The 118,664-nt window shown below is 38.8% G+C and overlaps 4 protein-coding genes across 5 annotated transcripts; 2 read left to right on the top strand and 2 right to left on the bottom strand.

Annotated features, from left to right (window-relative positions):
• Window positions 1-379: 379 nt before the first annotated feature.
• eea1 (early endosome antigen 1) lies at window positions 380-23,655 on the top strand. The gene is made up of 29 exons (XM_057348165.1): window positions 380-519; window positions 2,584-2,658; window positions 2,845-2,945; window positions 3,184-3,238; window positions 3,386-3,457; window positions 3,562-3,598; window positions 3,708-3,812; window positions 4,534-4,655; window positions 4,790-4,945; window positions 6,885-7,001; window positions 9,583-9,921; window positions 10,335-10,484; window positions 10,727-10,846; window positions 10,936-11,139; window positions 11,219-11,419; window positions 11,518-11,631; window positions 11,729-11,884; window positions 12,046-12,185; window positions 13,318-13,648; window positions 13,859-13,960; window positions 14,087-14,281; window positions 17,778-17,960; window positions 18,077-18,262; window positions 18,404-18,535; window positions 18,636-18,821; window positions 18,987-19,225; window positions 19,310-19,430; window positions 19,725-19,823; window positions 21,659-23,655. The coding sequence occupies exons 1-29, from the start codon at window positions 496-498 to the stop codon at window positions 21,779-21,781; spliced, it is 4,185 nt and encodes a 1,394-aa protein (XP_057204148.1). The 5' UTR covers window positions 380-495; the 3' UTR covers window positions 21,782-23,655.
• Window positions 23,656-24,511: 856 nt separating this feature from the next.
• Window positions 24,512-37,966, bottom strand: plekhg7 (pleckstrin homology domain containing, family G (with RhoGef domain) member 7). Of its 2 annotated transcripts, none has more exons than XM_057348470.1 (17): window positions 37,676-37,966; window positions 36,295-37,010; window positions 35,421-35,443; window positions 32,091-32,209; window positions 31,906-31,946; window positions 31,415-31,510; window positions 31,170-31,316; window positions 30,845-30,940; window positions 30,637-30,738; window positions 30,041-30,154; window positions 29,497-29,671; window positions 27,423-27,538; window positions 27,230-27,317; window positions 27,058-27,137; window positions 25,360-25,513; window positions 25,064-25,161; window positions 24,512-24,984 (listed from the first exon to the last, which is right to left on the bottom strand). In XM_057348470.1, the coding sequence occupies exons 2-17, from the start codon at window positions 36,880-36,882 to the stop codon at window positions 24,874-24,876; spliced, it is 2,148 nt and encodes a 715-aa protein (XP_057204453.1). In that variant the 5' UTR covers window positions 36,883-37,010; window positions 37,676-37,966; the 3' UTR covers window positions 24,512-24,873. The 2 variants fall into 2 exon arrangements, with proteins under 2 accessions (XP_057204453.1, XP_057204452.1); XM_057348469.1 differs by having other exon boundaries at window positions 31,415-31,513; window positions 37,676-37,965.
• A 1,553-nt stretch (window positions 37,967-39,519) lies between these two features.
• On the top strand, window positions 39,520-109,476 carry itpr2 (inositol 1,4,5-trisphosphate receptor, type 2). Its single transcript, XM_057347334.1, has 57 exons — window positions 39,520-39,929; window positions 45,308-45,378; window positions 46,834-46,949; window positions 47,029-47,115; window positions 48,432-48,590; window positions 49,310-49,408; window positions 49,514-49,597; window positions 49,710-49,856; window positions 50,504-50,599; window positions 51,248-51,292; window positions 53,109-53,257; window positions 54,036-54,135; window positions 54,244-54,407; window positions 54,496-54,637; window positions 54,723-54,881; window positions 54,990-55,162; window positions 55,269-55,388; window positions 55,757-55,939; window positions 56,133-56,384; window positions 56,543-56,690; window positions 57,021-57,168; window positions 57,621-57,811; window positions 57,978-58,098; window positions 58,333-58,384; window positions 59,584-59,752; window positions 59,886-60,053; window positions 60,442-60,528; window positions 60,711-60,836; window positions 60,959-61,081; window positions 61,179-61,379; window positions 61,878-62,129; window positions 64,343-64,468; window positions 64,616-64,744; window positions 64,877-64,997; window positions 66,274-66,455; window positions 67,139-67,281; window positions 71,067-71,175; window positions 86,462-86,564; window positions 87,141-87,328; window positions 87,417-87,597; window positions 88,796-89,040; window positions 89,346-89,546; window positions 89,785-89,895; window positions 90,267-90,362; window positions 90,511-90,627; window positions 94,031-94,141; window positions 94,229-94,421; window positions 94,527-94,652; window positions 95,528-95,703; window positions 96,600-96,764; window positions 97,134-97,317; window positions 99,252-99,326; window positions 100,279-100,406; window positions 101,163-101,328; window positions 101,871-102,031; window positions 106,718-106,879; window positions 108,758-109,476. The coding sequence occupies exons 1-57, from the start codon at window positions 39,838-39,840 to the stop codon at window positions 108,839-108,841; spliced, it is 8,007 nt and encodes a 2,668-aa protein (XP_057203317.1). The 5' UTR covers window positions 39,520-39,837; the 3' UTR covers window positions 108,842-109,476.
• Window positions 109,477-112,847: 3,371 nt separating this feature from the next.
• sspn (sarcospan (Kras oncogene-associated gene)) lies at window positions 112,848-118,056 on the bottom strand. Its single transcript, XM_057348111.1, has 3 exons — window positions 117,553-118,056; window positions 115,968-116,054; window positions 112,848-114,728 (listed from the first exon to the last, which is right to left on the bottom strand). The coding sequence occupies exons 1-3, from the start codon at window positions 117,805-117,807 to the stop codon at window positions 114,369-114,371; spliced, it is 702 nt and encodes a 233-aa protein (XP_057204094.1). The 5' UTR covers window positions 117,808-118,056; the 3' UTR covers window positions 112,848-114,368.
• Between the last annotated feature and the right edge of the window lie 608 nt (window positions 118,057-118,664).

Raw genomic sequence — 118,664 nt, 5'->3', positions numbered from 1 at the left:
TAATACACCGTCTTCATAAAAAAAGTAACATTCATTTATAAAAAAAAGTGTAATAGCTTTAAGAATTATCTATAATAACTCATCACGATGGACTTTGGATATTACTTAAAATACCTTATCACATACTAGCCGTTTCCAAGCATGCTCCCACCCCTTCACCAACCAAGTGCCGCTGCTCTGTGGTAGATGCGCTGCCCATTTTCCGACAAAGTCACGCCTTTGATCTAAACTCCCTTTCTACTATTGGTAGACACTCCTTACAGACAGCCTGCAATTGGACAGTTTGCCTACATTTGGTCCAACCACACTAAAGAATAGTTAGGTGAAGGGCGGGACAAGCCTGAAGACGGGTAGCTTTATTGGTAGTGTGTGTGTGCGCGTTGTGTGTGTGTTTCTGCAGGTGTCAACAACAAAATATTAGACTCACACGCTCATCAGGACAGAACCTGTAAGAGCTGCTTTCTCACAGTTTTAGACAGAAAAGGGGATTGCAGTATGTTTAGACGAATTTTACAGATGGTGAGTGAAACACTGTTGAAAAAGACATATATTCTCATTCAGTTGAATGTGATTGTAGCTTGACAGGCCTGACGCGAAGTGATGGCCTTGTGCAGGTGTGAAGATTCCTCAAAACGTATATTAGTTGGTCGTTTTTAAGGACAGTTACAAATTACGAGTGCCGATAACGTCTTTTTATTTTTCAGGAGTAGTAATCAGCGTTTACATGCATGTTGGCATGTATTTTGAGCTGTTAGCCGCTAGCGGGACATAGCTTAGCGAAATAACTAGTTTTATAGATGACTGCAAGCAATGGCAAACTGTAATGAACGTAAGTTAGTTTATTTTGCCTCTTGTTAAAGAGGTGTTCATTTGAAAAAGCTGATGTGATTGTATTGGACACCCTGTAGGCTTGCTGTGGTCTGGTATAGCACGTGACTCAGACGATTGTTTCCATCCAATGTCTAAGCTATCGGAAACGGGAGAGTTTGTCTGAAGTTTTCTGCTGCTGGTCATACAGTTTTTGCTTTTACATAGCAAATGGCATTCGTTGTCTGAGCTTGTCATTTCTCACGATCTTCTGCTAAATGTTACTTTAAGATATGAGCACCGTGATGTTATTAGGTCTTAGATCAGATTGTTGATATAGGTGTGGTGGAGAAGTGTGCTTTTGTAGTCGGCATGCAGAATCATGAAAGAATGGAAACATTCATTAAATTAGAAATGTTTACTTTTGTGTTGAGAACATATCCACTTGAGTCACGTTTAGTGTATTTGATTATCTCTTCTGAAAAATAACAGTACAGTTTCAAATGGTTTTCATTAAAAATACGAACCGTCACATTTAGTCAAAACCATTACAGAAAACTTTTATGTACAGTAGTGTGTGAGGGCTTATTCCAATAGGATTTGACCAGTATATTGTTGGTTCCCATCTCTCACATAACATCTCACCAGTAGAACCCAACACATCACCAGCAGAGACCATTATACAGTTTCCATTTTTTTTAATGCACTTCTGGTTCCCATTATAACCATTAAATCCAATAGAATTTCTGTGATGGTTTTTATTGTTGTTTTTTATGAGCCCGAGATCTGCCACCAAAACTAAAAGTTTATTTTCAGTCATTGTAATACCATGATAATATGGTTTTAGTTTTTGGACATTCACAATAGCAGTATTTTTATGGAATGCTGGTGAATTAGGATGTACTGTTTTCAACTATGCCTTAAACTGGGAACTGGGAACTACTGTCTTTCAGTTCTTCCATCAGATAACTTTGCACTGAAACAACAGTAAGATTTCTAGAAGATAAAGTACAGTACAATGATTTTATCCTTGGATCTATATGGTAGTTTAGAGTCTGTGATGCACAGATGTGGTAATAGTATGATAGGAACTTTATGCTCAAAATCAGCCATATCTAAATAAAAATAAAAATGTGAAGCAATGAATGCACAAAGTGACTGCTCAAAAACATATGTTACAAAAAGAACTAAAATAGGATTGCCTACCTAACACATCCACATATGGACATTTAACTAGGAAAAGATACTTTTAACCAGTCCAGATGTTGTTATTTGGTATCAATGTTATTCTCTTTCTACAGTAGAGCGGAAGCAAAGTGCAAGCTTGTTTTGGGGCTTATGGCTTTAAATGGATGATATCTTGTGGTCTGACACGCTGGTGTCTGCATTGTAGGCATAGTCTTTATGAAATGTCAAGGGTGTATCAATGTTACAAAGCAAAGGATTGTTTGGCATCAATCCGCTTTTTGTTGCCAGCATCAGCGTTTGCTCAGGAAAATGTTAATCGGCCTAGCTGCTGAGTATATACGCACTGTTTCAGCATCATGCGTGTCCTCGGATAAATGAGCCATGCCAAGAAGCAAACAACGCCATTCTTTGCCTTCACAGCTTGTGAATGAAATGCAGCAAGGAGGCCAAAGCAGCACTCGGACTGCCCACCAGACACCTGACCGGCTGTGCGAGAACTGAATAGTGTGATCGAATGAGTTTCATCACAGCTGACATGTTACACAACGCTTTTCTGACTCTTATTTCTCTTTCTGTTTGTGGAAACAGACTCCTGGGAAAGGAGGTTCCCAGAGCTCGGAGTCTGAGCAGCCGTCTGCCGATATGAATAACGAGTCTTCTGAGGTAACCTGAATTTAATTAAATGTTTAATCCCACTATGTTACTCCCTAAACCAAATTCTGCCTTAAATTAATGTTTTTATTTCCTAGAATTATATCAGTTTTCTAGAGAAAATAGAGCTTTTACACAAAGGAATTATTGTGCATTGTCCTTTCGATCTCATTGCGGTTTTAATTTGTTTGTCCACAGGGCTTCATTTGTCCTCAGTGTATGAAGTCACACAACTCCGCCGAAGAGCTCTTTAAACATTATGAGGTGTTTCATGAGCCCGGTGAATTCACTTCTGGCAGGTGGGGCTTCGGTATTAATCTGGGCTGTATATAATCATAATAATAACATGTCTTTTGGTTGACGTTGACAAGTCTCCAACCATGATCCATTCAGTTCTCAGTGAAACAACCTGGCCCCACCTCTGTGTTGTTGTATCTTACAATTTTTGTAGATTTTTAAAATGGTAATTTACCCTTGTAAAATGCTTTGAGTCTTCAAAAAACACCAGTATTAATACAGGCTGTGTGTCTTCTTCAGGGAGGATCCAACCCTTCTTCGACAGGAAGTCCAAGATTTACAAGCTTCATTGAAGGTATTATACCTTTGACTCCCACACTTTTTATCAACAATAGTATGCATGAAATGTGCGGTGGTTCTCATAACACGATTACTCAATGCTGTTATTTCCACAGGATTTGACTGCATCAAAATTTCATTACACTTTTCTTTGTGTTTTTAGGAAGAACGCTGGTTTTCTGGGGAATTAAAAAAAGAATTAGACAAAGTGCAAGGACAACTAGCGAGTAATAAAGTAAATTCTTTAAAATGTTCAAGAGTTGTCTACGTTTTTAATAAGTGGTGGTTTATTAATGCTGCTGTAGGAAGGTTTGCCTCATTCATGCGTTTTGCTTTTAGGGCTCACAGAGTGATGGTACCAGCATAGGAGATTCAGGTTGGTTGAGAGTAGTTCTAATTGCTTCTTTGAGTTAATATTTCCTTAAAATTTGAACATAAACATAACGGTGCGAGATGTGAGGTTTCAGGTTTTTTTTGCTTTTCAGAGCTTGAAATGAGGCTCAATGAGGCAGAAACTGAGAAGTTCAACATCAAACAGATGAAAGATATGTTTGAACAGAAAGCCGCCCAGCTCGCCACTGAGATAGTTGGTAAGATTTGCAGGAAAGTTCTTGCCTTTTTCATGAATATAGATTATAATTATATTTATTACAGTTATATATAAAACAGAGTATTTTAGAAAAGAAACCGAAACCCACACCCCATCTATTGGTAGAGCCAGTGTTGCTGTATTCGACTGGGTGTGATAAGCAAACAGAGCGGTATTATTGCCATAATGTTTGCACTTTACAGGAAATCATCCTTTAGAGTTTCAAAGCAACGTAAACAAACGTTACTGCGCATGCGTGCTTTTGTGGCCCGAACTTAACTTCCGGTACACATCTGCAAAGAATAGAGTCCCTATAGATGATTTCTGATAACAAGCTAAAGAAATAAGTCAATTACATTAGCTAGCAAGTTAAAAGTATGTCTAGCCAGTATTATTTTGGGTTACCAGTAGAAGAACCCTTACTTGGCTAAACCTAAATGCGACAAAGTTATACAACCCTTTCAACAAATTGCTTATTTATTCAAATTAATACATTAAAACTCAACAAATTGTTTATTTAAGACAGTTATTATACAATAAAATATAAATAAAATATAAATAGTTATATTATTCGCCACTAGCCAGACGGATCAACGAACACTCGGACAATTTGGGCCAGGCGCGTGCATCCGATGAAAAACCATTTATAAATGTGGTACTTAAAGTAGAAAAGAGAGAATACATTAAATCAATTTGAAATAAGCGTGCACTTGATTTCCCAGACATCAAATCACGTTACGACGAGGAAAAAAGCATGAGAGAAGCATTGGAGCAGAGGTTGACCAATCTCAACCAAGACCTGCAGAGAGAAAGACAGGAGAAGGAGAAATTGTCAGCAGAGCTGGTAACCTCACACTCATTGTTTTGTGATAATTAATGAGTTCATATTCTCTCAGCTGCTCATGCCAGTGTATCATCAACCTCATTCATCATCTGTCTCCCTCCGTCTAATCCTGTCTTTCTTTGGCTCTCCTCCAGCTCCAGAGGCCTGGGGTGGAGGATGTGGAAGTGTTGAAGAAAGAGCTGGTACAGGTGCAGACGCTCATGGACAACATGACGCGAGAGAGGGAGGAGGAGTCGGAGTGCCTCAAGAGCCAATACGAGCAGCTGCAGGCCAACTTTACTACCTCAGAGGTGAGGCACTGCCCCTAAAGTGGCTCAATCCTGTCGTGTCTACACTGTACGGCTCACGTAATGATAGGGGTTACAGTACCATGGCGATTTGCTTTATTGACATTCGGTCACTAAGATGTATATTCTGAAAATGTGAGTATTGATAGGACCCCGCACGTACAGCGATTCATGCCAGAATCAATAGCTCGTGAAGGCAGATAAAGGGAGGCATGGATCTGATTTTTGCCCCAATGATGTCACTTTGCCCACTAAAGCATGTTGGGAAGTTCTAACTGGCAAGATGTTTAAAAATACTATAGCTTAAAAATGAAATAAGGTGTTGGATGTTAACATCCGTAAGAGCGAGTTTTAAAGCCTTTGAGAGTCACACGGACTGTCCTTTCTAACAGATTCCTGAGATTAAATATTAACCCTCCAGCCTCCCACCTGCCTCTGAGTATTTCCTGTAAACACGCCTGTTTTCGCCTGCACTCCTGACCTAAAAGTGTTTGTCTTTATATGAAGGTCTTACCAAAGCAGAGCAGCTTTGGTTCGTAGAACATTACAAACAGGTCAATCGAGTGTGTTATGACCTTTTTTACATATTCTAGTTTGGTGACTTTCGTTGCTCGACATGATTCAAAGACTGCCATCTAGTGACTGTATACAGTATACCAAAAATACCTGGCAACACATTTTGGTGGGTTATTGCTTTAATATAACAGCAGCCACAGCAAAACAATAAAATAAGTTATTAATCATTTAAGTATTAGAGTAAGATTAAAGAAACCGTTCACTCAAAACGGTTTTGAAATTATCGTTTACTCACCCTCAAGTTGTTTCAAATCTGTATAAATGTCTTTGTTCTGATGAACACAGAAACCAAACAGTTATGGGACCCCATTGACTACCACAGTAGGAACATTTGCTTTATACATTTCTTTGTTCTGTTAAACACAAAAGAAGATATTTTGAAGAATGTAGGAAAACAAACACTTCTGGGGCACTTTTGACCACTATTGTTATTGTTCCTACTATGGTAGTCAGTGGTGGCCAAGAACTGTTTGGTTATAAGCATTCTTCCAAATATCTTTCTCTGTGTTCATCAGAACAATGAAATTTATACAGATTTGGGACAACTTGATGTTGAGTAAACGATTATGACAGAATTTAAATTTTTCTGTGAACTGTCCCTTTAAGTATTTTTCAGCATACAGTTATAATTTAGGACCCCATCAAAGTTATTTGCCCATGTATTGACCGCCTTGTTCATAGGCACTCTGTAATTTTTTTCAACCTGTAGGACCCAACCTATTAGCATTTATGTCTTTGTACTGTTTGTCCTTTTTCACTTCACTGGTCTATGTGCTTGTATGTGTCTCTCCCTCTTCCTGTCTGGTCTCTCACCCTTCATGCCTGCTTTACTTTCTCTTCGTAACTGGAGGGAAAACTTAACAATCCTCAATGCCTCAATGTCAATATTTTTTTTATGTCGCAATCTTAATGCCTTCTTTCTTTTCTTTCATTTTTCAAATTATTTTCACCATTTGTAGCTGTTGTGAAATTGAAATGAATTTGAGATGGATTTGTCCCCCCTTACTGTCGTTTTCTTTGCTTTTCATGTTTCTGTGTTTTTAAAGACATTAGGTTTATATGAGTTTGTCGACTCTTGTTGTTTTTGCTGTTTTATTCAGTTTTTGAGTGTTTAGACAGTGGATGCCATATTTGTCCTAGGTCATGTTTAATTCTTGGAGTCTATTAAAAGTTTGTGGAAGGATTAATTTAATATTAATAATTTAATATTTTGGCTGCTAGATGATTGATGTCTAAACAGAACGACTCCTTGCCTCTTCCTCACTGCCTCAATTTAATTTGCTTAAAATGGAATATGGTGAAATCTCTCACCAGGTGTATCACCTTGTCTGCTTGGCCTGCCTCACGCTTGTTTGTTTGGTTGCAGAAAACGATAGCTCAGCTAAAGGCAGAACTTGAAAAGGGACCTCAAGAGGCAGCAGTCTACACCCAGCAGATCCACCTATTACAGAGCAACCTGAACAACCTCCAGCAACAGACCCAGGTAACGCGTTCAGAGTGATGTTCACCAGCGCATGCAGATATATCGTGCTTTCAGTAACAAGGCACGTGCCTTGTATGCTGCTGTATATTTTAATGGCCAACTTTATGGCTTCGCTGAACGCACGCCAGCGCCTGCTATGTTAAGACCTGCCTGTCTCTGAACCCACCAAGTATTTCAAATAACTTCTAAATTTAAGCACTCTGTAGCGGCGTTTACAAGCTTTACCAGCTGCCCTTTCAGGAAAGGCCCAACACATGTTACGAGAAGGCTCTCTGCCGCGGCCCCCTCCTACCCGGTCCAAAGCGCCCGCGTCGACCTGTCACCACACCATGCGTTTTGATTGGCCATTAAAAAGTGTTGACACACTCATCACAGATGCTGTGTAATTAAAGCAGCAGGAGGCTGGTCTCGTGCCAGCTGCGATATTTACGGTGACAGACTGCCGCAGGTAATGACCCATAACTCTCTGGTCCGTTGTTGGAGTTGTCAGGATGGGATTAGGAGATCAGAGCCCAGAGGTGCATTGACTTCTGAAAAATGTGGACCACAGCAGATGATAAGTGAAATATGGACGATTAAGAGTCGTTAATAGAACTATTCCTGTCAGCCGTCCTGGGGGATAAATATAAGAGTTTCAAAGAAGATATATGTGACCCTAGATCACAAAACCAGTCTTAAGTAGCACAGGAACATTTTTAGTAAAAGACAAAAATACATTGTGTGGGTCAAAATTATCGATTTTTCTTTTATGCCAAAAATCATTAGGATATTAAGTAAAGATCATGTTCCATAAAGATATTTTGTAAATTTCCTACCTTAAATATATAAAAACTTTATTTTTGTGAGTGGATGGTCTGCCACAGTGCCCCTGATTAACAACTTCAAAGGCAATTTTCTCAATATTTTGATTTTTTTGCGCTCTCAGATTCCAGAGTTTTAAACAGTTGTATCTCTGCCAGATATTGTCCTATTCTAACAACTCATACATCTATAGAAAGTTTATGATTAAGATTATGTAAAAATCTCAATTTCGAAAAATTGACCCATAAAACTGGTTTTGTTGTCCAGGGTCACATATGGTCAAGAGGAGGTATGAGGAAGAGATGTGGACAATAATAATTACGGGGATCACAGTACATTGCGCAACTTAAAAATGAAAAAATGTCCCATCCGCATGATCTGCAACAGTGTAGAAAGATAACTGTAGCAATAACTGTTGAAAAACAGTGACTAAAATAGATGCGGTGACGTTGGGAACCGACTTGGTTCTCTAAGCTATTGTATTTCCAGCTATAGGCTTAGGTTTACACATACACAGTGAATGTCAAACACAATTTCAAAGAAATCCTCATTCATGCCATCAACCACCTGTTGTTTCAAACCAGCATACATTTTTTTCCACGAAACACAAAACGTTGCATTTGTGTTTATTTAAATATGGCATCTTAAAGGGAGAGTTCACCCAAAAATAAAAATTCTGCTGCATGTTGTTCTAAATATGTATATCATCTCTGAAACCGTGTATGTCCAAATTCACAGTTTTTCAGGAAATGGAAAAACCCTGTACTTTTAAAATGATTGACAAGCCTTTTTTTAATACTTTTTATTGGTTAGATATTTGCAAAACCCTGTGACAAACATAAAGGTTGACAAATAATAATGATTTATGGCAATAAATAAAAATCACAAACTATGGAGATACAAGGTTCGGAAGGACAACCGCAATATGACTCTTTGTTCTGTGAAACAATTAATATATAAATGAATATATTTTGTGTCTGTGAGTGTCAATATTGTTTAGTTTCCAGCGTTCTTCAAAATATCTTCTTTTGTGATAAGCAGAAGAAGGAAAGTCATACAGGTTTGGAATGACAGGAGGGTGAATACAATTCAAATTTTTCCCTTTAAGATGCCTCACACCAGGTTTGACTTCCAATGGCACATATGATGACAACACTAACAAATCTTAATGCAATAATTAAATCAAGAATAGTTTTATTTAAGGTACTTTGACAAATGGAAAATGTAAGGCAATGAAAGAAGACACTGTCAATGCATTAACAAATGAGTCTGGAGAGTGACTGCAGTGCACAAAGAGGATGAAAGAAAGGGGCTTTGTAATGGGAACACAGCTGTGCCCTGGACATTATGTTTAGAAGCAAAGCTCACTGTGTGATGTAGGTGCCCTCTTCATGTCACCACTGTGTGCTAGGCTCTGTGTCCTTATCACCCCGCCCTCTTTATAGCTGTCGCAGGGCAAAAGTCACAACACACTCTCTGGCATTCAAGGGCCTAACCCTACCCTCATAAAACAGTGCTCTCTTAAATGGTACTACATACTTTTACACAAAGAAGTTCAGAGGTCCCCGAGCTATCCCAAAATTCTCAGACAATTTCTCAGCATGCTATTTGGAGACTAAGCAGAGGTTATAATGCCGTTATGGGATGTTCTGTACAGTATGCAATAGGCTTGTCTGTAATACAAAAACATTTTGTAGGTCATCATAATACAACAATTAATGTCATTTAATTGAAGAAACTAAGCATCTATAAACTTAATAATCATTCTGCCACTCCTCAGCTTTTGTCAGAGAAGTTATCTCGGAAGGAGAAGGAGAGTCAGGAGCTTGAGGAGCATCTAGGTCAGGAGCAGACCTCTAAGAAGAGTCTTCAGGCCAGCCTTCACCAGAAGGATCTGGAGCTCCAGGAGAGTCAAGCCCGGGTGTCAGCTGGAGAGGCGACACTGAGCCGGGTTCAAGCCGAAGTGAATGAACGTGGGGAGGAGGCTGCTCGACTCAGGAGGGAACTCTGTGAGCTTGTGAAGAACCACCAGGAACTAAAGGCAGAGAAGAAACAACTCCAGCAGCAGAGGGAGGATAAGGAGAACCAGGGCTTACAGCAGCAAAGTGAGATCAGCCAGGTCAGATACTGTAGAATTTGTTTACACATCTACAGTATGTAATATCTATCCCTCTATTCATTAATTTACTTGTATACCCAACCACCAAACATAAAGAGATAATTCACCCCAAAATGAAAATTGTGTCAACATTTACTCACCCATTAGCCCATTAGTCATGTATACTTTCCATTCATCTCTATACCCAGGCAGCTACCCATTCGTCCATCCCTCCATCTATATACCCACTTTACATCCCGCCTAATAACATCCATTAATTTCTTTATCAATCGATCTGTGTCATCACACGTACGCAACATCCATCTTCCCACCCATCCATCCACATAGAGCATCTTTGAGGACCGTATCATTTAAAAGATATTTTATATGACACAACATTGATGTTGTTAGAGCCCCATGTTTGTGTCCTTCAGCTGCATGCCAAGCTGCTGGAGGCGGAACGTCAGCTGGGGGAGCTGCAGGGCCGGCTGAAAGAACAGAGGCAGCTGTCAGGAGAGAAACTCAAAGATCGAGAACAGCAGGTGGCAGACCTGCAGCTCAAATTGTCCCGTGTGGAGGAACAGGTAGGAAAGGCTTTATGTGAACTTAAAAATAGCACTGTAAGAATTTTACGACACTGCACGGGCAAACCAACGTACAACTTGGACCAGATGGACGCATTTGTGGAGACTACAAATAGTTATTAGTTTAATCAGCAGCATGTTTATTTGTATAGTGTATTGTTACCCTGATGGAATAATTATTACTGCGGTGAGCTTAAGTGTCTTGTTTTCACACTTAGCTGATGTTTTATTTGTGTGTGTAGTTGAAGGAGAGCTTTGCCAAGTCTACTGACCTACAGCATCAGCTGGACAAATCCAAACAACAGCACCAAGAACTTCAAACACTTCAACAGGGCACTAATGGAAAACTTAGAGAAGCACAGGTAGATATCACTGTTACATCTCGCTTCGGGATCAGAGAAACAAAATTCAAATCAGGTCAAAACTAACCTCATTTGACCCTCCTGTACAGAACGATCTGGAGCAGGTGTTGCGTCAGATCGGGGACAAGGACCAGAAGATACAAAATCTTGAGGCTCTGCTGCAGAAGAGCAAGGACAGCGTGAGCCAACTAGAAGCTGAGAGAGAGGATCTATGTGCCAAGATCCAGGCTGGAGAGGGAGAGGCAGCTGTGCTTAACCAACTCCAAGAAAAAAATCACTCTCTACAGGAACAGGTAAGGAGAACAACACACCTACGCCATCAGGATGTGCTACCATCTGTCGGAGATCTCGTTAAGTTAAGTGTCATTTCAGATGACGCAGTTGACCGACAAGCTCAAGAACCAATCGGAGAGCCACAAACAAGCTCAGGAGAACCTTCATGAGCAGGTGCAAGAGCAAAAGACCCACCTGCGTTCAGCACAAGACCGCTGCCAGAGTCTAGAGACCACCATCTCTGAACTTAACACTCAACTCACAGAGAGCAAAGAGAAGATCGCCCAGCTGGACACACAGGTAGAGCAAACATGTCACGTGCCAGTTGGTTTTGTGATTGTTACTTATGTTGGTTAATTTGATCTTGGTGTTGGATGTAAATGATGTTTGTCTCCTAGCTGAAAGCCAAGACCGAGATGCTGCTGTCTGCAGAAGCAGCAAAGAATGCTCAGCGTGCTGACTTGGAGAACCACCTGGAAACGTCCCAGAATGCATTGCAGGACAAGCAACAGGTATGTGTTGCCTGTAGAGGCAACGCACTAGAATGTGTTTTTGTTATTGATCTGTTGCAGGTAAACGCATCTGTGTTTTGATTGCGTGTTTATGCAGGAGTTGAGTAAAGTTCAGGCTCAGCTGGAGGAGCAGGGCTGCAGGCTGCAGGATAAACAGGAGCAGTGTTCTCAGCTGGAGAGCAGTCTGAAGGACAGCAGAGACAAACTACTGACTGCTGAGCAGAGGATAGAGACACTGGAGACCCAAGCCAAGGTCAGGATGAACTCTCTCCTCTCAATCACTGCTGTAGCTGTCTGCTTGCTTGTTATGGCTGCACACGTCTGCATTTTGAGAAGGTTTGATCCTGTGGAGAGGATTTGGTGCTTGTTGATGTGAATTTGAAGTAAATGTGTATGTGTATGTGGCTGTTACAGAAAGCAGAGGCTGAGTTAATGGAACTTCGCTCTGGGAAGGAACAGTCTCAGAAAGAGAAGCAGAAGCTGAAGAATCAGCTCAGTGAGCTGGAGTTGAAGACGAAGGAGTTCAACCGTCTGTTAGAGGCGGAGAAGCAGGGGTTGGTACTTTATATGGGAAAATGCTGAATTTGATTGCGTGATGCACAACATTTATTAAAGTTGCAATTTGTAACTTTGTTAAAGAGGTCGCGAATACATGTTTTTCTGTGTCTTTGGTGTGTTATAAGTTGCCCATGCATGTATTAGACATGTAAAATTGCAAAAAATTTAAGTGTCGGAACAAAAGATGCTATCTATCTAAAAGCGAATGCTCACCCAGACCTGCCTGAAACGTCTTGTGTAACCACACCCCCACAAATCTACGTCAGTTTGTGGTATGAGTTGACTAAGACCGCCCAAATGTATACGCAAGTAAGGTGGGCGTACCTGTCAGTACAATTGCTTTGGAACCTGATGTTCCAAATATGGTAAGATGCGTTACATTTCCGTCACACGCTTGCAGTATTCGACCAATCACTACGCACTGGTTAACTGGCCAATCATAGCACACCTTGTTTTTCAGAGTGATGAGCTTTGTAAAAAAATCTGCAGGTTTCAGAGAGGCGTGGCAAAGTGGAGATACAAACATGCACGGTATGTGGAAAATACTGCGTTTTTGAACCTTAAATCGTGTATACACATTGCATTGCATCTAAAACAAATGATAATATTCGTTTTAGCCGTGTCATATGACCCCTTTAAAAATAAACAAAAAACTGTTATTGAGCAAATACATAATAAATTCTGTGTTTTCGGTTTTAACCCTTTAATTCTTACCCCAGTTTGCAATGGTAAGATAAGTACTTAAAGTAACTTCATGCATGCCAGGCCAGCGGATGGCGATGTTGTGCTGTAAAGAAACACTACGTTTACACAGAGACGATAATGCCGTAGTTTTCAAAAACTTGCACTTTGAGACCCGTTTTCAAAGGTTTGTGTTTTCAGTCCCCCAAAACGCATAAAAAGTTTTCTGTTGTTAGTTGAAAACGGTCACGTGTAAAGGGCCTGATAGAGACAAAACTTACAGACTGCAGCTTTTGACACACAAAAAACTATAGTATATATATATATAGGTGGCCTCAAAACTAGACTTAACCTTAATTTTTAAGTCATCGATTATATTTGGATTGATGTGTAAGCTAAAACGTAGAGACCATTCCTATGACAGGTCTGTCTGTATTTCTGCCTCAGAGCTGCCAGCCATCAAGGAGAGTTGCAGAAGAAAACCTCAGCTCTTTCTGAAACAAGACAACAGCTGGAGAAGGCGGAGAAAACGTGTGGGACCCTGCAGGCCAGCCTAGATAAGCTATCTCAGGAGGGTCAGACACGGCAGGCAGAACTGGACAGGAAAGTGCAGGGTCTGAGCACGGAGCTCCAGAAGACCCGGGAGGAGAAGGAGGCTTTGGTTAAAGAGATGGCTACGGTTAAGGAGGCTCTGAGCACAGCTTCAAAAGCTTTGAAAGAAAGCCAGATTCAGCTGGAGAAAGAGAAGAAGAACAGCAAAGCAGCTCTGGAGGAGAAGGTGAGTGCCATGAGTTTGGAAGTTGATCAGTGTTACTAAGATGGATACATTGAATCCAAAATGTATCTGAATGCTTATGTATTAATAAAAATGTATGGATGTCATAGATGGAGAGTGACATTTTATATTATGCTGTTTGTTTTATTTTAAACATCTTTGTTTGTCAGATTTGGAGTTTTTTTCTAATTAGCCACATTGTCATATATTTAGGAAAAGTCCCATCTGAAAGCACAGCAACAACTTCAGAAAAACGTCGAGACCACTTCAAAGGAGCTCAGTGAGGTCAAAGGTCAACTAGAGAAATTGAAAGAGGTAAGAATGTGGAACACAGCATTGTGTACGACCTTCGTGTAACCCCCATACGATACTGTCACCGCTTTGTGTGTTCAATGAATTGTGATTCATCGCAGTCATAAAGTTCTTGTTGAAATGCTGTAGGCAGAGAAGGGCCTGCAGTCTCAGCTGAGCGCACTGAACGGCCAACTGAAACAGTCTCAAGAGACACTGAAAGAAAAGGAGAAGAGCACACAGCAGCTTCAGGCACAGCTGAAGACCACCCAGGGCTCCTTTAGCCAGGAAGTGCAGAAGCTTGAGGTACAAGTGTCCGAGATGCAGGCTAACCTCAATAAAAAGGTAAGAGCTATTACATTACACACTTAAAGATAAGACTTGTACGAACTGTTGGAATTGTCACTCGTATATTTATTTCCAGTACACAATGAATTGAAAATCACAGTCTAAAACTCAATTCACTTTAATTCAGTCAATCAATTTTTCATTAAAGCTGCAACTTGCTTAAAATCAGTGTTTAGAACCAATAGCTTATAATAATGATTTATAAACTAGATAGTAAAGTTCGAGTACAAACTTTATGTTGGCTTGACAAAGCCTGTCCTGAAGAGTTTGAAATAGTTTGAAAGATTTTTTCGTTACATGATGGAAAAAATACTGTCACCCCAGTGTGTAAAAACCATGCTTAGTATGTTGTTAGCATGATTAGCATGTTTGCTAGCATGAGTAGCATGTTTGCTAACATGTTAACATGTTTGCTAGCATGATGTTAACACGATAAGCATGTTTGCTAGCCTGATGCTAATGCGATTAGCATGTTTGCTAGCCTGATGGTACCGCGATTAGCATGTTGCTACCATGATGCTTAAGCGACTATCATGTTTGCTAGCCTGATGTTAACGCGATTAGCATGTTGCTAGCATGATGTTTAAGCGACTAGCATGATGCTTAAGCGATTAGCATGTTGCTAACTTGATGCTAACGTGATTAGCATGAAGCTAAACTGTAAGCATGTTAACTAGCATGATGTTAACACGATTAGCATGTTTGTTAGCATAATTAGCATGTTGCTAGTATGATACTAGAAAGAAGTGAAACGAACCAACCCCCATGTCTGTACAATGTTCTGATACAGAGATATAGGTATTGCTAAACGGTTGCTGAGCTAACCTGTTTGGTTGCTATGGGCGTGGCTTGTTGAATGCCAATTGATGATGTTCTAAGCTATGAGTGAAATGAACCAACTCCTGTGTCTGTACAATGTTCTGTTGAAGAGATATAAGTATTGCTAAATGGTTGTTTGGCTAACCTGTTTGATTGCTATGGGCGTGGGTTAGCATCTGCCAATTGATGATGTTCCAAGCCACAAGTAAAATGAACCAACCCCCATGTCTCTACGATGTTCTGAAGCAGAGGTATATGTCTTGTTAAACGGTTGCTAAGTTAAGATGTTTTGTTGCTATGGGCGTGGCTTCATTGCTTAATGAAGTTCCTGGGATACTGATTGGTTGCAAGGAGTCAAATGAGCCCATCCTCTTGTCTCTACGACACGTTCTTTTATAATGGGAGTCTATGGGATCGGTTGCTAGGTTGCTGTAAATGGTTGCTATGGGCGTGGCTTAATAGCTTCATGTTGATCATGTGACACTGATTGGTTGCCTGAGTAAAACGAGCCCACCGCCTTGTCTCTACGACACTGTGTTGCAAAGATATCCACATGGACTTTTTATAATGGGGAGTCTATGGGATCGGTTGCTAGGTTGCTGTAAATGGTTGCTATATGCGTGGCTTAACAGCTTCATGATGATCATGTCACACTGATTGGTAGCCTGAGTAAAATGAGCCCACCCCCTTGTCTCTATGTGGTTGTACTGCTAAGATATTCAACACGGGACGTTTTACGCCTTATATGGGCATGCTTCCTGTGATTGGGAAATTTTGGGAGGCTCTTACACCCCAGGGGTACAACTTACACCCCATTGTGAGTGATGTTCTTACAGAGCCTGATAGCCTCTTCAAATCGTGTATTATTTTCATGTTTCTACGATATCCTCGCTCGGAGCTACGCCCCGTCAAAGTTGGGCGCAATGTTAAGTCAATGGGATTTTTCAGGTTTTTATTCGCCCCCTATCGCACCCCCTCCACCCGATCGCTTCCAAAAGTCATCACACACCATTCCGCAATGGGCCGCTCGATTTGATGTAGTCATTCATGGGTCCAAAGCAAAAAAATAACGCGTGAATATATAGGTATCTAGGTTTTGAATGGGAGTCTATGGGCGCCATTATAAGTATACAGAAATTTTGGGAGGCTCTCACACCCCAGGGGTGCAACTGACACCCCATTGTGAGTGATGTTCTTATAGAGCCTGATAACCCCTTCAAATCGTGTATTTTTTCATGTTTCTACGATATCCTCACTTGGAGCTACGATCCCTCAAAGTTGGGCGCAATGTTAAGTCAGTGGGTTTTTTCGGGTGGTTTTTCGCCCCCCATCGCACCCCCCCCCCCACCCGATCGCTTATAAAAGTCATAGCACACCATTCCCGAATAGGCCCGTCGATTTGATGTATTCATTCATGGGTCTACGTCAAAAGCTGCGGGACAAGTAACGTGCCAAACTTTTGGCAGAACAAGAATAATTATAAGAAGTATGTATGTTCGAATAACAATAGTTATGCTTTTTCAAAGCATCACTAATAAGTATGTTCGAATAGTAATAGTGAGCTTTTTTCAAAAGCATCACTAATAAGTATAAGGCAATAATAATGACCTTAAACCCATATATGGATAGGTTTGTAAAATAACCTGCAACTTCATGTTTCAAACAGAGATGGCAATAGAGAGCTAAAGATTTTCAAATGCAGCGTCAAATTTGTTATTAATTTTGTGACCTTCTCCTCTGTTGGACATCAACAGCTCAAGTTTTGATGCTAAAAAGAATAAATGAAACAGGTATTCGTCTTGACACAGAGGATTTTCTTTTTGCTTGAACCAGCTCTTCAGTTTATATGGAAACCTGTATTTCAGTCCAAAGAACGCAAACAAAACATGCCACAGTTTACTGAAAATAGCAGGACAGTCATACATCTTTGGTCACTATATTTATTTACTGAAAATAATGTGAAACGTGTTCAACTGTTGGTTTTCATGTTTATAGGTATTTGTATTATATGATATAAGGACAACAACAGGAAAAAGTGCATTTTATTCTGAATATCATCATTGCAGTTGCGATATTGAACAGTTGAATAAACAAGAACTTAATATTGAGTGGCATACATTTATTTCCAACACTATTGATTGTAGAAACATTAATGTTAAGGAATAAAAAAAGTAATAAACAAAAAGGAGAAAAAAATATGTTCAGTGACATGTATTCTTTGGGGAAAGTTGACATTTGGCCAAAATGTCAATAGATGTTGCAAATATCTATAATAAATGTTGTTCGTATAGTTAAAACATGATATTGTAATAGCCTACTCACAATAATACTTAATTGTTATTTGTTGCATAATTAGAACACATTTTACCATGTTTTACAACCTGGCACAATATGACTGAGATGTTTAGTGAGACATGGCACAATAGTTTTCAGTATATGAAAATGCTTCCTATTCTTTAGGCACTCCACTTCTATAAACACATTCCTATTATTCTTACACTTCTATAAAACTTCCTCTTATTAACTCTTAACATATTGTTCTGTTGAATTGTTATTGTGACCAAACTTCTCCAAAGATAAGAAACTGAACTCTGACTGAACTTAACTGAATAGTTAGTCAGAGAGCAAACTTGCAATGCTACCCGTCTCATTTTCTCACTGATGTGTGTTTCAGGCCGAGGAGGAGGCCAAGCTCAAAGAGCAAGTGGCAGCGTTGTCTAAAGATCTTAATTCAGAAAAGAATCGCTGTGCGGAGCTGCAGAAAACTAGCGACAGCACCGCAGAGCGTCTCGCTGCGCTTCAGTCCGATTACTACGGCAAGGAGTCTGAGCTCTCTGCTGTACGCCAGGACCTCAAGGTGTGTGTTTGTGTACCATGTGTGTACACTTCCCTTCAACTATAACAAGATAACGCATCTTTATGTGTAGTATATATTATTTATTATTATCTGGTCGTGTTGTATTTGTAATGTAGGTGTGTGAGGAGAAGCTGGTTTTATCTCAGGAGGAGCTGGTGTCCAACAGAAACCAGCTAAGTTCTCTCGAAGCCCAGATCAAGGAACTAAAGACGGGCCATGCAGCGCTAGAGAAACACCTCAGCAAGAGAGATGATAAAATCAAGACACAGGTGGAGGCTCTTCAGAAGCTCCAGAAACAGCAGGTAAACTCTGCAGCTTTGGTCACATGGTGACAGCCACAATATACATTTTGATTCTAATTTCTTCGTTTTAATTTGCTTTTCATTGCACATTTATGAGAATAAAATGAAGGTAGTGAGTTATCTGTGTTGTGTGTCTCGCAGGAGGCAACTGAAGAGCAGCTGAAGAAGGAGAAAGTTCAGCGTGAAGAACTGAGAGAGTGTCAGAGCGCTCTGGAAAAGGACAAGAACAAGCTGAGCGCTGATCTCAAAGCACTGGCAGAGAAGAATGAGAAGGTCAGGATAATGAACTTTGACCCCTCATCTATTGGATCTTTTTCCATTCTCGAGTAAGATAGAGTGGAGTGATAAGTGAGAAAAATGTTTGTGTGTGCAGGAGCTGAAGGATCTTCAGGCTGCCAAGCAGCTGTTGATCCAGCAGAAGGTGGAAGTTCAGGGGAAGGTGGAGGCAGCTCAGGCATCACTGGAGCAGGAGCAGAGAGATCACCAGAAGACCAGAGACTCCATCAAACACGCACAACAGCAGCTCAAAGCTGAGACTGACAAACTACAGAAGCAACTGGTACTGATGATCTCCACAATAAGATACCAATGGTTTAGGTTACTTTGTGAAATGATTGGTTGTTATTCTTACAGGTCATAATAAAGATGATATAAATTACGATGTCATTTGGAAACATTTAATGTCAATTTATTTATGTAAATACAAACACAATTATAACCTTAGGCGTTGGAGGTAAAGGCTAAAGAGGAGGTGGTGAGACAGAGGGAGGAGGAGGAGGTGAAGATGTCCATGCAGGTGTCGGCACTAAACGAGAATGTGGCCACGCTGAAGAGGGAGGTGCAGAGCAGCCAGAGGCGGGTGGGCGAACTTGAGAAACAGACGGACGAACTGAGGGGAGAGATCGCTGTGCTGGAGGCCACCGTCCAGAACAATCAGGACGAGAGACGTGCGCTTCTGGAGAGGTTTGATCCATCTAGACATATTTTGGCCTAAATAGTCATCATGACCGTGGGTTTTGTCAACTTTTATTGTTGATTTTTTTCCAGATGCGTCAAGGGGGAAGGTGAGATGGAGAAGCTTCAGGCCAAGTTTCTGGAGATGCGCAGGAAGTTGGACGACACCACGGCTGCCATGCAGGAGCTTGGCCGTGAGAACCAGTCTTTACAGGTCAGATGCCTGCACCAGTCGCAGCTCAGCTTTTAAAGAGACGGTAACCCAGAAAATGTAATCACCCTTTTGTTGTTTCAAACCAGCCCCTTGGTTTTTTGGGTTTATGTAAGAAAGTCAAATGGGATTGGAGCATTATGAGGGTGAATACATTTTTTTGGATTAGGTGTCCCCTGATTTTACACATTAAATAGGAAATTTATTTGAATTCAGTTTTGTTCTTGATCACGGTCTCCTCACATAAAGGGAAACTCATGCTGTCATTTTCATTGCGGCTGTGATTTCCTCATGCAGATAAAACAGTCACAGTCTCTCACGCGGAAGTGGGCAGAGGATCATGAAGTACAGAATTGTATGGCCTGTGGGAAAGGCTTCTCTGTCACTGTCAGAAAGGTGTGCAACCCACACACTCACACACACCCTTATTTACTGAAGCAGTTGGTTCAGATGGATCAAAGTATGAGATCAATACAATGTTAATGATCTATCCCATTTATCTATGCTCCCCTGTTTAAAGGGCTGGTTTGACAGTACATCAAAGTGGGTACCACTCACATAAACTTTTATTTGATGTTCTCAGAAAGTCACGGAGTAATAGAGTGCTCTGACACACACTATAACATAAATCACATGTATATACATATATATACATATACTGTGTATATATATATACTGTACAGTTGGGGACAAAAATATTAGTTTCTCCTTTTGATCTTTTATTTTAAAAAAATCACAAAAATCCAATGTTTCGAATCATTGAAGTAAAACAATTTAAAGTAGGGGGAAATCACATTATGAAATAAATGTTTTTCTCTAATACACACTGGCCACAATTATTAGCCCCCCTTCATTTAATTTGTTTTGCTACCTTCATTTGCAAGAAAAACAGATCTGAGTCTTCTCTTATAATGTCCGATGAGGTTGAAGAATACATGACAAGTGATCTTAGACTATTCCTCCATACAGAATTTCTCCAGTTCCTTCAAATGTTGGTGCTGCCTCTTCTTCAGTTCATCCCACTCATTTTCTATAGTGTTCAGGTCAGGGAATTGGAACGGCTGTGGCAGGATCTGGATTTTTTTGTTGATTTGGATGTTTGTTTTGAACTAATGTGCTGATGGAAGATCTAACCGCGACCCATTGTAAGATTTCTAGCAGAGCAAGTCAGTTTTTGATTTTTTTATCTGTTGGTATTTCATATAATAATCCATGATGCCATGTATCTGAACAAGATGTACAGAACCTCTGGTATAAAATTAGGTTTATTTATATTATTTTTTATTGTTTTAACTATTTCCTTAAAGCTTCTTTCTATTTTGTGTAGCTCAATTTTTTTTGTTGCCCATCATATATTACTATATTCTTTGGTTTTACCCATTGTGATCAGTGATTAAGGGGGCTTTGTGTTACTTAATATTTATTCTCCTGTGAAACAAGAAGTCATGACTGGACAACATCATGTTTCTAGTCACCTTGGTGTGCTAAGAAAATGTAAAAATCAAAGAAAATATACTTGAGAGATGTTAATTCGAGAGAGGGCTAATAATTGTGGCCTGAGTGTATTACAGAAAAATATTTCTTTTATAATGTGATTTTTTTCCCCCACTTTCAATTGTTTTATTTCAATGAAACATTGGGTTTTTGTGATTTTTTTTAAATAGAAAAGTATGTTTTCTGTGATTAATCACAGAAAAAAATGTGTTCTTAATCAGATACATTTTTTGAATCGATTGACAGCACAAATATATATACAGTATATATACCTCCTAGTAAATGAAGCATACATATTTGTTGATCCATTCTTGTGGTATTTTTGAACAGGGAAGCATAGATAAATGTTTGGTAGTCATTCTCCTGGGCTCCGTCTTTATAAACTTTGCATGTGTGTGTAATTTTTCCCACTCAAGGTTGAGCATCAGTTTATACTCCAAATACTCCAGAGCAACATGTACAGTATACATCACTTATAATGCATCTTTAACAAAAAAAAATGGAATGAACCACAAGATCAGTTGTCCAAAGTTGGACATCACTTTTGGCCACTACTGTATGTGTTAATCTATGTCTTTTTATAGTTGATGCAAAATTCTGTTCTGAAATATATCCAAAGGAAAAATACAGAATCAGGCTGAATTGAAATTTTTGTATACAAATGTATACAATTTTGTCAGTAGGTCCTAGCTTAAGCAGACAACTGATTTTAAAGCCTCGCTTTCTCTTTTTCTCAGCACCACTGTCGACACTGCGGCAACATCTTCTGCGCGGAGTGCTCTTTACGCAACGCCCTGACGCCCTCTTCCAAAAAGCCTGTCCGAGTGTGTGATACTTGCTTTGACGAATTGCAGGGCTGACGGCTTTCCCATCATGACCTCTCCCCAGGACGGATGAGCACGCGTGATGGGAGAGGCCGGCTGAGGTCGGGGTGAGGGCCGGACACAGGGACTGCAGGGGCCACTGACAAACAGCGTGCTTTCAGCTGCTGCAGTGCCCACTTTATCCCACCAATCAGATGGAGGGAACACTAAACTAGACCGACCAGAGAGCCTGTCCTTATCTGTACAGTGCCTTTGCCACTTACGCGGCCCCTTTCAAACCCAGAGGGATCAAAAGGGAGGGGTTGGATCGGTTTTGATGTTGTGTATAATTTGTTATGTATGAATAACAGATGGAGGTTCTGTCAGGTCTTTAGTACTGAATGTGTTTGGCACTCAAAATTAAAGTTTTACACTAATGTAGTTTTTTAAACGTTGAAAGAAATAGTGTTGAATGGGCGGTGATGAAATGCCATTGGCGGATCAAACATCTGTTCTAAGAGCTTGTATTTTTGGCTGAGAGTATCTGAATAGAACCAAAGCTGGCTACCAGATCCTTTGATATATCATTATTTGTAAAGTAAATGTACACAGGCACATGCGTATGTGAACAATTCATGTGTAATATTCATATTTTGGAGCTGTAACATTTGTCACTCATTGTGGGCATGTTGCACATTTGATATGTGACTCTAATGTACATGCTGTGTTGTATGTTTAATGTATGTTTAAAACACAACACTTGGTGTTTGTTTTGCATTCATCATCACCAACAGAAGTTTTTTAGTTAGTTTTTTAATGGTTTATGCAGACTTGTGTGGCATACTGTTTCTTGATTTATTATTTTCTACAATTATTTGTACCTGTTGGATGCATGTGCTCTGCTTTTAAGCAATGTGTGCCAACGAATTGAAAATGAATGCCGGCTGCTACTGATGTCTGCTGAGCAGTTTCCCTCATTTACAGCTTCTACTGTACGAACGTTTCACACAACACACCTACAGATCCTGAAAATGATGGAGCTACACTGTCGCAGGCAGGTTGCACTTTGCCAACCAACCTTTCAGAATGCAGTGCAAATGAGTGGAGTGTAATACTAACTGCTGTAAAGCGAGCTTCGCTTTTTGTGGTTTGCCAAATAGGCACGTTCTGATGTTTTTTCTGTACAGGCAATGCTTAAAAGGATAGTTCACCCAAAATTAAAAATACTGAAGAAATTATTTCATCATTTACTCACACTCATGTTATTCCAAACCTGTATGACATATTTAGGAACACAAAAGAGGACATTGGTAACCAGAAAAGATTGGACCCCATTGACTTTAATTGTGTAAACACAAAGCCACAGGCATTTCTCAAAAATTCTTTATGTACATAGTCATGTACAGGTTTAAATCGAGATGAGGGTTAATGAATCATTTTAAGTTTTGGCTGTGAACTACCCCTTTAGATTTTCTTTCAGTGTGATTGTGAGGTATTGCCGTGTCTCAGGATGTTATGAGCTATAAACGGTGCTTTATAACCAGCTCAGTCATGTCACATGATTTAAGCACCTGTGACGTTAAACATGTAATAGTGAAAATGCCCTTTAACTTGATTTTTAATGAAATGTTTTCTCCAGTCGACATTAGCACAAAGCATATCACAGATGCCACTTAGTGCCATTTAACTGAAGCCCTCACTACATTCAGAATGTTAGATGTGCTCATAACGGGAAATAAAAAGAGTAAAGTAAGACTCAAAACAACAACCTTCCAGTCTTGAGTAAATATTAAAATAAGAAATGACCTTTATGCCACTGTACTTCATTTGTTAAAGGCATATCTGCTTATAGCATAGCTTATATCTATGGCAAAAATTTATTCGTGAACGCATGATTGAGAATGTTACTGTCCAATACAGTTCTCCATCTGTTCCAAGTGTCTCAAATCTATAATGTTGACTTTTTACCCCACAACATGTAGGTTCTGAAATTTCACCCTGCCATTGTTAAATCTTTTCATCATAAGCCCTATTCGGAGGGTAGCAGGGGGAACGTATCATGACATCATTCACAAATGAGAATGTTAATGTCAAATAAGGATCCTTGTGCTCAAGGGAAAGATGACCTTCCAATCATGAGCAAAAAGAACATGCCACATTTGCCCCAAGTCACCTATTCCAACAGCTCAAAATGTCAAATGACAACAGAACCTATAGGTGGGACTCAAACCCTCAACCTACAGAACACACTTAGGGAGCGCTAACCACTAGGCCACAGAACTTTGCTTGTGGCCAGGACTTGTTTTCTTCTGCTTCAAAACCTGACCAGCATAGCAGGGGGAACGGTTTCTGACAGCTAAATTGTTCCTGTCAGATACCGTTCCCCCTCTGTTCCATTGTGTAGACAGTTCAAACATGGCTGAAACCTTTTGGAAGAACACTGCACTTGTCTGTGATGTTTTGTCATGGCTAACAGCAGGATGATCACATTCACATAATAGTGGGAATGTACAGTAGCTGTGCCCCATGTCAAGCCCCATGTTTCGGTCATGTTTGCATATTTCTTTTTTGCACAGACTTCCCATTAGATATTGATTCATTTTTAACGAGTGAATATACTAGTTGTTTCATTTAGTAACCCGATTAGATTTTTCTATTTGATAAAAAGTCATGATCAACACATTGACAATGATGAAAGATTTGTTCACAGTATACAAACAACTTGATAGCCTTTTATTTTTTTCATTGTCAAACTTGGAAATCCTTTCCAAGACAAAGTAGTGCACATTATTTCAAACACTTTATTTTACAAAAATGTTAACTCTCACTAATTTACAACCACAAATTGCATTATAATCTACATCTTCACATTTCTGGAAGCTTTTTTGTACTGGTTTATCTAAGCATTCTACACAATGAGAAATGTTTACAGATATAATCAGCATTACAGGCTTACGGTGGTTCTACAGCATGTACCAATAGGTCCCGGTCAACAACCTTACTGTGCTGCTACAGTATATACTTGCGTATTTCTGTTTCAATAATCTTTTATGGAAAAATGCTGTTGAGATGTTTTTCTTTGCTCTAGTGATCTGCTAAGTGGTCCGATGGCACTTTGAGGAAAGTTCTACAGAAAGTCTCTGTACAGGTTAAATTTGTGAAGACTCTAGATAAAGAGTAGAGTTCTTGACCCGAGGCTGTTGGGAATCCTGCTTCAGCAGAGAATTGACAGCATTCTCAATCTCCAACATCCATGCTTTCTGAAACATACATTATTCTCAGTCACATTTTAAAATATTATAAAATCTGTTATTTATAATGACAGAACTGCATATTTACCTTTACAGATTCAGCCTGGGCTTGTAGAATGAAGACTCCGATGCACTGCTGATAGCGATTCTGATGCATTATTATGAAAGAATTAGGCAGTCCAGATGCTGAAAGATTCAAAAACAAAGCCGTTCGATTAAGCCGTCCGATTAGTAAGAACTAATGATTTAGAGAGGGTTTTTCTATTGTTGTCAGTGTTAGTCACGTGAGAGCCTATCCTCAATGGAAATATTCCTGTATTCTTACATAATTACTGTATTAAATGACCTGAAGCTAAAATGCATGCGTGCATGGGTTGTAAACACCTGTGGCATTGAGCTGGTCTATGTTCTTTAACTGAAGGCGGTCCAGGGAGATGGGCTGATCCAGAACAGTGAAACTACAGCCGTCTTGCAATAAGATTTCAACCTCCTGGCCCACAACTGGACGCAAAGGGTTCGGCTCCAACACACTAGACTTCTACAATAAAAACACAATATTCAGGTTATATCTAATACTGTTTTAGAGGTTTGGCCATACCAGAATGCACTTTCAATTTTAATCAAGTCTTTTTTATGTCTGATACAGTATAACATCATCTTAAGGGGGTCATAACATAGCTTTTCCCCCTAGGGTCCACATATAATATTAGTAGTGTTATGCACTAAAAAAACAATCATACTGTCACTTATTAAAATGAGCTGAATAAACTTGTTTTGATGAGTTGAAGGAACACAAAAACATTTGAAATAAAACATTTAAGGCACCTTATTTGTTTTCCTGACCATTTTTCATCCTCCCTCTGACACTTTTTTAACTTGCAATTTTTGGCCACCATCCAAAGCAACAAGGTCAATCCCGCCCTTTTTTATCTTAAGATTTCTTTCTGTTCCTTAGTAAAAGTGGAAACTCTTAACTCATTTTTTTTACTGCCGTTTAGGATAGGTCTTAGTGCTAAGAAAAAATGTTTTGTGAATACGGGCCCTGATGTTAATTTTAGTTAGGTATATGATGGGTATTTCAACACATTATTGCAGGCACCATTAAGATTTTGTTGGTTTAGACAAAGCAGCTACTGTAATCTGACCCAGGTTTTATACCACAGAAGGTGGGACAGGTAATATTACTTTATAGAGATGAGTATGACTGAAATAACATGATAATGTTTATTGTTGTAATTGAGACTGATGACATTATGGACTATTTGGCCTTTAGGGCTTTACATTGTAAAATGTAAGGCATTAATCGCATTATGAGGGTTCATGTTAACATAGGAATTAGGAAGCTAGCGCTGCTGGGTAGTGTTGTGTCTATACATATAAAAACAAACTCCTCAACAAAACCTAAAACAAAATAGAAAAAATACTGTAGATTTAGGTGCTCTCCTTGACAAGAGTATCAATAAAACAGTCAACCTTGAGGTTTCTTTCAATCATTGTTTTGCCTTACACTGTTTCCTCAGACATTTCCCACTGTCACTGAGGAGTCTGGTCACATGACAAAAAAAAGCTGATCCTGATTGGTCCTCTTGTGTGCATTCAAAGTGCTAATTGGCTCGCAGATAGAACCTTATAGAACCAAATTATAATTCGATTTTTTAGATGGAACCTTTTTGCTTCCTGTAAAAAAGCCCTAAAATGTACTCATTTACATTATGCCACTTTTTTTTAATAAATTGTCACAGATTAAGAATATGAGAATAACTCAATTTTGACAAAATTGTCAGAAAGAACCTTATAATTCAATGTGTGACGTAATATATCCGATACATTTTGCACTACACATATAAAATTCATCTTTCACAAAGCACCGATGCTTATTTAACCTTATAGCATGTAATTGGAGGAATAGCTTGAATCAATAATCACTCCCAAACATCACCGTCACATGTTCAGACGTTTGCCCACTCTCTGATTTCAGTCAATACAGTGAGTGGGCATTGACCAACACAGTTAAGCCTTTTACTGTAATAATAACACCAAACAAAAGTCCCATTATATTTCTAAAACAATATCCAACTGCACCTTTTTGCTTCGCTTGATCTTAGTGATGAGAAGGAATTCGTCAAAGAGAAACAGGTAAACGTCATGCAGCTTTGTGTTTTCTGTGCACAAAAGGAAAAATAATGCAAGTTAACACAACTCCGTTTAAATGCAAAAGGACCAATCAAGAGGAGTTCATTTATTTCCATTCGACCTATTAGAACGAGTCTGCCGTCGTACAGAAGACTTCGATGAGACACCAGGTTCTCCAAGGTCCCAGCTTTTAACAAGTGCTTCAGATTCTGTGAAGAATCAAAGACACGTAGCTGTTAAATCTCTATGAATAGAGATCAAGTGAAGCTGATGCTGACATACCATTAAGTTCAATGAAGGCTTTTGAAACAGACCTCAGGGACATGTGCTCTCTTCTCTCTCTCCCACACAGGAAGCCACACCAGAACTTCCTTCAGCCGCTTGACCTTCTGATAGTTGTCCAACCACTTCACTTTGCCCTCAAGGTCATCTGTACAGAGAAAGAGCGAGGGGGGAATCATTGTATCATCAACCTACACAAAACGGTTGTCTATTATGGGTTAAAGGGTTCATCCACACCTCCCAAACAAACATTGCTGCTTTTGTTCAAACAATCACAGATCCTGTTTTTGGTTGACAATTGATTCTGATCATTCTAGATTCTTCCTACTCAGTTCCACATAAAAGCTCTTTAAACAACAATGACACACGCATGAGATGTTTGTCTGGATCCCACGCCCATCGGATAAAATGCTTCATGCGCTCGTAGACTCATAAAATGCCAAAACGTCACACAATGCACAAGGAAGCAATGCAGAACTCAACACACACCCTCGAAGTGTTCTTCACACTAAGCTAACAGTAAATCAGTCTGTACTTGGCAGATGTTTTTATCCAAAGTGATAGGGTTTTATATTTAGCAGAATTCAAATGATCAAAACTGTCATTAAATAAAAAATCTGTATATGACATAGGAATGCAATATTACAGAATTCATGTTAATCTCACTTCTTATCAAAACAATATAAGGGATTTATGACAAGGTGTGTGTAATATTCCAGGATTATAACTAGTCGTTCACATGACAGTTGTGATACTGTGCGGACATCCGTTAGGTATTGCTTACTAATACACCTATATTCATCGGAAATCTCCCAGTCAAAAATAGCTCTTGTCTTTTCACTTTTGCAACTGTCACTGTTTGTTTTTTTAAGAGCGGCCGTGACAAGCAGTTAGAGAACTGGAAGAGTTACCTGTCACTCTTTTGGATTCCAGGTTTGACATGAGCAACACAGACAAGATCAAGGACATTTTCCCTTGCGAGTATTATAAAAACATTACTGGCATAGTCACAAAGTCGAACATCACATCAACAACCCAAACCTCTCGTTCAAGAATGTGAAGTTTTGTAAGAATGACAAAAATGTGCTACCTGGTTTAGATATTCATATTTAGACAATTTTGGGGTGAAAACCTGTCTGCTAGTATTCTTGTAGCATAGGACGCAGGAGCTATTGTTGACATTGGAGGTGTAAGAAAGTAAGACGATTATTATTAAAGCTGTAATCTGTTTCTTTTTTGGGGGTTAAACATGTACAGAAATAAGTTATTGACCAGGTACAAGAAACAATCTGTGTTCAAAACTCTCGCAACAAAATAAGGTTATAATAATTATTTATAGACCGTTTCAGCTGCAACAACATAAACAAAAGTCATGTGCCTCAAACTTAACTTTCGGTAGACCTCCGCAAAGAATCTATAACCGTTGAGTAGTTTTAATTAAATTTTATACAATCAATATCAAATGAAATATTCATAAAAATAAATATAAAAAATATTAAATTGCATTTATATTTTAACAAAACACAGACCGGAAGTTAACTTCGGGCCAGGTATGTGCGTGTGATGAAACCGTCTATGCAGCAATTGAATCTGTCTGGTACAATTTCACGAGAAATGTCAGATTGAGAAATGTAAAGTAACCTGCAATTTGATGTTTCAAACAGAGATACAGATACAGAGATGCAGGCAACACAAATACAGGCGATACGGAGACTGATTGCAGCCTTAATATGACATGTAGATTGAAATCGGTGCTGACTTCAAATGATATTACAGTCCAAGCATAGGGTCATGTGAAGTCTAGTGGTTGGAGGCATATGAAACAGACCCTGAGGACGTCGATGTGTTTTTTTCTCTCCCACCCAGGAATGTAACACCAGAACTTCCGTCAGCCACTTGACCTTCTGATACTTGTCCAACCACTTCACTTTGCCCTTAAGGTCATGTGAAGTCTGGGGGTTGAAGTGGGTATGACATTGGAAAATTGAAAGAGTGCAAATTTGATCCCTGCAAGGGCCAACTGGAGAGCCCTACAGTATGTAAATGTAAATATGTGTGGTGAGAAAAAAGCTCTATTATATTCAGGGAGAGGTGGAGAAAACTTACAGATGGCTGTATCGACTAGGTCCACAATGTTCTGTAGTGTGTTCTCCTCTGCCTCTGAACAGCCCTTCTTTCCTATATTCTTCAACAGCAGTGGGTACCGCGTAAACCTCTGCAGAGGAGCCACCAGCAGATCCTTCAACTGCAGCCTGCGGCAGTGCTCGCTTCGTTCACACCACTAACCAAGAGAAAGAGAGATATACGAGATCAAATTTAAGATTTTGCTTTGACTTCTATCCAGATCTACTGTGTGTACAGTATGTGAGTGAGTGGGACAAAATGGGCCATAATGTGGTGGCAGCTTAGGACCACAATGAAAAAAATCTTCAGTGGCACCAGATGATGTCATGAGTGGTGAGGGAGTGGTAGCTATGTCAACGATGTCATTGACCAAAGATGCAGTCACCGTGTTCCAGCATGTCGAGCAACGGCCCCTGACAACCAGCCGAACCTCAGTGTTGTAACACATGCCCTGTTCCCTAGATCTTGTCAGAGCGTTCAGACCAAGCCCTGATTTACCATGTGGAATCACGCTCGCCACGGTTACCTTTACGAAAGTGCCAAAGTCCTCTCTAAACTTCAGGCTGTCCAGATAAAGGATGGCGGTGCTGTAATTTAAGCAGTATTTCTGTAGACAATGGCAAATGCTTTCACCAAACACCTGCAAAGTCAACAGTCAATATGGGAGAGATCAGAATAGGACAATAGCGCAAACGTTCTGTTTTATTCGTGATTACACAGCAAATAAGAAACAAAAGTTCAGGTGCTCAGTTTTCTAGAACAATCGTTTGATAAATGACTAATACAGCTGAGGGTTCAGGTCTCATTTATGAAACTGCAGTTGTTTTTATGTATATACTGGGTTCTGTTTAAAGGTCACTGACTTGTATGCAAATTCAAAAGCAGTTTTAGAATGCAGAAAGACAAATACATCCATAATTCCTTGCTACTTAAAAATATATATGACGTTATGTAACAAGAAAGATTAAACGATTGTATTATGGGCAATAAATGTTTTTTAAACTTTTTTAACTGGACAACAGTACAGTCAGGGTGAATTTTATGTGCATTTGGTGTTTAGTTCATTTTGGACTCGTGGTACGACACAACAAGAAAAAGAAAGATCACCCATTGGGCTCTTACCTTTTTGAGGAGTTCCAAAAGAGTCTGACTACTATACGAGTCTGGATTTATCCACAATTCCTTAATGACACGCAAGAGACTAGTGAGAAAGCCAAAGCTAACCTGCAATAAAGGAAAAACATTGAATGTATTCAATGGATATACTGTATTCCATAGGCAAGAGATGAGATTTCATTTATTAATATTGTTTTATTATTTTTAATCTTACCAAGCAAAGCTCATTGAGATTTGCAAAAATCCTCCAAGAATCAATGTCCTGTAGGCACCCTCTCATCTGCAGGTCTGACAGTGTGGTCAAAAACACCTTCAAGCAACACAAATGCACATTTCAGCTGAAATGCAATTGACATATATTTTAAAAAAAAAAGTTTATTCAGGCTTCTGACACGATATTGCAAATGCAGTTATCATTTTATTATCAAACCAGTTATCATTTCAGTATCATTTACCAGTTATCAACTGTATTGTAACCTACGCTGTGGAATGTAATTCAGATAAAACAATATTGTTGACGTTTGTGCTTGTCTTCAGACCTCTTTCAAAACCATGAGCTGATCGAGGAAGTAGACGCATTCACTGGTAAACAGCTCCCAGATGGCCTCCTGCTTTCTGTAAGCTTCAGGATCCTTTGCTGCTCCCAGCTCAGAGCGACCTCTCAGAAACTCCTCTAAAGACATATCCTGAAAACAGAGGCGATGAAGCCTTATATTTATAGAATTTTAAAATATCTATATATATTTTACCTGAGGTTTTGTGGCCATTAGTTATGAACTCACACCTTATACGTCTTAAAGTCTGTGTCCCTCCACTCCTGAACCTGAATGCCAGCCAAACACTTGTCAATGTCTGCGACGCTGCGAACCATCCCTTTTGTCTGCTAGAAAACAGCACTCACATTTATTCAACATCACACTGCCTTCCACTTCATCTCTTTTGTATTTGATCATAGACTGTGGAAAAGATTGCATAGAAATTTGATAACAGCATTTCTGAGCTATGCTGGACGTGCTCGTGTTGGTGTTGTTTACGGTTAATGGAATTGGTGTGCTGGGGGTGGAGGGAGGTTAGAGGGAGTTAGCATGCACAAAGTGGGTCAGTGAACACTATGTACGGAACATCAACATGACACAAAGCAGCTGAAACACCATGACACAAAATATCTGCAGGTGCAAGAACACAACACAACACAGGCACCAGATCAAACAGTCATGGCAGAGATATCTTCATTATGGCACTGAAGCGTTTAAATATGACAACGTATCCACTTACTGTTCCACGCCTTGAAAATGGCCACTTTGATTTCTTAGTGTCTGTAAAAATGAATTAAATTAATTCAGTATATGGAATTTAAATGTGCGGTAAAGTTATTACATTTGTTTTTCCAGATTTAATTCTGCGAGTATAAAAGCATATGTAGTTACATAATTTATCAACATCAATAAAACTCCTCCAACCTGAAAAAGAGGATTTATTTAAAATATCAGCCATGCCATTGGACACAAATAAATCTCCAGGGGAAACATCCAATCCGGGAAGACTCACGACCATAGAGCTCCGCCTCCTCTCCTGCAGCCTGAGAAAAAGGAGACCAGAAGAGAACAGGTCAGTTCAGAGGACTCTCAGGGCCCCGAGGCATATCATGCCTGGTCATTTACATGTTACCTAAAAACAATTGCTGTAAAACTTTGCTGTAATTTCACAGCAGGTTTGCCAGTAACTTACTGTAGATTTAATTTTTGTTTTAATCATTTATATTTTTCTTTCATAAAACAAGACTAAATATCTTGGGTCACTTTTCTTGTTATGTAAATGCATCGTAATTTAAGACATTTTACATATTTTTACTAGAAAACAAGACAAAAATGCTTAGGAAGAATGTCATTTTTTGCATTGTTGCTGTGCTAATGGCAGTAATTAGACTAGTCTCTTCTTGCTCATTTTTAATCTCAAAAGTGTTTTAATTTTTATTAAAGTAATTGAAAAGAGTACTTATAGGAAAGTAGGATTAAAGTGATACTTCACCCAAAAATGAAAATTCTGTCATCATTTACTCACCTTCGAGTTGTTTCAAATGTGTATACATTTCTTTGTTCTGATGAACACAGAGAAAGATATTTGGAAGAATGCTTATAACCAAACAGATCACAACACCCATTGACTCCCATCCCATAGTAGGAAAAATTACTTTATATTTTTTTTGGTTCAGTTGAACACAAAAGACATTTTGAAGAATGTAGGACAGCAAACAGTTCTGGGGCACTTTTGACTACCATTGTTTTTTTCCTACTAAGGGAGTCAATGGGTGTTGAGATCTGTTTGGTTATAAGCATTATTCCAATTATCTTTCTGTGTTCATCAGAAGAAAGAAATTTATACACATTTGGAACAACTCAAAGGTGAGTAAATGATGACAGAATTTTCATTTTTGGGTGAAGTATCTCTTTAAGCAGTAATTAAATCAGTAAGTTACTGGCAAACCTGCTGCAAAACTACAGCAAATTTTTACAGTGTACCTTTAACTCCTGGCCAAAACGACACAATAACATCGAAGTCCTAAAAAATATTATTTCACATAATTAATTTAATAAACCCTGTCCAATGTGCTTTGTTAATCTCAGTACACAGACCCAAGCCATAGCAAACTTCAAATTTAAAAGCATATTTGGTTTAGCAAGAAATCAAAGAATTCCATCAGATGTGTTCACATTTATAACAAGCCTTGGTAGTATTAGGTGCTCGGAAATGTGTTGGATTGATAAACAAAACCATGTTACAGCTGAACACGCACTGTGTTCTAATAAACTATAAGCAACAAACAGATATAAAAACTGGGATTGTAGTAGATCTACTGGAATTGTTGTCCAATATCACATGTTCAATCCTATTGGTTGAGCTGCCAACATGTGTTTTTTTTTAGTTCTCTTATAAGTTTCCTTTCTTAATTTTATGTTAAAATTCAGTTTGACTTTGCAGTGACAGACTTTTTTTTAAAATTTACATACAGAGATTTCAATTAAATCTTAAATGTTGTCAATTTTTAACTAAATAACAAATGTTATTGAAAATTGCTAATGTTTTGGAAACTAATCTGTATAAATTTCAGTCTCATTTTTATTAATTCTTGAAAATATCATGATTCCATCGTAACCCTGCACCCAGTATCACTTATCGTATTGAATCATGAGCTGACTTTATAGTTACACCCATAATATTGAATGATAAGATTATGAGATTATAATAATACTAATCTTTTCATATTTTTTAAACACATTCGTTGGACACTTTTTCTGATAAGACTTATTCATTGTGTTCTATTTTTGTATTTTAGTGTGTTTTTTTAAGGGTGTTTCTGAAAATTAAACCACTGATATTGGCATGTATCAGCAGTCTTAGCACCTTGCTATTCCAGTCAAGTTGCAAGCTAACACTGTTATGATGTAAATCTTCTAGTCGTGAGCTATACAAAACATAGCATGGCAAAGTGCATATGATGTATAAAAAGCCATGATTTTGCTTGATTCTGCTCTTGTGCTTGTCATGACTCCTTTCTGTTCTGCAATGCTCCAGTTCCTCTGTTACATTTTGACAAAACAAATCCTAAGGGCTTTTAGGCAGTGGTTTGAAAATCACAACTTGACAGGCTGGTTTCAATAGTCCCTCCCAGCTCTGTGCCAATCCATCTGTACAGAGACTCAGTGATGGCCAGTAAACAGTGAGGCAATCCTGTCTTCCAACAAGGCAATGACTCCAACAAGTATAGCATTTACTTCCAACATAACACTAGCTGAAGGTCCAAACACGAAAACAACAACTGCAGTCACTATTATCAGCATTTTCGTGTCCCTTGCTGTTTATATGATACCATATAGCAATAAATACTTGAGTCAAAACAGTTGCTAAGAGATAACTATTGTTCAACATTATAAAGGTAACATCCCTTCCCACGGTACCTGGCACGACAACCCGCTCACATACTTCCTTATTACCTTCGTACTCTCATCTGCATCCTTTTGGTACATCTAAGGTAGGTTGTGTCAATATTCTGGTTTGCACGTACAAACAGATGGCAGTACATTACGTTTAGAACCTCCCCAGCAAAAGTCACCAAGTGCATCTTCTTTTAAACAACGATGTAAACAGGTCATCGCTAATTGCTGTTTATCGAGAAGTGCATCAACAATGCAATCTTGTTGCAGTGTAGCCGCCTACAATGAAACGGCCCTCTATCCCAGCCCGGCATGGCCGCAAAGAAGGGAGCTTTGTCCTCGCACCTCCGCTGAATGTGTTTCATCCAATCGCTGTCCGGGGATGAGCAAAGCAATCAGATGGGGCCATACTGTAATTAAGGCCACAATAGCTGCCTAATTATCCACCGCTGAAAAGAAGCCCGTGGTCAGAGCGGGCCCGATGGGGGGACAGTAGCACTAATGAGACCGTCTCGGTCGAATCATGGAACTCTAATAACGCTCCCCTTAAAAGTTTGTGTAGAGCAAACAAAGCGGCAATACAATGGACAATGAACTGGTCCATATCCCAGCATGCTTTGCTCCAGCATGGCGGCACTCTACAGAAAAATGGGACCTGCTCTGGCCTCATCATCAAACAAATTCCCATTTGCAAATTAAAATAATTGAGCAAGAAGTGTTGGATGGGTTGTTTTTGTAAACAGAGAAATGATGGTTTGGTACAAAGTGTTTTGGCTTCAACGCGAGTGGGATATTGCTCAGTCACATGCAAATGAGGATGGTTTATGCAAATTGTTAAAATAGAGACAGCTCACCTACCTTTTATGACCTGCCTCGTTCACCTGTAGGCAAAAGCAGGAGCATAATGTGAGTATTTGGAGTAGTAAACAAACACTGAAGTTGCACAACAGTCATCTTTTAATTTCTGATCAATTTCAAACACATTCTTCATGCAGTATGGTTTAAAGTTATTGTTCAAGCTAAAGACTTTCCAGAAGTCTCATATCTACAGAAACGTCCTTGTTCTATTGTGGTAACGCTTGGATGAATGTGTGGACGGAGTAAATGGGCTTTTCTTTTTTCTTTTATTCACTTGATCATTCATTGACCCTTCTATTATTTGGTAATTGCTGACAGCAGTGAATGGGGCCTCATCAGAGGAGCCCTCCCAACGGGATTGAGGGCTTGCTCAAAAGCTGTCAGTGCATGTAACAACTGATTCATTTGCTGTCAAAAGCTCTTATTGTGATCTGCTACCCCAGGAGTCATTCATTGACCAAAGGAAGAACGATTCTCACTGCTTAATTTAGAGCCCATTTAAAAAAATACCGTTTTAACCTTAGCTCCAATGAAGTTAGTTGATCGTAACATTTCTTAATCTTATGTCATTTTAACTTAGTATTTTCCTTTATCATTTAATTTGAAGATCTTTGGTAAGGTTATGGTTAAATACTAATACATTTCATGTTTTCACATTTGGACAACATGTTGCACATGTGACCCTATGGGTTCCCATTGGTCATGTCAGATGTGCAATTCATTTGGATTTTTTTGTGCTTTAATTACCTTTGTGTGTGAAATGCGATTTATAAATAAACTTGCCTCTCCTAATTCAATGTTCTAAATTATAATCCCTGACCTTTATTATTAGAAACGTGACATGTGAAATGCTTTTTGAAGAACTCGTGTATACCTGCTCACTGTCATCAGTGGAGCTCTCAGCATTGTCATCTGAATCAACATCTTTTGAATCGCGAGACCCTTGACTTTTGCACATGACGCCATTGTAAAGAGTCTTTGATCTATGAGACCAGACTTTCCTTGAGGACTCAAAGCTCCCTGTCTCTCCATCCGACTTGACCGCCAGAGGAGACGGCGACGGGGGATTCCTCGGAGAAGGTGGCTCCTCTCCCAATACCTCATCAAACCTGCCCTGGTCTCGGTAGGGGAGTCTAGTGCTCCTCATTCTCCTCAGAGTAGGAGACGTGGAGATCCGGGCCGGTGCTTGTCTATCAAACTGAAAGAAATTTGTGGACAAGCCGTCAGCCTCCGCGACCGAACCGTACCTCAGTCTGGTGGGCGTCCTTCCCAAATCTATACGCATTATGAAAGGACTCCTCGTTTGCGTCTCTTTGTCATCGGTTGGTCCAAACTGAGTTTGGGTTTGCGCATCCGTCACTTTTACGCTCTCCTTCTCGTTCCATTCTATATAACTCCAGTCCAAAGTTTTATCCACTTCCTTCCCGTTTTCGCTTATGAAGGCATAATTCAGCTCAGTCATTTTGAGCAATATGGCATTATATCCAACAACAGAAGGCAGATTAGGAATCAGACGCGGTTTGGCTAGAGTCGTTCCCACAAAAACGCGTCCAATTCCAATCCATGTCTCTCTGGGAGTTCAGAGAGTTTCTGGAAAACAGTAAAGGATTAGAAAGGCCACCCATGCAGTAGGCCAAAGTATTTTTTACTTCTTGTTGCAATGGCTTTTGACCATTTTATACAGTTAATCTGCGTTGTTTAAGAAGATCAGGACTCAGACATTGAAAGTTCCCATGAAAGTTATGCAATTTTGGAATAATTACAGAGATTATTTTTTATTAATAGGATTAAGCCACATGAGTAATATACCATTCATCCATTTTCATTTGTGTTCCTTAAAAAACGTAATGGAGTGTAGTTTAACCAGAGACAATCTTACTGTAACACTGTATCGATTCTCTGTATTAATGGTGACACGGCAGCGTGGGAAACAAGCACCTGATCCTACATGCTAGGTTATCTAGGTTAGGTTTAACGTTACGTTAAAGATAAAAGAAGCGTTCACTTTATTAGCTAGCGAAACTATAACGTTTATTAGCTAGCGAAACTATACAGTGGTATGAACAATAAATGCATTTTGATTTGTTTTTATTAGGCTACGCGCGTGAGTCATCAAACAAACAAACGGCTTTCGCTATCCAAAGTGTATCGACGCTAACGAACTGGTATTTTCCCCTTTCAGACACGCGAGTTATATCTGACAAACATATATGTTGATGTTGTAGATGATGATTATTTAAGTTTCTGACACTTACGGTTTTTGGGTGTCCGGGCTGTTGCGATGGGATGCGGTCCGCATGAGCAGAGAACCGGGTGGTAAAAGCAACAGAGCTGGACCAAAGGCGCGGTGTTTCAGAGCATTTACATGAATAAAAAAACTCACAGTTCAGAAATGAAAATGAACAAAGTCCTATTTATTTAGAGTGAAACAAGCGCGTGATTTAAAGAGAATATTTCCCTCTGTGGTTTAGCAGGTATTGTGTATGAGGGAGGTCTGGATGGATGTTGCCCGAGGTCAGAGGAGGTGGAGCGTAGCTGTATTGTGTTGATACGTGCGTGTGAGAATGAAGTGTAATAATCCCAACTGACAAATGCCTTGTGTGATGACCTCATATTTCCCTCGCAAGACAGCTGAGAAAGTGGATGGCAGGTAACAGGAGAGGTTAAGGGTTGTAGTCTCACGTGAGCAACAACCTCATGGAAACTTTGACCAAATATCAAGCATCTCTCCTTTCTTTCGCGAGACCATTTGATCAGGATGATGCTGAGATAAAGTACATCACTGTTTGGTTTATTTATTTATTTATTATTATTTATTCAGTCAAGTGCAATTAAGTAATTACTGACCTAAATTGTTACACATAAAAATACTTGTAGAATATGAAAAAGACAGACATTCCACTTATGTTCTGTGATTATTGTCATAGAGATTGTGTGTAGTGTAACCTATTAATTCGTAGGCTATTGCATAGACTGGGGGAAAAGCTAATGATAAAATAAAGGCAGGTTAAAAACGAGCAATATGTAAAACTAGTTTTTATTATACTATTAATAAATGACTTATATTATTCCAATTAGGTTGTAATATAAAGTTTGGCAACGCTATATATAATATTGGTGTAAAATATATTTTCTCAGTGAGTGTCAATTTGTATTCATGACGTCATGAAACAAGACAGACTTGCAATTTGCGTCTTGGATGTGAGCATGTGACTTTTGTGATTACTTCAACCAAACTAACACTAGATGGCAGTGCAGGCAAGTTTATTATTAAATCAGCAAGCACTCTCTAAACCTAAGTGGTTCAGTAAAGCTTACGATCCATAAAATGATATACATGGCTATAATGTTACATATAACATTTCTGCATAAAGTGGAAATGCCATTGTTAAAACCAGATCCTTTAGAAATCTTCAAAACGAGATATGTATCCATTTCAACAAGTAAAAACATGTTAAAAATAATTGAAATCAGTATTACAGCAAATCATCACAATCTATCAGTCGTTTTTGTCATTATCTTTATGTACACGACGTGTTACAAATAAAAAGTTTGATCTGTTAAGATAACAGTTGCATCTGTGATAATGCAAAGCTTTTTAAAGACTTTTAAAAACTGCTCACGTTTCATACTGCTATAAGACCTTTTCATTCTTCAAACAGTACGAAACAGCAGTATCTGGACAAATAAACAAATACGTTAAGGAGAGTTCTGGACATGAACAAAACGAAATAATTAATTATAAAGCATATAAATACATGCATCAATGAATGAAAAACAAAAACAAATGAATAGCAATATTTTCACATATAGACATCTTCAAAAAAGCACAAAATTGTAGGGAATTTGACTGCTGAACTGATTTGTAAAACTTACAAATTAATTTTAAAATGCCAGATGTGTTAAAACGTCAGGCTATTTAACACAACAACGAAACAACACAATTAGAAGTTTTAATAAAAAAGTCTACATAACAAAACTTTGTGAAAAGAAATGTGATATGGAATGAATACTTGCACCAGCATGCGCATGAGCGCGCAAAACACAAAGTTTGCGAACTCATTTTTTAGGTCGCATACCACAGCACTAAAGACAGACGGCATCACTTCCTTGATTTCACGGGCTAGGAGAGTCAGTCTCCGCCCACCCGAGTGGCATATTGGTTAGAAAAAGCCTCGTTTGTCTCACAGGAAGAAGTTGAAAACATGAAGAAAAGCGACAGTTAGAGAATTCACCAAACTCACAACAGTAAATTTATGGACTCAGCATATTTAATCTCTTGATTGGAGTAAAATGTGTTACTGTCAAAACGCAGGGTGCGCGCATTACAACAAGTGAATTAAAGTCAACCGGACACAACACATTGCGCCGGATCGGGGTTTAAAGTAACACAACCAAAACTTTAACGTTTGCAGACATGTCGGATCACAGGTCCAGTTTTCTTCACATTGGGGATATCGTGTCTCTTTATGCGGAGGGTGCTGTCAATGGATTTATCAGCACTTTAGGGTACGTTGTTTCCCAATACTCTTATCATATTAAAAGTTTAGTAAACACGAGATGTATACATTTCTTTGACATATGCTGATGTGAACACAATATTAAATATGCAACACAGAGTTAATGGTTTTGAATCCACTTAATGTCCGATGTTTGAAAGAAGGAAGTGATTCGAGGCATGCAGGCCAGAGGTAACTTACAGTGTGACTGTATAACATGCAAATCTTTGAACAGGAATGCAAAGTTTGATGTTGGTTTACAAACTACAGTTACTGCAACTATGTAGCCCTAAATAAAGCAAGGTAGAGTTAAGTTAAATGCTACAACTAACTCGCCTAAGCATGCCTGTCGAAATTGTGTAACACCGTTTCAAACTTCTCTAATGATGACTTGTCTTGAAACCAGTTGAACATTACAAGACGTTTGTAGGCCTACGCATACTTGATCTGCTTGTGTACATCGACCCAATGATTTTCGATCGTAATTGATATGCTTCTGATACTGAAACCACAACTTCATTTAAGGTCGTGATCATTCTTTCATTCTGTCTTTGGACTCAGAAAACAACTGGAAGTATCTGAAAAGCATGCACAAAATATGTGACACTCCAGATGTACCTTCTGTTTTATGGTATTCATAATGGTAGTAATATTTCTCATGCTTCTCAACTTTAAAATGCTACCAAAATAACAGTTATTTGGTTGTTTTGGAGTTTCCGGCCCCATCACTATACTTTCACACACGTGTGGAAGTGTGCATGCTCTTTGTCAAAGGGAGCTGTCAAGATTGCAAGCTTCACCGAAATAGTTGAGGTTCCCGTTCCTCTGCAATAGTCGTGTTGCATCTTGCAGTTTGTCCAGTGGTGAAAACACTTTGAAAGATCTTCTGATCTTAAACAAAGCATGCCTTTTATTTGTTCCCTGCCTTTCTAGGTTCTACAAGAATATAATAAAAGTTGTATAGAGATAGGGTTGTTCAGAAACCAGGAATGTATTTTGTTGTGGTGCGAGTAGCCTGGTTGGATGAAATCTGTTGGTTGAAAGAACAATAATCAGCATTCATAGTGGTAAAAATGAATACAGCAAGGTAGTCCCAATGTCAAATGGATATGGTGTTTTATTTTAGTTAGAATATAAGATTTGTTTTAACATGCTTCACTTGTGACAGTTAGACATTGTTATTTAACTTGGACAAGGTCTAACTCCTTCACTTCATGTCATCAAGTAATGGAGCTATAATTATCATAGTTAAACACAGCAATCCAGGCTTACATTTGGTTCATGTTTAACCTAGTGTCCTTCGTCACGCCTTTTGAAGATTACTAGCGTTCAAAGAGTTTGAAGAATGTAACTCCACTTAAGACACTCATTCATGCCAAATCAGGCTATTGCCTTTTTTCATGTTGTTTTTATCCTGAAAACACAAATCGTATAGTTGTATTTTTAATGTACAGAGATACAAAGAAAGGGGAAGTGTGCTAGCATTCACAATTACAGCAATAAAACAATTTATCACCATGAAAATATCCATTTGTAGGCTAAGTAATCATGTGGTATGGCTTTATTTGTAGTGGGTTGGTAGCTCGCATCATTTTAAAACTTTGACTTTTACAAGGCAAATGTTTAAAGGGGTCATATGACACGGCTAAAACGAATATTATGGTTTGTTTTATATGTAATGCAATGTGTATACACGATTTAAGGTTCAAAAACGCTGTATTTTCCACATACCGTGCATGGTTGTATCTCCTCTTTGCCCCGCCTCTCTGAAACGCGCAGAATTTTTACAAAGCTCATCGCTCTGAAAAGCGAGGTGTGCTATGATTGGCCAGTTAACCAGTGCGTAGTGATTGGTCGAATACTGCAAACGTGTGACGGAAATGTAACGCCTCTTACCATATTTGGAACATCAGGTTCCAAAGCAATTGTACCGACAGATACGCCCACCTTACTTGCGTATACATTTGGGAGGTCTTAGTCAAATCATACCACGAACTGATGTAGATTTGTGGGGGTGTGGTTACACGAGTCGTTTCAGGCAGGTCTGGGTGAGCATTCGCTTTTAGATAGAATGCATCTTTTGTTCCGACACTTTAATTTTTGCAATTTTATGTGTCTAATACATGCATGGGCAACTTATAACACACCAAAGACACAGAAAAACACGTATTCGCACCATATGACCCCTTTAACTGATACATTATTCAGTATTTGGCATACTGTATCTTCATAGTTTAAATATGAGATAGAGAGTCTTTAATAAATCATTTGGTAGTAAATTACTCACACAGGAGCATTATCCATTAAAGTTTTTGGAATTCTTGTCCTAAAAGGCTAAATGTTTGTGATTGTAAAATTCTCAGATGTAGTGTTCAGGGTTGAGTACAAACTTGCCCTCCGGAGTGCAACTAGCTGTTACTTGATGTTCTAGACCTGAAAGTCAGGTCCTTACAACTTTATGTTCTTATTTCAAGGGAATTTAATGATAGTTGAAAGAAAATTGTTCATAGACTGAGCATAGGTACATGTTAAAGGGATGTTTTGGGGATAGTTTACCCAAAAATAACATCCTGTCATCATTTATTCATTATACTCTCATGTCATTTATAACCTCTATATGACTAATTCTTCTTTGGAACATAAAAGAAGATATTATGAGAAATGTCTCAGTGGTTTTGTGTCCATACAAAGGAAGTCAGTGGTGGCAAATGTTCTTAGGTAACCAACAAAGAAGAAAGTCGTACTGATTTGGAATGACCTGAGTTTAAAGAGTACATTCCTCAATATTTTTAAGGGCTTATTTTGGTTTATGGATTGTCCGACAACAAGTTTATGTACATACATGATGTAAAAATACTATTATTTCGTAATAATAAGCAGTTTTTATTACCTTACTTCTTGACTGACTCTCAAATGATTCGTTCCGCGATTCATCTGTGTAATCTCCGCCTTTCCGCCAGCGTAGTCTGATCTGATTGGTCAGATAGTGTAGTCTGCTGTGATTGGTCAGATGGTCTAGTCTGCTGTGATTGGTCAAATGGCCTAGTCTGCTGTGATTGGTCAAATGGTCTAGTCTGCTGTGATTGGTCAAATGGTCTAGTCTGCTGTGATTGGTCAAACGCGTTCAGCATGTGTCGCAAATGGACCGCCTATCATACTGCTGTATTACGGTTTGCAGGTGGTTGGATATTAACAGTGTATAGAGAGAGATGGCGTCGATTTTACCTTACCAGTTCGAGCTCGAGTCTGACGAATCATTCTTTAATCCTTATACAGATGCCAGTAAGAAAAAGGACTGTTTTAGACACTTCTCTTGTAACAGTTAGTTATCACGGCATACAGTGTACGGTGTTCGTATCTTCAGATGTTATTATAACTATAGTACACCACGCAGTTCTTGAAATAAAGACTTTGTGAGTTAATATGGTTGAACACTTACATTAGCGCAACGAGTTTATAGCTAACGTTAGGTAAACAAACAGTAACAACCCCAAAAATAACGGTAACGTTAGCTAAACACAGACATGAGATAACGTCACACAAATTTAATTTTAAGACAAAAATAAAGAGTCACACTTACAGGTTGTGATTCGGTGGAGCTTACAGGTCCAAATAAAGTTGGTATTGCAACATCTTTTAAGGAAAGACGTTTAATGTATCCTGCAGTAAAGGCGCCAAGATTGATGAAGCAATCTTCGGTAAAATGACGCGCGCAAAGTAAAATGTTCGGTTTATACTCCTTTGGTGTCGTTTGAAAAATAAATAGTAACCATTTTTTCCTCAGAAGTTCTTCCTTTGGTAGTGAAAATAAGACTGACTTAGTTTCACTACATAGAACACAGCTTCTCTTAGACATGATGCACACGTCACGAACGAGCTAGTACAGTGTTTGGGGAGGAGAGAGTTAAGTTTTCGCAGTCAGTAGGCGGGGATTTTTCTAGTGACGTAGGTACATTGTGGTTAAAGATTCGGACAGGTCATGGCTTGTTCGCGTGATTCAGAGTCGATTACCTTTTTTATAAGCTAATAACTTTGTTATTCGTTCACCTTCGGGTTTACAACTTGGCAGATTGCTTACATTCAAACACGGCAAAATTAAACACTTCATGAAATGTATTTTTTATGATCTCGAGGAATGTACTCTTTAAGTAAATGATGAAAAAAGAATCGCCCTTAGATAACTTGATGTTTTATACATGGTTGATACAAAATTTCATTAAAGAAAGATTTGCATGATTCGCTTAATAGGACTAGGTGTTATAATCCCACTATTTCAGCACAGTTATTCAGCATTATAAATGTGTAATTGAAATTGAAATATATTTAACCTTTTTTTTAATAAACAAAAGTCATTTTAAAAAAGTACATAAAAATGTGTCTTTTAATCTTACCCTGATTCGCAGTGATAAGCAATGATACTGAGTTGTAATTTAAGATGTTGGGTACGATTTCACAGGGAATGTCAGTTTGACGTCATTTTACTTCTGCCCATAAAGTAACCTACAGTTTTATGTTTCAAGATGGCAATACACAGTAGAAGCTAAAGTTATGTATTGCAACTTTAGAAAATAAAATGTAATTACAGCAGTGTCATTTGCTGTGCAGCGTTTATTTAAGGATCCTCCAATGCTGAAATAGCCTGTAACGGTCCCATCACCTTCCTCCAGTCAGAACTTCTGTTGCTTTAAAATATTTTTTACAGACGACTGTGTTCACAAGATAGCTAAACTGAGACAAGTGCTATCATTAAGAAAACCATGTACTCTCCCTGATAAGTCAAAGCCTATTATTAGTTTGAACAATAGCAGTGGAGGAAGCAAGGGTGTTAGTATGTTTATCAGGCCTCCAAAAGAACTGCTGTTTCCGTCATTATCTGAAAGTTGTTCTAAGGCCTCTTTGTGTTTATTGAGGGTGACTTTAGTTAAACGGCCCTCCAATCACTGATTGCTAGTAGTAAACTTAAATCGTATTTTGAATCTTACCATTGTAACCATAATCTGCTTTTGAACACGCTAATGGGTATAGCATGAAACTGAGTTGTTTTGTTGATCGACCACAAGACCTCAAATACGGACTATATGCTGCAAATTCTATATGCTTTTTTGCTTTATATACTTTGTATAGTCTGGTGAGCTGTAAAATACATTTTTCATAAAATAGCTTTTAATAGGCCAGAATCTAAAAGGATATTAAGGGATCATTAATAATTCTTGTGTTAACTTACAGCCATGCAGCCTTCTGAAAAAGAACACAAAAGTCCAAAATCTCTTACAACACATTTGAAGTATTCATTTATGTCAGTTTGTGTTTTTGCTGGGAATCGAAACCATGACTCATCCTTTATTTCTTTAATGTAAAATCAAATAAGCTGTGACATTTTCTCCACAGGTTGGTGGATGACAGATGTGTGGTGCAACCTGAGGCCGGAGATCTTGCTAACCCGCCGAAGAAATTCAGAGGTGAGTCATTTAAGTTTTATTACAAAATTGTAAAAACTTCTTAGTGGTATTATTAGACAACAAATTGTTGTTATGGCGATATAAATACGTAGCATTAGCTTCCTGTGTTTCTTCACACCTGCTTGGATGCTGATTAATTACTGGGACTGTGAGCAGAAACAGACTCCTACTCTTCTGCTCCGCTCGGGGATAAGCAGCGTGTCTTCGGTTTTATAGTGAAATCTCAGCAGGGTTTCTGGCTGTTGCCTAATGACTACAATTGTAAACTGAGGCTTGATAAACAGTGTTCTTGGAGGATGCTATGCTACAATAGGATACACACTGGATAGGATACACACCTCTTTGTGCCGTGGGCTCTGTGGAAGCATTACAGTAGCTTTAAATGGATATTTTGGGTTAAATACTAATCCAAGCGCCCTATGCTTTTAAATGGATGTTGGGGTGAATGCGTGTTTTAATGATGACCTCACAGTGGGTTGCACAAATAACTAGACGCATGGTTGACTAGCGTGACCCATCCTTAACCTACGGCATGACCATGAAATGTGCCTGAGCAAACAAAAATGGTAAAAAGTGATGCATTTCAAATGAAGTCAGTGGTGTGAGGTGAGGTATCCTGAGGGTTGCAAAGCAGGAAGGTGCAGATTGTACATTTGTTTAAAACCTGATATTCCTTCTTAAAATAAGCGTGTTTGAGCTACAAAGTCCACTTTAGTGGTGTGACCACTTTTCAAAATGGAGGGACTGGTATCATCTTTACTTGTTTATGACAGGAGAGTTGTAAAAGTGGAAATAACTCTGCACAGACGTTGTTTCATTCTATTCCCATCTCAACATGTATATTATCTTTTGGCTGTACTGTATTACAGTATTACAATGTTTATCCAGATGTGATCCATTAGACTTAATTTGTAAGTGCAATACAGTGATTTTTGTTTGTTTTTGCAAATGCTTTATTTATATCATTAGATTTCATCATTCTTTTCTGTGGTAATCGACATTACATGCCCCAGATACTTTAGAGCTGATCATTCTTTAATGTTTTTGCTTAAACGGCAAGTTAGTATAATTAATAATGAGTTAGTATAATTTCTTTATCCAGAGATTTGTGTGATCACAAGGTCAATGAACCTTAGTTTACACAGTTTAATTATAAGTGACAGATCTTACTCTTAAGGCTGAAGGGATGTTTGAGGAAGCATATTTGAGTTTGTCCTCTCCAATCTGTGTTGTTTGCATATTTTTTCTGAAGGGGATTCATACGCCTATTGGTTTCGCTATAATAAAGTGACATGCTTGCATTTGTCATTGCCGTGCTTTTATACAGTGACTCAAAAGAGACAGACAATCGTCTCTGTACCTTATAATGGCACTTATTTATACTATTTGCAAAAGCAAAATGGTTGTCACGTATCTGAAAACATATAGCAGCTAAAGTTTCTTTCTGTTCTCCAGATTGTCTCTTCAAGGTTTGTCCTATGAACAGGTATTCAGCCCAGAGACAGTTCTGGAAAGCTAAACAAGGGAAACATGGGAACAACTCACAGGGAGATCTCTTTAAGAAACTACAGGTAACACTGTAGCTCATTTTTGCGTTTTAGTTTTTTATTTTGGTTTGTTGTAATTCACGTTCCTGCATCCATTTTCCAGCATGCAGCAGAACTGGAGCAGAAACAAAATGACACGGAGAACAAGAAATTGCTGGGGGAAGTTGTCAAGTACAGCAGAGTCATACAGGTGCAGCAAACTTCCCTCTTCTTATCAACATGTTTGTTTTTTTAAACACTTTTTTGTGCTTGACGTCTAGAGCGTTATGTTTATTTTTACACTGTTGCCAAGGCTGTGAGTGTGCTGCTCGAGGGCTGAAAAGGCCGCTCTCACAGTTTGTGCGATGTTAACACACAGTTGGACTGGTCACTTGAACCTGTTTGTCAATGAACTTCAAAAACATGGTTTTAAATATTATTCATAGCCAACTTATTGGATGTTGCATATTGGCATTGGTTTTTACTTTTTTTTGGTGATATGGTGGTGAAGGTAGACTTGCATTGCCAGACCTTCATACAATTTATGTAGACGGGTCCATGTTTCAGCATAATCTGCCCACAGGATGTGTCTGCCTCACTTTACAGACACTTAACAACCGTTTTTTTTATTGTTTACATTACACTTGGTTGGCAAATATGAATATGGATATAACCCTGAGAGCACAGTAGAATATACAGGTGCCATAAACCCTTGCAAATCTTGGCAAACGGCATTGGCAAATATCGAGTTATTCCTTGAAAACACTGATTGAACAGAATACAGTATTTGCTGTTGCCGTTTTAAAGGTGAGTGGTTGATTTGGAAGCACTAGCACTGAAATTATAATCCCACCCTCTATGCAATTCACCTTCCAAAGCCACGCCTCCTCCAAACACATGAATGTATTTTTCGTAAATCCATGTAACTAATTGCAAACTAAATCCATTAAATTCTTCTCGAATCATGTACACACCTGTCCAAAAGAAAGAGAGCCATGGTATCGTCTTTCAGACCCTTTGCTGAACCGTATGAACCGATGTTAATTCGAGTTTTTCCTCTTTCATGATCCAGACGTTCGTCACTGCTTTTTCTAAAACTGACTTTCGTTTTGTAGATTTACTTGTTGTCGGTTCCGCAGCAAAGTTTGATTGTTGCTGATTGTCCGCCATTTTCCCTACATTGACACAGCGGACGTGACACGCTGATGACGTATGATGTCTGCGTGAACAGGGTGCGCAGTGGTATGCAAAATACGTTGGCTGAAAATGTACACATGACCAGTCACAGCGTTCGGCCAGAACGTTTTGATTGGGCGAACGTTTTTTGGTCCTACGCCTTTCACAGACGATATGTTATTATAAAAATATTTTTTGACCACTATACTTCTTGATTGCTATCAGGATGTAAAGTGATTTCCAACCAACATGACAAAAAATGTTTCTGGACAGGATCACCCACCCTGCCTTTAAAAAAAATCTTAAATCCATTTTGTGTTATTTCTTACATATTGTCCTTTTCAATTTCAGCTTTTACATATAAAGAGTAATAAGTACCTGACGGTGAATAAACGTCTGCCGGCTCTGCTTGAGAAGAACGCCATGCGTGTGTCTCTGGATCCCTCAGGAAACGAGGGCTCCTGGTTCTATATCCAGCCTTTTTGGAAGCTACGCAGTGAAGGGGACAATGTAGGCATCGCTCCACTAACCCACTTTATTTTTTAACATTCACTAATTTTAAAGATTTTTGTACAAAAAAAACCTCGTCATAGTATTAACATTGTTCTGTTGTATTAATGCATTTGGTCTTTTCTCTTATTTTCATCTCAGCAAGCAAAGTGTGAAGGTATATAACCTGTTTGAAGCATGTGACGTGTGTTTATATGGAAATGTATGTGCGTACAAAGATAAATATGCTGCTGTTAACATGCATGTATAATGCAACTCTAACAACCTGCTGCACAACTATGTATGATATTTTTTATTCAAGTCAAAGTTATTATTATTTAAATAACATTCAAACTTTCTATAGATGGTTCAGTTGAGATCAACGCCTCTTATTTATAGAAAGAAGAGAGAATTTTATATAAACACGCATTCTTTCCTTCACTGTGTCATTACTTCACCATGATTTTACAGTTCCCCAGCATGAAATTAATTCATGTCTGCTGTATGTAAGGCAAGGATTGTATTGTGCTAAATAATTATTTAACCCTCTTTTTATTTCTGGGGTGTAGTATAGACTGACCTCTAATACAGGTTTAGGGTCTCTAAAACATCAGTATACAAGCTATGCATGTTACAGGATGTGATGTCATACTGTTTCCTTTATCATGCAACAACAATATACAGTATATAATCGGTATCCAGTAATATATATATTTGTGTGTGTCCGTCTCTTTGGGTAGGTGGTGGTTGGAGATAAAGTAGTCTTGATGCCTGTCAATGCAGGACAGCCTCTCCATGCCAGCAACATTGAACTTCTGGATAACCGTGGTTGCAAAGAGGTTAGACACCTCTCATTCTCAATACCAACATTAATGAAATCACACAAGGAGTCACATCTTGTTCCTGTAGCTTAAGTGATGGTGATGATCTTTATGATCTGACAGGTTAACGCTTTGAACTGCAACACCAGTTGGAAGGTCACACTCTTCATGAAATTCAGTGAATACAGAGATGATGTCCTAAAAGGGGTGAGTTGTTTTGTTTCAGCATGACTCTATTTGTTATGTGGGGATGATCAATAATGCATTGGTCAGTGTGTTTAATATAGACTGTGGGTCTGTTTTTATTTAACTTACTCAGGGAGATGTGGTGAGGTTGTTTCATGCCGAGCAAGAAAAGTTTCTTACTTGCGACGAATACAAGAAGCAGCAGTACGTCTTTTTACGAACTACTCTCCGCCAGTCAGCAACCTCCGCTACCAGCTCAAAAGCACTCTGGGAAATTGAGGTAAAGTTCCTTTATAAGCAGGGAAAATTAGAAGGTATTTGAAAGCTTAATGCCATCACTGTTAAAAACATATTTTCTTGTATTTTTGAAATGCTGTCAAAACTTACAATTACAGAAAAGAAGTTTACAAAAAAAGGTGGAAAACATATAATTTTACAGGGGAAAAACTGTTATTTTACAGTTTATTTCTGGCACCCCAGCTGAACCCCAGCTGCCAGAAAATTTATTTTATGGTTTGTTTTTGAAATGCGGTCAAAAACTGTAAAATTACAGAAAAAGACAGAAAATTGACACTAAAAACTTTATTTATATTTTTTATTATATCCTTATATCCTGTAATTAGCAGGGAGACCTGTTATTTTACGGTATATTTCTGTCGCTGCAGCTGACAGGGGTTTTTAAGGATTTTTTTACAGTCTACTTAAAAATGTAACAAAATAAATGTTATTGCATTAGAAATAAAATATCGATCATAATGAAATGACATGCACACATTTTTAAGTGGTGTTAAACTAAAACATGTGAGTATCATAGCATTTTTTGCATGATTGAGAAATGCGAATATTGAACGTTTATGAGGTATCTAACCATATTCTGAAGGTTTGCAAGTGTCATGCTATGTTGAATTAATGTGCCATTTTCTTCAGGTGGTGCACTATGACCCCTGCAGGGGAGGAGCCGGTCAGTGGAACAGTCTCTTCCGCTTCAAACACCTTGCCACGGGACACTATCTTGCTGCAGAGGTATTCTTTCTATTTTTGCAGGTTCTTCTGCATCGCAGTCTCCCTGTTTTTCTCTTTCTACATATTTGTGTAAATGGGTCGTGGTTTAGGATACCGTTTGACACAGTGAAGCTTGTGTGAAAGCCTGTGGTTATGTTCATTTGCAGGCAGGACGTGTATTCTCCCAGCAGTAGTATTTCTTAGTGAAAACTCACCAGCCTGTCACTCACATATTCAGGTTTTGCCAAGATAAAGTGTGCAGTAAAAAGTCTGATTTCTCTCTCTTTTTTTGTGAAAATATGTAAGTTTGCTGCCTAAATATAAACAGCACAACTGAGAAATCCATAAAGGAAAACCATTTTCCTTTGGATTTTGGGATAAATACATGTAAAGCTTTGAGGTATCTTGTTTTGAGAAGAGAATTAAGTAAAGTAGGGAATGAGCTGCAGGGGGCAGTGTCCTCAACGTTACTGTCACAGTGGTCTGCTGTGCACATACAGAGGGGTCATTGTCTGTGAAACAACACTAAAAGCTTTCCTGTGGCTCAGTGGTTAGAGCATGGCGCTAGCAACGTGTGTGTGTGTGTGTGCGTGCGTGCGTGCGTGCGTGCGTGCGTGCGTGCGTGCGCGTGCTGTAGAAGTTTTATAAATACTCTTGACTTTATTTCAGGTAAATCCGGATTTTAAGGACCATAGTATCGACTTAAAACATGAGGTACGTCAGAATTCATTTGGATGCCACAATATGCATTTTTCGCTTTAGCTGAAATGTCAGAGTCATAAATTCGGCCTACACGGATTCTGTCTCTGCAGAGAAAAAACTTTTGTGCAGATTTCTACAGAAGTCAAGTCTTTCACATCAGTCATTTACACCACCCGCCCCCTATGTAATAGTTTTCTACTTTCTTTGGAAAATATTCTCTGGAATTGTGGCCTGTGCGTTTAAATATGGCTAAATGTGTCTTGGTCTTGTCACACATCTAATTCAAACCCCATGGTCTTGTCACATATCTAATTCAAACCCCATGGTCTTGTCACATATCTAATTCAAAACCTTTTTTTGTAAGGTTTGGTTTTTCCTACAGTTCAGTGATGTGTTTAAGCTTTGGGAAACGAGAAAAAGAAAACGTGTGAAGAAGATTCAGAACTGATTACGCACATCTCACATGTGTTTGTTTGCATGTCTAACATAAAATTAGTATTCATTTATGAAAATGTGTCACTATCATCTGTGGTTTGAGACTTTGGTCTAAACACACATTGTATTGTGAGGTAGTTGGTGACTCCCAGCTCTAATGAATAGATTGTATTTTCGTCAGCAATTACATTAAAGCAGGTTTGTATCTTACTGAAGTAAACGGAGCCCGTTCTGTCTCGGCTACATAGCACTGCGTATCGGCGTCTCAGCCAGAGCCCAACTCTCCTGCACAACTTCAATATTACGTAATGCATTCCCCTCCCTTTCTCATTCTCCCCTTCTCTCCTCTCTCGCTGCAACAGACAGACTCGCACATCTCCCGTCCTCCACCTCTTGTTTTTTTTTCCTCGAGCCGGTATCTCTCACTGCACCTTTCCGCTGTATTAGTATTCCGCTTCAACAGCCTCGCAGACACACACGCCTGTTCACGCACACACACACACACACACACACGCACGCACGCACGCACACACGCATGCACACACACACGCACACACAGAGGAGGCTCCTTACATAATGTCTGAATCTGGGGGTGCCCCATGAGAGTAAGGCAGACGTGCTGTCTGCTTCGCTGGAAGAGTGAGTCATAAGAGCTGCAGAGAGAGTCAGAGCAGAGGAGAATTTATAATGCCGTTCTCCAAATAGCCCTCCATCAAAAAGCTCAGGTGAAAACAGTCTGCAGTCCTGCATAATATCCTCACTGTAGATGACCTCAGGGTTTTTCAGTGAACACTTTTCAGGGTTTGCAGAAGCTGCGGATATTATAGGAATTTACCGGGTTCCATACAAATTAACATTTTTCAGCAACATCCTTGACTTTGCTGGTGATTGCCACAAAACATCACTTGTCCGTAAATCAATATGGGGCAAGGATAATTGTTAAATACACAAAATAGGCTCCCTTACGAAAATGATGTGATGATTTTACTACAAATGAAAAAAATTGTTTTATAATGGTAACGCCAAATTAACAATGGTTTTGCTACATTAACTGTAGTTTAACTGTTTGTAGTAAAACTCTGTATACAAATGGTAATCAATCTGCAAAAAAACAATTTCTAGAGTTATACTTGAATAAAACCATGGTCATTTTTCTGTAATTCATTACATAAAAGAATACTTGGAAAAGGCTGTTTACATAGAATAAGATGAGCATGAATTATGTTGGTAACAAGTAGCGCTAAAAATTCATTTAATGTAATGAGATAAAACAATGACAAATAGTACACATTTCAAAAACAATAACATCCCATGTAATTACTATTATCAATAATGCTTGCATGTGTGACTCACACTAATGTGACCTTCCCTCATCTCTCTGGGCAAACTTTAGACCGAGACTGACACCATGTACACTAAGAAGAAGTGGCTGGCCGACAAGATCCCCTACATCCTTGTTGCGGTGCCCCATGGCAATGACATCGCCTCTCTCTTTGAACTGGATGCTACAACCTTACAGAGAGCAGACTGCCTGGTGCCCAGGTTAGTGCTCGTCTGAAAATAACCTTTCACAAGGGAAAACCAAATGGCATTACATTTGCATGTTTATTTAGCAGAACCTTTTATTCAAAGCGACTTACAAATGAGGAACACTGGTGATTCAAGCTAAGGGGACAGTATGAATGGTTCTGTGTTAATGGTTGTAGAACAAGTACCCACAATGGGCTCAAGCGTTCACATCGCCTTTTAAAATCAGCCAAAATGTACTTATGAGACCATCAGTCGTGGCTGCTTGTTCTTTGAGTCTCCTTGAAGTGCAATCGATATGATAGGAATCATTAAGCTTTGTACTAAATGACGCCCTCAGGCCTTGATGTCCTCCTTTAAATTCACACTTTGGTGACGATAACGCTAGACTGTTGTGGCATCTCAGTGCTAAAGAACGCTGTAATGGAGTGGTTGATGGATAGGAATGTGCAAGATGCCTTACAAGAGCGTTAATTCTCATTGGTCGACAGATGCTTATGTCAGAGTGTGTTGAATGAATGTTTGGTGGCAGTGAAGAAGTGACACTTTTGCAAGTCCGTCTTCTGTACTTAGTTTTTATTTAATGGATTTATAGTGTTCTCTGTGAAATCTCGCTAAAGGATGCATCGCCGCTGCACAGGGGGCGCTAGTGAGCACTTTTCAGAATACCAAAATTGACACATGGGACACCTTGTGGACTCCATGGATACGTTCAAACCTCCAAGACCATTAGGACACATCAAGTGCTTTATTTGAGACTGGCCGTTTGTATCCAAATGGTTTGTTTTTTCAGGAACTCATATGTGAGACTCAGAAACTTGTGCACAAACACCTGGGTGACCAGCACCAACATTCCCATCGATGTTGAGGAGGAGCGACCCGTTATGCTCAAGGTCACCTTTGCTCATGTCCATTTTATTCAAACTTTCTTATGCAAGAACATTTTGTCTTGTCCATTTGCATATAAGAAGCTCATAGAGTTTCTCTGTCCATTCTAACAGATCGGCTCCTGTCAAATGAAAGAGGACAAGGAGGCGTTCTCCATCAATTCTGTCCCCCTGTCAGAGGTCAGAGACTTGGACTTTGCCAATGATGCCAACAAGGTCCTTGAATCGTTCGTACGTATATTGGGGATCAGCAATTTCCCAGCAACGAATGAACGCAGGTATGCCTGCACCAGAACTGGTGTGGTGGTTGACATCTAGATAATCTTTAATTTGCACACTTATTTATCTCTTCTCTTGTTTTATTAGGTTTACCACTAAGCTGTTAGAGGATCTGGTCTTCTTTTTGTGCGAGGTGCCGAACAACGGGCAGGAAGTGCTCTCTGTGGTCATTTCCAACCCCAACAGAGAAAGGCAGAAACTCATGAGAGAGCAGAACATCCTTGCGCAGGTTTGCTCGAATTGGAAGCCATTTATTGTGCCTTTTTTAGTCACCAGCTCGAACCCAAGCATGGTTATTGGTTTTATGTTTGTAGATCTTTGGCATATTGAAAGCCCCATGTGCTGACAACAAGGACTCGCCTATGCCAAAGCTTGAAGATCTGGGAGACCAGCGCAACGCTCCTTTTAAGTACATGCTACAGCTGTGTTACAGAATCCTGCGGCATTCACAACAGGACTACCGCAAAAATCAGGCAAAGAACATTGATTTTTGAATCCATCTACCCATTTATTTATATGCCCACCTGAACCCCATCCAGCAATCATCCAGTATGAGTAACACATGCTGTTCTTTCTTACAGGAGTACATAGCCAAAAATTTTTCCATCATGCAAGCTCAAATAGGCTACGAGATCCTGGCAGAAGACACCATCACTGCTCTGCTGCACAACAACCGCAAACTGTTGGAGAAGCACATCACCGCTCATGAGATCGAGACCTTTGTCAAACTTCTGCGCAGGAACCGAGAGCCCCGGTCTGTTCCGCAGATTTCAACATCCAGTTAAATGAGCAGAATGGTTGCGAGGGTTGACAAGTTTAAATTTATTTTCATTAACTGTATATTTCTTGTGTTTTCCCAGGTTTCTAGATTATTTGTCGGACCTCTGTGTCTCCAACAAAACGGCTATTCCAGTCACTCAGGAACTGATTTGCAAATTCATGCTAAGCTCCACGAACGCAGATATCCTCATTCAGACAAAGTAAGAGCTCTTCTCTCAGCTGTTTAAAGCGATAGTTCACCCATAAGTGAAAATTCTGTCATCATTTACTCACCATCTTGTCATTTCAAACCTGTATGACTTCTGCAGAACACTTTTTTGTGTGAACATTTTGAAGAAAGTTGGCACCCATTCACTTCTATTGTATGGACACAAAACCAATGCAAGTGAAGGTGTGCCAGTTTAAAAACATTCTTGTGTTCTGCAGAAGAAGAAAATGACAATAAGGTAAGTAAACGATGGCAGAATTTTCATTTTGGGATGAACTATCACTGTAAGATCTATTTGAAATGACCCATATGAGAATGACTCTTGAGTTACAACTTTCTATAATGTGACGTGTCTGACAGGATTATTCCACATACGGAAATCTCTCTGGAGTCATCTTTGGCCCATGAGGATGGTGAGGATGAAGAGGTGTGGCTGTACTGGATTGACAGCAACAAAGAGCCACATGGGAAGACCATCCGCCACCTGGCCCAGGACTTTAAGGATGGACAAAAGCTGGACGTTGACATCATCACTTACTACAGGTGAGAGATCAATGACGTGCAATTACATCATCACGTACTACAGATGAAAGAGCAGTGACATCATAATATACTCCACTTTTCTGAACACTAAGAAAGTATATCTATTCACCTGAAGAATAACCCCAACAATTCCAGCCAGGTTTTGTCTTATCAAGGAAATCACATCATATTTTTACTCTGTGTTCTCTTGCAGGTGTCAACTCAATCTCTTCGCTAAAATGTGCCTGGACCGGCAGTATCTGGCCATCAATCAGATATCCACGCAACTGCCAGTGGATCTTATCCTGCGCTGCATGTTCGATGACTTCCTGCCCTACAACCTGCGCGCATCCTTTTGCCGTCTAATGCTACACATGCATGTAGACCGTGACCCACAGGAGGCCGTAGTGCCCGTTCGCTATGCACGTCTATGGACTGAAATACCTTCTAAGATCTCTGTGAATGAGTAAGGAATTGTAGGATTATACCGACCATACATCCGCCTGCAACCCTTGAATAGATTTACTTCTATTTGTTTTCATGGAGTGTACTTGTTTATTTTGTACTGTGCTTTACTATGCTTTTGTGTTGCCTGGCTTGTCTGAATATAAATCTGGTACACAGGTATGAATATGAGTTCAGAGACACATCCAGAGAGGAGATGAAGATGAAATTTGCTCCTACGATGAGGTTTGTGGATGAGTACCTCAAAGACGTGGTCAGTCAGCCGTACCCATTTGGAGACAGAGAGAAGAATGAGTTGACTCTTGAGGTGAGTGGGGATATAATGTATAAGTGGTGCTTGCCAAGCATTGGGACTTGGAGGAGGACACCTTGAGCCATATCAAGCGATCCGAATATCAGAGATATTTGAAGGTGGGGCTCTTTCAATTTTGACCACCGATGGGGCCATACACTATATGCCCTAGCAATCACCCATTACTCACATTTTTAGTGCGTGTTTACTGTCAGGTTTTGGATGATTATGTAATGTGTCCAGGGGACAGAGCAGATTGACCGTGTCAGCTTTCATACTGAATGATTTACTCTAGAACTCATTTTATGAATTTTAATGGCATCTCTCTCTCTCTTGCTCTCTCAGGTGGTCCACCTGGCACGTAATCTAGTCTACTTTGGTTTCTACAGCTTTAGCGAGCTGTTGTGCCTGACACGCACCCTGCTGGCCATCTTGGACATTGTCCAGCCCTCTTACTCATTTATGGCCAAACTTAACAAGGGTCCTGAGGGAGGTGAGATCCCGAGGCACAAATAGTACTACGTTGAATAATTGTTACTACTATTTGTCAGATTTGAATGAAAAATTTGGGCTGCGTGATATTGTCGAAAAGTCACCTTTTATCTTACAGCCCTAAATGAAATTCAAGTATCTTTATAATCATAATTCTCTCAATTCATCTGCAATTTTGAAATTTTAAAGGTTGTCGCAATGCATCATGGGATTAATTGGTTGCACCCTTAGATTTCAAACTATATTAGGTATTTTAAAAAGTAAATATATTATGCTGTATAATATTGCTTAAAATGGTGCACAAGACTGCTGTCTTCATAGGTTTTAGAACAGTGTGGATGTATATCTGTGCATTTTCTGGATGCAAGCTACTGTATATGTTTTTGGATTGATTCTCTAGAACTGTCGTTTAGATACCGGCTCACTTTAGGTTGTGTATTTTTGTGTGTGTAGGTAATAATGTCATGCGCACCATCCACGGTGTGGGTGAGATGATGACTCAGATGGTTCTGAGCAGAGGCTCAATGATGATGCCCCACAGTCTCCCCGACGCTCAGCCAATCCACGGCAAGCAAATCTGTCTCCATGACAACGAGGACGTCATGGTGATGGACACCAAGCTCAGGATTATTGAGATTCTGCAGGTGATGCTGTCATAGATGCACTTGTGAATCACAGCAACTATTGTATGATTAATGTTAAGGACAGAATAACTGTAAACTGATTTATGACTAAATGTATTAGTTACACTGCACAAAACTGAACAGTTTTTTATTTTGTCTCTTTACATTTTATGTTTTCCTTATATAGTTTATTTTGAATGTGCGTCTGGATTACCGCATCACCTACTTGCTATCCATCTATAAAAAAGAGTTTGGTGATCAGACTCTGGACAGTTCTGCCTCAGTGTCAGAAATTCCCATCATGTCTGGTGAGAGCAATTTCATGAAACTTCTCCACGGAGTCAGATTTAAACCACAAAGGTGTCACAGAAGCTCCATCTGAATCTGTATTTATGTGTATTACACAGACTGTTTAATGTTGTCTGGATTTTATGTGTCATTGCGTCTTTACAAAGAATTCTGAGCAGGCACAGAGCAGCCTTAACTCGGATGTGTAAAGATATAGTACAAGCTAACAGTTTTGATACTATGGTACTTTTCAGAGCCAAACATAGAAGAGATTGCAGTGAAAGCAGAGAATATGTTTTCTGGAAGGTGAGGAATTTTTTATTGGTGTTTATTAGGGTCTTTTGAATATTTTACATTCAATATTTTTCTTCTAACACTGTGGCTACACCGGACGCGGCGCTTCAAAAGACAATAGAACGCATAAGAACCTATTATGATTTTACATTTTGTCCACACTGGATGCGGCGTGACGCAACAATCCCATTAGAACAAGCCATGTGTTGTGTTGTGTCGTGCCGCGCCGGTCACGTCCGGTGTGGACACGGTGTAAGATCAGCTGCACTAAAATGGTCTCTCAAACAAAATTAATGTCCAACTTTGAAAAATTATCTTTACCCTGTGTTCAAAAATACTGTTGAAATTGTATTAGAAAAAATATATTATGAACATGGTGCAGTTGTGCTTGGAGAGTAAACTGAAGCTCAGCTTTGGTAAAGAATTTAAAGGACAGTTCACCCAAAGATAAAAATTCTGTCATTATTTACTCACCCTCGAGATGTTCAAAATCTGTATAAATTTCTTTGTTCTGATGAACACAGAGAAAGATGTTTGGAATAATGCTTGTAACCAAACAGTTCTTGGACACCATTGACTACCATAGTAGACAAAATTACAATGGTAGTCAAAAGTGCCACAGAACCGTTTGCTTTCCTACATTCTTCAAAATATCTTCTTTTGTGTTTAACGGAACAAAGAATGTTTTTCCTATTATGGTCGTCAATGGTGGTCAATAACTAAATTTGTTACAAGCATTCTTACAAATATCTTTCTCCGTTTTCATCAGAACAAAGACATTTATACAGATTAGGAACAATTTGAGGGTGAGTAAATGAAGACAGAATTTTCATTTTTGGTTGAACTGTTCCTTTGAGGTCACATCAGTGTCAAGGAGAATGATTGCTGATGTCAAAAACAAGAAAAGATCAACAAAATATTAATAACTGGTTAAATTGTAGTCAATGTTTATTTTCTGTAATCTGCATTTTTATTTAAAAATAAAACATATATTCCCTGATATGCTTTAGTTTGCCTTAAATGTTGTTGCCAAATAAATACCTTAGCCAAGTTTAATTTTGTCCCCGTTTTGTACCATACGCCTGGGCAGCAATAAAAGCAAATATTGTACAAATATACCTTCTGGATATCACCACTGTAATTGCTTTCTGTTAGGTTTGGCTTTGATGCTTACTGATTGCGTTTACCTGTGGGTCTCTGTTTGTTTGCAGTTCTAAACAAGGAGGTTCTGTGGACCTCGATAATGAAGGTGGTCAGACGTTTCTACGCGTGCTCATTCATCTCATCATGCAGGACTACCCACCATTGGTCTCTGGCTCTCTGCAGCTCATCTTCAAACACTTCAGCCAGAGAGCCGAAGTCCTCCAGGCCTTCAAACAGGTCTTAGTTTCACTTTTACTAATGTTTAAAGACCAGGTCACATTATTAATACCAGTCCTGTAATAAATCTTGGATTAAAACAGGAACCAATAACACAAGATTTGTTTGTAATAATTAATGTCGATGTATACAGGTCCAGTTGCTGGTTTCTGAGCAAGATGTTGAGAACTACAAGCAAATTAAGGCAAACCTGGACCAGCTGCGTCTGACCGTGGAGAAGTCCGAGCTGTGGGTCGAGAAAAGTGGAAGTTACGGGAATGAAGACATCACAGAGAATCAGAACAAGGAGCAGAATTTGGAGGTGTGCCCCTACTGGCAGAAGGAAGACATTGCAGATATACTGATAGATAGAGTGAGAGGCATTTCGCTGCAACCTGCGATGGACATCCAACCCAGCCCACATCCAAGTGTGATGTCAGAAGCCACACCCATGTCAAAAGAGACCACGCCCTCCCAATACAAAATGTTATAAATCCCCCACCCTGCCCATATGTGGGTGTGGCCTCTGACATCACACTTGTGTCTAGGATGTGTTGGATGTCCTCCCTAGAATGCCACGAGACTTAAAATAAAGAATGTAAAATAAGAATTTCATTAATACAGATTTGATGTTGATGAATTTTATTTCTCTGGTAATGATGAGATTATGGCCGCATATCTAACTATTTCGTGTTATTTCTGGTTTACAGGAAGCGGGTATTTTGAGTCCAGTACAGGATGGCAATAAACCTCAGATAGACAGCAACAAGGCTAACAACTACAAAATCGTAAAAGAGGTAGTTAAAATCTCTTTTTGCTTCGTTTTCACCAGTATCCCCAAAAGTGATCCCTCCTCATCCCCACAGACTATATTACATCAGAACCCATCTATGTATGTTTTTAGAAAGTTCTTCTCGAGATGTTAGCAAAGTGTAGTAGCCTTGTGGTTTGTGTATGATGTGCTGTTTCTGTTACACAGATCCTGCTGAGTCTCAGTAAGCTCTGCTACCCTGCTAAGAAGAGTCGTGTGCAACAGCAGAGGCTGCTGAAGAACATGGGCGCTCATACTGTAGTCCTGGACCTGCTCCAGATCCCATATGAGAAAGTAAGTGGACGGCATTGGTTTAAAATCCTAAATCTCTTGATGGAATCCGCAACCAAGAAATGGAACAACTTTGTGATATTCTTTGATTTGTAGTCAACCCTTTCTCCTTCATCCATCCTTAGGGTGATGAGAAGATGGACGAGATCATGACTCTAGCACACACTTTTCTTCAGAACTTTAGCAGAGATAACCCTCAGAACCAGACGCTGCTGCACAAACATCTCAACCTCTTCCTCACACCTGGGGTGAGTTACATAATAATGCAGCAGTATGCATTACACTATGTTTCAATGCAGTTAAAATTAAGTTTGTATTTGATGAGGCTGTCTTTGCTTCATTTAGCTTCTCGAAGCGAAGACCATGTGCTACATCTTCAGGAACAACTACAACCTCTGCAACGAGATCAGCGACCGTGTTGTGCACCATTTCGTGCACTGCATGGAGACTCACGGCCGTCACGTGCAGTACCTGCGCTTCCTCCATACCATCGTCAAGGCAGACGGCAAATATGTGAAGGAGTGTCAGTGCAAAGTCATGAATGAGGTGGGGGCGACTTTGGGTTTAAAGGAGTAGTTCACCGGAAATGGAAAACTACAGCATAATTTACTCGGCTTAATGCCATCCTAGGTGTATATGACTTGTCTTCAGCCAAACACAATCTGAGTTACATTAAAAGACTCTCTCCCCCTTGTAATTTTAAACCTGTATAGCTTACTTTTCTCCGCAGAACACAAAAGAAAATATTTTGAAAAATGTTGGTAACCGGCACCCATTCCATACAATAGAAGTTAATGGGTGCCGGCACTGTTCGGTTACCAACTTTTTTTGTGTTCTGCTGAAGAAAGTCGTAGAGGTTTGAAAAGACTTATGACAGACAACTATCCCTTTAAATGATATAGCTTTGTAATACAGACAGTGTTGTGACTATACCTTTTGGCTTATATCAACCACTCCTAATAGCACTCATAGACTTCCGTTCACAAAAGTGTGTATTTCTATAGTGCTTTATCCTGCTGAAACGGGTTTTGTTTTGAACTGCAGCTGGTGAATGGAGGTGAAGATGTGCTGGTGTTTTACAATGATCGCGCCTCCTTCCCCGTGCTGCTGAACATGATGCGCTCCGAGCGGGAGCGCAACGATGAAAACGGGTCTCTGGCATACCACATCACTCTGGTGGAGCTGCTGGCGGCATGCACCGAGGGCAAGAACGTTGACACCGAGCTCAAGTGCAATTCACTACTGCCCCTCGATGACATCATCAAGGTGGTCATCCATGAGGACTGCATTCCAGAGGTGATGGGGAATTGCAACCCTACTGTACCCACACCTTCACTTAAAGCAGGGGTTACCAAACATTTCAGCCCACGACCCCCAAAATAACAGTGCCAGTGACTCGAGACCCCCACTATCCTCGGAAGTGGTTAAAGTATGCAAACGTTGCGCGCAAAAGCGCACATGCACCTATTCTACCCAACGCGCATAATGACAACACAAAAGAGCACAGTTTGACATAATATTATTTTATAGTTATTTACTCATTACTTTACTTGTTGTTATACGTAAACTATGAACTATTACTACAGATGGATGAATTTCATCAAACTGATTCGAGTGCTGATGGATGTGCCTCTTTTCGTACCTGAGGACAATGGCCCCTCTGACTGCGGCACTTCTCTGCCCTCCTCCTCCTCAATATTAATCAACGTTTCATTTCGACAAATAAGAATATCCTAAATTTAAAGCCTGAAAAATAATCTGCGTACACATGGGACTGTTTAACGTGGTGCTGTAAATGGACTTGCTGAACCTAACCTAATGCGGTTGCTAATGTCGTTAATAGGGCTGCAGCTATCGATTATTTTAGTAATCGAGTATACTACTGATTTTTCCATCGATTAATGGGGTATTCGGATAATAAATACTTTTTCTTTATTAAAGAGTAATACTAAATATAAAAGAGAAAATAAGACAGGTCTCTTAAAATGAACAACTAATTTGTTTCCTTTTTAGAAAAATTAATATATTTATTGCTGAAATTGCATACATTAATATCTGTGAAAACTAAACCCATTTAGTACATTCCATTGCCATATTACATTCAAAATGCAATATAGGCCTAATACAAATGTATAAATAAGAAACATTAATAAAAATAGAAAGAATAATTTCAAAGGTAAACGACTAACTTCAGCTTATGCATGATGCATTTAGTTTATCTAAATTAGTTTTAGTTTCTTTTTTTACTATATAAAAATACCGAGTTAACCGGACTTTTATTTTGGCAGGTCGTCGGAAGACGCTTATTTTTTAGTGTGTTAGCTTCACTCAGTAAAACGTTCTGAAATAAACTCTCAGAGCAACTCTGGAGATGAAGTTCATGTGTTCATGTCCTCATAAAGCGCAGTTCATTCACTCAGACACGCAGAACAGACAGATGGCATGTGTAAATAACAGGATTCGGCGTCCACAAGTCCGCATCTAGTTTGATGGACTCAATGCAGCCGGAAAACAAGTTTCACTCGCAAAATAGACTAAAACTAAGTAAAATAGCAGTTCACCATTTCAATAAGCTATCACATATGTATCAGCATGAGAAATACGTGTGAGCGTGTGAACAGACTAAAATGCGTGTGTCTCACGGTGAATGCGTGAGACTTGAGAGCCCTGTAATATGAATAGAGTTTAGCGGGCTGTGCGTCAGTAATAACGGTCCGTGGGGAAACGCAGTGCTCCGTGTGTACTGTAGTTAAATGGATTAAACGAGGCTTTTTTAAAAAAAAATGATTTTTTGTATTCAAATTACTCGAGTTACTCGAGGAATCGTTTCAGCCCTAGTCGTTAATGTGACGTAATCACCTCGGGGGTCATGATTGAGGGGGAGGAATTTCCTAAGGCTGATGGCTTTTTATTTGCCTAGTTTTATTTTTAACTTAACTAATATTTTTATATTTTGTTACACTTACTTAATTGTTACATAATACGCTATTTATAATAATAAATAAAAAAATTCTGGAAATCATCTTGCGACCCCGCCCTCGCGGCCTTGCAACCCCCACTTTGGGAACCCTTGACTTAAAGGAACAGTTCACTCAAAAAAAAAATGTTTTACTCGCCCTCAAGTTGTTCCAAATCTGTATAAATTTCTTTGTTCTGATTAACACAGAGAAAGATATTTGCAAGAATGCTTGTAACCAAACAGTTCTTGGACCCCGTTGACTACCATAGTAGGAAAAATTGCTTTATAAATGTCATTGTTCTGTTGAACACAAAATAATATATTTTGAAGAATGTAGGAGAGCAAACAGCTCTGGGGCACTTTTGACTACAATTGTAATTTTTCCTACGGTGGTAGTCCATAGTGGCCAAAAACTGTTTGGTTACAAGCATTCTTCCAAATATCTTTCTCTGTGTTTATCAGAACAAGGAAATGTATACAGTTTATACCACACGTCTAAGTGAAACCAGCAAGCTGCCTGTATGACTGTTTGTTTCTTTAACATCTACAGATAAAAATATCGTATGTGAATTTTGTGAATCACTGCTACGTGGACACTGAAGTGGAGATGAAGGAGATCTACACCAGCAATCACATTTGGACGCTCTTTAGAAATTTCCTTGCAGATATGGCCAGGGTGAGTCTGATAAAGCCACCACTTTCTTTCACTCCCTCGCAATGGCTATATATGAGGCTGAACGGCTGTAGATCACCCATGACTGATTTGCGCTAGCTGTGTGGGTGCTAAGCATTCTGAACTGTGTGAACTGTGATTATGTTGTAGGTGTGTAACAGCACCACAGACAGGAAGCATGCTGACGCATCCCTTGAAAAGTACGTCACCGACACCATCATGGCCATCGTCAAGGGCTTCTTTGGCTCCCAGTTTTCAGTCAGCAACTCGAACCTGCAGGTAGAGGGAGAATCCACGAGTCTTGACCCGTTTTTCTTCTCCTGCCATATTTCTCCTTTATGACTCAGTCATTATGTTAATGCAGTGTTTCTTTTGATGTGTGACTTTGTGGTACTTATATCTCATTGTCAGGCCCATCAACCGATATTCATTCAGATTCTGCAGTCGGCCTGCAGACTGTACAACTGCACCTGGCTCAACTCCCTGCAGAAGACGAACATTGAGTGTTGCATTAAAACCCTCGCTGACGTGGGTATGTTTTGTTTTTGGCAGAGATGTACCTTAAGAGGGTTGGGGTTTTGATTTGCAGAATAAACATCATTTGTATTGAGTTAGATGCTTAATTTTTCCGTCTCGTCATGATTGAGTTGGGTTTCACAATCACACATGCGATCCCATCTGGAAGTTTCTCAGTGATTAACAAACTTTGCTGAGGATATTTTTATTCATCTTTCTTGATGTGTTTCAAATATGACACATTCTCAAACTAATCGTAATTGCATATCTTAGAGAAATTAAAAGACGATTTAAAGTTTTCATGAAAACAAATATTTATTTTGAAGAATTCTGTAAAAAAAAGTAATATACAGAAAAAATATAAAAAATTGACCTTTTCTAGACCTTTTCAATAATAAGGTGTGAAGTCAGGTAAATTTTTCACACTTAAAATCGTTAACCAAGTGCAGATTAAAACCTGCATTGGATGAAGTTATTTTGTTCCATATTTACCTGCATTATTTAGGTTAGTATAGATTGCACATTTTTTAATATTGATCTATTTATTGTTTATTATTGTCTTTCATTTAAAATGTGATTTATACAGTTTGTTCTTCTTTTATGAGAGACACCAAATTTCGATGGATGTTATGCAATGACTTTAAAGGCATTATATTTTCAATTCAATTGGACAAGACCCACTTGTATCCTAGTTTAATAAATGCTAGTCCATCTCTGAAAAGAGGGTTTGCCTCCATTATTTGACATTTTGATACTGAAATTTAGCACATTATGTAAAGGATTCCCAAGCCAATAGTTCTCAGAACTTTGGTTTATGTTGTTCTTATGTAAGTTCTATCAAAGTTCTAAAACATTCTTGCAGTAACATTAAAAGAGAATGTTATCATCATTTGTCATTGCTAAACGTTCTAAAACATTATGAAAACATTGGTGTGAAAACATTTTTGTTACATTGTTAGTGAACGTTTCAAACAACGTTTCAAACAAACGTTACAACGTTTCAAACAAACATTTTCGTAACTAAATGTAAATGTTAGCAAAATGTTCTTGGAACATATTTTTAGATGGGTCTGACATGCTGTTGTTTTGCTTATAATTTGTTGTGTGTTGGTAAATAACCCGCTGTAACGCAGCTTTGCCTCACATTGTTTACCTTTTGCGCCACAATATGAAATGTTTCTCAACACAGGGTTAAAAATGTCCTTAATAAAGGTTAAGTGCTAAAAGTGCTAACAAAATGCTTTACATAAACACTCAAAACTAAACCCTGATCTCCCTCTAACCCCTTCCAGCTAAAAACCGGGCCATCCCCATTCCAGTGGATCTGGATGGTCAGGTCAACGTTTTGTCCCTGAAGACACACACCAACATGGTGCAGCGTGCGGCTAAAGACTGGAGACTGTCAGCCCGCGCCCGGCCACGCAGAGAGCCTTTTGGGGCCCCAGATTACAAGAACATCATTGAGAAACTACAGGTAACGTGGCCCTTTCAGGTCCAAACACTGTCACTGTATAGAGCGTCAAATGTGTAGATTTTATAAAGGCAAACCAATAAGCCTGTGGATATAGATCTGGGCTGCCAGTTTTCAGAACTCCACAAGGGACGATCCCTGGCCCCAGTCAATAAAATACATTCTTCACAAATACTTTTAAGAATGTTGTTATGTTTCTTTTTTTTGCCAATTTTGTTGTGTTGTGTGTTTGATAATACTCTTATTTTTAAAGGGGTCATATGGCGCAAATATGTGTTTTTCTGTGTCTTTTTTCTGTGTGAACCTGATGTCCCAAATATGGTAAGAGGCGTTACATTTTCGTCACACGCTTGCAGTATTCGACCAATCACTACGCACTGGTTAACTGGCCAATCATAGCACACCTCGCTTTTCAGAGTGACGAGCTTTGTAAAAAATCTGCGCGTTTCTGAGAGGCGGGGCAAAGTACTGTGTTTTTTTACCTTAAATCGTGTATACACATTGCATTACATCTAAAACAAACGATAGTATTCGTTTTAGCCGTGTCATATGACCCCTTTAATATCATGACAATGATTTTATATAGCAATTTTGTAAATCACAATCTTGCATGAACTCAAGGATTAGTTAGCACTATTGTTTATGTGCATTGAATTGTGTTTTAATTTCTGCCTGTACGTCTACAGGGAGTTGTTTCCTGTCTTGAAGAGCAGTTCAGTCCTCGGGTGCAGGCAGAGTTCTCTGTATTAGTAGACGTGCTCCACAGCCCAGAGATGTTGTTTCCCGAGTCGGCGCAGCTACGCTGTCAGACTGGAGTCTTTATGTCCAAGTGAGATGCACACCCACATCAAACAAATTAAAATCATGCGTCAATCCGTGATGTATATATATTAAAAAGGATCAATGGCGGTGTTATGAATAGGCCCAGATTGTAAATCCCCTCGAATATTGTGAACAGGTTCCAAACAACTGACGTCAAAAACATCCTTGACTGATTATATGTCGCTTGTACAAATGAGTTTTAAAAATATAAGCATCAATTTAAGTGTAATACAAAACATGTTCGTGCTTGTATATGGGCCATTCTACAGAATTCGTGCAAACTACTGTCCCACATCAAAAATGCACATTTAAAAAGCATTCAAGTATTAAAATCTTAGTTGTTTACTTAGATTCTTAGATCATCTTTCGAAACCCACAATAATATTTATAATATCAGTAAGCTTAATATATATATAATCATCATTGATTGGGTACGTTCAATTGAGAGATGGGTGTCCCGAACCCAAACCCCTAAATTTCAACTTGTGAAAATTATATAAAAAATTGCATTTTTTACCATTGTCGTTTTTAAATATATCGTTTTTAAAAACAAAAAATTAAAGTTAAGTTTAAAAAAATATTTATTTCATATTTTATTTTTAAATTATTAAACTTTTCATGTCACTACCAAAACAGTGTATGTTTTAGTCCATTGGCTTAGACTGATTTTAGCCACACCCCTACATTTTTTATCAAGAATCATTACCGTGTCCCTCTCTCTAATAGCTACATGGTGAGTAGATCGGTCTTATCATTCTGAAGTAAATGTGTTCAAAAGTCTGAAAATCTGTGTGTAACTTCTGTACCAAAGATCTTTTTTCTGCAATTAAGAAACATTTTTGGACGTTATTCCATAAAATTGGGTTTTTATGTGTGTACATCTGTTCAGAACTGTGCTTGCAAACCATGTGCTGATTAGCATCTTTGAGCTAGGCTCAAAAGTATTCAAAAATTGTCACTACCAAAACGGTCACAACCGAAATGTATCACTGGGTATCATTATTTCGGTAGTGACAAAAATTGTTTCGGTAGTGAGAAAAAGGGACACTTAATCCTTTGTTTGGGGAAATAAACAAAACTCAATACAGTTATGCAAATCATTAGTATTTTAGTATGTTTTAGTAGTGATATGGTACGGTATGTGAGCTGTAGGTTTTCTATTAGATATTTACTGTCAGATGTGTGTCTGCTATATGTGCTGGCTGCGTATGTGCAACATAGTTAGTTATTTTTATTAACATAAAATGTTGAAAGTCTGATTCAGCTGTGCAAATCAAATATTGTGATCACTACCAAACATTACCATCACTACGGAAAATTAGGGGTGTTGGGAAAAATCGATTCACCTAACTATCGCAATTCTTTTTAAAACGATTTAAAAATCGATTGGTTTATCTCAGAATCGATTTATTTTTTTATTTTACTTCTCCTAAGCGGTGGTGGAGTTACCACTTTTATTCCAACAGAGGGCGTAAAGCATATGTTTGTATCTGTATTAGACGATGTCGTATCCGTTTTAAACTGGCGCGAGGACGCAAAAATCATGGCCGAGTCAGCGGATCAAAGCTCGGAAATTATTTCGGCACCTTCACGTTTCAAATCCCAAGTGTGGAAGCACTTTGGATTTTACACTTTACCGGGAAAAGCAGCGCTAGACATGACTAAAACGGTATGCAAACTCTGCCATACACTGAGTTTCATGGTTCAAGGTACTTTTTAAAATATACACTGTGTATGTGTATGCTCCTGAAATAAAAGTTAAGAAAGATGTGATGCATTGTTTTTGTTAATATGACTCATAATATACAGCAGGGCTATTCAATTAGTTGTCATGAGGGCCAGTTCATGAAAAGCATCCCAAATGCGGGGCCGGAGAGATATGGCTTGCAATATGAGGGATGACACAACAACAATAAGAAATCCGTTTGATTTTTTCCCAAATTCCGTTTTTTCTGTTTTAATTTTTCTGCATTTTCCGTCCTTCACTATACAATAGTAATATATTTGCCTACATGAAAAAAATACTTCAGTATACTACAGTATTCACTTATAAACTATATTAAAAGCCTGCAGTAGATACAGTACGTTGAACCATACAGGGGAAAATAGAAATAATAGAATCTTACATAATACATTTGAAAGATTCTGTGCCATTCCGCGTTATACAGCAAAATCTGTTTAATGCCTGAAATCCGTGATTCAATCTTAGGGCCGTGTATGTTGTATTTTTACATTTTTGCCCCATAAGACACACAAAGTTTTTTCCTACATTTAAACATGCTGATGTTGTATGTTAAACTGCACAACAACAACATCGGTGCATTGTAAGATGCTCAAGCAGGCTTTTCTACATTCAAACATGTTCATTTGTTGTATTTTAAAACTGCATAACAAAAAAGGAAACTTCAGTGAGTGAAACAACATTAACCTACACAGGCGCTATTCTCCGCCCTTGCCTCTGTACTTTTGAAATGGTGGTCCTATTCGTGCTAGCAAAATGTCAACTAATAAAAGTTATCATCCGTCATCGTCCTGTTCAGGGCGTCCCACAGGAGAGAAGGCTTGCGAGTCGCGCTAATCGCCTAACGTCACGTGACTCCTGCTTGGTGTTTGTACAGCTCGTGCTGAATGGAACAGGCGCGCGTCACTTCAGTACTGTAGGGTCCGTTCCCGACTGAACTAAATTTATTCTACAGATTCTTTTTCACACTATGCTACTTGAAGGGCCGGAACAAATTACATCGAGGGCTGGGTTCGGCCTGCGGGCCGCCAATTGAATAGCCCGGATTTACAGATTTACAGTCTCTTCAATGGTATGATCAAGTATTTTCCTAGTCTTTAATAAGAAAACAAAAATCTCAATAAATTGTAATATCGACTCGCAATAGTTATATAATCGCAATACTCAATATTCGCAATATATATTGAATCGGCACACAAGTATCGGGATAGTGTTGAATCGGCAAAGTAGTGTATCGTTACACCCCTACTGAAAACCCCTACGTGTGTCACGACCAACACATGGGATGTTTTGTCAAAAATAAAGTATATATTAAATTATCAAATAAGATGTTATGATAGTGTTTTGGTTCAATGTATATATAAAGTAATGAATCCTTAACTTTTTTAAAATAGCACAAAATATATTTAAAAAGTAGATTTAAAACAAACTCTTAATATGTAAATATAATCCTTATTAAATTATATATCATTGTGTTTCGGTAGTGACAAAATTTGGGGAGAGGAAGAATTTTCCAAAACTTTCTAAAATTACTATATGAAAATTAACTGCACAATTACTAGGAATGTGTAACTTTGATGTTATACAATTTACATACATTACAAAATTCTGGGGATTTTTTTTTTTTTTCGAGATGTTTCTAACTCTGATTTTGCAATTCTGTAGAATAGATATATGCATCCGAGCCCGTTCTGCTTTGCTTAGTTACCAGCGGCATCATGTATGTGTAGAGCTTATTTGCTGTGAATGTGCCTGGGCGACTAAGTGCCTTATTTAAGCAATTTCCTGCATCTGCGTCTGCACGCTGTTTCTCTGAAATCAAAGATACGCTCTACATGGGAGGTTAGCTTGTAGGACTACGTGACTAGGACATAAAACCCATTGTAGTTTTATCATCACATTAGTCATAAATTCTTTGGATCATTTCCAACTTTCCATTCATTATTAAAATTGATAGCAAATTATTCATAATGCATAAACTATTCAAGTGCCTTATTTTATATGTATATTTTAGTTTCAAGTTGTGAAATGTCATGTCATGTGTCTCGCAGGCTCATCAAACACACCAAGAAGCTCATGGAGAAAGAAGAGAAGTTGTGCATTAAGATCTTGCAGACCCTGCGAGAGATGCTGGATAAAAAAGAGACATTTGAGGAGCAAGTAAGTGTGATGGATCCTATCTATCTCCTTGTGGCTTTTTGGTCCCTTTTGTTCATTAATTCACTTCTTTCTGATTGAAAGAAACAGAAAAGCAGTATTGCAGAAATTTGTCTCTGTCTTATGTCTTACTATATATGCACATACTGAACATTACGCTACAAGTCTCAATCAAACCATTGACCAAACTGATATCGTACCCATTGGGTTTCCTTTTCGCAAACAAAACCTGAATAATTGACTTTTTATAATAGATAATTAATGTGAATTACTTTAGTAATATTATTAAAAAAATTATATAACCAAGTTTAGTTTAAAAGTAGCATTTCATAAGTATTCTGATATTTGTATTTGTAATATATCTAGGTTTATTATAGATTTAACAAAATGAAAATCTTTTCTATGGAAGCATATTGGTAGCAATTTTCAAATTGAAATACAATTTGCAAAATGGCAATGCAGTATGTAAATTTACAATGCATTTATGTCTTTAAATATACATTTAAAATAACATACTGTATGTGCAACATTAGGTGCAAAATGAAAATTCAATAATATGATTTACATTTGTCAGTTCCTACAATGTAATTTAAATGCATATTTTAAGTTGCAAAATGAAAATGGAAATGCATTCCCGTATTGATTATATATAATTAACAGTTTAACAGTGTTTCTTAAGATCACTAGGTGTCTGTAGATGATAGAACTAGTAGCTACATTGTTAAAACATCTCGCAGAAAATTCTCTGCCTTATCAAGCCGTGGTTACACATGACTTTTCGTTCCATTGACTTCCATTCATACGCATGCAAATGCATCAGACTTGAAAGGCAAGCCCGTCCGAAGATATTTCGCATTTCGCTGTGAAGCAAAGTTCAAGTTTGGTGAACTCTGACCTGCGAATTTGCGTCACGTGAGTGCGTGAGACCAATAGAAGATCAAAATGTCACAGTGTGACCTCTCGGTACAGAAATGTAAAAAATGGAGGAATCGCTCCCGCACATTTTCGTACCACTGTCCGACCAAATTTTGCATGCTCAAGGTCTAGTCTGACCACAGCATAAGGGTGGGGAGCTCGCTATGCTGAACGTCTCGCGTTAACTTTATCATAAGCATGCAGATGCGTCTTCATCATGAACCCATTCAGTATTTTGTAAGTATAATGTCTTCACACAATCATTCAGAAATTGTCGTTTTGTGAGACTGTACAGCGCAAACATGACCCAACCATGTGGAAAAACCCAAGTACACCTGTCTATACTGTGGAACTTTCATGCTTTGACCGATCCACTGTAACTCGATTCCTGAAGTTACGAAAACGTTGCGGCACAAAAACAATTTCTGAATGATTATGTTAAGATATTGACTAAGAAGACAACAAATACTGAATTGTGTCGATGATGAAAACGCGTATGTGCATGCCATTTAACATTTTGATCAGCTCTTCAGCTGTACTTGTTTCCAACACCTCAAAACAACGCACGTAACGAGCGATGCTGGCTTTGCCTTCACGCAATGACGCTGTATCGGGGAGGGGGCGTGGCCAGTTCGAAATGCCTTCTCAAGTCCATATTGAATTTTGCAACACTCAGCACGCTGTGTGTAAATGAAAATGCAATCCCAATGTTCAACCTCTTAATGTTCATGCATTTAGGGAAAATAACATCTGAATGATCATTTTGCCACAGTTTTGCTTGGCTATCTTAAACGTATATAATCAGGCCGGGGAATGAATTTTCATTTTCATTTTGCAACTTACAGAGCATTAAAATATGCGTTTAAATTACATATTAAAAGTAGTGTAAGAACTGACAATTGTAAATTATATTATTGAATTTTCATTTTGCACCTAATGTTGCACATATGTTATTTTAAATGTATATTTAAGGACATTAATGCGTTGTCATTTTACATACTGCATTGCCATTTTGCAAATTGCATTTCAATTTGAAAATTGATGCCAATACGCTTCCATACTTTTCAAGTATGCTTTGAAAAAGCCACCACCTTAAGTGCCTTTTTGTTGGTTACAAGTACCTTTTGTCGGGAATCTCGGGCTTCTCTCACCTTTCATTATGTACACATAGAGAGGATATTGTTTTGGTCAATCACCCGACACCTGTGATGGCATAATGCCTTTAGGAAAAGTTGTTGCCATGCCAACTACTACCAGAAGAGGGCGCTAGCAACAAATACAATGGCATTGAACCTGATGACCCCGCCCCTCTGCTGTAGAGGAGAGAGAGTGCGGGTGTGCTAGGTGAAGCGTAGCTCTTGGTCCTCTGCAGTGTGGTTGGCGTCTGTGGCAGGGTGGATGCTGGGAGTCCTGAGCTCCAGACAGTTAATCAGCATTCAGCGGAGAAACAATCCTGCGCTGTCACATGAGCAAAGGCACATGAGGACACGCTCGTAGTGTTAGAGCAAGTAGCCATAGCATCCAGCAAAAAGAATCAATAATGCAGAGCTGACTACAACCTTGCCCATGGAGGGAGAGATAGCAAGAGGACTGTTTTTAATAGCTGTTTCGTTGACAATACTGTACCTCAGTAAAGCTTGAGTTTTTGAAAGTTTTCAATTTTGAGGGATTGGTCTTTATTTTTGTGTATGTTGTGTTTGCTCTTTTTTTTTGGTCAATGAATCACAAGCATTATGATGTACAAGATTAAAATGTACAAGACTTGACAAGTGTAATGGTGAAATGGGTAATTTTTTCACCGCTAGCATCACCACACAGAAGTGCAAAATAATGGCTATAATCAAACAGGTTTTCTGAACCCTCCCCCCATCTGTCATAAACATATAGTCCCGCCCCAAACTCACATAATTGGTTGAACCAGTGCTGCTGTGTCCAGAGCCTTTGAGACAGAGTCGCGTCAACTCTGTGGACTCGGACCATTTTTTTTCACAGCAATGGCGGTTCATGGAGCCTCTGAATAGTTCCCGGAACTTACAGCAATGCATGGAGCTGTAAAAAACAGACCGATTTTTAACTCATTTAAAGATGCAAGTCGATTAATGAATTAAGAAATAAAGAATTAAAAGGAAAAACATAACTTCCTGGAACTATCTGAAGGCTCCAGGAATCACGTGACACGCGAAAATGTTGAACTTCTGTTATCTCGACTCTCTTTCTCAAGGCTCTGGCTGTGTCAAGCTTGTCGGGATATGGAGCTATTTTTGATGGCACCGCAGTGTTTATACTTTTAAAATGCCTTACTCATAGTTTTCTCGGTGTATTATGCCAGACCAAGTAAAAATATATTAAAACACACTTTAGAAGCAGTTGAGACGCGTTCTCCAACCCGAGGTTTGCTTCATTCCACGTCCGTGTTTGTGTGTTTATACTGAAACTGACTCGTTCTCTGTGTGGTTTGGTTCCTTTGCTGTGTTATTCCTGCCCTGAGAGTGGTGCTGCAGTTTCACGCAGGCCTATTCTGCACAGACCAGCGGCTCCCCGGGGAGAGAGAGAGTAGGAGGGGGGAGCATGTGAGAAGCCATGTGAGGGAGGAGAAAAAGCATGGCGCAGCAGCAGGCAGAGGGATTGGAGAGCAGCCGTGTCTGCTGAGTCCATGAGGAGTCTGAGCGGGGGGGTGTTTACGTAACCGGCCTGCAGTGTCTGAGCCAACCTCACGTGTCTCATCACGTTCTCTCTCTCTCTCCCTCTCTCGGCTTGGTTTTGTCTGTCTCTCTCATCGTTTAGGGCTTGTTTATCTCAGTGTTTTTCTGTAAGGCTTTGATTTTGTGTGTGTGCGTGTTTGAATTCTTGAATAACTAGAATCTATTCTCTCTCTCTTTTAGTTGATTTGCAGAAAATGTTCAATTGCTAAAGTAGTGAAAAAATAAGAGTCATATAAAATGTCAATAGTCTAAATTAAGCATTTTAGTAGTAACAGATGAAATAAAACAATGGCGTGAAATGAATAATAACAATGCTGAATAAAAACGGAAATTATAAATCTTCAAAAATGAAAGTCAAATTAAAAGTGACATTAAATGCACAAAGAATTAAAATGGATCAAATCTGTCTTATTCTCTTTCTGTCTCTTTCTCTTATGACTTTGTGATTTGGTTGCTGAGCAGCAGGTCATGACTCATGAGCAGATATAATTGGCCTTGGTCTCTATCTCTCGCTCTCTCTCTCTCTCTCTCTCTCTCTCTCTCTCTCTCTCTCTCTCTTTGTCAAATGATCTTCTGTGTAAACGTGGTGGACGAGGTGAATATGAGTGTGTTCCCGTCTGCACACTATGTACAAAATGTTGTAATGTCGAGCAGGTGCTGTTGTTCAGCTGTAATCTTAGATTGGTGGTAATGCCCAAATGGTCACAACAGAACATAGACCACAAAACTTGGGGAACTGTGTCTTTATCTTTCTGTTTTCCCCAGTGTTTATACAGTTTATAGATCTATAGCTGGTGTGTGTGAGGTTTAGGGTACACAGGGTCACTTAAGGTTGCAGGGAGGGTTTGGTTCCTATGAAGGGATCCTAAAACTGTTTGTGTGTAGTTTTGATTATTGTGTTTGGAGCGTTGCTTTTTTGCAATGAATTTCTGACATAAAGGGAAACAACAGGTGCATTAAAAAACATTAAATACGTTTAAATGAAATTCAAATATATTTTAAACACATTTTCTTATTATATTTTATAATATTACATTTTCATTTATTATTTCATTATAATTACTGACACAATTACGTTGAAAAATCTTTTTTACAGTAACCTAGAATAGAAAAACCTTTTGTTCTAAGCCATGTGATGGTAAAGGCTTTTATTTTAAACAAAAATAAAATTGTTTCTGTATGTATAAATAGTCTTATCTTGCATTCGTTTGTGACTTTTAACTCGATGTTGACTTTTAAATAAACGTGCTATGTCCTCAGGGATTTGTTTTTGTACAGCACTAACGTAGTAGATTACATCATAGTTTGGCTTAATTCAGTACAAATGTTGGCAGGTTCTTGAGGGCGTTCTCACATCTCAGGCACGAGGGTTCATCTTTTTCAGAAAGCTATAAAAGACCATAAGCACAACTTGGTGTATGTGTAAAAACCTTTTGAAAAGCATCCAAGCCGCTTGTGTTCCTCAGCGAGGACTTTTTCTCTTTTCCAGGATCTTTCTGTTCCGTGCGTCCAGCTCTTATTACAAAACGTTCACAAACCGCTATGTGTTATGTACTGACATCAAGTTCTGGAATGTATTTGTATGCATGTGTGACACAGAGCACTACCTCACGTTCACGAGCGAAGCGTGCCCTTGAAGTAAGCTCTCTCATGCGACTGCAGTGTGTTTGCGGTGACTAACTTGGTGTGTACGTGTGTGATGACTTGGTGTGTGTATAAACGGGCCTCTCCTGTTTGTTGACGAAAGGAAGAAAAGCCCCGTTACATAACACACCATACTTCCCTCTCTCTCTTTCTTTCTCTCATCCTGTCTATATCTCCCTCCAGCCAAGTTTCACACTAACGCCCAGAGGCAAAGCAGCTTTTCAGATTAACAACCTCACACAGTTAAGCCCCTCACACACATGCAGATGCGCACATGCGCCGCTGGCGGTGGCCGAGAGTGTACATGGTCTAAAACGCGTCCGCACGTATGCACACTTGTGTAAGGAGGTGTCCCTGATGGGTGCAGTGGAATACGACTGTTTCAGCCCACACACATTCACCAGATCGTTTAGAGCTCCCAGACGAAAAACCTACACACACACACACACACGTTTAACCCTAGACTGTTCCGAGTGGTCAGACGGAGGCTGGTGTTTAATCTCCAACGGCACCCTGGTATTGTGGGGGCGAGTTTTTCATGGGCAGTGAAAAATCTAGTTGGGTAATATTAGCCCTCACTGCCTATGCGGTCTTTGCCTCTGAAACACCTTTTTTTCTGCTGATATAACAAAGAACGTTATTACAGTTTAATGAAATGTTATGAAAACAAATCATTTTGTTATAAAATATACAGTGCATGTGCACCGATGAATCAATTACCATAAGACCAGCAAGGACATTTATTAAGAAATGGTTTAGTTCCGAGTTCACATCTTTATTGGTAGAGCACCAGCTGTTAGTGTTATGCTGGCTTCACACCAAATGCGAATTAAGCGATTTGCATGAGTAAATTACATACAAAGTCAATGCAAAGATGTGAATAAATGCGAACTCGAGGCAGGCGACGCGATTAATTTCAACTCGAGCAAGAAGTTTGCGCAAAGAGCTCTTTGACGCCTACTGTTTGACGGGTCCGGACACGTGAAGGCACTGCCTGTCGCGTGATATTTTTCACGTCACTCACGTGAAAATAACAAACTTTTCCCACAAGTAATAAAGAGCGTGGAACGCGATTGTTTGCGTTTCGTGTGAACACACCATTAGTGGGTTTTTATATAGTCTGACCTTTGCTGTGCTGTTAAACCTGAAAGTGTGTTTGTGTGTGTGTGTGTGTGTGTGTGTGTGTGTGTGTGTGTGTGTGTGTCTTGTGTTGTCTTAACCCTCCACCACCACCTAAAGAAGTCATCAAGTGTGTGGTCGCCATGGAAATGAATGGGTACATGTGGTTCATTTGCATTTTGTCAGTAAAAACACACCTGTAGATGATACCACAGGAGGTCCACGGTGCTCAGAAGGTATGGGCTTTACTGAGGAGACTTCAGGATCGGGATGTACTCCGCAAGAGCATAGATCATGTTCCTTATAGATATGCATTGGGGTGTGACGAGACACTTATCCCACGAGACGAGATTTTTAGACTTTTTTAAAGAAATCCTCAATGATGAAATATATAGGGAAAAATAGTCTCTTATTCGCCTTAAAAACATAAAATTGCAAAAAAATTAGGCATTATAAAATCAACTTGTTTTATGAAACAAATTAAACTTCTTTTTTTATGAATTATATTATGCGGTAATTAACAATATGTAAACGCAGCAAAATGTTTTGTCACGGACTCAACTGACGGGCAGTAATTGCACAAAATTATGCTTTGTTTGCTTAACAGGTGCAGCTTTTAGTAAAGAGCGGCTGTACCACTTAGGGAAAAAGCGAGATGAGACCGACGCGACCATGGATTAAGAACACATCTTCACATAGTTGACCAAATTAAAATGTATTTTTATACTGCACATCAGTAGAGTTTCAAATAATCAAAGCTGCATCAGTCAAATAACAAATGCAAGCATAAACAGAAGTTAAGATTATATTGATTAGATACATGATGCGTGTTACGTTTATGTTTATTTCTTTAAAATTTTAAAGTAAAGTTGCAATATTTATTTATATTATAATCTGCGCAACCATGCCGTAGCCTTTCTTTGATGATGTTGCAGAGCGTTTTTTGTCTGCGAAGTCCTCTTCAACGGATATCCCGTGCTCAGGGAGTAGGGAGCAGTGAACACTGCCTGGGAACCCTATCAAATGGAACGCAGCTCAGCACTCGATCATGCCGATAGAGTGGTTCAGAGATGACGTATTTCTGTAGACGTACCCCGGAAGTAAATGCCACGCTGGTTCCCTCGACCGAAAGCCTTTGCACTTTCCCCATAGACTTTTGGAAGATCGCAAAAATAAGCTCTGTGATTAACAAAGGTTTATGATGTTTACATGTTTTGTCTATCAAGATTATCTTTCCAAATGAACACAACAGTTTTTACTTTTGAAGCCGAAATACAATCGGCAGAAGATAAAAGCTAACACGATGCTATAAACAGACTACACTTAAGTTCGCTCGATATCAACGTCACCACCACCAAGCCTCCAACAACTCTTACAAACTTGATTAAAAATGTGTTCCCTGGTAAGTAATTACTCTGTGAATGAATCCGCATCTACGTTTTGAGGGATTTGTGCATGTTGCATTATTTGTGAGCTTTATATGCGCAATGATGTTTAACGTCCCCGCCAAAGGAAGTAGTCCCTTTTAGCAACTTGTTAGCAACCGCCGTTTTTAAGAGACAATAGGCTTTAAAATACCCCAAGCGCGTTATGATTGATGAGTTTTATGTCATAGAATAAAGCTAGAAAATATTTAGAGGTTTTGTTTACCACAGACCTTATTTTGGGAGATTTACCAAAAACCCATTAAAAAAAACCCATAGACTTTGGAGCGATGGAACCGGAAGTCCTAAAATGCTTACTTGCTTCCGGGTTTTGCATACAAAAATACGTCATCTCTGAGCCTCCCTATTGCGTGAGGATAATAGGCTTGTTCGAGATGGCCAAATTCTGCACAGGATCGATCACCGGTGATCAGCGCAAGATGCATGCCGGTTAGAAATGTGTCCGAGTGACGTCCGCCTTGCTCTGATGTCATGCTGACGTGTGCCAAAAAACTCTCGCGGCGGCGAGGCGGCCTGGCTTAAATCTGCAGGCGAGCGCAGTTGTTTCCTCCCGACTGCGTTGATGAAAAGCTCGATGGGAAACGACTTGCTGACGACACCGCTTAAATTCTCATTGTGCAAGAATGTCAGCTGATATCTTTTTTTTAAAGTGTTCGATTAATAAGTCCATTAACCGAAGTAGATTTATTTTTTGTGATTTTTATGTGGAAAAGCACACCTATGTGAAATAGGCCTATTGTCCTCATAACCACCTTCATGTAAAAGCAGTGGCAATTCAATTGCATCGATTTCATCTGCGATAAAAAGCTCTTTTTTATTAAAGTATAACAAAAACATTACAAAACAAGATTGTATACAGTTTACATTCAAAAACATCCATTTTAAGAGGGGCTACGACAAGAAAAAATTATAAAAGATAATACAAACCAAACAACAAAGAAGACAAAAAAGAAATAAAAAACTAAATTGTCAATCCATCCATATAAATAAATACAAAACAAGAAATGTAATTTATATTATCTAATAAGTCTAACAAAATTCCAGCTTTTTATTATTTGCTTTTGACAGCGTTTTTGAATATTGTCCCAAATAATTTTTAAATACTATAAACCGGGTGATTTAAAAAAATTACATTTGGGAATAAAATTCTCAGCTAACAAAAGTAAGTTATTAATAAAAAAAAACCTTTCACCTTTTTCCATATTTAATTTTATATAAACGACATGTTAAATTTAACCATAATTATTGCACTTTGTCCAGGAATGAAAGAAAAATATGCTCTGAAAGAAAATATGCTCTGTGTTTTCTGGAAATTATTTACAGAATTTACACAATATATAAACTCTCCAGAAGGATAAATATCACATACAATTTTTAAATGAATTTCTTTGATAAACTGGAAACTTTAAATAGGAGGTTCTAATATGTTTAAGCATTCATTTGCCAAAGAAAATATCTAAATTCTTTCTTACAGCCTTGACATGGTTGAGAGTTTGTCTAATATAAGTTTTAGAACATTTCGCACTTTTAAGCTCAGTTGGCCCAAGGATCTTCTGCAGAAGAAAGAAAGTCACTGGAGTTTCGGATGACAAAGGTGAATAAATCTTTGTCTTATTATATGTTCAATATCATTTAAAGAAGTATAAAGGGCCTGGTGGAGGCTCTTTCAGAAATGACACCTCCACCTAGAAAAGACGGATACTTTATATAACTGCTTGGGCAACAGATGTTATCAGTGTTAATTATCAGAATCACGGATGCTGTTCGCTTTTATTTGCTTTTATAGTGGATTTATCACACGAGCACAGCAGCTGTAATTGAGTCCTAAGTACCTGTTTGTGTGTAAATGCTCACTTCAGTGGGCAAGTGTTCGGGTGTGTAGGTTGTGCTGTTTTTCCCCTGGTTCTCTGATGTCATACAGTTCATCTTACAAACACGTTCTGTGCCCCTAACGACATTAGGCGATCACATGCCCTACTTCCGAACAGCCATCTTCAGCAGTGCTTGTTTATTTGCCTGCTGATGTTTGTCTTGGACCAGCCTGAAAATCAACAATCTCTCCAATTGCTCTCACATGCGGGGCTAATTTGTTTTGCTGCTGGTGGCACTGTTTATGAGGAGAACCGCACTGAACACTGCTGCCACTGAGAGCAGGTCACAAGGGACCTCGGGACCAATCGCAGAACGGTCAGGCCACTGGACTGGGTGGATGCTTACAGGAATCTTGAGTTAGTGACGCCCTCTTGTTCTGCTCTTTGCTGTTAAATACGTGATGAGGAATACAATGTGTTATAGTAAGGAAATGCAGAGGATATGATAGTGATGGAAAAGTTATATCAGAATTATTGCATCACTGTAAAAAAAAGACTTACCTTCATGTTATGAAGCTTTTTACATTTGTGAAATCTTGACTCAGATCCTTCCATAGGTTGAGACATGGTCATTATGAGCTATGAAAGTCTGTCAAAGCAAGAAAGGCTTGCAGACGTTCTTCATGTTACTGTATGTACGCAATAACTTAGCATTTTTATGTGAACTGTTCCTTTAAGACAGAGCCAGTCCCAAGTTATCTAAGGTAGCATATGATGCAACAGAAACTCTTGAAAGAAAAAGCAACATGGAAACTTAAAGAAAAGACTTTATGCACTCCATGGACCTTAGAAACACGGTTACATAGAATTCTTGCTCACTCTTTCTTTCTTCCCCAGTTTTTGTTATGCTGGTGTTTTTCAACTCTGGAGAAGATATGTCCGTGATGTTCATGTCTAGACTGTCCGATGAGGTTTTAGGTGTATTGATTTTTCTCTCGCTCGTTCTCCTCAATAAATCCATTCCACCCAAAGCCAAAGTACTTGCTCTACCCTTAAAAATGGCAGCGCATAGTAGCAAAGTTTCACTCCATTAAGTTTACTGTGTCAAATTAGTATTGGAGGTCTTTTGGGTTGGGTGAGAAATTGCAGCTGCAGTGGTTAACATCTGAAGTAACCTCCTTGGCTGAAATCGGCAAGGAATGTTTGGGGGGTTATAGTGTGCCTCAGCTGTCAATTTATTATACATTATGTTGGACATTTTTTAACTTTTATTATACTGTGGCATTATAACCATAGGACACTTGATGCATGTTTGCAGGCATCACTATTAGTATTGCTGATAAGTATTGAACTTTGAATGATGAATAATACCTCATTGCGTATGCATTTTTATCTTTATTCCCTTCTCCATTTGGTTACACTAGTACTCTAGAAATACCGTAGTTCACCTTTAAATGTGTAAATAAAACTCAATACTGCATGAAAGGGATGACTGCTCTTGTGTTGCTTGGGTGCAATCTTATGTATAGATTTTAATCCAGTGGACGTTGCCGCAAGCGCTGGTTTAATGTTCTGACACTCTTTCTCTTTCTCCCTCCCTTCTCTCCTCCTTTAATCAATTTTTTAACACATCCAAAACTTGGAAAACAGACTATGGCAGCTGTAACCCTAGAGCAGAGCCCCATGTGCTGTAATTGCAGTCGATATGACCCAGTGGGGAGCCGTGAGGCCTTAAACTGAGCCTGAATCAGACTCTCTCTCTCTCTCTCTGGATCTCCATCCTGAGCACTCGGGCACCTGCAGACAGCAGAGCAGGGCATTTTTAAGCTCGCTGGAGCATCCCAGGCTTAGCCGGGCCAGACGCAGTGTGGCGTGCCCGTGCACATTTTAAAGAAGTCAGCTACCTCCACTCCCCTAGTGTATCTATTCTTCTATCTCTCCCTCACCCTTGTCTCTCTCTATATATATCGCCCTCTCCTTCTCTGTCTTGCTGCTTTATCTCTCTCTCTGTCTCTTTCTCTTTGTTCCCACCGTCCTCGCTTCACCTGCACTGATGGTTTTTTCCTCTCCCATGCAGCAGCAGACGGATGAGTCAGACCGGTCCCATTACCTTCATCTTTCACTTTTCCTTATTTGTCTTCCCATCTAAAATCCCCTGCAGAAGTGCAAGAAAACCTGCAGCAAGGATGCTGAACTCCCCCACTTCAGCTGATTTTGTGAGAAAGCGAACAGATTCTGAGAAAACATGCGAGAGTAAATAGGTGCATGCCGTGTAAATCTATATGGTTGTTGTGAGTCACAACTAAGTGTTTCCATGGCTTCTAGAGCGTTGTTATGCAGATGTTAGGGTGTCATAGGTGATTGCTAAGACAGTGGTTGCTATGGGGGCCAGTGCATCGTTATGCAGTTGTTTGGGTTTTTGGACTGGTTGCCATTGCGTTGCCATGCAGTCGCTTGGTTTTTCTGATTGCTTGCTCTTGGAAGTCTAAGAATTAGGGGTTTAAACAAAGTTAGGTGTAAAGTATGGGCGTAAAGGGAAAATATATACTCTGTCATTATTTGTTCCTCATGTTATTCAAAACCTGTAGATGACTCTTTCTTCTTTGGAACAGGTATTTTGAGATGTCTCCGTGGTTTTGTCTCCAAACAATAAAAGTCATTGGGGTCCAGTGTCGTTTGGTTACCAATATTCTTTAAAATATCTTAATTTGTGCCAGAAGAAAGTCAATGACATTACGGTGAGTAAATGATAAAAGATTGTTCATTTTGGGATAAAGTATCTTTTCAACCTCAAGTACGAATTGCAATCATGATGCTTGCCTTCACAAGTGTTCGGAGTTTTTATCAGATCCTAATGTTCACCTGCTGTGAGTGTGTGTGTCGGTTCATCCAGACAGTCGGAGCAGACACAGTCTGCACTGACTGCTGATGAGGCCGAGTGTTTACTGAGAGCAGGAACATCAACAACACGTGCTTGTCGGAGTGGGAGAGGAAAGTGTCTTCTCTCTGTGGCAGTTTGTCATTCTCCTGATGGCGTGCACGCGGCCGCACGGATCTCGCGTGTCATCCTCTTGAGCGCCGCAGCGCAGAAGGTTGTGATAATTGTCTAAGCATTTCTGCCATTTTCTGAACTTTAAAGATGTTGATGCATAATTCAGAATGCCTTCTGTTCATCTGGATAGATTAAAAATGCAGTGTCATGTACTGTATATATTGTTATTCTCATTTTTTAACAGTACAGAAAGTTAGGATTAGAAGTGATAAAAAAGAAGATAAAAATCGAATGTTTTGTTAATGAATGATAAATGTAACTCTTTTTATTGATTGATTATAGATTTAAACGGTTATCAATTTATAGGAAATCCAAAACAGTGTATAAGGTTAAAACATTATAATAGAGACATGTTTGCCACTGTGCTGGTTTCCATAGGAACAAAGATAACTTTAGTGACATCCAGTTATGTCATTTTCTCTTGCCACCTCAAAAAGTTGCAACTGTCTTCTACCGGATGTATAAAAGAGAAAGAACAGGACAAACATGAAGAATTACCAAGAAACAGGAGAATATTAGGCAAGCAGACACAGATTCTGTACCACCCTGCTCCCTCCGTCGTGCCTTCCACTTGATCGCTCAGCAAGCTGCCACCAGGTGTTACGTAACTCTTTCTCTCTCTCTCTGTTAATCTTTCTCTCTCGCTCTTTCAGTCTCTGTGCCAGCCCCCTCACTCTCTCACTTTTTCACACGTTCAGTTTTCTCTCCCACTGGGAAATAGATTTTTGAGGCGGCCGTCTGCTTTCTACCTTCGGCTTTCACCCTCTGCCTCCCCAAGGTTTCCGCTGCACTTCTGGCATAATTACAGCAATTACGACAGTTTATTCCAGTTATGTAAAACGTTATCCCATGTGAGCGTGAGTTTTTATCCGACACGGTTGGGAGGGAAACACGTAAAAGTGTGAGAAGATTCAGAAGAGGAAATGAAAGTCACTCACATTTTTTAAGTTTTGTATGGTTATATGAAATTAATCATTTTTTGAAGCGACAATAAAAGCATTCATTACTTATTTGACGCAACTATAACTTTTAGTTAATAAAACACAAATTAGTTATTGAGCAAGTATCTAAAAATTAATTCATCAAAACGGTCTCCTTACCTTTGTAAGTTAAGCTGTCGGGTACAAGTTTGTGGGAGTTTGACATGATTTGACTTTAAGACATGTAAACATAAGTACGTAAATAACCTGCAATACAAAAATTCATTTTTTAAACGGAGATGGCAATGTTACGGATTGCAGCTAACAATGTCAATAATAGGTTTAAGGCAAATTAAATGTAAGGCCAAAATTTAGTTTTGAGGAGGTTTATAATCTATTATATTTCATTACTGTGAACACAGAATGTGTGCGTTTACAAACCGAGGAAATATTTTACATTTCGTCGCCTTAGAATGATAAGGTTCTATCAGACATTTTGGTCAAAATTGAGTTATTCACATTCTTTTTCTGTGACAACTTCTTTACAGTATGCCATGCTTTTTTTTAAATGTGTGATTTTTTGGACTTTTTTTAAGAAAACAAAAAGGTTCTATCTACAAAATCGAATTACAATTTGGTGCTATAAGGTTCTATCTGCAAGAGCCAATCAGCACTTTGAATACACACAAGACGACCAATCAGGATCATCTTTCTTTGTCATGTAACCTGACTCCTCAGTGACGGGGAATATCTGAGGGAACAGTGCAACACAAAACAATGTTTAAAAGAAACCTCAAGGTTGACTGTTTTATTGATACTCTGGTCAACGAGAGCAGCTCAAACGACAGTATTTTTTGTTTCGTTTAGGTTTTGTTGAGGAGATTAATTTTTTTTATATTTATTGACACAACACTAGCCAGCAGCGCTAGCTTCCTAATACCTGTGTTTACATAGACTCTCATAATGCAGTAATATAATATCATAATGCCAAATAGTCAACAACGTCAAAAGTCTTGATTACAATTATGTTTTTTCAGCCATACTCATCTCTAAAAAGTAATTTGATCTGTCCCACCGTCTGTGGACAAAACATCGATACAACATTTAGCACGGCCTTTTATGCTCGACTTGAACAAGAAAAAAGCATCCTAAAATATGAAATAAGTGTCATAAAAGCCATGTAAATGTACCTTTTTTGCACATTATTATACACTGATTTTTATGTTTTAACAAAAGTTATAAGTAAATTGTTTGTGTTGCTTGAAAATGTATTGCTTTAATGAATGTTTTGCAGATAGAACCTTATAATTCTAAACCGAAAGTGATTTTTCAGAATCAGAAGGTTCTATCTGCGTTTGACCTGTTCCAAAAAACCCCATTTACAAATTTCAGGAAATGTTGATATTGTACATTTGGAATACATTAAGGGTCTCTGTCTTTTTCATGTATAAAAGAGTTTTGTTCCTCATATCATTTTTGCTATATGAAATGCAAAAACTTTAAAGTTCAATATCTCAAAACTACTCCGACCACAGAAAGAACCTTACAGTATAATTCCAAGACGGCGATTTACTGAAACTTAAAATATAACTTAACTTATATTTACTATATACTGTATAACATTTTATGTGTGGTTATGGACAGCATGTCAACTGCCATAATGTGTCTCTTTCTTCCTCAGGGTAACATGCTGAGGAAGACTCTCCTCACCCATTACTTCGGCAACCAGCGGCCCCATGCCAAATCCCTGGACTACAGCAGTGGAAACAGCTCTTCCTCTGGAGGTACAGCACACAGTCGGCTCACAGTAAACAATCTCTCGCTTAACTTCACCTCTTCTCATACCTGACTCTAATGAAGACTGACTTATTCACTGTCTCAGCACAGCTGGTGCTGTCACTTTAAATACAAGACATAACATCAGTCCGGTACACAGAAACTCTCCAACAAATTATTTAAGAAATGAACTTCAGAAAGATCGAATGGTTCTTACGCGTCAACGCCACAGCTAGCTTGTGAGGCTGGTTGGGGAACGTTGCCCAAACGTTGATTTACCTAATCTGACTTGGGAAAATATAAACCCTGTTTTAATACCTAGTGAGGTGGCTTGCTGTCTATTCAGTTCGAATTTGGTTGGAACCCAATTTAAAACGAATGCTAAATAATGACAAAGACCTACAATATTGGTTTTGGACATGCACTGTATGAGAATATTTATGTATATTTTGTATGTGTTTAGAGGACAAACTAACAAAACAATCCTTTGACAGGAGTGTGATTATTGTACGGTTTCAATCACGCTGTAACAAAATAACTAAAACAGTGTTTTTGTGTGTACATGTGTGCATGTATATGTTTAGGTGGCTCTCCAGGGCAAGACCATGATAAGCCAGGCACTAGTGTTGCCGATATCCAGTGTATGTTAGACAGTGTTGGTGCTTCTGAGCTGGTCATCGATCTCATCGTCAGCTCTAAGAATGACCGGATCTTTGAGGAGAGCATTCTGCTGGGCATCGCACTCCTTAGAGGAGGGAATACACAGATCCAGGTAAGCACAGGTGCTGCCCAATGCACGCATATACCTGGATCTTGCAGGTGCCTGTGTTTGATGTCATTTCCTGTCGTCACACCCGCAGAACTCTTTCTATAATCAGCTGCATAAGCAGAAGAAGTCTGAGAAGTTCTTTAAGGTCTTCTACGATCGCATGGAACAGGCTCAGAAAGAGATCCGCTCCAGCGTGTCAGTCAACATGTTTGAGCTGAGCTGCAGGAGGAGAGAGGAGGAGGGAGAGGGTCTGGGAATGAGATATAAAAAAGGTAAACTTCCTGTTTTTCTGTTCATCCTAAAATAAGAAGAATATTATATATATATATATATATATATACTGTATATTATAGAATATATTTTTGCAGGATGACTTTAATGAGAGTTAGATTGCAGAAATGGGAATTTGGGCTTTGCTTAATTGTCTTGAAAATATGGTCACAATACAAAATCCCATTGGCCTTACAGTAGGCTTCATTTTCTTTACTAATTGTAAGTCACTAACAAATTGTGAATTAAGATTATTGCGAAATGTAATAATTCTTCAGGTGTAAAATATGGTCAAAAAAGACATGTTCGAGGTGGGATTCAATTGCCAAATATTAGTGGCTGTCATCTAATAAGTTTCTCAATAATATACAGTCATGACATAATGTCAAATAATGTCATAAAATAATTCACTAGTAATAAAAGTTAAAAAATGCTGTTTTGACTTACTTTAGTGCTTTGTTGAAAAAAACCTTTTCTCATCATTTTTCAAATCTTCCTGGAAATACAGATGTATTGTAATTGCAGCGTTCTGCTTTATCATACAGGCTTAGTCTTAAAACTCAACCCAGACTTATAAATGAAACGCTGCATTTACACTGTAATTGTGTCATTGGTTGGATGAATAGTCTCTGACAAACATGTATTTCTTAATGCACAACTATTCATGTAAGTGCAGTTGTTGCCCGAGGCGACTTTAATGTCAGGACACGCAGATGTCTGAATAAACATCTGTCCCTGATTCAACTGCTGCTCAACTGCTGCCCATCATGTCACATGAGGTCATGTGAGGGGTAGCGCTGGTTTATCAAAGGCTGGACATTAAGAAACAGTCTTTTATTTGACACTTTATCGAGAGAAAAGTAGATTCCAGGTTCGGTTCGTGCTTGATGTGGTGCCAAATATGTGCTTGTTTGACGGTAAAATTAGGACGATTTGGGTTCCGTTACCAATGAGCTATTTTATCACTACTGTAAAACCAAAAGCAGTAACTACAACCTTGTCTGAGTGACGTAAAATAGGTATAGCAGTTCTCCAGTACACTAAAAAAAAGTGTGGAGAAACATTTTTCGATGTTGCCGTTGAAAGTAAATATTGATGCATTTTTAATTGGTCAAAGCATACAGTTCAAAGCAGTATTGTAAATAACACTATCTGTAAATATTTCCTAACCTGATGTTCTTTTTCTTTGGCTCTGTAAAGTTCGAGATTCCTTGTACCTCAGAGAGGACATTCGGGTTCAGCTGAAAGACGCCTCCTCTGTCACCTCCAAGGCGTACAGCACCTTCCGCCGGGAGCTGGACCCTGATTTGGAGCTGATGGGGTCCGGATTGGAAGGGACAGAGGAGGTGGTGGAGGAAACCCAGATGAGCCAGGCCATCACCATCATGAAGCCCATCCTACGGTTCCTTCAGCTGCTCTGCGAGAACCATAACAGGGCTTTGCAGGTGCGGTGCAGCTCATCTTGTCAGAGGTTTTGTTTAGGTTCTAGGTTGTAAGACTGTGTGGATAAGGTGTCTGCCAGATGCATCAATGTTAATGTTTCACACAACAGTGATTAAAAATATCCATTTCATATCATAAGAAGAAAGCACCTTAATGTTTGGAAAGTTAAAAAAAATGAATCGACTCGAGTTGCCCTAAACCAGATTTGGAAATCTGTCTCTATTCAGACCTTTACTAACCTGGCCACTCAGGACTTTAGATTTAGGTTTGTGTTGTTAGTCCAAATCTTTTCGTGCTCTTTACACAGAACTTTCTGCGAGACCAGAACAACAAGACCAATTATAACTTGGTGTGCGAGACGCTGCAGTTTCTTGACTGTATCTGTGGAAGCACCACAGGAGGTTTGGGGCTGCTGGGTCTCTACATTAATGAGAGGAATGTGGACCTGGTCAACCAGACGTTGGAGACCATCACAGAGTACAGCCAGGGTCCATGCCACGAGAACCAGGTATCGACCCCTCCTCTTCAGTGGACAAATGTGTTTCCACACAGACTTTGTGTTGTCTCTGTGGACAACTTATTTTTGTCCTGATTAATGATTATGCGAAAGGACAGGCTATTCTACACGCCAGATACTTAATAAATAAACAAATCTTGCAATAAGCATCTGTTACAAGTTTCAGATAACAAGTGGAGTTTCAACTTAGGTCTTTAGGATGATAGATGATATCCATTTTCTCCCACAGTCATGCATAGCCAGGCACGAGTCAAATGGCATTGACATCATCATCGCACTCATCGTGAACTCGATTGATCCGCTAGGAAAGAACCGGCTTGACCTCGTGCTGGAGCTGAAAGTAGGTTTTTGTGCACCGTTGCTCATGTGGATCCTAGAAGGAGGCGATTGATACAGTCATAATAACGTTTTACGGATGATGAAGTCACTTGTTTTGAAGCATTACAGATATTTGGATTTTGTCATGTGAAAGGTGTTTTTTTCCTTTTGTAGGTTGCTTTAGGTCTCGATTTCATGCCTTGCCTTTATTTTCAATTTTTGTGTGGTGTGAGAAATTGAATTTTGATTTACACACAAATTTGATGTTTTATGATGCCATAAAACAGCTTTTTAAATAGTTGTAAAAAAAAAAGTGTACAACACTGCATGATATGTAAATGACAATTAAACAATTAAAATAAAAATGTCTCTTTCAATACAATGAAAAACCAGAACAATGCATCTAAACTACTTCTGGCCATCATGGAGAGCCGTCATGACAGCGAGAATGCTGAGAAGATCCTGTACAAGATGAGACCCAATGAACTGGTAAGCAAAATAATCTGAATTTTAAGGGTGTCATCATGTACACAATATGTATTTATTCAGTTTTGCTAATGTATTTTCAGTCAAAACATTTGTATTTTGTCGAAGTGAATCAGTTCTGATTTATTGTGTTCATATTGAAAATATACAGGTTGATGTGATTAAAGAGGCCTACGCTCAGGGAACAGAAAGTGAGATTGATCAAGAGACATCGTATCAGATCAAACCTAAAGACGTTGGCCACAACATGTACATCCTGGCCCATCAGGTGAGATTCCTGCATAACACCTTGTGGAAAAAATGGAGTCTTGTGGTGTCACGATTGGTTAAGAAACAAATATCAAAGTACAAACCTACCGAATATCACAAAGAACGTGGCCATCCACGTGCACATTTGCATTGTCTGTTATAGAAAAGCCCTGTGAGGAAGAGTTCAAGCCTCTGGAGAGGAAATCCTCCAGCCAGCTGTGTGTTTCTCAGTCTCAATCTTTCACTTCCTCCTGTATTCATGTCGGGTTCAGCCATCTGCCAGACGATTTATTTCTGTCGCTAATTGGCTGCTTTCATTATGACTCCAACACAACAGAGTGTTCTTCCACCTTTGTTTTTCCAGACACGCTCTCACATCACCTCACACGAGAGAACAAATGTGCAAGTACACTGTTAAAAAAAGTTTGCTGTATTCTTTTGTTATTTTTACAGATTTTCGACGTTTTTTACAGATTTTTATATATTTTTGAAATAGATTTAAAAAACTTAAAATTGCAGAAAAAGACAGCAAATTTACAAGAAAAACGGGAGGAAATATGCTTCCCAGCTGCCAGAAAATTTCAGGTTTTTTTACAAGATTTCTTTTTGTTACATTTTTTGTAAAATATGGTCAAAAACTGTAAAATTACAGAAAAAGACGACAAATTTACAAGAAAAATGGGGAAAACAATTTAATATAATTTTATATCCTTATATCCAGTGTTGGGTGTAACTAGTTACTAAGTAATTAGTTACTGTAATTTAATTACAGTTACTTCTGATGTAATTAAACTAAATACTTAGTGTAATATATGTGCGCAAGGAATGGACATCAAAATTCAAAGTCTAACTTTAAAATCTGTGCTTTAATGTACAATTCTCACATTTGTAATACTTTGGTCAGTTAATAATACTACTTTATGTAGTTTAATATTATTTATTTGAATGAATGAAAAGTGCCGTTTCATGTCTTTCTTTGAATCACTTAACAAATCAAGGTGGATATAGGATATAGAAAGTAATTAGTAATAAGTAATTAAATACTTGTTGGAGAGAGTAATTTGTACAGTAATCCAATTACACTATTGATTATGTAATTAGTAACTAGTAATTAATTACTTTTCAGAGTAACTTGCCCAACACTGCTTATATCCTGTAATTGTACAGGGAAAAAAATATTTTACGGTATTTCTGTTTCTGAAGAAAACAAAACAAGAGCTAAGACTCGCAGAAAAAGAGAGGAAAGTTGGGAAAAATAGGGAGAGAATACATATTGTTGTGTAAAAATTAGGGGTGGAGCCGAACCCGAATACGGTATTCGGAAAGGCACAAATAGCGTGTTTTTTACAAATACTTATTTCGAACAAATACTTAAAAAAATATTTGTATTCGGGAACAAGAAAAACTTTATATCAAAAATCTGCGTTTTCTCATGAGACCGCAGTGCATGCCCGCATGAGTGAGTGAGTGACATTCAGGAGTCGGGGAGTAAAAGAGGTGACTGACACTGGCTGCTCCACACAGCAACAGAGAAGGCTCGGCTGAGCGAAAAAAGACTTCACTGCGTGCATCACTATTTTTGTTGAATAGATTTTTGTACCTTAACTGGGTTCCGGAGGCAGTTTATAACTTTCGGGAAGCGGAGTTTGATCGGGAGATTATTCCATTACGCTGCATTATTGACGTCTGCAGTCGGGTGCTCTCATGTTCACTCTGTTTACGTACACTATAACGTCAATTAGAAGTGTAACGCAAAAAAACTGGATTTTTACGCCTATTTTGAATTTTACTCGAATACAAATACAAATACTTTCCCCCCCTCAACAAATACAAATACAGATACAAATACCGGCTGCTTTGCACACCCTTAGTAAAAATGTACATTTACTCAGTGAGTCGTATTGAATGATGACATAAGCTTTTTCACAAAGAGTGACGAATGTTCTCATCGCCCTCCTTTTTCATTGTACAAGGAGGATGACAATATGAATGACATTTACTTGGTGTGTTTTCGTCTATGTACTTTGCTGTCTCCCTATTCTTCTAAATAGATTCATGATGTAAAAGTGATAGTTTACTCAAAAATCATCATTTACTCACCTTCTTGTCATTTCAAACCTTTATGATCTTCTTTCTTCCGCAGAACACAAAAGAAGGTATTTTGAAGAATGTTGTTAACTGGCCCCCATTCACTTGCATTGGTTTTGTTTCCATGCCATAGAAGTGAATGGGGGCCAGTGCTGTTCCGTTACCAAACTTTCTTCAAAATATCTTCTTTTGTGTTCTGTTGAACAAAGAAAGTCATAAAGGCTTAAAATGACAAGAGGGTGAATAAATGATGACAGAATTTTCATTTTTGGGTGAACTATCACTTTAACTTGTGAAATGAAAATATTCCTGGGAATGTTGTTTGGAACATGGCTCAGCCCTCAATGAGGAGAAACTATAACCTGTTTAGTGCTTCACATTATTTATTTTCATCAGTTTGTGTAGAAGCCTGAAAGACAAGCATTTCATTCCCTCACATCTTGTTTGCTGTGTTAAGGCCATTATGTGTTGGACATATTCATCCTTGATCGAGGTTGAAGGGAAATGAAATGAAAATTATTTCATCATTTACTTTCCCTAATGTCATTTCAAACCTCTATATGACTCTTTCTTCAGTGCCACAAAAGAAGATATATTGAAAAAACGTTGGTAACATTGGTCCCCATTGACTTCCATTGTATGGACACAAAACCACTCAGACTTTTCTCAAAATATCTTCTTTTGTGTGGCACTGAAGAAAGAGTCTTATACAGGTTTCAAATGACATGAGGGTGACTAAATAACGACAGAATTTGTATTACTGGTAAAACTACCCCTTTAAAATGTAACAGTAGCCCTGTCTGACTTTTGGGTTGGGTGAGATATAAACTCTGTGTCAGGTTTTGTGATGATAGGATGGCCAACTTATTGTGCCCTGTTAAGAGGAGGCAAACGAAAGCATTTGATCTCAATGCCCTGTGAAAATGATCGAGGGCTCTTGTGTTAACAACCAGATGATTCTTCTCTTGAATGTGAACTGCTTGGTTCCTGTTGAGCGTTATTGATTCTTTGCTTCCTTTTGATCCTGTCATCCATTGGAAATGATCAATAAATTGTTTTCAGGGTGCTGTTTGGTCACAGGCCTGGATGATCATCTCACTGTGCGTATCCAGGCATTAAGAGAAACACCAGAGCTCCTCTGCGGGGGCTTCCCCTGAAATGTGTTTTGATTTTGAGATGATCAGATCGATTAATCCGGCCTCATATGCACTGATTCATCCATGATATTATGAAACGACTCGATCACTAATGTGTCACTAATACACTCCTGTTGAGCCGTTGTTTCTGATATCTGTTGAATTTGCTGTGTTGACTGCTGTGTTTCTGATGATCAGTTGGCACGGCATAGAAAAGACCTCCAGCAGAGTTTGAAACCTGGCCCTGACCCAAGCATCGAAGGAGATGACGCGCTCACATACTTCACCAACCACACCGCTCAGATTGAAGTACGTCATGTTATGATGTTTCATTGTTTAGTTTCATCATTTTTGGTCATAACATGAGACAAGAGGTTTTTATGTTTCACATTTCAGATTGTGCGTCATGACCGCACCATGGAGCAGATAGTGTTTCCTGTGCCCAACATCTGCGAGTACCTAACGGAAGAATCAAAAGTGCGCGTGTTTACAACCACAGAGCGAGACGACCAGGGCAGCAAGGTCAATGATTTCTTCCAGCAGTTCGACGACCTCTACAATGAAATGAGATGGCAGAAGAAAATAAGAAGTGAGATGGTTTGCTTTGCAGAGAAATGTAACCATCACAACCTTGTGTCAAGTTTATATTGACTTCATATTGACTTATTACGCTGGTGTATTGATGTTTTTGCAGATAACGCACCACTCTTCTGGGTGTCGAAGCATATATCTTTATGGGGTAGTATCTCATTTAACTTTGCTGTGCTGGTCAATTTGGCAGTTGCGCTTTTCTACCCATTTGGAGATGATGGCGATGAAGGTAGTTCATGCTTAATAATAATGTCTCAACTCATCTTTTTACATGTTTTTTTTACATTTTTTTCTAGGGCTGTCAAACGATTAATTGTGATTAATTGCATCCAAAATAAAAGTGTTTACATATTAATTTCATTTATATTTTGTATTTATAAACACAAAAACATACACATACATTTATTTATATATATATATATATATATATATATATTGGAAATATTTAGATATGTTTGTTTATACTTACCAATATTTGAAATTATTTATAAATGTTTATTAATTTTATTATTTTATATTTTTCTTAAATATATGCATGTATGTGTTTATAAATACAAAATTAATATGCACAGTGCACAGACATATATTATGTAAACACAAACTTATTCTGGATGCAATGAATTGTGATAAATCGTTTGACAGCTCTAGTTTTTTATATTTATTTCATAATGCTCGAAATATCACACATTTATGATAGTCTCATATTACATTATTCATATTTTTTTAGCTTTGGTGTGTCAACTTTATACATATTGATTTGTTCATATTTCATCACACAATAACATTATTTAAGGAAGGGTTTACCAAAAATGAAGTAATTCTTTATTTATATATTTTTTCTCCGTAAAACACAAAATGAGATATTTTTGCAAAGAACCTTTGCCTCTTGTGTTTCATGAGAAAAATGAGAGAAATTACAGAAATTGTATTCATTTCATTGATTTCATTTTTAATTTAAAGATATAAATGTTTTAAAAAATGTACCCTCTTTTTTGGGGGCATTTTACATCCATAAGATTCTATAATACTAAGCAATGAAGACCATACAGTATAGTTTCACATTATTAATTCATCAATTCATATTTTGTTTATTTCGTCTGGCAGGTACGTTGCCGCCACTACTGTGCTTCTTGCTTTGGGTGGCCGTGGTTGTGAGCACCTTCATGCTGTTCGTCCTGCCTCGGCCTGGTGGCATCCTGGCGTTCCTGGTCACCGTCATCCTCCGCTCTATATACACACTGGGTTTAGGACCCACGCTGCTGCTGCTGGGGGCTGCCAACGTAAGACAAATTCATTATCGCCCATTCATGCTTCGTTTAGCCTGTCAGCTGTCCGTAACCATGAATAGAAATGTCAGATTGTATTTAAAACTTCCGTTCTGTTAGAAGAGACCATAAACATTCCAGTAAATAATTAACATTAATACTGATTAATCGCTAAGCTGCTCGATATCTGGCTTAATATGAAAAACTGCCGGGGACAATATGATGATGATAGAACCTGATGTGCTTGATGTGTGATCAGATACAATATAAGAGCGATTTCATGCCTTTCCAACCAATTGGAGCTTCAATGTCGAAACTGTGGACTCTACCCTCTGTTGTGTCAGTCTGTGCGTCTGTTCCTGCTGGCATCTCCGCAGCCATTATGGCACCGCATGTAGAACCAGTCCAGCAGAGACATGTGCTGAAACAGATTCTGAGAGTCTGGGATTTATTTTGTAGTTGACACCACTTCAGGAACCAGATTTCACGTTGGGCATCAAGTGGCGAACCAACCAAAATTGTAAAAAAAATATTGCCATAATATTGAATTGAAAGGCCTCGGGCCAACAATACGCAGTAATAAATATTACATAAAGTAACGTAATAACTAGTTTCCAAATGTTTCCTGAAATGTAGTTGCTTTAGAATTCACTACACAACACACATTCTGGCATTTCTGACATGTTAGATTATTTGTTTCCAAAGGATTGGAAATGACATTGCTATTTGTGATGCACTTTATTGCATTTATACATTCAGCATTGTTACACGACCCTATCAGAACACACATGTTACCCATATCAGATGAGAACCTCCAAAACTGGCACTGAAAAGCATGAAATCTTTTTTTTTTAATGTGATCTTAAGGATGTTTCCAGTTCTAATGGTACCAGTGCATTGTCTCTTCACAGCTGCTGAATAAAATTGTGTTCCTGGTGAGTTTTGTGGGGAACCAGGGCACGTTCACGCGAGGGTACAAGGCGGTCATCATGGACATCTTCTTCCTTATCCATGTCGGTTACGTCATTGTGTGCATGTTGGGTCTGTTTGTACACGAGTTCTTCTACAGCATACTGGTAGGAGTTTTGCTCTTTATGGACAGTATTTACAACTTAATAACTATAGAATTAAATATGTATGTCTCTTTATTTTATATTTATGTAGTTTATTTAAACAATAATGTACAAGAGGCTGTACTGTGGTCTGTTTACAGTGGACAGTATATTATTCACATTATATCGCACTGTAGCTATTTTACTAAGCAAATGTATTAAGTGCCATCTTTTCACTTAAAGTTATAGTCCTTGACACATCAACCGAGGTTCATAGTTGGCCTCTATGAGTGCTGTGAAATGATGTTTGTTAGAACTGTATGTTGTTACATTTTCTTCACGCTCCTTTGTAAGCTCAGTCTTTTCTCTTTCTTACTTTTTCAATCTCTGTAGCTGTTTGATCTCGTTCGGAGGGAAGAAACGCTTTTAAACGTAATGAGAAGCGTGACAAAGAACGGACGCTCCATCTTCCTCACAGCTGTTTTGGCCATCATCCTGGTGTACCTCTTCTCCATCGTGGGATTCCTCTTCTTTAAAGATGACTTCCTGATGGAAGTGGACCGTCACCCTGCATTAAGTAAGTCTGAAGTATCCTGGTCTGCATGTTCTTATGGTCATCCACTCAAGAACGTGTGGTTTCGGTCTTACATTTCTTATTACCATGATGTTCTGAAGCGATGAGGTCATTATCATGTGCCAGCGAGGAGCTGGACACATCCTAGGGATTATTTGTGTAAAGTGAGATTAACGAAAGGCTTCCAGTTTTGCGACTCATACAGTACACACTGGCTGCGTCCGAAATCGCCTACTTCCATACTATATAGTAGGCGAAAATGAGTACGAGTCATGAATAGTATGTCCGAAACCTCAGTAGGCGAGAAATACCCGGACGGTCTACTACTTCCGCCGAGATTCGTGAGTGTGGATCGGATGGACACTTATCTATCCCATGAGTAAATCAAATAAATATAGCGGAAAATTCAAGGCGGACTTCCGTTTCTAATGTGTAAGTGCCAATAAATGAATTTCTCGTGACTAAATAATGTTTTTATCAACGCTCACGTGTAGGATGTTGTTAATACGTCATAGGTCAAAGAGCATACGGGTCACATGACCATAAAACATGGCGGACGCAGTATGTCCGAAATATATTCATACTACTCCCACTCATACTATATAGAACGTACTGTTTTAACGGCCGATAGGTAGGTACTTATTCAAATTCAGTACGTACTGTCACAGTATGCGATTTCGGAAGCAGCCACTGTGTTTTTTGGGCATGCATTTACATATGGACGTGTTACCGCTGCAATAGCCATGTACAGTATTTATGTCCGTGTGCTTGTTTATGTAAACACACATTGCCGTGAGGTTGCGTTGAAATGGGTGAGGATCTACTACCATGTGGCACCTGTTGCATAACCCAGCATTGGCCACACTCCCTTATGTAATCACTTCCTCTGTGCACCGTAGCCCTACACAAACACCGGGGACGAAAGGGCACTTCATAAAACACATGCATGCGCTGGAATACAATAAATATCATTTATTCAACTTTTGACTGAGTAGATTAGCTTCAGATGTCAGTTTGTGCTTTTTTCGTAAATAAGACATCGAAGCTAAATCAATCCAGTCCTTTGAATTGTTGAAGAGATAGATCAGCAAAAATGTAACTTTCTCTCATTTACTGTCCCTCATGTTGTTCCAAACCCATATGAGTCCTACCATGAAACACAAAAGATGTTAGACGGGATGTTAAGGACAGACAGCCAGTGTTGGGTGTAACTAGTTACTAAGTAATTAGTTACTGTAATTTAATTACTTTCCCCTTGAAAAGGTAAAGTAAGGGATTACTCTTTTTTTTCTGTAATTTAATTACAGTTACTTTTGATGTAATTAAACTAAATACTTTGTGTAATATGTGTGTGCAATAGTGGAATTGACATCAAAATTCAAAGTCTAACTTTAAAATCTGTGCTTTAATGTATAATTCTCACATTTGTAATACTTTGGTCAGTTAATAAGAGTACTTCATGTAGTTTAATATTATTTATTTGAATGAATTAAAAGAGCCGTTTCATGTCTTTCTTTGAATCACTTAACTAATCAAGGTGGATATAGGATATAGAAAGTAATTAGTAATAAGTAACTAAATACTTTTTGGAGAGAGTAATTTGTACAGTAATCTAATTACATTATTGAATATGTAATTAGTAACTAGTAATTAATTACTTCTTCAGAGTAACTTACCCAATACTGCCGACAGCTTTGGGCACTATTTCCGTTCACCGAAAGAAATGCAATGAAAGTGAATGGTGACCAAGGCTTTCACTCTCTACGTAACATTTGGCTTTTATTCGCTGGAAGAAAGCAAGTCATGTGGCTTTGGAATAACTTTTCCAAATTATCTGGGAAGGCATATAGGAATGCGGGCTTTTATGGGTTTATGAGAAGGTCCTGGAAAGCTGAATTTAACAAACAATTAAAGTATTTGTCTGGTTCGTTTTTTAGAGAGACCAAATATAAGGGATTCCAAGAGCTGTTTAAGTGAGACGTGTTCTAACGCCCCCTTTAAACCTCACCACGGTAAGTCTGTACACCCACAGGTAACTGGACAAATCGGCCAAAGTATCAGGGCAAATAAGCCACACTTAACATGAATATGAATATTATTGCATTAGATTGCAAAATGTCATTGATAGTTTAAAACCAGATGCTATTGGTTTGAACATTTATGTAATTGATTGAAAGCCATACATTACATTAAGACTTTAAAATCATGGGCATTACTGTTTAATTGTTTTTTAAGCATCTTATTGACAACATTTAATTGGGTCATTTAATATCTTTTACATAGCTCCTCAGTTTCTCCTTCATATTGACCTCACACCCTTCTGAATAACGTGGTGGCATGTTTCATTTGCGTGTGTATGGATTTGATATGTGTTTGTATTTCAAGGTAGTCCTCTCGTGTCTAGAGGTTGAGGTGTTGAGGATTGTGTGTGTGTTGAAGGCATGACTCATGTGCCGCTTTGTTCTGCTTTGTCCTGCGAGTCTTTATAGATCACCTGTGCCTGTAGATATCAACACGTGTCTCTCTCTCTTTCTCGCTCGCTCACTCACTCTCTCTGCTGTCTGTTGACCTCTCTGAAAGAATGAGCGATGAAATGTGAAAACGACAGTCTCTCTTTACATTTTTATGCCTTTTTTCATAGTCTCTGCTGTAACATTTTAAAAAGGCTCCTGTCGTGATATAATGAACTTGAAGACAAAAACCATATACACAGACAACAGTTCTGGTTTCTATAGATGTTCATGTATGCCTAGAATTTATGCTATAGTACAGTACAATATGTTTAATCCAGCAGGGGTCCAACTATCCAACATTTCATATTTATTTTCATTTTTGCCCCCCAAAATCTTGTTTTTTTTACAGGTTAAATTTGTAATCCCAATGTTTCATATATCTTCGAAAATCTTTAGAATCCATAAACCATTAAACTGTATACACGTGTCTGTGTGCATGTGTCCATCCCAGGGGAGGGAGTAGATGATGGTACAGAACGTGTGTGTGACACCCTGCTGATGTGTATCATTACGGTCCTGAACCACGGGCTGAGGAACGGAGGAGGAATCGCAGATGTTCTGCGCAAGCTCTCCAAAGAAGTGAGCAAAATGTCATCAACACAACACACTCAGACATGAGCTACACCAATAAATCCTTTACAACGTTGCAAATACTGTCAGAAAAATTCTCGTTCATAGCAGTGGATTCGACAGGCATCTGTACTTCATACAAGGCTTCTGCATTCATTTTACTCTCTGTGCATCTAACTATATGCTTTGAAGCGTTGCAGAATCAGTCACGCTAGCTTCAAAGGCTTCTGTCGGTTTGAGTCTCTTTCGGGATGATAGAAAACTGCAGAACAATAATTTCATGATAATCTGTGATAGAGGTGACTTCAAAGCAGTTGTTTAGGAGGTTTTAGGATTTACTATTTTAGAACCTATATGTACAGCCACCGAAAAACTGAAGAGACCATTCCATTTTTTTATTTCAAATCTGCATATCTATATTTATTGTGGCAATTCCAGTCCAGTGTCTGTTGAATTTCAACAAAATCAAACCTCAGTTGAAGACATAAAGTCATCCAACAGCAATGTAAAAGACTGACAGATGACAAGACGCATGAAAACTGTGATAAAAATCCAGGTTATCACATACATTTTTTTTTTAACTCTCCTAAATACATGTACAAATATTACTGTTGTATTGCTTAAAAGTGAATATGAACGTGTTTTCTTTGCAGCATTTGAGGTAGGAAAAGATACAGAGCATATTTTCTGTTATTTTGACTTGTTTCTCCAGTTTTCATTTTCTGTAAATAAATATTCCATAAACTTCCTAATGTTGCTCCTCAGGAGCCCATGTTTCCGGCACGTGTGGTGTTCGACCTCTTGTTCTTCTTCATCGTCATCATCATTGTGCTAAACCTCATCTTTGGTGTGATCATCGATACTTTCGCTGACTTGAGGAGTGAGAAACAGCGGAAGGAGGAGATTCTGAAGACCACCTGCTTTATTTGTGGTACGTCTTTGCTGTTCATTTCATGCAGAAATAAGTGTGGTTGTGCTGCCACAACCCATGTTTGCATATCAGTATAATTCAGTATGTCCTAATGGAGGACAGCATGAGCCAATCATAAGACAGTATAGTCTTGTAAAAGTATACTGTATCTTTTTTGATGCAGTACATAAAATGCATAAGACGCAGTACGGCCCCTTTGATGTGAGCTTTACTCAACATCTGCACACCAGAGAAACATCCTAGAAAGTCTTGGAACCAGCCCGTAGAGTGACTCTAAGCAGATGTCATGATATGTTAAACTGACTACATTTGAATTTGTATAAGAGGTCTGTGACTGCACTTTTTATTTGATGGATTGAACTGTGATCATGCTGAAATTTACACTACTAAAGAGGAAATAAAGCTTATGTAAGCGAAATCATCTAAGAATAAGGTTTTACAGTGACTAAACAGCAGTGAAGCGCTATGAATGAAACAAAGTGATTCCCATAGTCAGACAAAAAGAACCCTTTGTTCAAATTTTGTTATCTGTTGGTTTTCAGGCCTTGAAAGAGACAAGTTTGATAACAAGACCGTGTCTTTCGAGGAACACATCAAGTCGGAGCACAACATGTGGCACTATTTGTACTTTCTTGTCTTGGTCAAGGTAAAAGACCCCACGGAGTACACGGGTCCCGAGAGCTACGTGGCCCAGATGATAAAGGTTAGTTCATTGCAACATTTTGAGCGCTTTTCCACCATCGCGCCATTCCAACATTCTCGTTCCACTCCGTGCCGATCCATGCCAGCCAGTACGTAAATGGTTTCATTTTCCACCGCAGGGCTGATAACGGAAATTTTTAGAATGTAAACACAAACGCGTCACGCGCTGCCTTGGTAACACAAGAGACTGAGCTGTAACGCCTCTGCGCGCATTCATTAGCACGATTCAGCACAGTTAGACAACCGTGCCGAAAATTCTGAGCCGAGAACAGTTTGTAATCGTGGAAACATAACTGTAACCGTTTCAGACTGTGCTTAGAACGGTTCGGCGCGATGGTGGAAAAGCGCTCATAGTGTCATTGTTTGTGTATCCACTCATTTCCTTGCAGAATTTTGTTTTGCTCACGGTCTCACATAGCCAAAGCTTTGTTGGTCAAGAACCGGCCCATATGGATAAAGCGGTATGACTGACAATGAAAGGGATTTCATTTTAATTGGATGTGCCATTTAGGAGTGAACTATTAGTTGAAAAGAACTATTACACCACAAAATCAAACCAGCGTAACAAGTAAGGGATAATGTACAGGCAGCCGGTTGTTATCGCAGAAATAAGATTTTAAGAAATAAAATTATCTCGCAATAACAGCCGGCTGCTTGTACATTATCCCGCTTATTACACGGCTACTTGCCACATGAGAAAAAAACTGGACATGAAATGTGAATTTGAAATATTTTATTAGCTGATTTTTACCGAATGCAGACCTTCCGCAAGGAAAAGCAGTTTAGTTTCGGTTTTAAAGTAAGAAATGACGTTCAGACGTCACTAACAGGCAAATTGGTTTAATAATTTGTAAATATAATGTCATATATGTTATTAAAAGACATATTTATAATTCATTTTTGTGTAATATTAAACTGCCCCTCTCAAAATGATTTGCAGCATCCAGGTTACAGGGTGTTATTAGTTTTGAGCGGTTGTTATTTGAAAATAACAACCCTTGGAATGTCGCGACCGGCCAATCAGAATCAAGCATTCAAATGAGCCGTGTAATAACTGTATAGAAAGACTACGAGTGCATTGAAAAAACAAAACAAAGTTGTGTAGAGTCAGTCCAATGCATAAAAGCTAACTAGATGCTAGTTTTGTGTTCATTGAACGGTTGGCGAGCAAACTGTGGGACGTCCGTGGGTGTGCCGTCTGAGCCTCAGACAAAGTCACAGTATGCTGTGCCTGTGCCAATACGTCTGGCACAGTCAATGACACAGCCAGTTGTGTTTTCGCTCAACAAGCGGTAATTTATTTCCAAACTTGTGAATGAAATATTCATTAAAACACATAATTGACGCATGATTTATGTTTTGATTAAATAACTTTGCCTGTAAGCGGATTCTTGTTTGCTTTGTCATTGTTGATGTTGTTGGCAGCACAAACCAAGGACTCGCACAGTGAGAATATGTGTGTCTCTGTATCTTTGCCTCTGACTCCAAGCTGACTGTCTACAGCAAGCGCCATCAGAAACAGACAGAAACGCCCTTAAAACAGGAGAAAGAGTCCCTGCATTGAAGTTTCTTAAAGAGTGTGCGTGCGCACACGTTTGTTTGTGTGTGTGTGCGTGTGGGTGCGTGCGTGTGGTGTGTGGGTGCGCGCGTGTGCGTGTGTGTGTGAAAGTGACCTTGTATCTCATATATTGAAAGCAGTGTAGTAATTAAAACCCTTGTTAAGTGTTCTGGCTCTCTGATAATGGGGCTAAAGATCATACTGTAGTGGAGGAGGTTTGACTTTATACTGAGAGAGGAGTTTTATTAAATTTCATAAAATATACTGTGAATAGATGACTCGCTTTATTAGCCATGTAGAGTTGAGCACTACACTCTTACACACCCATTGAGAATGTTTATAAAAGGTTTGAAAGTAACTTTCCGTCATTAAACTGTGAAAAGGTCTGTCTGTCCGTCCATCTATTTATCTAATTTCATTAGCGTATTAAATAATTATCGTGTGGTGCCACAAACACAAAGACTCTCATTAAAGCTGAGATAGGAGTGATATGAGATATATGGCCAATGCATAGAAATGATTGTTTAGTTTTTCCGGTAAAGTTATTCGTTTTGTCTCATATCTTCAACTCTTGTATGATAACAGCAGACATGAAACTGTAGCGGTATTTAAAGCTCTGCAGTCTGACTCTTTTGCGTGTTTGTTTAGTCTAAGGTCACATGAGAACACACTCTACAAATGGACCCCGAATAACGTCATTGCCCACATTTCAAGCAAAGATCGCGGAAGATATATAGAGGAAGATACACTTCTTTAGTAAGAACATCATAAAGATTAATACACAGGCTTGCATTCAAGCAGGTACGCTGCATTATACTGTTATGCGTGTGCGTGATTATCACTCACGGTATGTTGAGGAGAGAGAGAGAGAGAGAGCAGGTACTGCAGCAGTCACAGTGTTATGTAATCTATCTCAAGTGGCCCGCGATTAGCTCAGCCTATTCTCACACGTGCTCTCCTGTCCTACACACACACACACACCTGCTTCAAAGCTCATTATCACACAGTGAGTCAGGCATCTCCTTGGCAACACTGTCGTCAGGCACCTTCGGCAGCAACAAGAAAAAAACGTCTCGGCCTCTAGACTTGCGATCAATGCGGGTTCAAAGGTCACAAATTCACCATGGGATGTGTCTCACTTCTGCTTTTTCCCCCAGCTGGGCGTCTCGAGCCGTATGTGTGTGTGTGTGTGTGAGAACAGATCACTGCAGGAATGTGTGCAGCGGCCAGCCATGTTAATCAAACTGATTATTGCAATCATGCTTCTATTTCCAGAGCCGATTTGACGGCGGAGCTCTGAAACCGCTTTTCCGTTACAAAACAGCAGCTTTATAGCGATGAGAGGCGAGGACACGTGACGCTATTATTATGTAGTCTGTCAGATGGGTAGAAATGTTTAATGGCACTTTAGTGACAAATCAGACACCTTCCTCGCACAAACGCCTGCAGTGGGGTGAATCATCAGCGGGCAAACAAGGAACACCTGACAATAATTAACACTGAACTAATAATCAATGAAACTACAAAGAACTACAAAATGACATGGGGAAACAGGAACTCAGGAAAACAAAGTAAAAGTCCAAAAAACAGGGCAACACAGACTGAATCGTGATACATACACTGGACCTTAATGTTTTTTTTCCATTATCAACTGGACAATTTTGGGGGGGCCCTGGGGGAAAAATGCCACCCTAGACACAGCGTTGTCTGTTGGTGGTCCACGACCCCCATAGTAATGGAAATATTTTTTTTCTGAGTCTCGATGTTTAACTAAATATAATAGAAGGCTGATATTTATGATTTGTAAATAGTAACTTATATGGATTTATGGATCGATTGTATTGGTCAGTAGATGTGCTGTATTTATAATGTACTGTATCATAGCATCAATACATGTCACGCCCAGCAATGCCCTTCATGCATGACTGTATTCATAATATAGCACGTCCCTCATGCCTTATAAAAAAGGCTTTATCGTTTAATACGCTCGTAGTCTTGTGAAAAGAGACATTGTCTCCGATCAATCTTTCTGGTTTTTTTCCAGAAAGGAAAAAGAGGCCAAAGGACAGTCTTGTTTTCATGTTTGCTTGGTTGCATCTTTCAGTGCAAGATCCTGAAAAATAAATCCGTTCATAAGACCTGAAAAAATACAGTCTGGTCTCTGTTTCCCCGTCCTTGACCACACCTCCCGCATAAAGGCTTTAATGTTTTTTCACGGACGTCATAATGAACCATTCCCTAAAATGACTTTAATAATGCTAATGCCTTTTATCTTCTGAAACTTGATTCGGTGCATATCTCTCAGTGGTCCTGAGTTTGATTTGAAGATTTGTTCTTGGAAGGACTCGTTCTATCGTATGCCAGAGAAAGCGAAGATGCAGAAGGCGTCTCGGGTATGTCTCCCCAAGAGTGTGTGCGTGTTGTGCGAGTTGTGTGTTGTTTCATGCTTGTGCAAGATCGGAAGGCAGCGCTTTCCCACCTCTAAACATATCCTGGAACGCTCTGAGCACCTTGCATCGCTCCTGTCAGGCTGACTGTGAAAAGCACCTTACATAACTGCCTGTGATGAGCTGCTGCACCGTTACCCCCTCCTTATATCACACATGCCACAGACACAGACATAAGACCCCCCCTCAGACAAGATAAAGCCATATACACACCGATCGCACACAATAAATTACAGAGCACAAACAACACTCTTGAACGCGAGCTACCGTGCAGGCCCACACACTTCACAAAGCATAGTGACTCACTGTTATTATCTAAATCCAGGAAAAAAATACTTTTTTAACTCGGCCTGTTGTTTATTCTGCATGAGAAGTGTTTTTAGTGTTATGTTTGCGTCTGAGTACTGACTGACATTTTTCGCTAGAATGAAGACATTTTACGAAACTTAATTTATTGTGAATACTGTAATAGTGTTATTCAATCCAAGGTTGTGTGCATTTATCTAATTCATTACTCATTTTTATCCCTTTGTAGTGTTGCATGTAAAACCCATTCATTGCCATGTTCAATCTGTGCCTCGTGACCCTAAACCAAATTGGTTTTATGGATATCTCCTCTAGCACATCCCTAATCAAAAAGATGAACAATTCCAAGTGTCATTCACGTCTCGCTTTCTTTCAGGAGAAGAATCTAGACTGGTTTCCAAGGATGCGGGCCATGTCTTTATTGAGCTCCGAGGGAGAGAGCGAACAAAACGAGATCCGATTGCTGCAGGAGAGGTTGGACACTACCGTGGCACTGGTGGCACTGCTGTCCAGCCAGCTGGCTGAGCTTAAAGAGCAGGTAACATATAGCATAACATGCTTGCGTCCCGTCCAATAGGGTGGCCCGCATTCACAGCCCTCTCTGAGCAAACCGGTCTTGTTCATGCTCGGTGAATCGAAGGTCTTTCTTCCTCACGGGGCCTCTGGAGTGTTGACTGGTCGGCCCTGCTGTGGAAGTGCGTCAATACAGGGGTGGGGCGGGCGCCCTGCGGCAACGTGGATGTTCCGGCTCTGCTCCGCTGTGTCAGATCGCTGATATCACCTGCCTGGCCCACATGTGATTCAACACGAACAGTTGAACTAATTCACATGACACAGAGGGAGACAGAAAGAGAAGAGAGCTTTAGGTTTTAATTGGATGACGTTGGAAACGAAATTGCTGCCCCATGGCTCAGTCTCCTAAAAGCATCTCCCTGACTTAGAATTTCTGCAGGTTTCATAGCGTGTTGTGAGATTTAAGCTTCTCACTGTGTTCTGTGCTGTACTCGAGCATAAACATGCACAGTCACTGAGAATCGGCTGCGATCCAAAGCCAGTTGAACCAGAAACTTGAAAGTGGTCACAAGGAATCAAGTGTTCCTTGATCTCTGCAGATAAAAGAGCTTGATGTACTTGATGAAAATATTCTGTAACTTTCAGTACTCAAAACTTTTCCCAGAACTCAAAAGAGAATTTCTTAAAAACAAACTGCTAAATGACACTGCAACATTTTGAGATCCGAGGCATGATTGGCAACATGTGACTGTGGGTTTATTTACACGTCATTCTCACATGCTGAGTGTTAAAACTGGTCATGGTGACTTAATAAAGCCAGATTCTAGTAAAAAAAACATTGCTTAAAGAGTTAAACGTCTGAAAGATCATCAAACCTCATGCTGTTTGTGGTTGTGTGACACATCTGAACTTGATGTCCTTCTGAAGAATCTCAGCCAAAGGTCAAGGTCACTGATCATTTTAGCTGATCTATGCAGAATGTTTCGGCATGGATTATGTCTTTATGTAACTTTTTATAACTCTTGCTAAAGGATGGGACAGTTAAAACCTGACAGCATTAAAATGATCGTGTTAATTTCACACATGAAAAGGCTGTTTTCTTAAAAAAAACTACAAAAACAAAACTATTTTATTATATATACACACACACACGTGTATATATATACTGTATATATACTGTATATATAACAACAGGCACAGTAGACTACTGTAGTGAGTACTGTAGCCCCCCTCATCCACTAGCGGTCCTTCTGGTGGTCACAAGGGGCCGGCTCACTGTAATTCTCCTTGCACTGCTGGATGTTAAATAACTTATTAAAGTGATTTCTCTCCTGACAGCCAGAGCTAATAAAACAGATCCTCCTCAGCTCCAGCCAGGCTGACTTCCAGCTCAGATCCTGTAGGCGAAATTCGACTTTGTTGTGTTCAGATAAACAGCCTCCTTCCAGTTGAATATAGCAGATGGTGTTCCTCCTCTATGTTTTGAATGTAGGATTGTTTACTCACTGGACACATCGCTTGGATAAGAAGGCTGCAGCTCAATCCGCTTCTCAACAGTTGATTTCATGCTGCTAAACCGTTATCTCTAGAAGTATACATTAAGTATTGCATTTAATAGTCATGTTTTACGTTAACTGTTTTTATAGGCAATTTTTATTTTGAAAAACGTATTAGCCATCTTTTCCACTAAGCTTGTTGCAGTGCATTCTCAGATTGGGTTCAATTTGGCTAAAACGGGGCATCCTTGGAGACAGCGTATCTATTCCGCCCACCTAAAAAGCTTTCACGTCAGCTTAAAAAGTCCACAAGGTTTACAACAAAATAACTGTGTCGAAGAGAGAGTAGGCTTTGAGAAGTGACTAAAGTGTCTTCCCTGTTTTGTATGTTTTTTACACACCTACAGATGACAGAGCAAAGGAAGAATAAACAGAGATTGGGCTTCCTGGGACCATCACAGATGAACCATCACATCCACCCTGCGCACTGAGGATGAACTTCATCACACGCAGATGCTCACATTCACACCATGAACAACGCATGGTGATATCACACTTTACATGACACAACAGCAGTTACATGAACAGAAATGACTAAAGACTATGGTGTCATCTCATTGAAGTGCTTTCTGAGTTAGAAATCTGAGAGATTTGGGAGATTCTGGAAGGTTTTATTTGGGAAAATCATCACTGCTTGTTACCAGTATTGTTGAGGGCAGTATTCCACAGCCCATTTGGATCACGCTTAACTCGGACTGCCTTTGGAACGGCTGTCTGATTTTTAAACTTAAAGTATTACCATTAACATTTTAATTGTCATGTACATAACTGGATTATTGTTGGACTAACTGGAAACATAAAGTGCCTAACGCTTTGTACGTTCTTGAAATATGGTGCCTTACTGTATGATTCTATTACGCAAACTATAGGACTGGAAACATTATCATTTCATAATAAGTTAATGATGTGACCGTCGGAATCAATGTTTTCCACATCCTACAAAGATCTATACCCTCTTGATCCTAGTACTAATCCTCAAATGATTTTTACTTAGTTTTTTTAAGTAAAAATGTGTCTTACAAAGTTGTACAGTGAATAATAAAGAATTTATATTTGTTTAATAGTATGGAATGTTTGACTGTGAATGCGTAAAACTTTCTTAAAGGGGTAGTTCACGAAAATAAAAATTCACCATTTATTCACCCTCGTGTCATTTAGAACCTGTGGAACACAAAGAAGATATTTTAAGAAATGTCTCGGTGGTTTTGTATCCAAACGGGTCCAGTGTCATTTGTTTACCAACGTTCTTCGAAATATCTTCTTTTGTGTTCTGCAGAAGAAACTAAGCCCTACAGGTATGGCATGACACGAGGGTGAGTAAACGATGAACAAATTAGCATTTTTTGGTGAGCTATCCCTGCAGTCTGGATGTTATGCAGAATGACTGTGGTGTTAATCAGCTACAATGCACCTGAGTTTGCATTTACACACGTGACAAGTATTTCAGAGTTCTAGAGAGTAACCTGATCTTAGCCATGTGACGTGAGTATTTTTAGACTAAGGTCCTTCTTTTATTGATGGAATGATATAGCATTGAACGGTGAGCATTACTACCAAATCAAAGCTTTTATTTACAGTATAGTTAATCATTTGTAACTTTAAATTCATGTTTATAGCACTGCAGATGTGCAATAAGATGTAGAAAAGAGATAAAATTGCATCAACCGTAACAGATCTGAAAAACAAAGACGACTGCCAGCATTAAAAAGTTAAAATCAAAGTCTAATGAAGTGCATCTGTTTCTCGTGCTGATAAACACTGCTGGATTAACATCCATCAATAAAACACCTGTTAGTAGCTTTAGATACAGTTTTCCTTGTTTGTTTAGGCCCCAGAGCCCTACCCAGTTACTAGGGAATGCAAAGTCTCATGTCTACTAGTTACTTTACTCTAGCGCAGGTTAAAATTAGCTGCTGACTGCTCCATTATAGCTCACAGCTGTCACTAAGCAAGGGAAAGTCTAGAGGAGAGTATGTTGGATAGCTGCCACTCTCACTAACTGTCCCCAATAACAGACACGGACCGCTCATCTGTCGATAGCATGCTATTCCAATTCCAATACAGAACAGAACAGGAACAATCGAATAACAGTCATGGATATAGCAGTTATTCAATGAATAGGTTGAGGGGTGTTTGGTTTGTTAATGTACTGTTCTGAGCATTGATCATTGTTTTAAATAGGCATTACGGTATGAGCGGATGTGGTGTAATGGGAATATCTGCTATATTAACGAAAGGTTAATAGAGCTGTGACTCATGGTTTGCTGCTAGCAGTCTGTAGCAGGTGGTACAGATGAACAAGGACATTCTTGTTTTACAAGGTATTTTATTGGATAAAACTTTTTTTTCAATATGTTTAGTCTATCCCGGAATAGGATAAAATGCAAAATTCCAATGCATGAATATGCTAAAATATTTAGATTTTAGAGATTAACAAACGTAGATTAAATAAAAAATTTGAAACATGAATAGTTTTATAGGCACTATACACTAACTAAAAACTTTATTGACCAATTAACTATATGCTTAATCTTGTAAATATGCTTAATAAGCTTGTTTCTATAAAAAAATGTGTGTGTAGATGCCACATGCGACCTCTCCAGACATGTCAATGCATCTCACTCAGGTAACTCAGGTTGTCACTCAGGTAAAAAGATATTTTATTTTTCAAAAACACAACTTTGCACAGCCTTTTATAGTAAAAATATAGCAGATATTTAAGTCTCTGAAGAAACGGGACAATCTTTAACAGGTAAGAATGTGTTTGTATATAGTGTATGTAGTAATTCTTAAAAGTTGTTTAACTGACACCTTTGTCTTGTTGGAATGTGTTCAAAAATATGTTTGTATCTACGCAACAGCGCACATTCTTTGACGTGCATACATGACGCACAGTCAACTTCCTCTCGAGTGTTCACAGACCGGATTTGACTTTGACAATTTTCCAATATGGCGGACGACTTGCAGCCCGTGGAAACAGCTGCTAATGAGTCATCCATGTATATGGGCCATTCCACCAAATGGGTGCCTTTCACTTGTTGAAACTCATCAAAATTAAACTTCATTTTTTTCAAAACAGAATCTAATAACACACATACTTGACTATATTCAAAATGAGTATTGGTCCATCTCAAGCACTTCATTTCATTTCAGGATTATAAGTGGAAGATGGATGCATTAAAGTAACTCGGCAAATTCTAGTGATTACCAAATATGTGCATTTTTACACTAAACAAATGACATCTATGAAATAATTTAGGTAACAGGACAGTATTTTCAAAATGACGCTCCCAGTTGTCATTACAATATCATCAAATATGTAAAAAAGAAAATGAGAGAACTTACCTTTGCTCTTCCCACGGCCTTCAAAAGATGCAACTTCCTGTTGAAAAACTGATTTATGGAAATTCCCCAGTTTTTCAGAGGTGGGAATGGGTTAGGGCAGGGGTCTCCAACCTTTTCGTAACCAAGATAATAATGATAATGATAAAATACTTTCAAACTTTAAACATGTGATGCATTATTTTTCAGTACACAGGACCAAATTAAGTTTTCCTTCACATGTTTTTGCATTTGAATATATGAAAGCTTAAAACACATGCTAATAATAACATTTTCATGACGATAAAGTCACATTTTCGTCAACTGTCCTGAGTATTATTGTTGAGCCCTGTGTTTGGCGGGCACCTTACAGAGTTCATGCGGGTGCCCGCGGGCACCACGTTGAATACCACTGGGTTAGGTTAACAGGACTGAGTGAAAACCTGGGGACACGACGAAGATATGATATATTTTTTATTTTATTTTTAAGATTTCAATCATTATTTTTTATGGTGAAGTCCTGGGGACAGAAATGGCATCCATTCGGTGGAATAGCCCATATGCATCTATGTATAACCCACAGCTAATAATGTAATTCATTTGATTAAAATATGAGTTCATACACTTTTAATAAACTTTCAAACACGCTCTCGCTGGACAATTATCGTGATGCTCAGTCACGCAGGTGTGCACAGTTACGCAAGCGGAGAGACGGATCCGGAGAACAACATCCAGCACAAACACTCATTAATCTAAATATACCTCCTCCCTTCCTCCTTTCCACATGTGATGGGTCTTCATGTGATTGTGCATGTTGTTGTCATGCTGGTTGGACGGAGAGCAGATGAGATCTGTCACATGAGCGCGTCTCCGAGTGGCCACAGAATCACCCCGGCTGCACTCTTTCCCAAAAGCACCAAATGTGAGGGGATTTTTCATGTTCCTGCTTAATCTAAGTGTGTGGAGTGACTCACTGAAGCTGCTGTTGAGAGCGAGGGGCCACAGATCTTTGAGATGATCTGTGTGGTCTTGTGAAGACATTTAGAACAACAGCACTGACATGTATAGCTGTTTTTTAAAAATGGATTTATTATTTTGATTATTGTCAGTGAGTCACATTACTGTAATATTGTTTTTTTTACAGAAACACTTGTGAAACTGCTGATGAGATTGTTTATTTACTTATTTATTGCACAATTAAGAAGTATTATATGAATATTTTTGTTTGTAAGGGGGATTTGTGTTTGGGTGAAGTTATTTCACATGGTTGCTCAGCATAGGAGAAACACATAGTGAAATTCAATTAGTCACTATTTAAAACAAACCGCAGTTGGATGATGAGGAGAAGAGTTATGTAAATGTCTTTTATTAGAAAGAGGCTCAAAGGAGAGATGAGTCACACAAAGCTTACATTTAAGGGTGTTTTGCCCGTGCCAGAGCATCATGTTGCATTCAAACACCAAACTAAAGGTCTTTTTAAAGTGACAGGGCTTAGTTTCAAAGTAAAGACAGAGTTTAATGTATGTTTGGATTGTTTTACATTACTTTCATGTTTCCACTCTTAAAAATAATATAATGACTTCAAATCAAAACAATAGGAAGAGGGTTTTTTTTCACATTACATTGGCAGTGACCAGCCGTTTTCTCTCAGTACCCCTTTCTAGTCCCCCCAAACCTTCACTGGCTGTGTGAACTGTGACTTCAGGCCAGCCGTGTCACTGGACACACCTATTATTTCTGACTGCCTTGTACACTGCCTGTTTTGTCTCTACGGTTCTAGGCAGTTCTTTCTTAAAGCGATACTGCATCGAATACATTACATTTTAGAAACAGTTCGGTTTTATATTCGTTTTTCTTTGCATGTTCTCACTACATACCAGAGTATAGAAGGATACCGTGTGTCACTATAAGGCAACAGTCATCAGAATGTGGCATGATTATACTATATGTAGTTTTTTTATTTTGTATAATAAAACTGATCATATAAGTAAGAAAATGTATAACTTGTTCAACTTTTGCAGAAGAATTATGAACATTGTCTTGGGCCCTGGACCAATGAGAGCACTTGAACTGAAGAATTGAATAAAAGGAGTAGGACAAATATGAAGTTCTTGTGATTCATACAATATCAGCATCTCTGCAGGTTGTACAAGCAAAAACTCAATTTTCAAACTTTAGCACCGCATTTCAAAAGAGGCTTGAAGCTCACTGTACTTCCACATCTTTGAGCTTACATGTTTACTTATTAATTTAAACATGTAAAACTGCAAATAAATGAAATTGTATGCATAGCATCACAAGGTGAGTAAGAAGAGTAGATTCTTTAAGTCGTGACAGGTCTCGCTTTCCTTCTGATAAAAATACTCTCGTTGGCAGTGGCAAATTAAAGACGCTTAACCTTGAATATAAACCTTAAAAATTTCCAAAAAGCCAATATTCAAAAGTATAATATCTCTTAAAAATCACAAACATTTTCCAAAATATTTTAAATATCCTAATACAAACATCATTCAGTTGCTTAGATTGAAGGTCACATATGACTCAAAACTTCCGCTTCCATTGCAAACAGTTTCTTCCTAAAGGCACGAACGCTCCTACGCTCCTCAATTTTTGCTTCTCGAGAGTGATTTCTCAGCCCTAAACTTTCTGCCACTCCTGGGCAGAGGGAGATCCCGTCTGCAGGCCGGCAAAAAACACCTGATACCGATGTTTCCACATCATGAAAGCCCCCACCAGGCAGACAATGGCCTGAGCCAGGTTCAGCACGATCTGCAGAAGGTTGTACATCGGGAGTGTGCTTACGATGGCACTGCAGTCTGCCACGCCACTGTAGGTAAAGGTTCGAGCAATAGGATCCTCAGGGTCCAGGGTGCACGCGCAGTCCTCGCCCATTTCCTTGCACACAAAGCTGTTAGTCAGGGCATAGTGGTGGCACTGGAAAGCAATGACCAGCACAGAGATGACAAGCCCTATCGTGCAGAAGAGGAAGTACAGGAGCTGGAAGGAATGAAGAGAGAATCTACAATCATTTTTGATGTTTATGATAATGGAATGGACCTAAGAATGGAAACCTGTTCATATAAGAGCTAAAAGTTTAATCTTTATAACCCAGAAATTAAGTTGGTGTAGATTTTAATGGTCCATCAAGGCACTGAAGGCATGCCAAATTGAAATATAATGATGATATGAAGAATTATTTCATATCTGTCAGAGCTAAATTGCATAAGTTCCTCAAAGCACATTTGAAGAGTTTGGTTCCAAAATGAGATAACTCCGTTTTTAAATATTTTCAAAAATCATGTTTTTATTGTGTTAGTTAGCTGTATTGTTTTAGTTATTATGGCTTAAATCAAAACAAACCAACTGCAGCTTGATTGTCTCAACTGCAGCTTGAAAAATCATAAAATATGGAGATACAAGGTTTCATAAGGACAACAGCAATATTTAAGCTCATGTCCTCTAAACCCCGATAAGTTAAGACAACTCAAAACATTTGTGGAAACGTATTACCACAAAACCTTTAAGTTGATAACTCAATTCTTTTGAGTAAAGAACACTAAACACATAAGTATAGTAAACTCAAAATAATTCATTTTGAATAGACTTCAATTTTCATTTTACATTTACTTGAGTTTCACTTATCAATGTTATGATGAAGGAACAACAGCCAATTACAGCTGTAGCATTATCAATGTAATGCCTTTAGATCAAATTTGAAATTAGTCTGTTTTCCTCCTAAGCTCTACTCGTCTGCACAATGGTTACCTCATTAAAATCACTAATGTCCAAAACTCCTTAAATAACAGAATAGAACAGAATACTAAACATGTATAATCCCATTGTAATTTTGATATAAATACATAAAATAGCATTTTATTTCGAGATTTACTTCCATTATCCAGTCCACACAAAGCATGCTGGTAATCGCTCTGACGTCATTGGAAGATATAATTAATTTTTTTGAGTTAAGTGACTTCTTATTTTTGTGATCCTGGAACTCAAAATATCAAAATAGTTAAACATGAAAGTTGTAAGATAAATGAACTTTTTCACAGTTTTGAGTATGGTTTGCTACTCATTTTTGATGAGTAGATTATACTGTTTGGGAATACAGTGTGTAAAGCGTTAAATCGCATAAAAAGATGTTACTTATTTACTGTGTTATGTAACAAACCCGTGCACTTTGAAATACATTTACAAATCCCAGCAATGAGGTGCAATTGCATTCATTTTCACCTTTGTGACAAATTGTACCGTTGCTCTTTCATCAGGCGTTCTGGTAATGCAGAAGAGGACGAATCCCAGCAAAGCCACCACGCACAACTGCAAAAAAAAAGAAAAAACAGGATTTTTAATAGACCTCTTGTCATTCAGACCCCATATTTAGCACCGTAACAAATCATACATGTGACCCGCAGTTTTGTGAGGTGGCACGAGGATGCTGCGCAAACACGTCCATCACGTGCATCTCACGATCTGTTCTTGAAAAAGTTACCATTGTTGGCAAGTTATGAACACATACCAGTCCACAGGATTGCTCTAATCTTATTTGCTGTAAAGCAGTTCCCTGCATCCGCCTGGCCTCTCATGAGCCAGCCGTGACCCTTATTGTAATCAGCATTGTGCAACTCAGCATCGAGCTGTCATCTGATAATTTATTGACTGTGGTTGCAAATTGAACAGTTCACCCCCCCTTCAAGATATATTTATCTCTCATGCTCTTTATATCACCCTTTCATTCTCTCTCTCTCTCTTTTCTCTGCTCTATCTCTCTCAGCACGATTGGAGTCTTGTGACTAACGTGTGGTGTCTAATTTGATTGTTTTTCCCAGTTTCTGAGGCGAGCGAGCTGAACAGGCGTCTTGTTGACTTCAGCATTTTTCTTCAGGAACAGCGGTGCTGGTCTCGTGCGCCCTGACATGCTATCTGATCAACCTTTTCACACCAATGTTGTGTATGTGTATGTGTCTGTGTACAATATAGCTCTTTCATTAACACATTGCTTCATAATATTGCTATGAAACAAAAGATGATTTGGCATGATGATTGAAAAACTTATGTTAGATAACATGAGTAGCAACATGATACAACGATATTTTTATGAAAGAAAGGTATCTCTTTAAAAAGTACAAATTTAATTTTCAGAAACATTTACTTTTAAACTATTCCACTTTTGTTAGTTGTATTAAACTTTTGAAAGTATTAGAAATAGTTTATTTACGTATTTGTTATCCCAAAAGCTAATGTATGACAGGAAAGTGTCCTGCATGTTGTAGCTCTCTGTTATCTTGTCATATCGTCGACGTGCATGTCATAGACGCTTGCTTTGAAGAAGCCTTGAAAACTTTCCAAAGGTGCAGTTTCAACTGACCTTCTAGGAGTAAACAAAGTCAAACTTTCTAGATAATTGTACCCAAGAACCTTCTGAAAATGTTCATATAAATATTTGTTTTCAATTAATAAATCTTGCCTGTTTTTAGTATGTTAAATAACTTTTTTTAGAACTTTTTTACTGTAAATCCTGAGAGTCGATTACTTGCTCTTATACACTTTCACGTGTGGTTCTCATGAACTCTCAATACTTCTAATATCTGAGGTTATTCGTTTCTCTTAAATGCGTCTTTTGAACTCAAACACAGGTGATATTAGTCTCTGTAACGGCATGCTTATGAACATGCATGCTATTAATGTATGCTTATGAACTTGGCAGTTTGGCCAATGGAAGGTGGACAGGTGAGATGGCCTCATGCATGGCCCTTAAAAAGAAAACAAGGCATGCTGGGAGCTGAGGATAAGAATGATGAAGAGGAGGATTGCTTACAATGATTCCAGCCCAGTGGGGCGTCTCCCTGGCTAGCAGAGAGGAGCTAATGGCAACCATGAGGAAAGCCACGCCTGCTATCGCGATACCCAGCAGGAGCTGTAACAGAGCCACCAGCAAAGGAAAGCGGCAGCCACAACAAATCTGGGCTTCCTCCGTCACTGGGCCTCCCGTTCCTGCTTTTCCCTTCTTCTTATTGCCAGGGGGTGCGCTGCCTCCACCCGAAGACCCCAGCGGACTTGTTCCCATCCCCATAATTCCTCCTCTATCAGATCGAGATTCCTAATCTTCCTCTGAAGCAAATTGTTCTTATTCTCTCTTCTGTTTGTTTGTTTGTCCGTTCTTTTCTTTCTTGCCTTGTGTGTCTTTAGCTTTCTTCAGTCTGAATGTTCCTGCACACACTGTCTGCCTCTCTCTGCCCTGCCCTTCCCCTCCCTCCTCACTGGAGGAGTATGCGAGCCCTGCTCGGCTGCTGCTATTCGGAATCTGAAAGGGCTCTGAACTAATATGGAAAACATTTGGAGCAGATTCCACATGCAGCGTGAGAGCCACATATAGAGCAGAACCGAGCAGAGGAGAGAAGGCAGAGAGGAGGGTGGGTAGGGGACCGAAAGCAGTAAGGGGGGACTCTAACAAACGACAGCGACCAGTCTCCCTGAAACTAAGTGGTTAAAGTGAATCTTACAGGGCAAAATGTCACTGGCGAACATGTGGGTGAATGCTTGAATCCTGCCAACCTCTTGCTACGCACACTGTATAATCTACTCATAACAGCCTGGAGTCAGTCACATGATTTTGATTAGGTTATGTGACCTGCAGGCACGTGAGACGGTTAATCGCTTATGAAAATTGTGTGCAGGTACACTGTGTGGTCATTTTACTTAATTATGCAGAATCATTTACTGCATGCAACATGCATTGCAAATAACGAGTAATGAAATCATTTAAATGCATTTAGCAAAACATTACATCCAGCATTTTTAGAGTGTAGGTGCAAAAACTGATGCCCCCAAATAGTGAAATTTAACTTGCATTGCACAGAAAGTTTAACAATATAGTGTTTGAAACGTTTTGGTTAAATTATTATTTACACACTAATGGGCCTGGGTGGA

Source organism: Triplophysa rosa, linkage group LG12 (assembly GCF_024868665.1).
Source record: "Triplophysa rosa linkage group LG12, Trosa_1v2, whole genome shotgun sequence".
Classification (NCBI taxonomy): Eukaryota; Metazoa; Chordata; class Actinopteri; order Cypriniformes; family Nemacheilidae; genus Triplophysa; species Triplophysa rosa.
This window is presented reverse-complemented; position numbering and strand designations above follow the sequence as displayed.

Coding starts and splice junctions, on each gene's coding strand:
- sspn (XM_057348111.1), bottom strand. CDS start 117,807: ATGGGGATGGGAACAAGTCCGCTGGGGTCTTCGGGTGGAGGCAGCGCA. Junction 116,055..117,552: donor CCCACTGGGCTGGAATCATT/GTAAGCAATCCT, acceptor TTTTTTTTGCAG/TTGTGCGTGGTGGCTTTGCT. Junction 114,729..115,967: donor CGGTACAATTTGTCACAAAG/GTGAAAATGAAT, acceptor CATTCCTTCCAG/CTCCTGTACTTCCTCTTCTG.
- itpr2 (XM_057347334.1), top strand. CDS start 39,838: ATGTCGGATCACAGGTCCAGTTTTCTTCACATTGGGGATATCGTGTCT. Junction 57,169..57,620: donor TAACAAGGGTCCTGAGGGAG/GTGAGATCCCGA, acceptor TTGTGTGTGTAG/GTAATAATGTCATGCGCACC. Junction 60,529..60,710: donor ACTACAAAATCGTAAAAGAG/GTAGTTAAAATC, acceptor TCTGTTACACAG/ATCCTGCTGAGTCTCAGTAA.
- plekhg7 (XM_057348469.1), bottom strand. CDS start 36,882: ATGACTGAGCTGAATTATGCCTTCATAAGCGAAAACGGGAAGGAAGTG. Junction 31,514..31,905: donor CATTTTCAAGGCGTGGAACA/GTAAGTGGATAC, acceptor GCTGTTTTCTAG/CAGACAAAAGGGATGGTTCG. Junction 30,739..30,844: donor ATCTCAATGAGCTTTGCTTG/GTAAGATTAAAA, acceptor CCTTTATTGCAG/GTTAGCTTTGGCTTTCTCAC.
- eea1 (XM_057348165.1), top strand. CDS start 496: ATGTTTAGACGAATTTTACAGATG. Junction 2,659..2,844: donor TGAATAACGAGTCTTCTGAG/GTAACCTGAATT, acceptor GTTTGTCCACAG/GGCTTCATTTGTCCTCAGTG. Junction 17,961..18,076: donor CTGTACGCCAGGACCTCAAG/GTGTGTGTTTGT, acceptor TTTGTAATGTAG/GTGTGTGAGGAGAAGCTGGT.